The sequence below is a fragment of the Staurois parvus genome, unplaced genomic scaffold, assembly GCF_062004578.1.
Source record: "Staurois parvus isolate SC_StPar_1 unplaced genomic scaffold, SC_StPar_1.0 ptg000262l, whole genome shotgun sequence".
Lineage (NCBI taxonomy): Eukaryota > Metazoa > Chordata > Amphibia > Anura > Ranidae > Staurois > Staurois parvus.
This window is the reverse complement of record NW_028318058.1, coordinates 1,825,068-1,969,246: the sequence shown is the minus strand read 5'-3', so window position 1 is coordinate 1,969,246 and position 144,179 is coordinate 1,825,068. Positions and strand designations below refer to the sequence as shown.

The 144,179-nt window shown below is 41.8% G+C and overlaps 1 protein-coding gene across 2 annotated transcripts; it reads left to right on the top strand.

Moving 5' to 3' along the window:
- Positions 1-27,788: 27,788 nt before the first annotated feature.
- MRPS9 (mitochondrial ribosomal protein S9) lies at positions 27,789-142,972 on the top strand. Of its 2 annotated transcripts, XM_089681241.1 has the most exons (11): positions 27,789-27,947; positions 53,774-53,953; positions 90,285-90,347; positions 90,909-90,939; positions 100,588-100,667; positions 128,908-128,993; positions 129,716-129,791; positions 136,355-136,523; positions 139,068-139,176; positions 140,273-140,442; positions 142,831-142,972. In XM_089681241.1, exons 1-11 carry the CDS (start codon positions 27,867-27,869, stop codon positions 142,920-142,922), a joined length of 1,137 nt encoding a protein of 378 aa, XP_089537367.1. In that variant the 5' UTR covers positions 27,789-27,866; the 3' UTR covers positions 142,923-142,972. The 2 variants fall into 2 exon arrangements, with proteins under 2 accessions (XP_089537367.1, XP_089537368.1); XM_089681242.1 differs by lacking the exons at positions 128,908-128,993; positions 129,716-129,791.
- The last annotated feature ends 1,207 nt before the right edge of the window (positions 142,973-144,179 follow it).

Here is a 144,179-nt window from a genome sequence, read left to right as displayed (position 1 = left end):
GAAAAAAGAAGAAGAAAAAGAAGAAGAAAAAGAAGAAGAAGAAGAAGAAAAAGAAGAAGAATTACAGTCCGCTATTATATTTTATATGAAAAGTATTGCGGTTGCAACAATGTATCTATTTGTATCCGAATAAAACCATCTGTATCTGAAATGGATACAAATGGATACATTGTTGCAACCGCAAGACTTTTTCATGTCAAATATAATAGCGGAGCTCTCTGCAAGGGACAGAAGTAATTAAATGCTGGCCGTAGATGGGACGAAAATTGGCCGATTTTTTTTTACCATTGGTGGTAACGTCGGCCTATTGAACGACCGATTTTTTTCTTTTTTTTTTTAAAAAACTGATGGTTTTTGACTTGTTTATGGCCTGCATTACTACATTATATACAAAACTGCTAAACTATTAGGGTGGAGTTGGACTTTAGTGTTCTTTTTTTGCACTGACAGAGGTTTAATCCATTTGATATACCGTAAATATTGAAAATGTATACTGTATATCCACTTCAATACCATACACTTTTACCCCCTTCCTGCCCAGGCCAATTTTCAGCTTTCAGTGCTATCATATTTTTGAATGAAAATTACTCATTCCATCTAAGTCACACCAATTTGGAAAGTACTACATGAAATAATTAGTAAGCTGCAATTTAATAAATGTTTTCTTTGGGACTTAACCATTTGCCTATTTGGGCACTTTTACGCCCTTCCTGCCCAGGTCACTTTCCAGCTTTTAGCGTTGTTGCACTTTCAATGACAATTGTGCAGTCATGCAACAATGAACCCAAATGAAATTTTTAGCATTGTGTTCACACAAATAGAGCTTTCTTTTAGTGGTATTTGATCACCACTGGGTTTTTTATTTGTTGCATAAAAGACATAAAATTATTTAAAAAAAAAAACTAGTTTTTCTTCATTTATGTTATAAAATATTGCAAATAAATAGTCTTTCTTCATAAATTTAGGCTAAAATATATTCTACTATATTTATTTGGTAAAAATAACCCAAATCAGTGTATATTATTTATCCTGTAGGAAAGATGGGTGGAGCCAAATACAGGGCAATCTTAGAAGAAAACCTGTTAGAGTCTGCAAAAGATTTGAGACTGGGGCGGAGGTTCACCTTCAAGCAGGACAACGACCCTAAACATACAGCCAGAGCTACAATGGAATGGTTTAGATCAAAGCATATTCATGTGTTAGAATGGCTCAGTCAAAGTCCAGACCTAAATCCAATGGAGAATCTGTGGCAAGACTTGAAAATTGCTGTTCACAGACACTCTCCATCCAATCTGACAGAACTTGAGATATTTTGCCAAGAAGAATGGGAAAAAATGTCACTCTCTAAATGTACAAAGTTGATAGAGACACACCCAAAAAGACTTGCAGTGAAAGGGGCTGAATACAAATGCACGTCACACTTTTCAGATATTTATTTGTAAACAATTTTGAAAACCATTTATCATTTTATTTCCTCTTCACAATTATGTTCCACTTTGTGTTGGTCTATCACATCAAATCCCAATAAAATACATTTACTTTTTTGGTTGTAACATGACAAAAGGTATCGGTTTCGGTATCGGGAGCATTTGCACGAGTACTTGGGAAAGTACTCTGTATCGGCACTGAGGCCGGTATCGGTGCAACCCTATATGGTACAAATGGGCTGTGATTGGCCCTCTCTGTACCATGTGATCAATGTGACTAACCACAGCGAGCAACACAATAGTGGACACAGCAGGTGATAGATCGCATGGCAACGCAACCTGTGGGGAGGACAGGAAGCAGATATTCTGTATTTCATTTTAGTCAGGTAAATAGGAAGTATTGCATAACTGGAACTTTGTGCTCACCAGAAAATGTTTTCCTTGAAGTCCACTTAGGAAAGATTTTTTAACCTTCAGGTTATACTGCCCCCTACTAGAGTATCTGAACAGGCAAACCAAAAACTCTGGGCAAGTCCAGGGTATTTGCTCCTACTATCAGTTTTGTAGCAAAGCAATACCAAGAGAATGATCATAAACATAGGGGTTTGGGACCTGTTTTGTTTCAAAGGTCTCATGAAGTCTTTCACCTTTGGGATGCCCAAAAGCAAGAAAAAAAAGGGAACTGGGGACTGCCTGCAGCTTATGAGCCAGTTAAAGGACCTTACACCTAAAGCTGGCATCAAAGAGTCCACAATGTCCACCTGGTAGAACAGAAGGCCAGGAGGCAGTCTTGCAAATCTGGGAAATTGTTCCCTAAAAGTCTCAAGGCTCACAAAAAATCAAGTATGCCTTCCAGGTCTAACAACAGACCTTGTGGGAGGTAGCCTTCCTAGCCTTTTGCATTGCAGGAATCAAAGACTCTGTAATGCCTCTCTCTCTCTCAAAACTGGCTATTAAAGCCAGCAACCTTCAAGCAGAATGGAAAATTGGTCCTTAAAGTGTTTGTTACATTTCATATTCCTTATCTTAAAAAAGTATCCTGTTCTCTTCTTCCTTCATTTGAAATACCTGGTCACCTGCTTTCCTATTTAAAAACTGACCACACTAGGCATAGAAACACTTCCATTCCAGTGTGGTCAGTTCCCTGGCTGTGCAGGGAGAATAGCCTGTCTGACCTTAAATGGCCAAGACTTGTGCTGATATAATTCCAGTCCCCCCTCCGCACAGCTTTTTTTTAGGCTTTCCTTCCTTTTTTCACCTGGTGATCCAGTCAGTATGTCTGTTGTTTTTCAACAGAACAAGTTGTCCTGCAGGTGTAGTAGTTAGAGGGTTGAGACAAACCATTTACCACCAACAGGGGTGCTTACAATCAACAGCTTTTATTAACTGATATAAAACCTTTATCCAAAAAAAAAAGAATTGTTGCTGTAACTGCTTAAAACGTGTGAGCTGGAGTTTGGCTTCAATTTGTTAGTTTATATAATTCTGCTAATGCATCTAACACTATCTTACCCCCAGATTGACAATGCTGCTGTCCAGAGGTGTCTCTGTTGCTCTTTCATCCTAAGTGTAGGCACCGTAGGGCAGGAAGTATTGTGAAGTACAGGCCATATCACCAGATGAAAACAGAGGGAAAAAGACTAAAAAGGAAAACTAATGCAGCCACCACATCTAAGGTGTAGTAAGCTGCAATATGTAGCATTTTTGGTTTTGGGTTAATACTACTTTAAAGTATAATTCCAGGCAAAATCTAATTGCTCCTAAAAATACTCCCTCCCCCTCCTAACGCTTATTCTGACTGTCCTGTGTAAGAAAGGTCTGTATACTTACCTATTTTTGGGCTGCTACGGGCTGGTCATGTGATCTCCCCTGTGTCAGCCAAAAGGAGAGAGTGCCCGACAAACACTGGTAATGACTGGAAGTTTTAATTTGACCCATAGGCTCCTATAGTTCACCTGTTGTCGGTGCTCCCTCCTCTTCCCTGCAGACACCACTAGCTAACAGAGGGGAGCCGCATCACATTACTGGACTGGAGTGGCTTTAAAACAGATAAGTGTACAGATCTTTCTTACACTGGTTAGTCAGAACAGATGTTGGGGGGGGCGCATTGTAAGAGTAATTAGGTTTTGACTGGAATTCTACTTTAAGAAAACAATAATCTGGTAGAGCTCACACAGTATTGTCCAGAAGTCTTACAAAGACAGACCAGTACCATATCTGCCTGGGCAAGTTCAGAAGTTCATAGCAATAAGAATAACTAGAATACCTACCAACCTGATCCTGCGAATCAGATGAGGAAGAAGCTTCAGGGGAGGAAAGACATTACTCAGGATATACTGATTCAAGGGAGCATCCAATGAATCTACTGTTTCTGTTAAAAATCCCTTTACCTGTAAACAAACCTGTCCTGTTGTTGAAGCTGGAGGCCAGAAGGCCTTCTGAATTGTAATGGTTAATGTTACTGTGGTGTTTTCCAGCTGAATCCAGAACAGATGACCTTCCAGCAAAATGGTCTAACTTTGCAGAGACAGCCAAATCAACCAAAGTTTCAGGATGTACAATATCCCCCACAGCTATCTCCTCCTGTGCCACCATCCCCTCCCTCCTAGATTGTAAACTCGAAAGAGCAGGGCCCTCGATCCCCTCATGTTTTGCATTGTATTGTTGTTGTTCTGTCACATGTTCTGTCCCCCTTTGTAATGTACAGCGCTGAGCGAACTATTGGCGCTTTATAAATACTGTATAATAATAATAGATCAGTGGATAAGAGTTCTCTGATGACCAAGTTCTCTACACCGACAGGCTGCTCAAGACTTCTTCCAGCCTGACAAGCTGGCATCCATTGTAAGGATCTTTTAAAAGACAAATAGGAAGGACTTATGCAAGTTCTGAGCCAGATTTTAGAGCCTCCAGGTCAGGGACAACTTAGTCCTCGGTGCCATGTGGCAGGCATGGACTCGATTTACTTGCCCTATGACAACAGCATGTTGCATTGTATAAGTTTTGAGTGACACTGGGCAAAGTGGGCTTCCTCAAGGGAGCTACTGTTGGGTAACCAAAAAGTGTGTAAACAGGATGTTCAAGAAAAAGCGGTTACAAATGAGGACAATGCGGTAAACCAACACAAATAATGTGTAATTCTGACGAAGATGAGTAAGATACGCCCATTGGCGAAAGCGTTGACATCATACGTCAGTGATGTCACGACTGGCCTCGTCCCATCGGGGCAATGCACACACTCCCCGGAAGTGTTACAAGGTGTCACGGCTGCAAGACCATCACTAAGTCGACTACCATATGGTAGCATAGTGTTTTTACAGCAAGGCCTTACCTGTGAGAATTTACAGTCTCTAGCAGCCATTACACGGATTCCCATTGAGGATTTACATCAATTGCAGCAAGGGTGAGCTTGTCTATTATTAACAACGGCTGGCGGTGAGTAACTATACCCTATCCATTCATGTACGACAAGGCACTTTTCACAGAGGGTGAACTTTTCCCCATATAGCCTTATATTGCCAGCAAGGTGTCAAGGTCCTACCTTTTCCCAGAGGTTATTTTACTCCATGTGCTGGCATCCATCTTGGGTTTCTGCTGAGCATGGTGGGAATCTTTTATGCCTTCAGGTCTCTGAGGTCCATCCCCCAGAGGGGTGTGGCTGAGTACGTATAAGCCTGTGATCTGCACATGCTCTTTGCACTTGTGTCTTGTGTCTTTGTCTTGCTACAGCTCTGTGTATATGCTCGTGACTCTTCTGGTATCTGACTCGGCTTGTGACTAGACCATTCTCTGTGTTTTCCTTCGATCTGACCTTCCGTTGCTGAACCCGGCCCGTGACCTGTGATTCTCTGTCTACTGTTCTGTACCGTTTTTGTCCCGTTGTTGTTGACCCGGCCTGTCTGACTACGCTATTGTCATTCTCACCAGCTACACGCCATTGGCGGCGGCCATTACCGCAGCCGGGGTGTCTCGAGGATTGCGACCTGGTTCCTGGCTGCGTCAAGTCCATCCCCACCATCAGGGGCCCTGGTGAAGGGCAGCCTGGGACTTAGACTCCGCGCCCTGAGGGACTTCGGTCTGTTGGTGGTGGTTGTCATCAGCCAGTGCGTTACCCTGCCACTAGGCCTACCTGTCCGTTCCACAGCCCTGCCCTGACACAAGGACTTTTGTCAGCATATTCACTGGATGATCCCAACGGGAGCACTTGGGCTTGACATGTATACAAGCAACCTGAGAGTCCAGGTGATCACTAACCCTATTTGCTGCTCATGTCTATCAGTGCCGCCAACATCATATAGTCAACTACATTTTTGCTGCCTATGCATGCCTTGCCTTAGCCTTTCTGGTTTTCTTTTGAACTGTGAGACACATCTAACTTTATTCTGGGACTGCATTAATCACCCTATTGTGATTGGACTGTATACACACCATATTCCCAGTATATTGGACCTTGTACTATCCACATCCAGCCAGCATCATTGAATAATTACAAAAGCAGGTCTATAGTTAACATCCCGGTGGTGCACCCCGATGCTATTGTTGCAATTTGGCTGAAGACATTAATGTCGTTATTTTAGCACAATTCACTTGATATGGCCATGCTATGACGTGTCTTTTTATCTTTATTTTAGGTCGCAAAGACAATGTTATCTTGGGTGAGGTGATGGTTACTATGTAGTAAATTTTTCACTGAGTATTTGGCATATTCTGTATATTTTGATATTAATAAAGCATTACACATTATTTATGTGTTGGTTTACCGCATTGTCCTCATTTGTAACCACTTTTTCATGAACATCCTGTTCACACATTTTTTGGTTATTTGATCTTACTGGACAGCACAGATGTTGTGTAACGGAACCTAATAACTCTTAAACCTCCTTCCTTAGTTTCTTAACCAGCTACCATTGGGTCCAAGATTCTCTTGCAAAAACAGACAATCAGACAATTTCTGGACTAGAGATCTTGAATCTGAAAATGGACAGTCTGAAGTTTCTCCTGTGGAAAAAACACTCTGGCCAGAGCTGTGCTCAGGACCACATATAGATACTCTAAATAATTAAGTCAGTTCCACTGCAGAGTTCTTAAATTTAGGGATCCATTCAAACCACTATAATGGCTAGGCAGTCATGGAGACATTGTCCAACAGTGCCTGCTCTGTAATCAGGTTGATAAACTTTTTGAGTGCTATTTGAAGATCCACAGTGTGCTGATGATATATGCTTTAACCTTGTGTTGATACCGGTTCCCAGTTGGCTGTTGCCACAGCGCCTGCCTGTTATAAGCCATTTCCAGGGACATATATGATGGGAATATTGTACTAGCTTAATTAAAAATTAGTCTCCAATGAATGAGGCAGGATGGTCCATCTTCCAATGGAGACACCAGTTCTGGTGACCTGGGGATCCCCAAGGAATTCTCTTACTGTAATTTGCAGGGATTTTCTCTCTTCCTGTTTTGCTATGGGACAGGAAGGCTGCATTCACACATGGGTGTTTTGAACCATTTATTTTAATGGCACCTGAAAATTCAGTGCAGTTCTGCTGTGATTGTTGCACTGCAATTGCGGCAAACCACATTGTGCAAAGTGTGTTGCCCAAAAGAAGTTCCTTTACTTCTTTTGGGTGACACACTTCACTCGATGTGGTTTGCCGTGGTTGCAGCACAATTTATTACACGGAAATCACAGCAGAACTGAACCCCGTTTTTAGGTGCCATTAAAATGAATGCCACCTGAACGAGTGGTTATGCAATTTAGTATTTTAGAGAAGCATTTTGAAATGGTGGGCAGAATCGCAGCAATTTTGCCTGCAATTGAAAACGCCCATGTGTGAATGCAGCCGAAGTTAAGGTAAATCTCCCCAAAGGGACACAGATGGCAAAAAATAAACTGACGGGTTTTAAACCTCCCTAATTCTTAGATGTGATGGCGCATTAGTTGTCTTTTTAGGATTTCTTTCTTTCCAGTAAGACAGTTATTTGTAGAAAAATCAAGCTTTTCTCCATGCAATATCCCCCCCCCCAACCCCCACCCCAGGAGCTCTGCCATACAGGACTGCAAGAGTCTGATACCAAGTCAATCAAAGTAATTATCATTAAAAAAGTAAAAATCATTAAAAGTAATTACATTTCTTACATTTAAACAAATAAATTAAAGGATGTGTTAATGATTACAAAGCTGCATTAATTAATGTGTGTCTGTTATGCTTAGAGTTAAGCTATGCTTTTTCTTGGGTCGGAACTTCAAAATCTGGAAGCATCCAAACAACTTTTTAATACTAGACAGTATCTTGTTGGCTCTAAAAGTCACACTTTGGCATTGCATGCTTGCAACACTTCCTAGATTTACAAGTACACATAGATCCTACCCATTTGTGAAAACATGAATAAATGTATGTGTCGTGAAATTTCAAAGGTTTATCATTTGACTGTTAACTGCAGGATCTAGCATCATGCTTCTTCAGTTGGCTTGTATTAAAATCTTTTCATTTGATGTAACAAAAAGGATGCTTACTGATCAAAAGCAATGTTGAAGATTTAATTTTCTGCCAGGATTTACAATGTTCTTTCAAATGAATATCAAAGGATATGTCAAGTTTGCTGAAATATTTCTAAATTATTATATTATGGCTCCATTTTTCCAAAGCAAGTAACGTGCAAAATCGCCACTTTTTTCACCAAGTACAGCTGGTGTACTGCAATCCTCAACATTAGACTTATTTAACTAGGTGTTGGGTTTATTTTTCTTTCTGAATACTTTCTCTTCATGGGGAAAGGAATAATAATTAAGCAGAATTTGACAAAGACCACTGTCACAGAAGGAACATTGTTTACCTTATGGCTGAAATCTATAATGTTTTAATCAAGCTCCAGCTTAGCATGACTTTCGATTTTAATTGGTTTTGGATGATTGCGTTAAATATGGGAAAGATCTGAGAACAGCATTCAAGTATTTTTGACTAATCAAGGTCAGTAGCCCAGAAATCCATGATTAGTATGCTGGAAGACATATGGATATTTTATTGCCTGTGTGTGGCACTCATGTCAGTACAATTGAATAGGAAGCAGAAAAATGATTCCGTCTTCCTTTTCCATGTTCACCTTCTCTTCCTAATGCACCACCATTTATACACAGCATGATTTCACCTGTGTCTGCACAGCTCTTCGGGGGGGTCCTAAGCTAAGGTTACCAGAAAAAAAAAAAGATCTGCTGTATATCTAAGAAACTAGTTGCCAGATACAAGAATTATGTTGCATTTTTGTTAGAATTATAAATTGTTCACTATTCCTCAGAAAGTCATAGCTGCATAGGTGTATATCATAAAAAAGGTTTCAGCTATATTGACTGCATTATAAAGTGGAGAGAGTAAGGACAGGCATATCACATGCATAAACAGGGCAGGACCTAGTCTATGTGATCTGGGGGTGCTGTTAAATAAAGTCAGGGGGCACAATGGCAACATTGTATATGAGTCTCTTACAGTCTGTCAAACACTGTCACGACCAGAGTCAGTGCTAGACTATTTTGCACCCTAGGCAAGACCAGCTACTTGCAACACACCAAAAGCCTACAAAAATAAAACGTCAAAATGTTTGAAAACGATAGAAAACAGAGGAGCACCTAAAATAATTTTCAGGTCTCCGTGAAACCCCGGCAATCTCTAAAGCAGGGGTCCTCAAACTATGGCCCACGGGCCACATGCGGCCCGCCGAGGCCATTTATGCGGCCCGCCGGCAGTGGCGTATTTGCTACGAGGAATTCTGAAGGACCCTCTGCACACTGGTATATACCCTTTCAAGCAAACTATGCAACAAATAGGGATATTTGGTTCACACATATTGCAATACATGTTTAAGCTGGCCAACTGCGTCAAAGTAATCCCTCTATGGCCAGTCCTACTCTGCCCTGCCTACACAAGTGCTACTGTGGACACAATGCTAACATAGGGGAAAAGACACAATGGGGAGAGCTACAAGGTTCAGGTCTGGCTACTGACCCAACAATACAACAAACAAGAGATCCCTGTGCTCAAATCCATACAGCTAGTGCATGCATTTATCCATCAGGTGCTAAAGGGGTGTAACCACATTAACTCTAGAAATTCTGAAGGACCCTCTGCACACTGGTATATACCCTTTCAAGCAAACTATGCAACAAATAGGGATATTTGGTTCACACATATTGCAATACATGTTTAAGCTGGCCAACTGCGTCAAAGTAATCCCTCTATGGCCAGTCCTACTCTGCCCTGCCTACACAAGTGCTACTGTGGACACAATGCTAACATAGGGGAAAAGACACAATGGGGAGAGCTACAAGGTTCAGGTCTGCTACTCGATGTAGCTACAAGGCTACATCGAGTGAGTGAGAGGCCGGAGTAAAGAAGGACAGCTGACAGGTAAGTGTGCCGTGCAGATGGTGCTGCTGCAACCAGGTATGCTGGCTGCAGCAGCACCATGCTGGAGCAGGGGTTAGCAAGTTAAGTGTCATTGGTGTCAGTGGGAGGAATAGTGCCCCATCATTGGTGTCACTGATACTAATGATGGGGCATTATTCCTCCCACTGAAACCAATGATGGGGCACTATTCCTCCCCCCCACTGACACCAACAATGGGGCACTATTCCCCCTCCCACTGACACCAACAATGGGGCACTATTCCACCCCCCACTGACACCAACGATGGAACACTATTCCTTCCCCCACTGACACCAATGATGGGGTACTATTCCTCCCACTGACACCAATGTTGGGACACTATCCCCCCCCACTGACTCCAATGACGTACTATTCCTCCAGTGACACCAAAGATGGGGCACTATTCTTCCCACTTACACCAGTGATAGGACACTATTCCTCCCATTGACACCAATGATGGGACACTATTCCTTCCACTGACACCAATGTTGGGACACTATCCCCTTCCCCCACTGACACCAACGATGGGGCACTATTCCTCCCCCCACTGACACCAACAATGGGGCACTATTCCTCCCCCCACTGACACTAATGATGGGGCACTATTCCTCCCACTGATACCAACGATGGGGCACTATTCCTCCCACTGATACCAATTATGAAGCACTATTCCTCCCACTGACACCAATGATGGGGCACATTTCTTCCCACTAACACCAATGATGGGGCACTATTCCTCCCACTGACACCAATGATGGGGCACTACTCCTCCCACTGACACCAATGATGGGGCACTATTTCGCTCCATAAGACACACTTGGGGGGAAATGTCTGTGAGTCTTATGGAGCGGCCGTCATTGTATGTCCGCAGTCTCTGGTCATCTCCTGTACTGTGTCCGCATTTGTTCATAGTTTTTTTTTTTTAAACTATAGTCCGGCCCTCCAATGGTCTGAGGGACAGTGAACTGGCCCCCTGTTTAAAAAGTTTGAGGACCCCTGCTCTAAAGGAACCTTAGGACTCCACAGAACCCTGGCTAAGAAAGGATGATCTAGAACTTTTCTCAACCTTTGTACCCCTGTAGAAGTTAGTATTGTGAACTGCTGAGACCCCAGTAGGTAATCTTCACTGATTACCTGGACTTGGAATAACCCTTTTGGGGTTTTCAACACCACATTGTGAGAGTATTTAGGGAACTACATTCAGATCTAAGTGGTAGATGGCTTTTCTGAGGACCAGCAGACAATCAAAGGTATTTCCTGGGGTCAGGACCATAAGTAATGGGAAATATGAAACCCAAAGAGGGATACCTACCACCCTGGACTGTGTGCTGGACATGTGCAGCCTCATACTGGCATGCCACCTGCGTGACTTAGGTGTGTTGGTGTCCTGGTACCTCCACCCATGATGGATGGAATTACACCATGAACTAATGGTGGATGCAGAGTGAGGTGAGGAGCAGCAAAGCAGTAAAGAAGGAAGTGTAAGCCGCACTGAACACAGAGGGATCCTGGCCTTGCAGGAGGAGGGGAACAGTCGATGGTACTTGCAGCCAGAAGGCACACCGCCCTGGTGCCTCAACCGTTATTCCTGCGGGAAGCACCCATGGCTAGGCTGTCAGGAGGTCCGGGAGTTGGCTCATGCTCTTTGCTCACATCAGCAGAAGCCCTGTTGTAAGAGATGGGGCCAGAGCCTTGGCAGGTCAGGCTGAATGCGGGGAGGGGCACTGGGCTGTGTCCGAATGGCACTCAGGCTGCTGGTCATCACTAACAGGAAACACGTCACTACCGGCCACCGGCTCTGTCTGCGGTTGGAGGATGAGCTGACAGTGAGCCTGGGGGAGGGGCCAGAGAGGGAGGATCCACAGAGCCAGGACCTGCCCACTCCAATTGTACAATACACGGTGAGAGAACGCCTACTCCGTGATGTCATGCGGCCCGGAGGACCAGAACATGCCAAGGACTGTCCTCTGCGTCATCTCATCATCATCACCAGAGGTGGATCAGTGCCAACCAACAAATCAACCAATTTCCAGTGGCTGCAGAGGCGCCCTCAGGTGGCATTGCGCCCAAGGCGGCTGCCTAGTTCACCTAGCGGTAGCATCGGCCCTGGTCGTGACCTGGGAAACACTATTATGTGTTTGGCTGTTATTAAGTGTAGCACCCTCCTAGTTAAGTGCTAGGATGTGTATAGTTAGGTTAAGCATAGCTGTGTTTACCTGCTTAGCAGAGAGGCTGTCAGGTAAATTCAGTGTGGTACTCTACAGAGTGCTGTGATTGATCAGTTAGGTCTGCTCATATTGCTTTGGTGCTGTTGGAGTTTGTCTGAGTTCTTCCCGCCTTCAGGAAGCTATAAGACCCTTCCAGAACATGGGTAGGGGCTAGGCAAATGTACAGCATTAACATGGATACAGTCCTAATGAATGCTGGGAGTGGTATTTATATTCTGAGAGCACATGGGTTTAGTGTCTTTCCCAGGGGTGAATTGCACCAAGCCAGGCTGGAGGCAGGCTGCCTTGCCTGGCACTTGCTGCCATGTGGCCTCAGGTGGGTCGACGTGAGGGCATGAAACAAGAGAGAGTGACCCTGGTTCTTCAGTAAGCTGACTGGGGGGAGTTGTCTGCCAAAGATCTGTCTGGTATCACTGCAGAGAGTCGCTTGGAAGATTGGAAGGAGGCTGACATTCTCTCCTTGTACTTGTGAGTACAGACTCTGAGAGATCTTGGGGACCCTGTGTGTTTTGCTACCCCTCTGGTGCTTGATAGTTAGTGGGGGTCTGAGAAAGAGAACACTGGCTAATGTTCTGAAGAGCTTGTCTGGGTGTTGCTACTGCAAAGGGATTTTAATTTGCTACATTACGTTTGGGCTGTCACAGTCTGTTGTAACTGACTTGTGCCTGAGGAGCTCAGCTCTGTAATTACTACTACTGCAAAAAGGGACTTTGCTCAGTCCTAAACTACTTGCTTCTACAAAGTAAAGGGAATTCTGCTATCTACTGTCAGCCAAGACTTCATAAGTGCTCAACTAAGAAATCAGTTAGAAGTCCTCAGTGTGAATAGTTCTAATTTTGGAGTATACTCCTACAATTCCCCATCCCTATCCCCAATTCTACAATAAATCTCCAAAATAAAATGTCCCCTAGACTGGTCATTGAAGACAACGAGCTGAAGTGTGTGTGAGTGTATTTGGCTGAGGAAACACACTGAGCCTTGCTGCGAGGCGAAGCAAGGGGAGCCTGTGGAAAACATACAAGTGGCTCCTTTGGGGGTATCGCTACACAATTTAAGGTGATTAAAAAGAACCTGTGCCACCTTGTATCAGATGTCCCTATCAGAGTCCCATTTTATAACATGACTACTCCCCCTTAATCAGTGTCAGAGTGCTCCCTTACATCAGGTGTCCCCATCAGTGTACCTCCTTACATCAACTGTCTGCATTGTGGTTCATGGATCAATGGAATCAATCTGAGACCTGGGGGCCCACCCCAGCACCCCCCTAGATCCATCCTTGTGCATAAAAGCTACTCTCCTTTATGCTTTGTACACACAATGAGAATATCGGACAAATGATCATCTTTTTTTTTTTTTTGCGTGCTAGTCTCCAAATTCTAAATAAAGAGGTTACTCAACTTACAAAAACTCTCGTACAACAGAATAGAATTTCAGAAGTGATGTAATGTATTATATTTGTATTTTTGGATGAAAACTGCACTGATTAAACACAAATTGTATATTAATGATTATATACTAATGATCAGATTAATGTACGATCGCTTCGATACACTGTCTGCATTCAGGGCCGCTCACCTGTAGCCACATGCCTGTCACATTAGGAGGAACAGCTGTGTCCAAGCAGCCAGTGTGTCCTAATAGACTTAAATAGAATGCCTGCATGCAGCACCTTCCAGATAGGGATGCAGAAAAAAGGCCCATTTCAAGGTATATTTACCCCAACGCACATGTATATGAGGCAGATGTATTTCCTGACTTCAAAGCAGAACTTTACCCATAACAATGTTAAGAAAAATAATGTTCTTTAGCAATGAACATACTTTCCACATTAATAATTTTGCTACCAAAATTAGTGTGTGCTGTAAATTTCCTCCAGCTTTGTTCCTGTTTCTTCTTGCTGGAGGCTGCCATTTTGCTGAAGCCCAGAGCCCCTGAGCAGCAGTAAATCTTTAGGCTGTCAGCAGATTGGTCTCTACATTTTTTGTACAGTGCCTAGAAATAGAGAGTAACTGAGCATGCGCAGAGCAGGGTGAGACAGTGTAATACTGGATTTTAAACCGTATAGGCACTTATTTTCAATGTTTTACATAAGGGACCAGCCTAAAGTGATCTAGCAGGTCTGTTTTCCGACTAACGTTCTACTTTAAGGGCTCTTTCACACTGGCGTTAAAGCTTACAGGTGGTGCTGCCTGTCAAACTATGAAGTTAAAATTGCCACAGCATGTGAAAAGCCATGCCAGGCTGTAGTGTTTCAAGTCTGGTTGGACTGCTGAGGGGTGGTAAAACCACGGCTCAGCTGCAGAAGTTATGGTTAGTTTGGACTCCCAGCTCTAATGGAAGAAAATAGCAGAAATAAGTATAAGTGGCACAGAGTAAGCTTTCAAGAACTCTGTCACTTTTCCCTGAATGGGCACAGCAACAAAATTCCTTTTAGGTGTTCAATAAAAGCCAAAGCAGTTATGTTGGAATATTGTAAACAGCGCCCAGCTGTGATATTCACTCAAGGAAACAATGCTGGACCTTGGAATGGTCATTAACAATATGCTAGAGCAGCACTTATTGTCTGGCAACAAGTGCAACAGTAAAAAACTGTACAGTGAGGAACAGAAGTATTTGAACACCCTGCGATTTTGCAAGTTCTCCCACTCAGAAATCACGGCGGGGTCTGAAATTCATATTGTAGGTGCATTCCCACTCTGAGAGACAGAATTTAAAAAAAAATTCAGGAAATCACATTGTATGATTTTTAAAGAATTTATTTGTCTTGCACTGCTGAACATAAGTATTTGAACACCTGAGAAAATTAGTGTTAATATTTGGTACAGAAGTCTTTGTTTGCAATTACGGAGGTCAAACGTTTCCTGTAGTTCTTGACCAGGTTTGCACACACTGCAACAGGGATTTTGGCCTACTCCTCCACACAGATCTCCTCTAGATCTGTCAGGTTTCGGGGCTGTCGCTGAGCAACATGGAGTTTCAGCTCCCTCCAAAGATGTTCTATTGGATTTAGGTCTGGAGACTGGCTAGGCCACTCCAGAACCTTGATATGCTTCTTACGGTGACCCTCCTTGGTTATCCTGGCTGTGTGCTTCGGGTCGTTGTCATGTTGGAAGACCCAGACACGACCGATCTTCAATGCTCTGATTGAGGGAAGGAGGTTGTTGCTCAAAATCTCACAATAAATGGCCCCATTCATCCTCTCCTTAATACAGTGCAGTCGTCCTGTCCCCTTCGCAGAAAAGCACCCCCAAAGCATGATGTTACCACCCCCATGCTTCACAGTAGGGATGGTGTTCTTGGGATGCAACTCATCCTTCTTTTTCCTCCAAACACAACAATTGAAGTTTAGACCAAAAAGTTCTACTTTAGTCTCATCTGACCACATGACTTTCTCCCATGCCTCCTCTTTCTCAGGTGTTCAAATACTTATGTTCAGCAGTGCAAGACAAATAAATTCTTTACAAATCATACAATGTGATTTCCTGAATTTTTTTTTAAATTCTGTCTCTCAGAGTGGGAATGCACCTACAATGTGAATTTCAGACCCCTCCATGATTTCTAAGTGGGAGAACTTGCAAAATTGCTGGGTGTTCAAATACTTCTGTTCCTCACTGTATATAAAAATAAATATGTTCCAAAAAAAAAAAGGTTGCCCATTAGAAACTTTAAGGGCCCCTTCATACCTACGTGCATTTTTGTGCACTGATGCATGTTACAAAAAACAACCTATTTACTGTCTTATTCACAAAATAACGCACCTGCACAATTTTCGGCAACACAGCAGGCCGCAACACACATAGCATCCATGGTGCAGTAAAACCCAGGTATTTTTAGGTCAATTGTATACAGGGTTTTTTTTCTCAGAAAATAGCTGCAGGTACTCTCCCTTCTGAGTTGCCTCTCATCTCTGCTCCCCACCTACCTTCGAACACCGTCCCTAGGTTTCCCAAGCCTCAGCTCACAGTACCGCCCCTTTTAGAGAATACAGAATCAAGTATCATCTTGTAGCGCTAAGCAATTTGCATGTAATCTGTTAATGATAATAAGGAAAGCAATAAAGCATAGAGCAAAATCCTGTGATGACAGACCTCCTCCAAGATCCCCCTGCAACAATAGACCCCCCTCCAGCAACAATAGATCTCCCAGCAGCCAGCAAAAATAGATCCCTGCCATCAACAATTTACCCCCCCCCTGTCAAACAATAGATTCCACACCACCAACTACAGACCCCCCAAGCTACAATAGATCCCCACCAGCAACAATAGATCCCTTACCAGTGACAACAGATCCTCCCCAGCAACAATAGACCCCCCAGTGACAATAGATCTCTCAGTAGCTAACATCAATAGACCCTCCAGCACACCACTGAAAGCCTTGACATTGCATTCAGTGCTAGAGGTGCTGGAACTGCATTCCCCCGTGTTCCCGCTGAAAAAAAGCCCTGACTGTATATGTGCATAGGGATTTTATGCAAAATGAACGGCAATGGCTATACGTATACCATGCGTTATCACACATTCAGATAAAACGGGTTCATGTGGATTTTAACCCTCACTAACACATTTAAAAGGTGTGCTTTCAGCTTAAAGTAAATATTTAAAAAAAGAAATATGTAGGCTGCCATTGCTGACCTGTTTTTCTAAAAATACTAGTTGTCTGGCTGTCTCTGGTACTCTGGAGAACAAGTGTTGATGTAAGCAGGCTGCCAGCATTTTCAGAAGAAAGCAAGCAATGGCAACCTCAATATTTCACTTACAACAGGTATATTTTAACAAAAAAATGCAGCTATATATTTAAATTGCTACTAAACAGCTCTGACACTGGCATCAACAGTATGTTTAATTGAAAGCCTAATCAGAATATTTTATTAATTAAATAATTAAAATACAGCCGCATGCAATAAAGACAACACAAGAACACAACAAGGAATGGAACAAGACACAATGGGGCTTATTACTAAAGCTGGTTCACTCAGAATCTCATGCACTTCTGCATAGAAAACAATCAGCTTCCAGGCTTTATTGCTAAAGCTTAATTGAACTACCTGAGGTTAGAAGCTGATTGGCTACCATGTACAGCTGCTCCAGATCCTGAGTGAACCAGCTTTAGTAAATCCCCCCAAATACAATAAAATTACCAATAACAGCAATAAAACTACATTGAAACTATACTCTAATATACCATCCATACCATTAAAATACAACATGTAATAAATAACAGATTAAAAATAACAGAAAATCAAACTACCAAAATGCAAATAGTCCACCACTTTCTCTAGCATAACCCAAAATCATAATTAACCTAATACCAACATACTATGAAAACTACATAAAATATGGAGCATACGCCAGATTAAATCCTCACATACAGCACTCACAGAGAAGAATAATATAATTTGATGGCCATAGGCAAAAATGATTTCTTGTGTCGCTCTGTGGTGCATCGTGGTTGTAACAATCTGTCACTGATGGTACTCCACAGACTGTCCACTGTATTGTGAAGTGAATGGGAGGGGCAGGGGCGGACTGACAACTCATGGGGCCCCCGGGCAATAGGGGATCATGGGGCCCCTGTGTTGTTGCCCAAACTCAAAAAAGCCTATGAAAAAGGTACCAGGGGCATCCCATGGGGCTCCCTACTTGGACAGTGCCCAAGTTTCCAAATGGTCAGTCCAGCCCTGGGGAGGGGTTGTCCAAGACTGAATGTACCTTGAACAATATTCTCCTAACACTGTTGTTAAAGTCTCCAACTCTAATCCAACAACATTACTGGCCTTGCAAATCAGTTTGCCGAGTCTGTTGGTGTCAGCCACCCTAAGCCTGCTTCCCCATCATGCCACCACATACAGGAGAGCACTGGCCACCACAGACTTATAAACCATCATTAGCATCATCTGGCAGATGTTAAAAGATCTCAACCTCCTCAAAAAATAGGAGGTGGCTCTGGCCCTTCCTATAAAGCACCTCACTGTTCTTGCTCCAGTCCAGCTTATTATCTATGTGCACCCCCAGATACCTGTAATTCTCTACTACATGCACTCCTCGGATGGAGACTGGTGCCTTCCCCCTTCTCAAATACACAATCAGCACCTTTGTCATCGTCATATTTATATACAGATGATTATCCTCACAACATGTAACAAAGTTCTCCGCCATAGTCAAATATAGACAATAAAAAGAAAAGGGAGAGAGAATTGTCCCCTGGGGAACCCCAATATTGCTAATCACCTTATCTGACAAACAGTCTTGTAATCACACATACTTTCTGTTAGGTAGTCTACAATCCACAAGGACACAAGGGAAACATCAACCTGTATTGCTGCTAGCTTCTCACCCAACAGATCTGGCCTGATAGTATCAAAAGCACTGGAGAAGTAAAAAAACCTGACAGTGCTCGCTGGCTTATCCAGGTCTGCATACATGCAATTTAGCATGAAGATGATAGTGTCCTCAACTCCCAGTCTCGACTGGCAGACAAACTGCTAAGGGTCTAAATATTTATTAACCATGGGCTGTAACCGATGTAATACAAGTCTCTCCAAGGTCTTTATAATGTGGGAAGTCAAAGCCACTGGTCTGTAATGCTTGGAGCCACAAGGACGTACTATTTTCAGCACAGGGACAAGGCAGGATGTCTTCCATAACACAGGGACCTTTTGTAGACTCAAGCTTAGGTTAACGACCTGTTGAAGGACACCTCCCAGCTGGTCTGCACATGCCCTGAGTGCTCTGGGGATAATGCCTTCAAGGCGTGCTGATTTTTCCACTTTAAGTCTCCTCAACTGTCTATTCACCTGATCAGCTGTAAAAAAAACAGTGATGCACTTTCCTGTGAAGGAGCAATAGAGTTGTTCTTATAGAAATAACAACTGGTGAAAGTTAGGGGAGAATCAGAACGCACACTAAAGGAGGAAGGACATCTAGTATGAGTGGAGGGTACTTGCTTCAACATTGCTTTCCTACAACTTTGTGTTAAATCTGAGGGAGTCAAAGCCAAGGCCTCCGAATCAAACCTATTAAAAAAAATGGTTCATTTTATTTGCCCTCTCCATATCTTCCCCCATCTCTCCACCAACTGGCTTGAGACCTGTAATGGTTCTCAAGCCACTCAGACCTCTCTCACTTTGTTTTGCAGGAGTTTCTGCTCCAATTTTCTTCTATATTTCTCCTTTGCCTCTATAATTTTCATCCTCAAGTCTCTCTGAATCATTTTTAAGGCCTCCCTATTACCCACTCTAAAAGACATCTTCTTGAAGTAAAGAATATCCTTCATATCCCTGTTTACCCATGGTTTATTATTTGAATAACAATGAACAATTCTTGGTGGAACAATAGAATCTACACAGAAATTCATATAATGTGTTATGCACTCAGTAAGTCCATCAATCTCCCTTCCATGTAGCTCACAGAGTTAAAATCCATCCCCTCAAAACAAAATAATTCAAGGGTCTCCTCCGACCATCTTTTCACTGATTCCGTGGTCACAGATTGTCTCTTAACCAGGGGCACATAACAAGGATTGAGGTAGACCAAATCGTGATCTGATCTGCACAAAGGTGGAAGAGAAGAGTTGTATGCATTCTCCGCATTGGCATAATGCAGATCCAGGGACTTACTCTCACTAGTTGGGCAGGTCACAAACTGTGTGAAGTTAGTCAATGTTTTCTCCATGTGGACATGATTAAAATCCCCTGAGATTATGGTAAGGACATTGAGATGTTTAGTTTGAAGTTTTACAATAACACTATGAATGGCATCATTTGCAATGTTGGGTTGGCAGAAGGTGGAATATACACTACCACAACCATTACCTTTTGGAATCTCTCTGGGTAAGTAACAAGACTAAAGCCCTACAACCAATATTTTTATATGTGGGCAGAAGACACTTTAACAGTTATGTGACCAGGGTTGCACCCTCTTTTGTTTACAAAATTAACAGGCCCCCTTCCTTTCTCTTACCACTTCTTGTACAGTCTCTGTCCTCGCTAACAATCTGGAAACCAATTAAACAAGTCCGGCGATTCTTGCTGCTGAAATTCACAGACTTGTTCTAATCACCATGTAATTGAGGCCTTTTTTTGTACTTTTGTTGCCAGTTTCCATTTTAATCTTTTTTATTTACTTTTTTTTTTGCACACAAAGTTGCTGTAAAAAGAGGCACTCTGTCCACAGCTGTAAATCTCATTCACAATAGACATTAAAGTGTTACTAAACCCACAACATTAAAATCATTCTGTATATGCAGTAAAGCATGCTTGTTATACTCACTGTGGAACCTAAGGGGTAATCCTCTGCATTGTGTAAAAAGGCTGTTTGATCCCGACTTCTCTGTCCCTCCTCTTGTTAAAATGACCACCTGATACAGACTGAACTCGTGGTCACATGCACATGCTCAGTTTGGTGTGTATTGCTAGAGAGGTTTTTTTTTTTTCTTGGGAGAGTGCATGTGATCAGCACTCTGTCCAGACAGAGGGTTAGGGGTTTCACATCCTCCTTGAGCATAAAGAAAAAACTCCTACAAGCTTTAACCAGTGCTCTGCTGAAGTCTGTACTAACTGCTGATGAGAAAAGGTATTTAGCAATTTATATTTACTAAAATAATTGCATTTCCAAGTTGTGTGTACTGTGGGAGACCAGGTATAGTAAATTCAGGGTCCTGGGTTTAGTATCACTTTAAAGCCCATCTTCATTGCTTATATATAATTATAGCAGGTTTGTGTGTGTCAGGTGTAAAAGAAAAGACATTGGGTTGGTTCAGCATCAAAAACACATGGACAATGTTCACCATGGATTCCAATGGCCCTAGTTCACACCAATGCAGTGCATTCCAATGCATTCAACAAAAGTAGAACATGTTGCATTTTTTCTCTATGGAATGCATCTAGAATGTGGCAAAATGCATCAAACACACACATCCTCCACTGAGATGAAGAAAGAAAAGATGGTTCAAAAAACACCTGGAATGCAAGAATTGTGGTATGACTGGCCTTTGGTGGATAGATTGCTTTTTTTTTTAAGTAAGCACCATTACTTTGTACATCCAGGTTTACTGGAGACCATTCAGCAGACCCTACAGGTACAATTTATGCTAGCAGCTTCATTCCTAAACTGGACATGTGAACATCTCATTAAACCTATAAGTTTACAGGTGCAAAACTATTGAGCACTGTGCAGAGGGGCTTTTGGAGCTGAATAGTTTTATTTTCTGAGCAGCAGTTTATTCATACACAAATGCAACACTATTACCACAGAGAAAGCGGTCTATACTGCTAGTAACCATGCCTAGCCATTAAAAAATGACTAAATCACTTCACAGACCCTTGATTGGCTCTGAACTATAATACGATTTAGAGCTACAATTCAGGGTATTTCATAAACACAGAAAAAGTATCTCACATTTCCTGAACTTGAAGAAATGATGCGAAATGTACATTGTGGGTGGTAATTATGTCACATGCTGGTATTAGTTATTTGCTGATCCTTTTCTGTTTTGGAAACGTCTGATGACTGGCTTATCCACCAATATGGAAAAAAAGAACGTTTGTTGTGTTCTTACTATTAGAACTCTCATAGGTGGATGTGATGCTCAATGGTAGATGCAATTTAGTGAAGTCAGGAACTGTGGTTAAGGGCTTACCAGCCCACTTTTATTTAAAAGGAAAAGTAAAGTGTTGACAACAGGTTGCCCATGCATGGGTTTTCCAACAGCAAAACAAATAAAGAAAATGCTAACCCGCCTGCCACTGCTCTTGTAGCACAAACTCCCAGCTCTCTGGCTCACTTAGCTTTAGTAGAAGCACCTTGCTGCACAGGCCCACTCCTGGCCTCTGAATAGCGGTTCTCCTGACACATCAGGCTCTCTCACTCTCCCGATATTTACAGACTCCCTTCAGTCCCCTGGACTTGCTAGTCTCCTCAGCTATCTCAGCATCCCTAGACTCATGCAGCTGTTTTGACTCTCCTAGTTCTGTGGGCAAGGAATCCCTCCAACATAGGGTGCTGTCTCCTGAGTAGATAACATCTCCTGGCTGGAACACATTTCTACCTCTAAATCTCTACCTCCTTCTGTCTCCAAATGGGAACCTTGAGCTATCATCAGGCCTGTCTTATAACTAATTTTCACACCTGTTTGTTCACATAGCCTGCAGGTCTCCAGGAAGAATCTAGCAAAAAATGCAAGGAGTTCTCCGAATGGATGAGTTGGTAAGTTGGGATGGTGACAGGATCTCCACATAGTCCAATCACAGAATGCCTTGCATTAATTGTGAAAAATGCAAGGTGTTCTGTGAATGGCACCCATGCCAAGCGAGTTACCCCCAACCTTCTCTATGCAACAGTGCAGTCACTCTGCATGGGACCCAGAAGACAGTGGTGATCATGTACTAACGCACACTACTATAGCGATTTCCAGTTTTCACAAGGATCCTACAGGTATGGCATATGTATGCATACATTGGTCCAAGGCGGACCAATGTAACTATGCTATAAAATCCATACCTGGAATTCCGCTTTAAAGAGGAATTCCAGCCTAAACTAAACTAGTCCTAAAAATGTCCCCTCCCCTTCCTAACACCTAACCTGACTAGCCTGTGTAAATACTTACCTATTTTTCAGCCTATTCCAGTCCAGTCACGTGATCCAGCTCACCTGTAGCAGCCAGCGGTGACTGCACGGGAAAGGAGGGAGCACCGACAATGGATGAGTTATAGGAGCCTATGGGTGACATCACTGCTCCAGGATTTACCAGCCCTTGTCGTGTGCTCTCTCCGCTGCAGCTGCCGCTGGCTGATACAGGGGATCACGTGACTGGACCGGAGTGGGCTGAAAATAGGTAAGTATGTACATCTTTTTTACATGGGTTAGTAAGCATAGACACTAGAATGAGGGAGGTGGTTACGTTTAAGCTGGAATTCTACTTTAAGAGTTAAAAAGACGTTACTCCCGCATATTAAAACATACATCTTCTTTGAGAACGAACTTCTTTGACGTGACGTAACGTGTAGGGTAGGCCGATAAAGTCAAGCCGCTGAACTGGAAGTTAACGTGACACCATCTTGAAAACTCCTGAACACATTGAAAATACATTATAACAAGGTTTTTTTTACTGTGGTGTCCGAGCAGGACACTTTTAAATGTGAGTGCACTTTGTTTTTTTAATAACTTCTCTCTATATTTATATACTGCACTGTGGCAAGCGTTTATGTTTACATATGTGGAGGATATGTGGGATAAAGAGGAGATGATACCGTTTGCAGCAGAGTGAGGAAGAAAGTGGAGTCATCTATGCAGTATACCTATCCGGGTTAAAAGGGAAAGGCGATATTTGATCTATGCATTTTGGATAATAAAAGGAGGTGAGAGTATACATGTATGTCTCTGGTGTAGGAGAAGTGCTGAAGGAGGTGTGCTGAAGTTTTATTTGTACACATGTTCCAATGGAAACCTTGTTAAATGGATTGTAGTGCATTTCTGCAAAAAGCACTAAAAAACACATTGGTGTGAACGGAGCCTAAGAGCAGGTTGGTAAGATGACACTCTTGCGATAAGGCTTTGCTCTGCACACAATAGTGGCTTTGTGCTATAGCCTCTCTTCATGCTCAGATTTACGGTGTGCGCTTGCAAGCATTCTCCCTTTGCTGGTGCTTTCTGTATGCAGAGCCTGGCACTGGACATGCTGCTGTTTTCTTCCATCCCCAACCAGCAATGTGAAGTGTTACCACCACTGCTGGGAACTAATGGGAGAAGTGACTACCACAGCTGTGCCCTCCTCACATACAGAAGCTGCTCTTGTTAGAATTCAGTGTTTAGCTAGAAGGGGCAGACTGGCAGCTTTGAAAATCGTTTCTCAGATAGAGACAAGTGGCTCAATAAAGCATTTGTCAAGCCAAAATAAAAAATAACAAAACATATTTAGTACATCTCTGCAATACACGCACATATCAACACCCTGCAAGTATAGAAAAATACCTGACAAGCCAGCAGAAATGCACACAGCCCTTAAAGCATAATTTCATCTAAAACGGGAATTTCCGTTCATCCTCCTCCTTCTCCTCTGCCATCTTTGAAAAATTTTTTTTCTGGGAGCTTGTACCTCTTTTCTTCTTCTCTGCTCACAACCCCCTGAGACAGGTCACATGTCCCATGAGGCCTGGGGACCAGTCTGAAAATGCAGCATGAACTCACATGTGCACAGTGTGGAGCTGGCAGGAAATCACAACTGGCTTCCCAAGCCATGATGATGGCGTCAGGGACCCAAAGACAAGCTGTAGCTGCTGGACTCTTTACCAGTCCAGGAGTCCAGAGCTGTCTTCACCCAAGCTGGTAAGAATCTCTTTTTAAAAGTCAGCAGCTACAGTATTTGTAGCAAATGTTTTTTTTTTAAATTACTGAAGTTACTCTTTAATTATAACTCTCAAAAGTCTCAGATTTTCCCTGACTGTCCTAGGATTTTAACAAAATTCCAGCATCCCATGGATCCAGGCTGTCCAGCTGCAGACTGGGTGATGGAACTTTCCTAGCTGCACCCAGCTCGACTCCTTTGCTTGTCTGCAGAGTGATCTCCTGCCCAACATGGACATTATAGTTCCAGCAGGGGGAGTACGTGGCACAGGATGCAGAGTCCTTAGAAACCAATGCACAGCAATGATCCCACAGAAACCATATACCCCACCCTAACCTCACCAAGCAGCAGTGCCTCTATTCTTTCACCAACATTCAGTGCACGCCTTTATCCCCACAGAGTACCAGTGGCCCTCCTCTTCCTCCACAGAGTACCAGTGCACCCCCTCTTCCTCCACAGAGTACCAGTGCCCCCCTCTTCCTCCATAGAGTACCAGTGCCCCCCCTCTTCCTCCTGAATACCAGTGCCGCCCTCTTTCTCCACAGAGTACCAGTGCCCCCCCCCCCTTCCTCCATAGAGTACCAGTGCCCCCCCTCTTCCTCCATAGAGTACCAGTGCCCCCCCTCTTTCTCCACAGAGTACCAGTGCCCCCCCTCTTCCTCCATAGAGTACCAGTGCCCCCCCTCTTCCTCCATAGAGTACCAGTGCCCCCCCTCTTTCTCCACAGAGTACCACTGCCCCCCCCCTCTTTCTCCACAGAGTACCAGTGGCCCCCTCTGTCTTCACAGAGTACCAGTAGCTCCCCTCTTCCTCCACTGAGCAAAAGTACCCCCTTCTTTCTCTGCAGAGCATCAGTGCCCCCCTCTCCTTTCACAGAGTACTAGTGCCTCTCCTCTCCTTCCACAGAGTGCCCGTTCTCCCCCTTTTTTGGCACTGAGCATGCCCCCATTCTCCACACCCATTCCCCCCAAGTACCAGTGCCTGTACTTTTCCCAAGAACATACGTGCAGTGTGTACTGTGAGTAGCCTTAAGGCTGGTACACACAGGCCGAATATTGGCTGGTTCAACAGAAACTGGGCGACATTCAGCCATTGTCTACAGCAGCCTGTCTGAAAGAAGACAGCCTAACAACTGGCTTCTGAAGAACAGGCATACTGAATAGCCATACAAAAAATGGCCACTGCACCAGTCTATAACTGGCCTTCACAGCAAACAGCACATGAATGGGCAACGCATGTAAAACAACAAAAGAGAAAAATTCCTTGCTCAACTTGCCAGCCAGCTTGCAAAGGAACTGAATGAACCTGTCTAACAGCATGAGTTAAAAACAGGGGTTTAGTTAGCACACATTTGCAAACACATGTGTAAGCTACAGAGCCTCGCCATGCACATTGATATTCTGTAGTCCTAACTCTACAAATTTTGAGAGCCCCCATAGTAGAGGCACATGTATTTAATGGATAGACCAAGGGCAGGTGGACCTGAGGGAGCCCACCCCTCCTTAAAGGTATAGGAGTGCACTGGACACCCAGCATGTGGCACAATGGCAGTTAAGGTGTCCAGTGCACCCCCTCGACCAACAATTCAACAGTACAAAAAATGGCCACTGCCCCAGTCTATAACTGGCCTTCACAGTAAAGAGCACATGAATGGATGACACATGTAAAACAACAAAAGAGAAAAATTCCTGGCTCAACTTGCCAGCCAGCTAGCAAACAAGCTGGCTGTTAGTGAGGGGGTGCACTGGACACCTTGGCTGCCATTGTGCTATATGCTGGGTGTCCAGTGTGCTCCTGTACCTTTAAGGAGGGGTGGGCTCCCTCAGGTCCATCTGTCCCTGGTCTGTCCATTAAATACATGTGCCTCTATTAGGGGGGCTCTCATAATTTGTAGTTAGGACTACAGAATACTGGGGTGCCGTGACGAGGCTCTGTAGCTTATGCATGTGATTGCAAATGTGTGCTAACTAAACCCCTGTTTTTAACGCATACTGTTAGACAGGTTAATTCGGTTTGCAAGCTGGCTGGCAAGCTGAGCTGGGAATTTTTCTCTTTTGTTGTTTTACATGCTGGATAACCAACAGCAGATTGGTATCCGATCAGTGCTGTCAGCCAATGGCTTTGAGCACTGACCGATGTGTTCTGGCGGGGGGGGGGGGGGGCAGTACCCCTATCAGAACACAATAGGACAGCATGGAGATTGCTGTACTAACATTGCACAGTTAGTACAGCGAGCTCCTCAGTTTTTCTATTTTGTTCAGACCGCTAAAACAACTACCTGTGTGTACCAGGCTTTTGGCTCACCATACACTATACAGTCTAATTGTACAATCTCTTTTAGATCTACCATCAACTACGTATTCAACTACAGCTCTGAAGAAGGGGGTTTGTCTCCCAAAACGCATCAGCTTATCCCTATGCAGGGTGCAGTATTGCATTGGTCTGTTGTCACGGACTACCTGTTCTATTTTTATTCACTTTTGGGTTTGTGAGTATATATCTATTTGTTATCTTAATAAATACGTGGTGTTCCACGGTAATGCATGATGAGAATGCGCCCTTGTCTGCTTTTGTCCACCAGTACCCAGATTTCCCGATCTTAGAAGGGCTGCACCTCACCATTTGGCATTCAGAATATTGTTTAGTCTGCATGAATATTTGAGCGCTGGTTTCGTTTGTTTTTGGAATGTATTCAACTACCATCAACTATGTATTCAATTTCCAAATAGATAGAAATTGAATGCATTGTTTAGGTGGGGCCACGTATTACAAAGTTTTGGGACAACTGAAGGAGGTTGAACAGTACAATTGTACAATTAGATTGTATAGTGTGTGGTCACCTGTAGACCTTATTTCATGATGTCCCTTAGGCCACACCAAGTGTCAGCCAGTTTAACTACGCTCTTTGCCACAGCGCGCTCCACACGCCATATATTTATTTTTACCAGTTTGTCCCCAGGAGGTATCGACAGAATCTAATCTGACAAAAAACGATATTGTCTGTGAATGTCAAAGGCAGTTTGACATTCAGGTGATGGAGCTTTCTACAATTTCTCCTTAGTGACCAACCAGGTTTTCTCTCTAGAAAGAGGAAAAACAAAAAAGAACTCAGATTAGTCTTTGTATTTATCCTGTTGGCCAAATAGGTAGGTTTTATCAGACAATAAATAACGCTTTTAATGCTGATTATACTGGATAATTCTAAACTAAAAAGAAGTAAACCAAAGCAGCATTGTATACACAGCACACAGTCTTCAGAATGTCACCTTCCCCTGTGCTAGTTACTACAGCTGAACATAGACAATTTTCACATTAGCCCCACTTCCGGCGGGATGCGGCAAGGACACCGGAAGTAGTAGTGGGATCCTGAAAGTCCTCTATCTCTCGCAGTCAGCAGGCAGAGTGTGGTGGAGGTTCTGTATCCGGGTTATGACTCCTGGTCCTGTGCTGTCACTATGGCCGCAGCTTGCCGGAGTCGTGGGTTAGCGGTGGTGCTGCGTTCAGTAGGGTCATGTGCCTGGAGGCCCTATGGAGAGGTAGGCCCTGTAAACCGATACCAATACTGTGATGTAAGCTAGTCTGTGCAGGAAGTATACTGAATGGTGTATTAAGGCTTTTCCCGAAACAGACCTGCAGTTTATTTAGAGGCTCTATTCACAACTGTATGTTCTGAGAATGTGAGAAAAACGTTGTGCTTGCAGTGCCATTAACCACTTGCCCTCCTGAGGATTTACCCCCCTTCCTGACCAGGTTATTTTTTGCTCTGCGGCACTGCGTTACTTTAACTGATAATTGCGCGGTCATGCAACGCTGCACCCAAATTAATTTGACGTCCCCGCCCCACAAATAGAGCTTTCTTTTGGTGGTATTTGATCACCTATACGTTTTTTATTTTTGGATCTATAAACAAAATAAGACCAACAATTTTGAAAAAAAAAACCTCTATTTTTTACTTAACTGTGTGCTATTTTGCTGTGTGTGTGACTTTACACTGTAAGCACAGTGCTTTGCATAGCTCTGCAATGCAGAGCCATACAAAGCAGTGTGCAGGAGCTGACAGGGGAGATCTGTTTTGTTTACATGCAGGTCTCTCCCCCATCGGTAATACTCGGAGATCGCTGGGTGCCGCAGGGAATCGCCGTCCTGCCAATGGCCCCCGACCCGGAACTGCAAAATCACATATATACATGTGATTTTGTGCACCTGTGCCACTCCTGTAGCAATATTTCTGCTATAGGGCGGTGTGGAAGCGGTTAAAGGATAAGTTCACCTATCAAGAAAAAGTAATAAATGCACATATTTTTGTAGAAAAAATGTGCATTTATTATTTTTTTCCCCCTAAGGAGCCTGGAAAGGATTGCATCCGTGATCAGTGAATTAGGGGTGCATCGTCTGGCTTTTGCAGACAAGCCCTGGAGCTTTCAGCCTGCAACTGCATATGGGCTGACTGTGTATGAACTATGAGAGCGATCATCAGCAACCTCGCAGTTCACTCAGAACTACAAGCCGTCAGCCACAATGGCCGTCAGTACTTGTAGTCTATCCATTCATAGGAAACTGTAAATGATGGATGAAGTCATGTGGGTGGAGCTCCACACAGTCGTGCTGTTAATGAATTGTGACAGAGGGTGTGGGGAGAAGGTCCCTCTTCCACGATCACAGTGAGGGGGGGGGTAATTGGGGGAACTGGCTGCCCGGGCTGGAACATGTTACATGTTCTACCCTAAATACAGGGGGAACATGTAGCATGTTCCAAAAGGTGAACTTGTGGCTGGTCATGTGACACTTGGACACCTCTTTTACTTCCAATGTACTCTGTTGGTGGTCAGCCCCCAGAGATGCTAAAAGCAGTTCTGACATGATGACCTCTGCATCTCTGCATAAATACACTATAATGACCTGTTCACACACTCTTTTCTATGTGCTCTTACAATGACTGGCATTGGTCAAGTGCAATAATTCCACATTAATGAATAAAGTGTTCTGTAATGCCTCCTTGTGGGCAGGGCCATGACGCCCATTGCTTTCTAATATGTCCTCTTGTCTTCTGATTTAATTGACACTGGCTGTCATTCAGTCTGGACAACTGAGGGCATCTTGTGGTGGAATAGAAGTACTGCAAGAGATAACTTTAGATTACATTTAGGTACTACAACCTGAGTTGCTTTTTTATTTTTCACTCTGCCCTGGGGGGCCAGTTTAATCAATAAATGTCTGTAGCTGGGCTTTAAGAGTTAAAAAAAATTCTAGCACCCCTTGGCAGTAAATTACTAACTGACATGCATTGACAGCCCCTGGTGCAGAGTTTTTAGTCAAGGTGGGTAACAGGTCCTGCAGATATCTACCAGCTGACCACTGTCAATAATAGTTCATATTTATGGCACAACTGATGAAGAATATGACTGGAAATGCTTGGGTCATGTCAGCCGTCTAATCTCCTGGTTGCATTCAGGTGTACTTTTTATCTGTTGCTGTTTTATTATTGAGTGGCATCTTATTATGGCAGAACAGTTATGTTGTTTCTTAGTATTTCCTGAAAATAAGCGTGTTTTCTTTATTACTGGTCTGCTTAACTGGTCTGAGTAAACCAAACGATTTATTTTTTTTAAAAAAAACTGACAGCCAATCTAATTTCTTGAGGTCCAAGAATGTCAGAATAGTACAGATATCCCCCAAATGACCCCTTTTTGCAAAGTAGACAGTCCGACGTACTTCATAAGAGGCATGATGAGTTTTTTGAAGTTGTATTTTTTTTGTCATAATTTTTCGGAAAATGAATAAATTAAAAAAATTAGTTTCACTATTTTTTTTTTTACATATTGTCACCAGTGCAGTACAGCGTCATCATATAACTGGCATGGCGGTGATCAGGGACACTGACTGGTGACAGTATGAAAAAAAAAATATATATATTTTTTTATTATTTTTTATTAAATTTTTTTTCTTTTTTAAGATTTTTTTTTTTCATATTTCACTATGACCAAAGTAGTACAGTGTTACCATAGTAACACTGTACTACTTTGGGGAAGTGATCAGTATTTTTTTTTTTTATTGACACAATTTGCTTATAGCAAAGAATTACTTTACTATAAGCAAGCATTTACCTGAATGACATCGATTCATTCAGGGGTTTTTTTTTTTTGTGCTTAGCTGTGATTTGGCCACAACTAATCACATGACATGTGCATGTGATTAGCTGTGATCATTCACAGCTAGACACTAGTATACAATGGATGGCATGAATGAAGACATCCATTGTATACAGCTGTCATTGATTGGTCACAGCAGGTCACATGGTACCGGCAACGGGGCCGATACTCAGATCTGTCATCGGCCGTGTCCGAGGTACATGGCCGGTGACAGATCGCGCCGCTCTGCAGGAGCGCAATCTGCGCATGTGCGGGAGGACGCCATATGGCGTCCACCCGGAACGCTGATGACATTTGCCGCCCGCTATTCGGCCATAGGGCTGGCGGCAAATGGTTAAACATCTATTTCAAACCATCATTTCCTCTCCCAAGAGTGCAGGTAGTGCCTATAAAGGTGGCAGACTGCCCATAGACTCAGTTATTAGGTAGGATCAGACAAAGGTCATGTTTATGTATGTTCTTACCAAAAGTCAGATAATGTGTACCAAATGTCTACAAGCTCGTGCATAGGCTTGTAGACATATGGTACACAATATTTGGCACCGTGTCATCTGTAAAGTAAACCGCACGGTTCTAATAGATGTTATTCTTAGTTGTATCAGATGGAAGCCCAGTTTTTTTTGTTTGTTCTTGTTTTTAATACTTGTTATGCAGTCAGGCTAAATAACAAGTCAAGAATATGATGTATTTATTTTTACTCCGTGTGTATGCTTGGTACTGTAAAAGCTGTCCTACAAAGATTGCAGTGGTCCAACACTTCCCTTGCACAGTGCTACAATCATCAACACCTCTCAGGTAACCTGACAGCATTACAAGTGAAAAAAACCCTCGGAGCGTCAATTCTAAGTCTCCGTTCACACCTGTGTGATTTGTTGCGTGACAAGAGGAATCCAATTACTGTCTATGGCGCCTCAATACACCTGTGCAATGCACTTCCCTGCGTTTTGGAAAGAGGTGTGACATGGTGAATTTTTAGGCCTCATGCATGCAGGACATTTTAAAAACGCTCCTCCTTTTGGCAGCAGCATTTTGACAGAAAAAAATGACTGACACTTGTCAAAGTGTCTAACGCCTTTACTAGCTTTTAGGCACGTTTACAAGCATCAAGCACTTGGACGTTAATTCATTGCATTGGCAAGAATAGTAATTTATTCTGGCCATTGAAATGAAATAACACTCAAGTGCTAAACGTGCCTAATGTTAACTTGCGTTTAGACATGTTTGCATGTGCCAAGTGTTTTTTCTGCCAAAACGCTGCTGCTCCTGGATGCGCTGCTCCTGGATGCGCTGCTCCTGGATGCGCTGCTCCTGGATGCGCTGCTCCTGGGGGTTTTTTTTTCCTGCTGCTGCTAAAAGATTCTAAAAGTCTATGTGTGCACGGACACATAGCATTACATGGAGGGCCGTTTGGAAGCAGTAGAAAAAACAAAAAAACACCTGATGCCACTAAAAGTGGTTGCAAAAATGCCCTGTGTGCATGGGGCTTTAGACTCCAAGTCGTCAAAGGGATTGCATAGAAAATGAGGGCAATGAAGATTTGCTTTATATGAATTTGACCTGGCCTAAAACATCTACAAAATTTTCCAGATTATTTAGAAAAGTCTTGATTGCATTTACCCCTTTGCTATGAAATTTGAATAAGTCCTTGTGCAACCTGTTAACTTTTAAAAGTCACATAATTAGTTTGAAGGGGTCTACCACTGTGCAATTAGTGTCATATGATCTCAAATAAATACACCTGTTTCTGGAAGACCTCAGAGTTTGTTACAGGATACAGTTTATCTAAACACATGGCATCATAAAGACCAAGAAGCTATCAAAATAAGTCTGGATGTCTGAAGTCTGAAGAAACACTAATCCGGATTGTGTTAAAAGGTCCAAAAATGTGACTACTCAGAGTACAATTAAAATAAGAATTTAAAAAATTGAGTGAAAATAGCTTAAAGTAATCCTGGAAAAGAATTAAACAAGTAAGGAGGGAATTAAAGCAGAAACCCACAGGTCAATGGTAACTGAATCTTAGAAAGCATGTTGTGTTGAAAAGCCAAAACCGCTTTAGTGGGGAATCTTGGTAGTAGTACCATCATGTTTTGCAGAGGCTTTTTTAGGCAGGGACTGAAAAACATATTCAGGATTGAAGACAGGATGGATGGAACTAAATGTGTGGAGCAAACCTAGAAGAAAAGCTGTTTACAATTTGCAAGAGACCTGGGGATGGGATGGCCTTAAACTTATAGTCAGCAATACACTGGTATGGTTTAAAACAATGAGTTTGAATGCTTAAGAATAACCTAAAATTAACAGAAAATTATATGGGGGGGGGGGGGACTCTTGAGTGGCAGTTCTGTGGAAGGAGAGGCACCTAACTAATAAAAGTGGGCAGAGGAGAATGGTCAGACTTGTTCAAGTTTACTTAAAGTCCACACCTGTGCAGATAGTTACATAGTTAGTCTGGCTGAAAAAAGACAAAAGTCCATCCAGTTCAACCATTGAAAAAAAAAGTTTTAATCCTACACTCACAGTTGATCCAGAGGAAGGCAAAAAAAACCCAGCAAAGCATGATCCAATTTGCTTCTGCTGGGGAAAAAAATTCCTTCCTGATCCCCCGAGAGGCAATCTGATATTCCCTGGATCAACTTTACCTATAAATGTTAGTATCCAGTTATATTCTGTGTATCTAGGAAAGAATCCAGGCCTTTTTTGAAGCAATCCACTGAGCTGGCCAGAACCAACTCTTGAGGGAGTCTATTCCACATTTTCACAGCTCTCACTGTGAAGAAACTACTGTGCAGATAACTACTTCTTGTATAAATGATGTGCTGTGCCCACACAACCCCGTCATGCATTCACAGAGATCTGTCCCAGAAGTCCCATCTATCACTGCGGCAGACAGACTTGTAGTTCTCAATGGACTACAAGTGCGGTAATCAGCGCACTCATCATCCATTGATATTTCCTCCAGGTTTTTCACTGAAAGCCTGTACAGAGGTATGGGCAGAAAGCTGGAGGATCATGGGTGCAATGCTTTGCAGGTTTCTGTGGAAAATAAAAATATACACATTATTTTCCTGAAAAAATATGTGCATTTATTTATTTTTTTCCTCAATATTAAGTTCACCTTCAAAAAAAAAAATAAATAAATGCACATCTTTGTGCAGGTAAGAAAATGCATTTTTTTTTTTTTACACTGCAGCCCGTAAGGCATTGGACCCGCTATCATTAGATTGCAGGTGCAATTCCTGAATCCTGCAGACACTCAGTCACCTCAGTCTGTCCATACCTACCATATGGGCAGGCAGTAACTAAAAAGCAGAAAGAATCAATGGACTACTAGAGTGCTCACCAGTGCCCTCGCAGTACATTGAGAACTACAAGCTGTCAGCCACGGAGGCTGAGGGTAGATGTAGTACATTCATTCACAGAACTCTGTGAATGGATGATGCATCTGTGTTATTAAAGGCATGAGCTGGAATGTGCTAAATATGGGTGGAATACGTAACATGTTCCAAAGGTGAAATTATCCTTTAAAGGCGAACTTAACCTTTAAAGCCTAAGTGTAGTCAAAATAAAAACATAAAAATTGGCAAAAGGGACATGAGTTAGGCTAGGTTCACACTAGCCCGCAAGCTGCAGGCTGGTTGCTGGTGCGGGATGCAATACCCGCAACCACCCACATCCACCCACATCTCATTCCGCAGCGCAGTCGCGGATACGGGAAACTGCACAGAAACCGTATGGCCAAAAAGACCATGCAGTTTCCCTGCGGATGTGTTTTGGAAAACACCTTTTCCTTGCATGAAACGTGGGCCAGCAGCCCATTCAGCTATAGTAGGGCACTTTTAGAGCAAATGACTGCTCTCTCAGTTCTATTAACCTCTGCTGCACCGGAAGATTATGGTGTGGGAGAAGCGGCCCTGAGAAGGAAGATTTCAATGAAACTAGGAGACATCAGAACAGAGGACAAAATGCATAAATTAGTAAGCCATGTCCCTTGTTCTGATTTTTGTGTTTTTTATTTTGACTAAATTTAGGCTTTAGGAATAGGAAAGGCTACCTTGGGCACAAAAACTCTAAAAGTGGACAGTTGAAGATTTAAAAACCAATTATCGGTCAGGGGAGTCTTCATTTGTGCTGGAACATTTAGATGGTAGAGTCAGAATTTGTTGTTCACCTGTTTTGTGTCAACATTGGAGGTTGGGGGTAGTGAAATGGAATGGACAATGATTTTTGGCATACATTCAGGGCAAAAGCATAGGTACACTTAACCCTCAACCTCAACGACATTGCAGTATTTCCTTTGCTCTAGCTGCTCTTTTCAGGTGTTAGAAGCAGAAGAAGCTGCCTTGAGTAAGATACAAGTCACTCAAGTTGAAGCTTACACAGAGCTATTAATTCTGAGTCCCGGTGCTTGGCGATTGGTCACATGCTGTCACATGGAGTGAGTCATGATTCCTCCATACCCTAAAGTACTGGGTATTTTCTTTGCCGCCATCAGCTGAATTGAGTGTTAAGGGAGCAAAGGAAAGAAGATTATATGCTGTAGGGGAGGTAAAAGTGAACCTGTTGCTTTGCCCTGCCCTTGTTTATGGCCAGTTTAAATTTTCTATGTTTATGACAAGGTTTACTTTAAAGTGTTACTAAACCCAGGACCCTGCATTCACTATATCTGGTCTCCCACAGTACACAGAACATGGAAATGCAATTATTTTAGTAAATATAAACTGCTAAATACCTTTTCTCATCAGCAGTTAGAGCAGTCTTTTGACTTCTATCCAGCCAAGCACTGGTTAAAGCTTGAGGGAGGAGTTTTCTTTCTGCTCTAGGAGGATGCAAAACCCCTGACCTCTGTCTGGACAGTGCCGATTGGCCTTGTGCTGATCACATGTACTCTCCTAAGAAGAAAAAAGCCTCTCTAGCAATACACACCAAACTGAGCATGTGCAAAATGCCTACTGTTCAGTATGTCTTATTAGGAGATAAAAGGTGGTAACTTAAACAAGGGGAGGAAGAGAGCAGAGGAACAGCCTTTTTACATAATGTGGAGGATTAACCCCTTAGGTTCCACAGTGAGTATAACAAGCATGCTTTACTGCATATACAGACTGATTTTACTGTTGTGGGGTTAGTAACACTTTATCATGATGGAAGATTCCTGGAAAAGAAAGGCTTTGCAGTTATAAAATAAAGGAAGGTCACTCTGCCATACTCTGTAAATGACTTGAAATTAAAGAGCGTGCATCTCCCCACAGATACTGTTGCTGGGATGAGTGCCAGAATTTCTATTATTGACAAGTCCACATTAAGTGGGATTTTGATATTCTGTTCAGTTCCATGTTATCCTGGTCATGCTGTTTATTACAGCTGAGGAAAGCCGAAAGCTGCAGGCAGCCTGAGAAGGTGTTATAAAGCAATATCAGACTTACCAAGTAAAAATCATTCTGGACCATGCTTGCAAATATTTACTGGCTTTTGTTGTGTTTCTAATTTTTTTTTTTTTTCGTGCGATGTTTGCAGAATTGACTTTCTTAAACAGTTTCATATTATCTCTTAGATCCGTGTATTGAGCAGATGTACTGCACATTCCGTGACAAGCTGTGCTGTCATACCTAGTAGTTTTACTAGTGTCAACACATCTCAGAATGTTTATCTCGCTTAGTACCACTACAACATACTATATGATTTAAAATGTATTCAGCTGGAGTGAAGACACATCAAAACACATTTGAAGAGATTTCCAGCCTGTTTTACAGAATTCTAAATTGGTAAAACGCTCCGTTTTATTATCTGCTAGGTAACTGCTATCATATTTGTTGGGAGTACTGTGAAGTGTTCCTTGATGCTGTATAACATTCTGCGTGCGTGCTTGTTTTTTTTTTTTTGTTACATTATGTATTGGAGATTAATCTAGGTAAAAGTTACTTTGTAATCAGTGAAACTGTAGAGTGTGTACATTGGGGAATGTACAATGTGTTTCATTTTATTTTGGATATGGTGAGCTATATATGTACAGCTCTTAAGACCCCTTTCACACAGGGCGTACTTTGATGAAATCAGCAGAGGATCTGTCTGCTAAGGTGAGCAGAGCGGGCGGATTACAGGTCCATGTCCACTCAGTTTATTCAGAGCAGAGACAGAGCCCATTCTACTCTATGGTCCAGTGGGTGTAAACTGACTCCAGTGTCCGTTTTACACATGACTGCCCTCTGATCCAATTCGACTAGACAGAGGGGGGACTGATCCCCCTTCCATATTTTTTTAAGTGGACCAGATTGGATTTAGAGATAAGTGGGTGTAAACAGACACAAGTCCGTTTACACTTGCCAGCCCATGGGGCGAATGGAAGATCCAATCAGGTTCACATGAAATACTGATAGGTGGACCTGATCAGACTCTTTCTCTGAAAGGGGCTTTAACCTCTTCACGCCGGCAGCACACAAATGTGCGGCCTCCCGGCGTCTGGGCCTAGACGCCGAGCTGCCGCACATTTGCGTGCAATTAACAAAAAACATATGTGCTGAGAGCGCTCACCCTGCGCGCTCCCAGCACACATGTCCGGTACTCATGGAAATGTCCCGGTCTGATCTTTCGATCGGGACCTTTCCCAATCATGTGACCTCCATGATGACGCGTCACTGCGGTCACATGATCCCTAAACCCGCCCGTCCCGCCTCCCAGCTTCTGAAAGTCTAAAAGGGGGTGGGAGGCGCCGGCGGTAAGGGGTTAAAGTGTTTTGCTACATTCACACCTAAGCGTCACATTTTCAAGCATTTTTTCAAGTGTTTTTTTTTTTCTAAGTGTTTTTGAACTTCTTTTGGTCCACAATTACATGTTTTTTCAGGTTTTGTCAGTAATTTTTTTAACTAAATGATGTGAAGAGCTGCTGGTTGAGCAAACAAAACATTTCAAAAACCGCTGGAAAAAAAGCTCATGTCGTAATTTCACTCGTTTTCATTGAAGTCTATGGGGACAAAAATGTTCAATTCTGCCTACAAAGTAGATCACAAGCGCCTACAAGTGACAGGATGCTCAGATGTCAACAAGGGCTATTGAAAACAATAGACCGTTTTTGAGCTTCGCACTACAAGCTACAAACACTCAAGTGTGAACAGCGTCTTTAGAAAAAAAAATTGGAAGAATATTTTTCAAAATATTTGTGCCTATTTTTGTGTTTAACCACATAATATTTATTATTAGAATAACCTTTGTCTGTCAATACTCAACTTAAATTTTCTATAGGAATTTGTCAGCTGCATCACAAGTACATTTACTTTTGCTTCTGGATATGCTTCCCCAGCTATTCAAAGGAGATCACATACATTGACCACGCTTGGGCTCCATGCACACTGGCTTTTTTTTAAGCTCCTAGAAGCTGTTAGCATTTTTTATCTGTTTATACTGTTATCCTGTGTCCATGCACAGTACTTAAGGCTATTAGTGTTTTTTGTGCTTCAAAAAAAATTTTTTTTTTTGGACTGCTTTTTCAGCACAAAAAAACACACTAAACGCTCCTAACAACTTTTTTTTTTCTCTAGCTCTTTGTGTATGTACTGTAAAAACACTTCTTAACGCTACTAAAAAAACTCTATTACCAGCATTTTTTATCAAGTGTTTTTTGAGCTTAAAAAAATGCTAGCATGCATGGAGCCTGAATGATGTCAAAAGACTTGATGCAAAGAAATGTAATTAACCACTAGCTTGTATATACCCCTTCATTAAAGTGTCATTAAAACCCAAACCATTTTCTTAGTGTTTTTTTCTGTAGGCTAGGTTCACACTTGTGCGAGTGGTGGCCACTTCAGGACCACACCTGTTCCCACAGATGCAACAGAAAAATAATGGCACCCTGGGGACCACACTGCTCTATGCAGTTTCCCTGTGGCTGCATTTTCTGAAAAGGTGCAGGGACCTTTTCCTTGCATTTTCAAAGGATACAGAAGCCCATGCAAATGAATGGGCTGCTGTGCACAAGCAACACTGCCACAGGGAAACCACACAATGTGAACTTAGCCTTAATATTGTTTTCTAGAGCTTGTTGCAGAAGCTTTAGAATACAGTATGTAATTTGCCATTGTTTGTAAATACCTGCTTGATCCTGTCATTTCAGTGGGTTTCCCTATTGTCGATGGCAAAGGCAACAGCAGCCAATCCTTTGACGGTTGCGTTGCCACTGTCAGTGCGCATGCTCCTCTGGTTCCCAGGGAGTAAGCCTTTCACGTCATCTTGTTTCCTCTGGAAGCTGCCCAACACGACTGTTCTCATCAGCCTGAGGTGGGTGGCTCCAGGAGGATAAATGTAATTTGCTCACTTTCCCGTTTTCTGCCCTGTGTGTGCTTGTGGGGCAGATGAATGATTGATATAGGCTTAATTCCAGCAGCCACCCAACGTGATGCACACTGAAGCCTGGTACATGAATATGAAAGTTGGTCAGTTCAGTGGCAACCAGCTGATTTTCGATATATGTGTACTGCTGCTGTCTGTTTGGGACAGGCCTGCTGGAAAACCAGCATTTGATCAACGCTTGCAGCCAATGGCTGAATACATGAGAAACTTCCAGGAGTGATGTCTACAGGTTTTTACAGAGCTTTCTGGCTTTCTTAACCCCTGGTCTCTCACTGTGGTGGAGAGGAACACGTTTGTCACATGATTGCTTTATCTGGCATTGAAAAAACGGTTTTGGGGGAATTTTTTCTTTTAATGTTAGATTTCATGAAATTGCATTTGAAGTTGCTGCAGTGAGTTTAATGACACTTGACATGCAACATTTTTTTTTTGGCATAAATCTTTTTACTATTGAAAGGGAAAAATGGTTTTTCTTACTTTCTGTTATAAAACACATGAAATATAAATGCCAGGACAGTATAAAAAAATGACCCCTTTAAAAATTAGACACCCAAAGGTGATCTCCTGTTTAGCCACAATTTTTTTAGAAATGAGGAAATGTGCTGGTTATGAGGTGGTTAAAACATGGAGCTTTGTAACGGTGTACTAGAGACAATGAATAATTAATGTATAGGTCATACACAGAGGGAGGAGGTGGTGAAGGGGTTAATGTATGGATCACATCCAGTGAGAGACAGAAGATGAGAGGGTTAATGCACAGGATAAAGGAGGTGAAAACATTAATATACAGGTCAGAAAAAAGGCAAAGCCAACTGTCGGCTTGACAAATGCTCCTGGCTGCTTTATTTATAGTGTGAGAAAATACTCCACTGCAAACATATTGTTTGCAGTGAAGGGGTAAAAGCAACTCCGATGATAATAAAAACATTGCAGATAAAAGCACATCAAATTAAGTACTTTAGAAGAGTGGGTGATGTGTGGCATAAGCTTCTAATGCTGGGCATAAAATGCCAGGATGACAACCCCCCCCCCCCCCCCCCAATGATCCCCTTTTGGAAAGTAGACACTCCAAACTGTTTGCTGAGAGGCATGTTGAGTCAATAGAAGAATTTCTTTTTTTAACCACAAGGTTTTGGAAAATGTCAATTTTGTTTTTTTCACAAAATTGTCACTTAAGTTGTTTATTGCTCACACATGCCATGGGTATATGTGGAATAACACCCCAAAATACATTCTGCTACTTCTCCCGAGTATGGGGATACCACATGTGAGAGACTTTTTGTCAGTCTAGCCAAGTACATAACCCCAAAATCCAATAAGCACCTTCAGGCTTTTAAAGGGATTTATTTCCTCCCTCCCTCCCCAAATTACCCCTTTTTGGAAAGTAGACGCTCCAAGGTATTTGCTAAGAGGCATGGTGAATATTTTTCAGATCTCGTTTGTTACCACAAGCTTTTGGAAAATGAAGAAATAAAATGAAAATTTTTTTTTTTTTCTTTTTCTTCTGGCAAAAATTAAGATTTGCAAAATACTCACCATGGCTATTACATTCCTTGGGGTGTCTACGTTTCCAAAAGGGGTCATTTGGATGGGGGATTGTGCTATCCTGGCAGTTCAGAGCCTCTGAAACTGTGATAGATAGTGAGGAAGTGAAATGAGGAATTTACGTGCCATGCTGCTTTCAAAGGGGTCATTGGATTTCGGGCTCCTGTATGTGGCTAGGATCCCAAAAAGTCTCACATGCGGTATCCCCATACTTGGGAGAAGTAGCAGAGTATATTCTGGGGTGTAATTCCAAATATACCAATGGCATGTGTGAGCAATATACCATTTCAATGGCAATTCATTTTCCAAAAACTTGTGGAAAAAATTAATCTTCCATGGACTAAACATGCCTCTGAGCAAATAGCTTAGCTTAGAGTGTCTACTTTCCAAAAAGGGGTGTTTGTACTGCCCTGGCATTTTAGCACCTCAAGAATTGTGATAGGCAGTCAGAAAGTAAAAGCTGTGTAAATTCCGGTATCTATACCATAGTTTGTAGACGTTCTAACTTTCACACAGACCAATTTAATATACACTTATTGGGATTTTGTAAGCTCCAAGGAGCAGGGCCCTCCTAACCCTCTTGTATTGAACTGTATTGTTGCTGCATTGTCTCCCGTTATATTGTAAAACGCTGAGCAAACTGTTGGTGCTTTATAAATACTGTATAATAATAATAATTTTTTTTTTTTTTAACCAAAGACGTAGCAAAATACATTTTGGCCTAAATTTATAATGAAATCTGAGTTTATTGGATATTTTTAATAGAAATAAGAAAATTATAGTTTTTTTTTCTTCTGAACTTTCTGTATTTTTTGTTTATATGTCAAAAAATAAAAAACCTCATTGGTGATGAAATACCACCAAAAGAAAGGTCTATTTGTGTGAAGAAAGATATAAATTTTGTTTGGGTACAGTGCATGACAGTGCAATTACCAGTTAAAGTAGCGCAGTGCCATATAGCAAAAGATGGCCTGGTCCAGAAAGTAAATCTTCAGGAGGAAATGGCTGAATACTTACTTGCAGTGTTTTCCTTTCCATAATTTTTTTCATATTCTCTTACAATGTACCTTTGAACTTGCAAGAAAATTTGACTTCTCCTGGAGGTGTCAGTTCCCCGGTACACACCCCTCTCTCTCCCTATGTACCATAGCAGCCTTTTCTTCTGGGAATGTCTAATTACTACTTGTGCTAGCCCAGCTCTTTTGCCCCCCCCCTTCCCCCTCACCTCCCCACATAACTTTTTAGAAAGCTGTTGGGGATGAGTAAAGGGGCGATCTTTTAAAATCTCACTTGAGTGACCGCTCTGAGCCGGCTAGGGGCTGCTGAAATCACATCAAGGATGGCAGCACCCAGGAACAATCTCAGGCTTTTGAATGTCTGCACAAGGCTGCCTTTACGGGTGTAACAGAACCGACCCAGACTGCGCTTGAGTACTTCCGTTAGAATACCGCTTCCCCATCCGAACACCAACAACAGACACCACAGCCGACCATACAAGACTAGACGACACCAGTCTTGAAGTAATCCAAAGGTAAAAACTACTTTATCTGAACACAGATACAAGATATATACACTCAGGGGACAATCCCCCCTCGCTGCATAATAACACAGGGTGGGGCAATCTACACTTAGTAACAAGAGACACACAGGTATTCAAACTTCACACCAGCAGACAGTCCCATCAGGAGGGAGGGCTGCTGGAGACACCCCCCCCCCCCCACTAAGCTACTACACATAAACACATACATCCCATAATAGTTTGCTCCCAATACAAACAATAGAACAATGGGATGCAGCCACATAACATTTAAACAATCAACAACCCCCACCTAAAGATCCTAAACATGTCTACACAGTCTGAGACAAAGCCCACACAATATTAGGACAAATCACCCTGTACCCCTAACAGGCACAGGGTGATTTACACATAAGAGGGATATGGGGAGCTGAGACAGGGGTCTCCTCACCTCTCCAAAGTGAGCTGGGTTCCATGGGCCCCCCACCCAAAGTGACTCCCGTCACAACTGGGAAATAATTTAAAGTCAGACCTTCCTCCGTGCTGTCTGTGAGACAGCTAGAGAGATTCACCCCTATATTTGTCCCATAGCTAAACAATTACTCAACTATTAGGTTGAGTATACAGATCCTCCATGACAAATACTAAACCACCAGTACAAATAGATGCTGCATTTGGAATTGGCATAGTATATGTAAATAGTAGTTAACTCTCTCACATATATTCCAAGCACTTTGGGGGTATGTAATATTTTCACCTGGATACATGTCCATGTAAATAGAGGAAAGTGTAAATAAAAAACATTTTACAAGTAACTTTTTACCTTGTTTCTAAATAGATTTAACTACATGACTACCAGCGCCTTGTAGCTGGTAAAGGGTTTTTAGTCTTTTCGCTGCCAGAGCATTTTTTTTATTTTTTTTTTGTATGCATGTTTAAAAATCACTCTAATGGCACCAATACATGGATTAGGTCTAAAGTCCCATTGAACTGGAGGTTCTTTTTAGAAGTATGTATACTATTTTAGGGATGTAGGCTTGCATCAGGAACACCTCACTTATTTTTTCAGTAATATTTAATGTGTATTGCAGTCAATGTTTTCATGCATAGGTGCCCCTGATGTGTGCTTTTATGTTCGTAGGTGTCTGTATATGTGGGGTGGGGTGAGGGGGGCTAAAAAAACGTTTTGTAGGGGGTTTTGTGTGCTTGGGTGTAACTTTAATTTAGAAAAAATATATTTTTTACTTCACTTTTTTTTAATCACGTTAGGAAGAAAAAGTCCCCTATGTGATGATGTTTTGATGACAGATTCTCTTTATTGAGACATACAGGGTCTAAAAGACACTGCATTTCTCTTCTGTGCTCCACTGATTCTAATGCAGTGCAGATCACACTGCATTAGATTCTTTCCCAACAATACTGGCTGGGGGACACTGACATGGTGTCCCAGAAGTGACGTTTTAGGCATTTGTTTCCAGGTCAGCCACAAAAAGGGGAGGAGAACGGACATGTCTGCTCTGCTCCCTCCATTCTACCTGGCGGCACCTCCTGGTCCTATAGATGGGCATGCAGAGCTCGTAATACATGGTGGGGTGTACGCAGGGGGGAGGTGCCATTATTATTATTATACAGTATTTATAAAGCGCCAACAGTTCGCTCAGCGCTGTACATTATAAAGCAGCGGTTCTCAACCTGGGGGTCGCGACCCCTTTGGGGGTCGAACGACGCTTCCACAGGGGTCGCCTAAGACCATCGGAAAACACATATTTCCGATGGTCTTAGGAACCGAGACACCGCTCCTCGCCGCCACCGCCGTCTCCAGGTGTGGGCGGGATGACATGCCGCCCCTGTCATCTGGACACACCTCGAGATCAATCCTCGCCTGTGATTGGCCGCCGGCACTGTAGCTCAGGAGAGGCACACAGGCGGCCAATCACCGGCAAAGAGATGGAGCTTGGAGAGGAGGAGCCGAGCGGCACCGCGAAGATCGAGCGAGTGAAGAGGAGGAGAGCGGCCGGAGAAGGAAGACATCTGACAGGTAAGTGTTGGTACCATGGGAGAGGGAGGGAGCGAGCGAGCCCAGGCTGGAGCAGGAGTCTGCAAGGTAAGTATCATTGGTGTCAGTGGGAATAGTGCCCCATCATTGGTGTCACTAATACCAATGATGGGGCACTATTCCTCCCACTGACACCAACAATGGGACACTATTCCTCCCACTGACACCAATGATGGGGCACTATTCCTCCCACTGACACCAACGATGGGACACTATTCCCCCCACTGACACCAACGATGAGGCACGATTCCTCCCCCAAATGACACCAACGATGGGGCACGATTCCTCCCCCCACTGACACCAACGATGGGGCACAATTCCTCCCCCCACTGACACCAAGGATGGGGCACAATTCCTCCCCCCACTGACACCAAGGATGGGGCAGTATTCCTCCCCCCACTGACACCAAGGATGGGGCAGTATTCCTCCCCCCACTGACACCAAGGATGGGGCAGTATTCCTCCCCCCACTGACACCAAGGATGGGGCAGTATTCCTCCCCCCACTGACACCAAGGATGGGGCAGTATTCCTCCCCCCACTGACACCAAGGATGGGGCAGTATTCCTCCCCCCACTGACACCAAGGATGGGGCACTATTCCTCCCCCCACTGACACCAAGGATGGGGCACTATTCCTCCCCCCACTGACGCCAAGGATGGGGCACTATTCCTCCCCCCATTGACACCAAGGATGGGGCACTATTCCTCCCCCCACTGACACCAAGGATGGGGCAGTATTCCTCCCCCCACTGACACCAAGGATGGGGCACTATTCCTCCTCCCACTTATACCAATGATGGGGCACTATTCCTCCCACTGACACCAATGATGGGGCACTATTCCTCCCACTGATACCAATGATGGGACACTATTCCCCCCCACTGATACCAATGATGGGGCACTATTCCTCCCACTGACACCAATGATGGGGCACTATTCCTCCCACTGACACCAATGATGGGACACTATTCCCCCCCACTGATACCAATGATGGGGCACTATTCCTCCCACTGACACCAATGATGGGGCACTATTCCTCCCACTGACACCAATGATGGGGCACTATTCCTCCCACTGATACCAATGATGGGACACTATTCCTCCCACTGATACCAATGATGGGACACTATTCCTCCCACTGATACCAATGATGGGACACTATTCCTCCCACTGACACCAATGATGGGACACTATTCCTCACACTGACACCAATGATGGGGCACTATTCCTCCCACTGATACCAATGACGGGGCACTATTCCTCCCACTGACACCAATGACGAGGCACTATTCCTCCCACTGACACCAATGACGGGGCACTATTCCCCCCACTGACACCAAGGATGGGGCACTATTCCTCCCCCCACTGACACCAATGACGGGGCACTATTCCTCCCACTGACACCAATGACGGGGCACTATTCCTCCCACTGACACCAATGACGGGGCACTATTCCTCCCGCTGACACCAATGAAGGGGGCACTATTCCTCCCACTGACACCAATGATGGGACACTATTCCTCCCACTGACACCAATGATGGGGCACTATTCCTCCCACTGATACCAATGACGGGGCACTATTCCTCCCACTGACACCAATGACGGGGCACTATTCCTCCCACTGACACCAATGACGGGGCACTATTCCTCCCACTGACACCAATGACGGGGCACTATTCCTCCCACTGACACCAATGACGGGGCACTATTCCTCCCACTGACACCAATGACGGGGCACTATTCCTCCCACTGACACCAATGACGGGGCACTATTCCTCCCGCTGACACCAATGAAGGGGGCACTATTCCTCCCGCTGACACCAATGAAGGGGGCACTATTCCTCCCGCTGACACCAATGACGGGGCACTATTCCTCCCACTGATACCAATGACGGGGCACTATTCCTCCTACTGCAAAATTACAGTTATGAAGTAGCAACGAAAATAATTTTATGGTTGGGGGTCACCACAACATGAGGAACTGTATTAAGGGGTCGCGGCGTTAGAAAGGTTGAGAACCACTGTTATAAAGGGAGACAGAACATGTGACAGAACAATACCAATACAATGTGATACACGAGGGGTTCGAGGGCCCTGCTCCTTGGAGCTTACAATCTAGGAGGGAGGGGATAGTGGTACAGGAGGAGATAGCTGTGGGGGATGGAGTGGTAGGAAGAGTGAAGGAGGTCAGTAATTAGCAGGGGGTGGGGTAGGCTTCCCTGAAGAGATGGGTTTTCAGGGTGCACCTAAAGGAGAGGAGAGTAGGTGATAGTCTGATGGGTTGGGGTATGGAGTTCCAGAGTATGGGTGATGCCCTGGAGAAGTCCTGGAGGTGGGCATGGGAGAAGGAGACCAGGGAACTAGAGAGAAGGAGGTCTTGTGAGGAGCGGAGAGTGCGTGTTGGGTGGTACTTGGATATTAGGTCAGTGATGTAGTTTGGGGCAGTATGGTGGACAGCTTTGTACGTCAGTGTTAGGATTTTGAATTTGATCCGTTGTGCAATCGGAAGCCAGTGGAGGGATTGGCAGAGGGGGGAAATGGAGCGGTTGGTAAGGTGAATGAGTCTGGCTGCCGTATTCAGGATCGACTGAAGCAGGGATAGCCTGTGGCGAGGCAGGCCAGTGAGGAGGGAGTTGTAGAAGCAATAGGGTGTGTAGAAGCAATCAGCAGCAGCACAGCAACCCCATTGCTTCAGTCTGACAGGCAGGAGTCTGCTTGTCAGATGTACACACAATCTTGGTGGCTGTTAGGTCCATAGGATGGCAGCAAAAGGGTTAAACACTCTTTACTGCTATAGCAGCTGCTACTGTGTTTACATTTGACAAGCTGACTGTCAGCTTTCTGGTGGATGTGATACCACACCCCCTCAAACTACCATGCATCCTGGAATCTGCTCTCCCACTTGCAAGCCCAGGACCAGCATGGCAGGTGGAACAGAGGGGGAAGGGAGGGGTGTCCGCAAACATCTGTTGATCCCCCTCTGAATAATCAGAAAATACCTATATCACCTCACTTCTGGGTTCAGAGCTGTTGTCCCCAGTTGCTGTGGGTGGGAGAGAAGCTGATCAAGCATGGTCACAGCTTGTGTTCCCCAAATGGAACTATATCCTTAAATTGCACCGGGGATAGTGGCAGGAGAGGAGAGCCACGTTGCAGGAGTAACCACCATTACTGCCACGTTGTTAAGGAGTAACCACCATTACTGCTACGGTGCAATTTAAGGATATGGTTCCATTTGGGGAACACAAGCTGTTTTAGCCTATTCATAGGCTTTGTATGAGGTGAGCGCATAATAAGATTATTATTCAAGTCACTGGGAATTGGAGCTAACATCACTTGGGAATTTTCACGTGTATCACCAGAGACTGATTTATTCATCATTTATTTACCATCAATCATGTTTATATTTATTTTTTTATGCACATTGAATATTGATTGTTATTTTCACTTTATTGTCACTTATGGTTGCACTTTATTATTAATATATATTGTGTAATACACTATTAGATGGACCTAATTTAAAATAATTTTTTCTGATATTTAATACGATGTTATTAATAATAATTAGGAGCGCGGCACTATTGTAATATTGAATTTTCATGCACATTGGATGAGTATGTGTTTGGTGCTGACGAACCTATTTTAAAATTAATTGGTGGCTCACAAGAGTTTTATTTTATTTTAACTTCATCTTTTATATTTTACCAAACATTACGTAATATAATAATAAATTGTTTGTGTGCACTAAAATTAACTTTAATGTTTTTATTGAAAATATGTGTTTGGTAAATAAATTCACTATTATCATGTGACGAAAAAATAAATGCAGCCACCACCAATGTAAGTGTTTGCTTTTCCAAACTTCTATAATAGTTGGGGTTTTGACTACTTTTCAGGCCTGTAATGTAATGTGCATTTTAATGTGCGCTAACGGGTAAAAAAAATTTTGTAGGAAAGTGGTTAATAATCTATGTTTGACAAATCAGCCAACATTTCCAGAAGCTGAGCTATAATAGATACCAATTCATAAATAAACTATTAAATTTATTTGTTGAATTCAATCAGTGTATTCGAATATGTCTCAGTATAGGCATTTTGGGATCCCTGCACAGCAGTTTAGACTGAGAGAGGCAGCACTGGGAGCCAATCAAGTGTGTTGCATGCAGATGTTCTAACAAGAAACAGGCTGACAGGAGGAAAGAGCAGAGGACTGACTTTAGCAGTTGGCTACTTCTCCTTTCTGTCACGTTGACAGACTGTGAGGGGAGATGGCACTACTGTATTCCTAACTGTAACAGAAAAAGTTGTTTCAGTCTCCTTGCTGCCTGTGTGTGCTTTGCACAATTTGGAATTGAATGGACAGCAAACAGGTAAAAGAGCAGTGATTTATGTATTTCTTCTATGTATTTAGAAGCTCATCATCTAGATTATTACTCCAGTGTAATCCTATGTTTATATTAAACTTCATGTAAAGTCACAGATCGAAAACCTTAACTTGGAAAAAAAATTGCTTAGAAATGCATGCCACACCGTGAATGTTTTTGAGTGCAGAGCAGTCCTCTGCCATGTGGAACTGAGTATCTTTCTGGAGTCCAGGAAAGATAAATGTGAAGCACATGCTCCCAGTAAAACAGATCCAGTTGTTCTGGAAGCCTAAGCTCACAGTCTGCAGTAGCTGCGCTCCCAGGCAATAGCTGCATAATGAGAAAATGGTGTGTGTTTGTGAATTGGCGCTTTATAAATCCCTGAGCATGTAGCTGCTTTCTTCCACTTACAACCCACGAAATACGCAGATTGGTGTCGCAAGTCCGGACATTTTTCCATTGGAGTGTTGCTAAAGAAAAACTGACTTTACAGTTCATTGAGTGTTTTTTGTATGGCCTTGATAGGTTGGAGAATGCTTCTAGTACAAAAGAAATTTTAAGTAAGAGAAGGACAAGCTTACAGGATAAAAATTAGGAGAAATAACAAAATTAAATAAAATGCATTTGAGGGCAAGCAAACAAGTAAACTGATGTGTATTTGGCAGCATGGGATATTTGCACTGGCAGCGAATGGAGAGATACTTGGCGGGCACCTGGAAGTCCTACCTTCTGGAAACGACTGAATGTCTCCACAGCATGTTTGCTTGTCTTTTAATGTGAGGACTGTGGTTGAGATCCTTTTTAGAAGTTCCAGTGTATAGGATGAAAAAATTCTCTGCAATGGCTTGACTTTAGATGCAACAAAGATATCTGTCTCTTGTGCACTGGTCTACATAGGGTTTGCAAACTTCCCGTTATCTTGCTGCTACATTTTCAATCTTTAGATCATATGTTTCTCTTAGTGTCCATGCACACATAGGTGTTTACAGGCAGGGAGAAAAACCACTGCCAATGCTTCATGTGTGTAAACGTGCCTAGAGATGGCAAAATCTGGGGAAAAAAAGGAAAAAAACGTGCTGCTTTTTGTTTTTTTTTCTGGAAATGAAAAACAAATGTACAATATGTTCTTTTACAATGATAAATATCTATGACATGGTATTCAAACTATATAACATGAAGACCTTAATAAGTATCTGAGACTCTATGTAAAGGTCTCTCAGCTGAAGACAAGCAAATCCAATTATCACTGTACTTCGCAATGCAGTTCTCAAACAAGAGACATATGCATTTCTGCTACTAGGGGGCACTGCAGGGAAAAGGCCCCAGTTTGTTTGCGGGCTCCATCTTCTACCTCCTGCAATTGGTTGATGGGATCAGGGGTGGACTGACAACTCATCGGGCCCCCGTGCAATAGGCGATCATGGGCCCCTGTGTCCTTGGCCAAACTCAAAAAAGCCTATGAAAAAGGTACCAGGGGCATCTCATGGGGCCCCCTACTGAACCCCCGGGCCCTCGGGCGGTGCCCGAGTTTCCAAATGGTCAGTCTGCTCCTGGATGGAATATAGTAGATCAGTAGTCTCCAAACTGTGGGCCAGATACGGCCATTTGCTTGCCTTTATCTGGCCCTTGAGGCTCCTTTCCTCTCACTGACAATAATGATGAGGCACAACAAACTGGGGCAAAATTTCTGCTCTTGACTTCAATGATGGGGCACTATTCATCCCACTGACACCAACAATGGGGTACTATTCCTCCTACTGACCCAAATGATGGGGCACTAATCCTTTCATTGACACCAATAGTGGGCAGTATTCTTTCCACTGACACCAGCAATGGGGCACTATTGCTCTCAATAATACCAATGACTACTGACCACAGGGTCTATGCAATTCCGCTGACTACCAAGCCTCTGAGGCATTGTTTACTCCCAGTGGCATTTTCTACCCCCTCTGGCCAAGGTCCATCCCACCTGAAGTTTATAAGACAGTAAGCTGGCTCTTTGATAGTAAAATTTGGAGACTCTTGCCGTCTATGATAGTTTCTGTCCTCCTCTCGGGCCTTAATTGACAGGTAAGAAGGTAAATTTGTTTTGTCAACATATACAGTCTTTGCTATTCCATTTGTAATAAAATGTTTAAAAGCAAGTTTAGTTTATCTACTTATTAAGCTATACTTTTATTTCAAACATAATACTTTTATATACACTACATTTCACATTCCCAGTGTGACAAAAGTACTTTCAGTTTGAAAAACTACACACAGAATTTTTTTTTTATTTTTCCGTAAATTTCCTTTTTTTGGGGAAAAAAAAAACGGGAACATTTTTTTTCCCATTGCTTCAAAATTTATGGAAAGTATACAACTCTAAACATGGCTAACACGTCTAGATGCATTTGCATGTGTTAAGCGTTTTTTTCTTCCAAAACACTGCTGCCAGGGGAAAAGGCGTCTACTGTAGGAAGGATGGGCAAACATCCTGTGTGCTTGGGGCCTTACTGGGCTTAGTGATGATCTAAAGGATAAGTTCACCTTTTGGAAAGATAACAATACAGTTCCATGTCATATTCCAACAAAGCTATTAACCATAGAGCCCTCCATAGAGCAGTAGAAGCAACACATCACATTGAACGTACCGTATTTTTCGCTCCATAAGACGCACCTGACCTTAAGATGCACCTAGGTTTTAGTGGCGGAAAACAAGAAAAAAAATATTCTGAACCAATGGACTGCAGACATAGTACAGGAGATGACCAGAGACTGCGGACATAGTACAGGAGATGACCAGAGACTGCGGACACAGTACAGGAGATGACCAGAGACTGCGGACATAGTACAGGAGATGACCAGAGACTGCGGACATAGTACAGGAGATGACCAGAGACTGCGGACACAGTACAGGAGATGACCAGAGACTACGGACATAGTACAGGAGATGACCAGAGACTGCGGACACAGTACAGGAGATGACCAGAGACTGCGGACACAGTACAGGAGATGACCAGAGACTGCGGACACAGTACAGGAGATGACCAGAGACTGCGGACACAGTACAGGAGATGACCAGAGACTGCGGACACAGTACAGGAGATGACCAGAGACTGCGGACACAGTACAGGAGATGACCAGAGACTGCGGACACAGTACAGGAGATGACCAGAGACTGCGGACACAGTACAGGAGATGACCAGAGACTGCGGACACAGTACAGGAGATGACCAGAGACTGCGGACATAGTACAGGAGATGACCAGAGACTGCGGACATAGTACAGGAGATGACCAGAGACTGCGGACATAGTACAGGAGATGACCAGAGACTGCGGACATAGTACAGGAGATGACCAGAGACTGCGGACATAGTACAGGAGATGACCAGAGACTGCGGACATAGTACAGGAGATGACCAGAGACTGCGGACCTAGTACAGGAGATGACCAGAGACTGCGGACCTAGTACAGGAGATGACCAGAGACTGCGGACCTAGTACAGGAGATGACCAGAGACTGCGGACCTAGTACAGGAAATGACCAGAGACTGCGGACCTAGTACAGGAAATGACCAGAGACTGCGGACATAGTACAGGAGATGACCAGAGACTGCGGACGTACTACAGGCGATGACCAGAGACTGCGGACGTACTACAGGAGATGACCAGAGACTGCGGACCTAGTACAGGAGATGACCAGAGACTGCGGACGTACTACAGGAGATGACCAGAGACTGCGGACGTACTACAGGAGATGACCAGAGACTGCGGACGTACTACAGGAGATGACCACCAGAGACTGCGGACGTACTACAGGAGATGACCACCAGAGACTGCGGACGTACTACAGGAGATGACCACCAGAGACTACGGACGTACTACAGGAGATGACCACCAGGGACTGCGGACACAGTACAGGAGATGACCACCAGGGACTGCGGACACAGTACAGGAGATGACCACCAGGGACTGCGGACACAGTACAGGAGATGACCACCAGGGACTGCGGACACAGTACAGGAGATGACCACCAGAGACTGCGGACGTACTACAGGAGATGACCACCAGAGACTGCGGACGTACTACAGGCGATGACCAGAGACTGCGGACGTACTACAGGCGATGACCAGAGACTGCGGACGTACTACAGGCGATGACCAGAGACTGCGGACGTACTACAGGCGATGACCAGAGACTGCGGACGTACTACAGGCGATGACCAGAGACTGCGGACGTACTACAGGAGATGACCAGAGACTGCGGACGTACTACAGGCGATGACCAGAGACTGCGGACGTACTACAGGAGATGACCACCAGAGACTGCGGACCTTTGGGGAGGGAGGGGGAGCAGGTACCTGAATTTGACAGTTGTCCTCCCTTTAGTGTGGGCACCCAGCTGATAGCATGTGCATGCACGAGAAGCGCTGCGCTTTATGATTGGTCCAGCGTCTTCTGGGACCTGTTGTGTCCCAGAAGATGCCGTACCATTCACAAAGCACAGCGTTTCTCGCGCATGCGCACTGGGCACCCGGTTGTCACACCCGAGAGCCCACACTAAAGATATCGGCGCGGGAAGACCTCATTGGACCGAGGAACAGGTAAGATTCTACTGCAGAGAAGAGACGTGCGGCCGGCCTGGTATTCTGACACGACGGTGGTGGGAATACCGGACCGGCCGCTCCATAAGACGAACTGACATTTTCCCCGCTTTTTTTGGGGGGAAAAAAGTGCGTCTTATGGAGCGGAAAGTACGGTAAGTACCGTTCTTTGTGTGGTGTTTGTTTTTGTTTTTTTTTTATTTTTTACTAAAATAAGGTTTTAAAGCTGAAGTTTAGCTGAAAAAAAAAACTTTCCAGCTTTAGTCACAACAGTTACCTGTCGGAAGTATGTCCTATGTTGTGTAGGCAGCCAGATCCTGGAGAGATCATCTTCTCTAAAGGACTGTTTATCATTGTCCTGGCTCTGAACTTCAGCACTTATGATTAACAGCTTCGGGTCTTCAGGCAGAATAGTAGTACAGATGATATGACACGAACACTCACCTCCTTCCATCTCCTCCATTGAAAAAAGCTCTTTCACCGAATACACTGCTTGCAAACTGATCTGTGAATGGGGGAAAGTCTGATCAGTCACAGGATTCTGGATGGCTGGATCACAAGCCTAGCTAAACAGAATTTCATATACGTTTGCTGATAAAACCATTTGCATAAAGTACAATTGTTTCAACTATGTAAATAAGTTTGCCTGCAGTTCAAATTTGATGAATGCATCTCATTGCTTTACCTGTATTTCCTTTTGTTAGAAATATTTTAGTTTGTTGTATTTTGCTTATGTTTTTCTATTTTTTCCAAAAATTTGATTAATATTTTCCTATTTCCAACTTGCCTCCCCTGTTTTTGGCATAGGTTTCTCGACTAATACATACCAGTTATGCAGCACAGATGAAAAATGTTCGAGCCTCAGGTCCCGAAAAGTACACAGAGGCTTTTATTAAAAAACAGATTGAAGAGTTCAACATTGGAAAGAGACATTTAGCCAACATGATGGGAGAGGATCTAGAGACTTTTACCCAAGAGGATATTGATGTAAGTATAGTTCTGTTGGAAAAGTAATTTAATGTGTAGCTTTATACTGAAAACCCTTTAACTCTGGTGTAACTGTCCCAAATCAGTGTGAATTTTAATCAAACTGTCGGGATAATGCTGTTTATATTAGAATGTCGTATATTAGAATGGCCAAATCAAATCCCCCTTCATGGCTTTGCCATGTCACTGTGTAAAAAGCACACCTTGGATTGTAAAATATTTTAATGCATTGGCTGTATCGTGCTATATTTCTGCCATTCTAGAAAATCTTTTTTTTTTTTTTTTTTTTTTTTTTTTTTTAAAGACCAACATTTTTTGGTGATAAATGCAGGGTTAGCATATTGTCAGATGGTCACCATGGAAACACCAGTAATTAGGCAGACTGACATGTAGTCCATTCATCAATGTGATGCTTCCTGTCATTGGGAGATATCAGTTCATATAAATAAACTTTTGTATTTTAGTATTAAATATATTTTTTTAAACCTTCTAGGCAGTGTTACAGTAAATGTTTTATTTGAAGCTAAGTTTCAAGATTCCCTTTTTTAAAAGTTGAATGGTATACAAAGCATTATTCTGTGTAATGTACATTTTTAAGTGATCTAAAAGCTTCTCATTCATTTTGTTACCCTGTAATCATGAGAACTGTTTTTCACCATTGTCTTTTATGACCATGTCCTCCCTTCAGTTCTGTGAACAAGGCAATAATTTGGGTTTGTGTGTTTTACTGACTTTGTGTGTTTTTTTAAGTATACCAGTACTGATTTGTATAAAAAATTAGGCACATCTACAGGGCTATTATTATTTTATTGATACTCCAGTCAAAAAGATAATGAAAGTTTTAAGTGGTTACTGCTGATCACTTACTTTATATGAATTAAAGGGGAATAGGAATTTCACTACATGTGTTGGTTAGAACAGGGCTTGAAAACGCCGCTCGCCAAATGCGAGGAGAAATTCCTCTGGCGAGCGGCTGCGAGCACAGATGAAGCATGGAGCGACTGCACCTGCGCTCAAAGCCTCGTTGTGAAGCCAAGTTCTGGTTTATAACTTCCAGTTTCCGATTTCTGCGGCACCGCCGCCAAGGGGACAGGTACAGGAGAGGTCCACTCTCCTACCCTGAGAGGAGACGCCCTCTCCACCGCCACGGGGGACTCTGGGGGGGACACAGTAAGTACTGTATACAACATGTCATATCACTATAATGGAGTACTGGGGAGCTGGGATATACATTACTGTGTACATGTCATATCACTATAATGGAGTACAGGGGAGCTGGGATATACATTACTGTATACATGTCATATCAGTATAATGGAGTACGGGGGAGCTGGGATACACATTACTGTATACATGTCATATCACTATAATGGAGTACGGGGGAGCTGGGATATACATTACTGTATACATGTCATATCACTATAATGGAGTACAGGGGAGCTGGGGTATACATACTGTATACATGTCATATCAGTATAATGGAGTACGGGGGAGCTGGGATACACATTACTGTATACATGTCATATCACTATAATGGAGTACGGGGGAGCTGGGATATACATTACTGTATACATGTCATATCACTATAATGGAGTACGGGGGAGCTGGGATACACATTACTGTATACATGTCATATCACTATAATGGAGTACGGGGAAGCTGGGATATACATTACTGTATACATGTCATATCACTATAATGGAGTACAGGGGAGCTGGGATATACATTACTGTATACATGTCATATCACTATAATGGAGTACAGGGGAGCTGGGATATACATTACTGTATACATGTCATATCACTATAATGGAGTACAGGGGAGGGGGGATATACATACTGTATACATGTCATATCACTATAATGGAGTACAGGGGAGCTGGGATACACATTACTGTATACATGTCATATCACTATAATGGAGTACAGGGGAGCTGGGATAGACATTACTGTGTACATGTCATATCACTATAATGGAGTACTGGGGAGCTGGGATATACATTACTGTATACATGTCATATCACTATAATGGAGTACAGGGGAGCTGGGATATACATACTGTATACATGTCATATCACTATAATGGAGTACAGGGGAGCTGGGATATACATTACTGTATACATGTCATATCACTATAATGGAGTACAGGGGAGCTGGGATATACATTACTGTATACATGTCATATCACTATAATAGAGTACAGGGGAGCTGGGATATACATTACTGTATACATGTCATATCACTATAATGGAGTACAGGGGAGCTGGGAAATACATTACTGTATACATGTCATATCACTATAATGGAGTACAGGGGAGCTGGGATATACATACTGTATACATGTCATATCACTATAATGGAGTACAGGGGAGCTGGGATATACATTACTGTATACATGTCATATCACTATAATGGAGTACAGGGGAGCTGGGATACACATTACTGTATACATGTCATATCACTATAATGGAGTACAGGGGAGCTGGGATATACATACTGTATACATGTCATATCACTATAATGGAGTACAGGGGAGCTGGGATATACATTACTGTATACATGTCATATCACTATAATGGAGTACAGGGGAGGGGGGATATACATTACTGTATACATGTCATATCACTATAATGGAGTACAGGGGAGCTGGGAAATACATTACTGTATACATGTCATATCACTATAATGGAGTACAGGGGAGCTGGGATATACATTACTGTATACATGTCATATCACTATAATGGAGTACAGGGGAGCTGGGAGATACATTACTGTATACATGTCATATCACTATAATGGAGTACAGGGGAGGGGGGATATACATTACTGTATACATGTCATATCACTATAATGGAGTACAGGGGAGCTGGGATATACATTACTGTATACATGTCATATCACTATAATGGAGTACAGGGGAGCTGGGATATACATACTGTATACATGTCATATCACTATAATGGAGTACAGGGGAGCTGGGATATACAGTCAGGTCCATAAATATTGGGGCATCGACACAATTCTAACATTTTTGGCTCTATACACCACCACAATGGATTTGAAGTGAAATGAACAAGATGTGCTTTAACTGCAGACTGTCAGCTTTAATTTGAGGGTATTTACATCCAAATCAGGTGAACGGTGAAGGAATTACAACAGTTTGCATATGTGCCTCCCACTTGTTAAGGGACCAAAAGTAATGGGACAGAATAATAATCATAAATCAAACTTTCACTTTTTAATACTTGGTTGCAAATCTTTTGCAGTCAATTACAGCCTGAAGTCTGGAACGCATAGACATCACCAGACGCTGGGTTTCCTCCCTGGTGATGCTCTGCCAGGCCTCTACTGCAACTGTCTTCAGTTCCTGCTTGTTCTTGGGGAATTTTCCCTTCAGTTTTGTCTTCAGCAAGTGAAATGCATGCTCAATCGGATTCAGGTCAGGTGATTGACTTGGCCATTGCATAACATTCCACTTCTTTCCCTTAAAAAACTCTTTGGTTGCTTTTGCAGTATGCTTTGGGTCATTGTCCATCTGCACTGTGAAGCGGCGTCCAATGAGTTCTGTAGCATTTGGCTGTGTATGAGCAGATAATATTGCCCGAAACACTTCAGAATTCATCCTGCTGCTTTTGTCAGCAGTCACATCATCAATAAATACAAGAGAACCAGTTCTACTGGCAGCCATACATGCCCACGCCATGACACTACCACCACCATGCTTCACTGATGAGGTGGTATGCTTAGGATCATGAGCAGTTCCTTTCCTTCTCCATACTCTTCTCTTCCCATCACTCTGGTACAAGTTGATCTTGGTCTCATCTGTCCATAGGATGTTGTTCCAGAACTGTGAAGGCTTTTTTAGATGTCGTTTAGCAAACTCTAATCTGGCCTTCCTGTTTTTGAGGCTCACCAATGGTTTACATCTTGTGGTGAACCCTCTGTATTCACTCTGGTGAAGTCTTCTCTTGATTGTTGACTTTGACACACATACACCTACCTCCTGGAGAGTGTTCTTGATCTGGCCAACTGTTGAGAAGGGTGTTTTCTTCACCAGGGAAAGAATTCTTCGGTCATCCACCACAGTTCCTTCTTTTTAAGAATGTTCCAAACAGTTGTTTTGGCCACGCCTAATGTTTTTGCTATCTCTCTGATGGGTTTGTTTTGTTTTTTCAGCCTAATGATGGCTCGCTTCACTAATAGTGACAGCTCTTTGGATCTCATCTTGAGAGTTGACAGCAACAGATTCCAAATGCAAATAGCACACTTGAAATGAACTCTGGACCTTTTATCTGCTCATTGTAATTGGGATAATGAGGGAATAACACACACCTGGCCATGGAACAGCTGAGAAGCCAAGTGTCCCATTACTTTTGGTCCTTTAACAAGTGGGAGGCACATATGCAAACTGTTGTAATTCCTACACCGTTCACCTGATTTGGATGTAAATAATCTCAAATTAAAGCTGACAGTCTGCAGTTAAAGCACATCTTGTTCGTTTTATTTCAAATCCATTGTGGTGGTGTATAGAGCCAAAATGTTAGAATTGTGTCGATGTCCCAATATTTATGGACCTGACTGTACATACTGTATACATGTCATATCACTATAATGGCGTACAGGGGAGCTGGTATATAGATTACTGTGTACAGTTTTATATTTTGGACTATTCAAGAAAAATGTAATTTCATACTCTTTAAGGGGGCATGGTTGGCGGCGGACCAGGGGTGGGGTTTGGGACGGGGGTGGGGTTGGGGGGCGGGCCTGGGCAAGGTAGGGTAGGGCAACTGGTGGGAGAGTAAGTTTTGTGACCGGCTGGTAGGTCTGGACTCGAAATTTTAACCACTGGGTTAGAATATAGCATGCAAGTATTGCTGCACACTGTATTCAGCTCTGGTGTGAAGTAAATAAAAGACAGACCTCAGCGCCAAGCCCCACCCATCTGTCACACCCCTCGGACATGTTTTACCGACTTTGGACTTAATCATAGAGTACGATTAAAAGAGAAGTAGGACTCTATTTTCTTTATTTATACTTGCCTAGATGGATGCAGCATCGGTCCGATACTGCCTCTGTCCTCCGCTGGCTCTTAGGGTGAGAACTCAGCGATCACATGATCGCAAATCACTGAGTTCTCTTCTCCGCTCTGAGCAGAGAGCAGGACTGTCAGTCACCTCTGTCTGCTCAGCCCCCCAACACTTACTGGAGCACTGAGCTGTGGAGGGGCAGGGAGTGGCAGGCTCAGGCTCTCAGCGCTTCGCTGAGAGGCTGAGCCAGGTGCCGCTCCAGACTCTGGGGTGGATCCTGACTTCATGATCTTTCCCCAGCATGGACCAGCTGAGTGACGCCAGCCAACGGGTCACAGGAGTGCAGAACAAACTGCATCATTTGATCCACAGAAGTACAGCTAAAAAAGCTTTGGCTGTACTTCTCCTTTGGGCCATTGCGGGTAAAACATGTCAAAGGGCGTGACTGATAGGCAGGGAATTGAGCTGAAGTCTGTCTTTCATTTATCAGAGTTGTGTACAGTGTGTGGGGATACTTGTATGCTACGTTGTATTTTGGAGGGATACATACTCTGTCTCTGCCAGCAACTGAAATACAGAGTGCAAACCTGAGGGACTGATACTGCGGGCTTGGAGAATCACCAATCTTTTATGAGATTTGTGTAGGCTATGTTGGAGAAAACATCACTGCAGGTCCTAACAGTGTGTAAGTCCCATCAGCTATCAGTTCCCTGTAGTCTACAGACTGCATAAACCTGGCCACATACAGTCTTATTGTACAGTCTCCATTACACGCACCATCAAGTATTTATTCCAGGGCCTACTTAAAGAATTCTTTAGAACTGAACGCTAGCAAACCACTGTGTATTTTGCAAAGTAAAAATACATTTTCATTAATGAAGTTGTGCCACTATTTTTTTTGCTGTGTTCGTTTAAGCATAAGTTCACCTTTTGTAAAATAAAAATTAATAAATGCACATCTTTCTGCAGATAAAAAAAAAGTGCATTTTTTTTTTTTTGTTTTTGTTTTTTTTTTACACTGCACTTGTAAAGCATTGCACCCAGCAGATCACGGGTGCAATGCCAGGCTTCTGCCTGTCTCCTTATACTGTGTACAGGCAGGTAGTTACTGAATTACAAGAAGTAACAATGAACTACAAGAGCACTCAACAGGTCAGGGCTTTTGCATCATTTCCTTAAGTTTCTGTAGGCACAGTAATGTGTTGTAAATCTAAGGGGCTGTGGGCAAACCTAGGTCTGGCTATTTTATGTATTGATAGGGCTATTAACAGTGCCAGAATTCTAACTACAGCAGCAGCAAGGCATGCAATGCTTCAGTGATTGTACTGCAGAATTAGAGTGGTATTAGACCCAAAAGCAAACATTTATTATATTGCAGTTTACTATTTCTTAGATGTTATGGCTGCTTTTATTTTTTAAGATTTTTTTCTTTTTTCATATGCTGATCCTGCCAGCAAGTCTGTTGTTTTTCAAAAGAACAAGCTCTCCTGCAGATGTATCCATCACAGAGATGAGACAAACCACTCAACGCTATCAGGGGTGCTTACAATTATCCACTTTTATTTTTGTAACACCATTATCTCAAAAGGAACAAAACTGTTTGCTGTAACTGCATAAAAAGCATTAGCTGGAGTTTGGGTTTAATGTGTTAGTGTATTTAAATCTGCTGACACTCCCCTTCACCTACACTGACAATGCTGCTGTCCAAATTTGCCCCCCCCCTTTCCTCCTGTGCTCCTTCATCCAGAGTGGGGGCACGCTAATACAGGAGGTGTGTTACTAGTCAGATCACCAGTTGAAAAAAGCCTAAGAAAAGAAAACTAATGCAGCCAACACATCTAATGATTGGTAAGCTGCAATATATTGTGTATGGTTTTGGGTTTAATGCCACTTTGAGAACATTTTCACCCAAAGTAAGTGCCTAGGAGGGTCAACAGGTACTGTATTTACCAAATGTGCCAGGAGGTACTTAAAAGCAAGATGCCTATTCTTTCTTACTCGTATTGTCAGCCTACCTAATGAGTCCTCTTAATTCAGAACTCCTTGGGTACTCTGGAACAAGGATGCTTGTGTTTTCTATTGGATATGTGTCAGTCTAGTTACATCTGAGATTTAATCTGCTTATAGTTTGCCTTCCCTAGTTCACCTTTTTCCCCTTCATTAATATGCTAATGACTTTTTAAACAAAACCTTTAGTTTTCATTAAATAGCATATTATAGACTCAGTGATGTCACAGCTGGGTCTCTGTGTTTCTTTATGAAATGTGGGCAGATCAGGACTGCTTTGGGGGGAAAGGGGGTGAGGGACACGCATTGGCGTCCTGAAAACATCACAGCATCCTGGACTCTGTACTCCTCTCAAGAGCCCTCAGCCTTGGGAGGAGTTATACAAATATCAAAATGTCAGTGTAGAGGGAAGGCATTCCTAGGCAGGCTGTATTTACATGCAGACCACCCTAGGTAATGCCCACATGTGATGCTGAGTCCCCCATGATTGAAATTCAGTGAATGAAAGAGGCAAGCCAAAGACAATAAGTCCTCATGCACACTGGATGCTGTTACAGCTGCTGTTTTTGGCTTTTGATGGTTTTTTTCTACAGCCAGTAAACCCCCCAGCATGTTATCCTATGTGTCCATGCACACATAGACTGGAATCAATGTTTTTTGGCAGGGGTGTTTTTGGCTGGAAAAAAAAACCCAGGACTAGTGGGTTTCTAGAGGAGTTTTTTTAGCTATAAAAATGCTCTAACGCTAAAAACGCGAAAAAACACAGCTAAACACTAATGCAAAAACGCTGAAAAACTCACGTTTTTACCGTGACTTTACACAGCTAACATTACCAGCGTTATTAAAACGCCCCGTGTGCATGGAGCCTAAAGCTAGGGAGGAAAGAGTATGATCATGCTTCACTTCTTCCCACTAGGAAACTCGATCAGCTTCTAATGCATGCTGTTAAAGCTCACAGCATGCAGTAAAATCAGAGTAAGCAATTTCAGTTCAGGAGATGAGCCTTTACATCTGTGCAAGACTGAAGGTAAAGGTATATTTCAGCTTTAAACATTATTATAGTTGCACTTCATAACGGCATGAAAACTGATTTTTAACATTTGCCATTAGCTAAAAGATTTTATTACTTTGCTGCTGTCACCTGACTTTGCGTTATTTATGTCGACGTCAGTTTAACCACTTCCAGTCCACACTTTTACCCCCTTCCTGTCCAGGCCAATTTTCAGCTTTCAGCGCTATCACACTTTGAATGACACTTGCGCGGTCATGCAACACTGTACCCATATGAATTTTTTTTAATTTTTTTGAGACAGACAAAGCTTTATTTTGGTAGTATTTATTCACCACTGGGATTTTTTTTTTTTTTTGCTATGTAAATTAAAAAGTCCAAAAATTTAGAAAAAAAATTTTTTCTTATACAATTTTGCAAATAGTATTTCATCATAAATCTTAACCAAAATTTATTCAGTTTATATTTTTAGTAAAAAAAAAAAAAATAACCCAAATTAGTTTATAACCAAAATTTATAATTTTTAAACATTTTTTTTTTCATTTGTTTTATTATTTTTTTTTTTTTTTATTTTTTTTTTTTACATACTGTCACCCTAGCAGTACAGTGTCACCATAGTGACACTGTACTACTTGTGAGGGGTGATGATTTTTGTTTTTTTGTTTTTTACACTGATTGCTTTTACACCCATAAAGGATGTAAAAGTAATCATTTCTCCTTCTCTCTGACTGCATTCTTGCAGCCATTGAGAACTACTGAGTGAGCTGTGATTGGTCACAGCTTGTCACATGGTACAAGGCTGTTGTGAATAGCCTTGTACCATGTGATCTCTGTGATCATTCACAGATTTCACACGTAGTAAGTAATGATGTCACAAGTGACATCTTGCTTACTACTTTGCATGTGATCACTGATTGGCCAATCAGCGATCACATGATCGGGACCTCGTCCGACGATCGGTGTTGCATTGTGTCCAGAGGACACAGCGGGCACCGGATCGTGGTGCTGCGCACTCCCGGGGAGCACGCACAATCAGGGTGCGGGGAGGCCGTTTATATACGGGCACCCGAACCTGCACTCCCACCGTCCGGCCGTTTATATACAACGATCGGACAGGAGGTGGTTAAGTACATCTTCACTGGCATTTTATTGAATTTATTTGGTTTTTAGACTGGATTATGCGGGTCCTTATTTTTAGCAGTTAGGCCCCATTCACACCTAAACGACGCTGCAGCATTGCGCATTTTTGCACATTTTTTGGAGCAGCACCATTAATTTTGAATGGGCTCCTCTCTACTACACAAATGCGCCAAAGAAGCTTCTTTACAAAATTTTGACACTATGTGGGGCTCTTTTGTTGCTGCTTGTTTTGCCATGATTTTCATGTGTTTTGTTGCATGACAATCGCGGCAAAATTGCACTACGCTTGGGGTGCTATTAAGAAATAATGGCACTACAAGCATGTTGAATGTTTTGCTGCGATTCTAGAATCTATGCTCAGGTGTAAATGGGGCCTTAAGCTGCACCAGATTTTTTCATAATAAAAACTGCAAAGGTGGTAAAGTGTTCTTTCGTAATTTTCTATTTTAAAGGAAGTACTTTTCTTTCAAGTTCACCTGCATATCTAGATGTTCTGTACTTCAGTTAAAAAGGAGCTAGAGCATGCAGAAGGGTTGGCTGCTAAAAGCTCAAACACTCACAAATGCGCCAGAAGCTTCCTGGGGTGAGTGAGGGTCCACCTATAGATTCCCCCAAATGTAGACGGTACATTTAAAAAAAACAACAATTACAAAAAAAACCACATAAAAGTTGCATGCTTTACGCCATGGCTTCCAGCTGCTTCCTGTAGACAGGAATGGAGTCACTGTGCCTTCATCTGGGGACCTGGGAAAGCTAAGTATTCCAGATCTTGCTTCAGTGCAGCACAAGAGTGTTTTTGGCGATTTAAGATCTTCGGTTTTCTCTGGGTCCTGGGAGAAGGTCTAGCAACATCAAACTCACCAGAAGCACAGACTGTAAAGTGAGAATGTTTTACTTTTTTTTTCTGATTTTTTTTAAACTGTTTTCTACAAGTGTTACATGTCCAAGTAGGCAGACGACCTTAAGTGTTATTAACCACTTGCTAACCGTCATTCGGCTTTAGCATGGTTTTCCAGTTCTGGGAGGGCGTCATATGAGGTTTTCCCAGAACCGTACACCCGCTGCAGCGTGCACCTTCGGACACAGCTGATCACTATGTAAACACGCTTGCCGGTTATTGGCAGTACTTTCCTCATTCTGTCATACCATGAGGAAAGTACTGCCGATAACTGGCAAGTGTGAAAGGGGACATCTACACTGAAAATCAGTGCAGCCCCAACAGTGCCCATCAGTGCTGCCTATTAGTGCCCTTCAGTTCTACCTATTAGTACCCATCATTGCCACCTATCAGTGCTGCCTCATCTATGCCGACCAGTGCAGCCTTTCCGTGCAGTCTTATCAGTGCAGCCTCATCAGCACGCATCAGTGAGAAAAATTACCTGTTTTCAACATTTTCGGTCTTTTTTAGTTTGTTTAGCAAAAAATAAACACCCAGTTGTGATTAAATACTACCAAAAGAAAGCTCTATTTGTGTGAAAAAAATTATAAAAATTTAATATGGGTACAGTGTTGCATGACCATGCAATTGTCATTGAAAGTACAACGATAAAAAGTGGAAATTGGCCTGGGCAGGAAGGGGGTAAATGTGCCCAGTAGGCAAGTGGTTAAATCCCAAAGCAAACATTTATGAAGTTGCAGCTTACTAATAATTTGATGTAGAACTTTCCAAATCGGTGTGACTCCAATGGAGTCAAATTCACACCGTTATGATCGCTTCCATTGCGGACAATAGGGTGTGACTTGCAATGCGTTTTGACGCACTTGTGTGATCGGGAACTTTTTTTTTGGTTCTTTCCCTGCCTAATTATTACCCACTTGTATTGGGTACTTGATCCACACTGCCAATCAGTGAGGTCGTGGACTTAATTTACAGCCTCACCTTTGGTATGTTCACAGCAACACTTTTTTACTTTCTCTTTATAGCGTGCTTACAATGATCAGCTTTTATTTATTAATTTAAAACATTTACCCAAAAAGGAAATTACTTTGCTGTAACTGCTTGGGTAACTACAGTTTGAGCTGGAGTTTGTCTTCAATTTGTTAGTGTTTCTAAATCTGCTAGCCCCCCCAGATTAACAGTGCTGCTGTTCAAATGTGCCTCTGTGCTCCTTCCTTCAGAATAGAGGCACTCTAATACAGTAAGCGTGTTACTGGTCAGATCACCAGGTAAAAACAGTGGAGAATAAAGACTAAACAAAAAAGGAAACTAATGCAGCCACCACATCAAGGATTGGTAAGCTACATTATACTACATTTTTGGTTTGGGGTTTAGTGCCACTTTTATCTTGAAACATGCTACTCTGCATGCCATTATAGTGTCTTGTCTTTTTGGGCTCCATCTATCAGTAGTTGTCACTTTTTCAAGTATGCATGCTCAGGAGTTTGGATATAAATACTGGATCACAGTTTGAAAATCTCTGGGTAAATTGCAAACTGCAGTAAAGCACATTATATTTTGGATATGCAATATATATAATTTTTTTACACACACTGCAGAGGTCTGCCACTGAAAACACCAGGAAAAGCTTAATCCCAGTTTTAACCTGCCGGTGCAAACATCTACCTCTGCAATGCAAGCAGATTGATAAATAATGCTGCCAAGTTCCCTTCAATTGCTTTTTAATTGTTATCTCCGCTCTTGCTCGGAAACCTGCATGTCCTCTTAGTGCTAGGGGAGAATATTCTTCAGGAAATTTCTCTAATTGATTTGCTGTGTCCATTCTGTTTGCTGTATCATTTTTCACAATACTTCATAATTTGTGCTCATTTCTAATGAACAGAGTCATTAGAACAGGCATGACTAAGTACAACTGACAGCTAACATTAGGTGCCAGATGCAGTTTCTAATGCTACGTAAAAGTGAAGAGAACAGTTTAAATAAATTAGCACCTGTACATTAGTCTCACTTGCTGGTAATTTATAAGCGAATCAGTCGAGATGACATTTAGGTAAGTCATTGATCACGTTAACAGCTGCCTACCCACTGCCCAGCTGGGATAGCTAATTAATAGAGATAGCAGTCCTGACCTAATGCTTTTCCTAGACCATGGTATCCTCTACTTCTCACGTATCAAAGCTTTTTTGCCATCATTTTCTGAAAGCCCTTGTACAAAAGAGTTGATACCATACTACTAGGGAGATGATTGATACGTGAAAATGTCTTAACATATTGATGAATTGGAAGTGAGGGGATCATGGTATCAGTTAAATGATTGAAGTGGAATGCATTTTGTTGGAGATGGCAGTTAACACTCAAGTATGTTTGTGAAGTGTGGTAGGAGTCTGGAATACTTTACTTTGCAAACGTGGGGGGAAGGGGGAAAAAGATTAAAATTAATAAATATAATATTGCCAAAAGTATTGGAACACCCCTCCACATCATTGGATTCAGGTGTTTCAATCACCTCCATGGCCACAGGTGTATAAAATCAAGCACCTAGGCATGCAGACTGCTTCTACAAACATTTGTGAAAGAATGGAGAGTTGAAAATCTGGTGCAGCTGTGCATAGAAACCAGTCGGCTTCCAGGTTTTCTTTGTCAAAGCTTAAGTGAACAAGCTGAAGTTAGAAGCTGACTTCTAAGCTGCACCAGATTTTGCACTCTTCAGTTTTAGTAAATCAACCCCTGGCTGTCTGGACTAAGCAAATGACCCTAGTGAGACCCTAGCTCTGTTTTAACAGATCCACCTGGAGTTTATACCCATGGCCTTATGCTACTGCATAAATTGCTTGGCCAGATCTTTGTAATAAGCCTTCTCAATGTCCATATTTGAGGGGTCCTTGGCTCAAATGCTGGTTAGTGGAACGCCTGTGCAGGAAGCTGCTCCAGAAGATGCTTTTTGTGGGAACATGCCTATTTTGCATTGCTTAGACATCAAAGAGAGTGTGTGCTTGTGTGTATACTCCCATTCTCCAGAAAGAGAGAGATTGCAGTCCAGCAGGTATACTTTCAACTTCTGAAGCTAAGAAAAGTTCCTTCCATCCCTTTCAGGTCTCATCTTCAGCTCTATGCCTGAAGCGCACTTTAGTGTTATGGACCTCCAATCCAGCCAAGTCTGGTTTCAATCCCACTTCCAGATGAAAGTGTGGCCCTACTTGTCAGAGTGTGGGGATGTCTGTTGGCCTTGTTGACCTTCTCGTCTCAAGAAATCTGATGTATGAGTTTAGTGTGTAATTTCCTGGGGCTACAAACTGGGCTTTGTAGCGTCCGCGAATTAATGAACTGCAAGTCCCAACAGCCTTAGTGGCTGTGGGCTTGTAGTTTTCAGTGAACTACCACGGCACTGTGGGGCGCCATGGCGGTTCATTGAAGCTTCCTGTCAGAATATCTGCTTGGCTGTACATCCTGTAGAGCAAGCACATATTCTGACAGGTCTGCAAGAGACCTAAATGGCATCAGCGATCTACTGACCGCTGGTGCAGTGCTTTCCAGGCTCCTTTGGACAAAAATGCACGTTTTTTTACCTGCAAAAAAATGTGCATTTATTATATTTGTCCAAAAGGTTAACGTATCCTTTAAGGCTGCCACCTTGCTTCTGTTCACGTTCACTGTTAAGTTTTATGGGGTGGATATTGAGGCCTCCTCTGATGCCAGTTTGGGGCACAAGGTGTTGCAAGCTGCTCTTTATGTTCTGTCAAGCCCTTTTTTGACCAGTTTACTATATGGGCCTCCTGGTATTTGCTGTGTTTCCCACTCCAAACCGCAACAGTTGTTTTTGGCTGTCCAATGGTTAAAGCTAGGGATGCACCGATATAATGTTATCAGAAATGCAAAGTTGCGTCTCGTAGAAATCCAAGCAAAGTCGCGTCTCGCAGGCATCCATGCAAAGTCGCGTCTCGCAGGCATCCATGCAAAGTCGCGTCTCGCAGGCATCCATGCAAAGTCGTGTCTCGTAGGCATCCATGCAAAGTCGCGTTTCGCAGGCATCCATGCAAAGTCGCGTCTCGTAGGCATACTACGTAGACTTTGCATGAAAGTCACTAGAGGGCGTTTTGTGCATGAATATGCGAAAATGCCCTCTAGTGACTTTCATGCAAAGTCGAGTCCACATTGACTTCAATGCAAAAACATCAGCCACAATAATTTTAAATTAAAAAAAAATATGTAAAAACTATCTGTTTCACTTTTCGGCCAAGTGCATCCTGAATTATCGGTTGCAGCACCCAAATTTTCTTTTCAATGTAACACTAGTTAAAGCTTATGTAAATTCTAATAAGAGTCCAACAAATAAACATATGTTGCTATGTGGGCTGGAAAACCAGTAAGTCCACTGACAACCGTGGCTCATATATTGGTAAAGCTGCTCATAAGTTTTCCAATGGCACTGTTATATCCCTGGAACGCTCCCATATAAAGCTTGTATTTGCAGTTCCATTTAATTAGGTTTGAGAGAACAAAGTTTTAAAAAACCTATGTGTACATACCATATTTGTATCTGAAATGACTATATAAGATCACCTCATTCAGCCTTTTGTATAAAAGTAGTACATCTTGATCTTCTGATCCTGCCTTGTAAGAGACAATGTCATTAGAGAGAGGGTGGAATCAGCTACAGGTAGAGGTTAAGGCACCCAGTGCCTTCACATACCTCAACAGCCTCCCAAACACACCTGTCATGACCAAATCGTTTAGGTGGCGCTGTAGCATTTCCTGATTGTGCCAAAGCTTGCCTGTCAATCATTGTGAAAAGACTTGTCGTCTGTTGTGCTCTCCTGTGGCCACATCTCAGTGTGTCAGGTGTAGGTCTCAACCAAGGGAAAAAAACAATGGAACGCTGTCAATGATTTGTTCCATCTGATGTGTACTGTCATTCACAGTATTTGTAGTGGTGCGATGGCTAATGATTACAAATAGTCACCAGTAATGGTTTTAAATCTGGCAAAGACAGAGTTCATCAAGCAATAAACGTGGCAGCTAAAAGTATGTAGAAAGATTTCCATATTGCTGTTGTGTGGGTGTTAAGCTTCAGTGGAGAATTCTTTTATTTCTTAGTCTTATCTTTTTATTGTGATGCCTGGATTAAGCCTGTGTATATAACCAATGCAAAACAGGTGTTTTCCTAGAAAATCCTTTGTTGTATAGCCTTATTTAATCAACAGGCTGGTTGGGGAGAGTCTTTAAGCTTTGATTAAGAAAAGACATGCTAAGTAATAGATTAATGCGGCACAGATGCCTCTGGTAAGCTTGCTCTGCTTCCCAGAGTCCATTTAGCAAGGACTCCTGAGGAAGATTCTAATAGATAAAAGAATTACTAGGAGCCGGGTAAAATAAACTTTTCTTTTACACAGTAGGTTTCAGTAAAACTGTATTTAAGGATCACAGATACCCAGTTAACAGATTCACTTTATTAATATATTAATAATTATATTTGGTAATTTTTGATCTACTGTATGTTCTTACTTAGTTCATTGCCAGAATCACTTCAAAGCTCCTTCATCTGCTAATTTTAAACATGTGCATCCGGGAAAAGGTGTAGCCAATATTTGGTCAGTGAGTTGTCTTTTTTTTTTTTTCTTCTTCTTTTTTTTTAATACAGATACTAAGAAATATGTTACTTCCAAATGGACACATGAGATATGAGAGATGACAAAGGTCATATCTGAAAATTAACCTTTGTGATGTGATTAGTAATTTAGTTTTCTCCCGTGTTCTTGTAGTGCACCAGCCCACCTAACCTTCCACCACCAGTCCTTTTTTTCTGTAATCTTGTAATCTGGAAACCTTTTTCCTATTAATTACAAACAAAAATCCCTAGAGGCCATAGCTACCAATCGTATTCACGTTTGCCTGGAAATAATGAATGTGATTAGTGATACAGCCAGTACAGAGAAACACAGATAATGCTGCTGGAACTACCTGCTGAATCAGTGTGGAGCTTGTATAATGCCTGACAGCTATGGTTTACAGAGAAATCAGATTAATGTCTAACTCCATGTTTAATATCCCTTTAACCACTGCCTACAGGACACTTATACCCCCTTCCAGCCCAGGCCAGTTTTCAGCTTTCAGTGCTGTCGCACTTTGAATGAAAATTGCGCATTCATGCAACACTGTACATATGAAATTTTTAACCTTTTTTTTAGACAGACAGAGCTTTCTTTTGGTGGTGTTTAATCACCTCTGGGTTTTTAATTTTTTGCTAAACAAACCAAAAACAACTGAAAATTTAAAAAAAAAAATTTTTTTTTTCTTAGTTTTTGTTATAAAATTTTGTAAATAAGTGATTTTTCTCCTTCACTGATGTGCGCTAATGAGGCTGCAGTGATGGGCACAGATAAGCTGCACTAATAGGTGGCACTGATGAGGAGGCACTGGTAGGTGGCACTGATGGGCACTGAAAGGCAGCACTCATATATGGCACTGATAGGTGGCACTGATGGGTACTGATATGTGGCACTGTCTGGCATTGATGGGCGACACTGAAAGGCAGCTCAGATGGGCACTGACATGTGGCATTGATGAGCACTGACAGCTGGAATTGATGGGCACTGACAGGTGGCACTGCTGGGGCTACACTGATCATCGGGGCTACACTGATCATCGGGGCTACACTGATCATCGGGGCTACACTGATCATCAGGGCACACTGATCATCAGTGCCCTGATGATTAGTGTACATGTCCTCTCTGTGGAATGTCGATTACCTCTTCTGCTCTTGAGCTGTCAGCATGACAGCTTGTGAGGAGAGAAATGTCGATAACCGTCATTTCCCTATTTACATGCGATCAGCTATGATTGGACACAGCTGATCACATGACCGAGCCGACATCTTCGGCTCTTTCCGTTTATGGGTGATCTGCTGTGTCCGAGGGACACAGCGCAGCACCGATCACCACGCTGCGTGCTCCCAGAGCTGCGCATGCGCAGTTAGAGTGGGAGGACATCATATGATGTCCTCCCAGAATGAGAGAACCACCTTGCATCCGTCATTACCTTATATGGCGGGCGGGAGGCGGTTAAATAGTTTGTTTGGGCCAAGGTGGCCCAAATGAACTATTTACTGCACTAACAGGTGCTCTGTTACAACTATATGTAGCCTCAACAACATATAGTATACATCACTGTGTTCCAGCAATGGTACAGAAACTTCCTGTCCCATTCCTGGAAGAAATTAGAGTGGGACTGAGTGCTACTTAGCCATGCACTGGAAGCTTTGTATTCTATGAATGAATGCAGAGCTTTCTCTGATTGGCTGAGGTAGAGAAAAAGGCGGACGACATCACAATCTCTGCCTCTGCCAAGTTCCCATTCCACTGCTGGAAGCTTCATACAGTTTGTCCCAAATTACTTATTTAAAGAGACCTTAAACATGGAGTTAGACTTCAAGGTATACTGAGTTGACTTTCTGATTTGAGCTCAGCTACAATATTAACCACTTCCCCACCCCCTTACCCCCTCCTTCCTGACCAGGCCATTTTTTGCTTTACGGCGTGGTGTTACTTTGACTGACAATTGCACGGTCATGCAACGCTGCACCCAAATTAAATTTACGTCCTTTTTTTTCCCCCACGAATTGAGCTTTTCTTTCTGTGGTATTTGATCACCTGTGCGGTTTTTTTAATTTTTGCTCTATAAAAAAATCTAATTTCGGCATAAATTTAGACCAAAATGTATTCTGCTACATGTCTTTGCTAAAAAAAACATTCCCAATACGTGTAAATTAATTGGTTTATGTGAAAATTATAGCGTTTACAAATTGCAGTATAGATACTGGAATTTTTTTTATTATATTATTTTTACTGGTAATGACAGCGATCAGTGACTTATAGCTGGACTGCGGTGGGCATTCTGACACTGTGGGGACCTGACTTGATGTCACACAAAAAAAAGCACTGACACTGTACTAATGGCACTGGGCAGGAAGGGGTAAACGTGAGGGGTGATCAAAGGATTAACTGTGTGCTGGTAGTGTTTTACAAAGGGGGCCATGTCAGTGCGCTTCACTGTAAGCTCACTGCTTTAGATGGCTGTGCTGTGCACAGCCATCCAAAGCAGTGTGCCTGAGCTGACGGAGGAGAACTGTTAGTAAACAAAACAGCTGTTCTCCCTGTCGGTGATCATCAGAAATCTCCGGCAAGGACCCGAATGGCAGAAATGCAAAATCACGTGTATATATACGTGATTTTGCGTACCTGTGCCGCCCTGTAGCAGTATTTCTGCTATAGGGCAGACGGGAAGCAGTTAAAGCTTGCTGATTGTTATTGTTGTCTAGAATAAGCTAAACTTGTCATGGGAAAAATATTTGCTTACTTCTGAAAACACCAGTGGCCTAGCTGAAATGCTCAGTCACTGACTTCTATATTTTGTAGTGTTAATCTGCACACTTGTTCTGGGTTGGTCACTATTAAAACAAGAGGAAGAGAAAACGGCACAACAGATATATGCGTGTGTGTCCAGCAGACTCTTGGTAGTCTCTGGGCCTGGCAGCTAGCAGCCCTCTCCAGCCTTCTTTCTGGTGTATGATCCCAGCTTGACCACTCTGCCATCTTGCTAGCTTGAGTGGCCTCAGGCCACATAACAAAACGAATGCTGTTTTATATATATATATATATATATATATATATATATATATATATATATATATATATATATATATAAAAGAACTGTTGATCAAGGGTGCTCTGGTTCCTTTTGTTGGTTATGGACAAACTGTGACTTCAAAATCAGCAACCGCTCACAATATGGGTTGAGGTTGGAGAGGCTGTTATTCCTAATGACACCCCAATATCTCCTTTATTCAAACATTGACTGTCAAATCCTCCCTTGTTAGTACAGAGTCATCTGTACTCTTTAAAGCGTATCAACCAATGTAAGAAGATAGAATCATCGGTACTGATGGAAGCATACACACGCAGAACAAAAATCAGTTTTCTCTTCAGTAAATCATGGCCACATATAGGCACCCCTCTGTTCTCAGGTACACACCCCAACTACCTGTGGGTTAGTGAGTTTCCTTCTGTCCACCTGTTCTCCAGAGGTTTGGTCCCAGAGCCTATGTTGTTTGTTGAAGCAGTCTCATATATGTAATAGATACTCTTCCATCTCATGCACCTTACCCGTAGGTAAGGCAAAACTTCACATTTCAATAGCCATCATCTGCAGGCCAGACTTGGTTGCTTTGTTTAAATAAACACTCATAATTTTATAATGTAGTGAATGTGACATTTATCAAACCTTCATTGCAATTCAAAACACATGGAGCAGTAAGATGCACATGCATGCAGTGAATGTTTGTGGGATGCCACATTCACTGCTTTATAAATATACCTGTTTAAGTGTACTGTTGGGAATCTGAGGTGTACATTTGTTATGTGTTGTGCACACTTTATTTTGCTTGCACAACGATGAACGTTACAGGATCATTAAAATAGAGCTATACATGCCTATTTACAAAAGGACCATCTCATATTTTAAGAAATCGCTCAGTGACCCTGTGGGGTTTTTTGCTTTGGATTTTATTTCTGATTTTTGTTTCTCACTCTGTTTGTGGCTTAATTTTGACTCTTAAACCATGTGGCTTCTGCCTTTTGAAGTTAAGTCCAAAACCTCAGAATTTCCGCTGCTGGTGGCTAGCAAGGAACACTCAACTGTCCTGGGGACATCCAAAACTTAAAAGAAATCTGTAAATCTGTGTTAATTCCCATAGAAGTGGGATGATTGAGATATACCCTGTTTCCCTGAAAATAAGACCTACTCCAAAAATAAGACCTAGTACTATTTTTGGGAATTGCTAAAATATAAGACCTACCCCAAAAATAAGACTTAGTTGTGATCAGGGCTTTTTTTCATCCGGAACACCATTCTGCCACCTCCGCCACTGGCCCTGTACACACCAATATCTACTGTCTCTTATAAACACAGAAGCGCAGCTTTTGTGTTTGCAAGTGACAGTCTCGTAAGTGAGAGCACCATCCACTCCCACAGAACCTTACTACCTCTGTACTCACCGTGGGACAGGGAAGGAACAGATATTGTGGGTGCAGTGTGTTTAGGGGTGGGGTATCTCGTCCTGCAGCCTAATGCCAGGAAGTCAATGCCCCAGGGGTGATCGCCGGGCAGCGGGGAAGAGGCGGAACGGTGAGCGAGTCAATTCACCTCTGCAACACCTGACTGCAGCTCACAATTGTCATCAGCCAGCCCTCTCTATAATAACCCTCATCCACAACTGCCTGCAACTCACCTCTGCACCTCCTGTCCACACCTGTACACTAAAAAAAGTAAGACCTACCCTGAAAATAAGACCAAGTGTGTCTTTTGGAGCAAAAAAAAAATATAAGACAGTGTCTTATTTTCAAGGAAACACAAACACACACACACACTCACACTCACACACACTCTACACCCTACACCCCTCACATTTTTGTAAAGATTTTATTCTATCTTTTCATGTGACAACACTGAAGAAATGACACTTTGCTACAATGTAAAGTAGTGAGTGTACAGCTTGTATAACAATGTAAATTAGCTTTCCCCTCAAAATAACCCAACACACAGCCATTAATGTCTAAACCGCTGGCAGCAAATTGGGCCCAATTAGCCATTTTCCCTTCCCGGTGTCATGTGACTGGTTAGTGTTACAAGGTCTGAGGTGTGAATGGGGAGCAGGTGTGTTAAATTTGGTGTTATCGCTCTCACTCTCTCATACTGGTCACTGGAAGTTCAACATGGCACCTCATGGCAAAGAACTCTCTGAGGATCTGAAAAAAAGAATTGTTGCTCTACATAAAGATGGCCTAGGCTATAAGAAGATTTCCATGACCCTGAAACTGAACTGCAGCATGGTGGGCAAGACCATACAGCGGTTTAACAGAACAGGTTCCACTCAGAACAGGCCTCACCATGGTCAACCAAAGAAGTTGAGTGCACGTGCTCCGCGTCATATCCAGAGGTTGTCTTTGGGAAATAGATGTATGAGTGCTGCCAACATTGCTGCAGAGGTTGAAGGGGTGGGGGGTCAGCCTGTCAGTGCTCAGACCATACACCGCACACTTCATCAAATTGGTATGCATGGCTGTCGTCCCAGAAGGAAGCCTCTTCTAAAGATGATGCACAAGAAAGCCCGCAAACAGTTTTTGCTGAAGACAAGCAGACTAAAGACATGGATTACTGGAACCATGTCCTGTGGTCTGATGAGACCAAGATCAACTTATTTAGTTCAAATGGTGTCAAGCGTGTGTGGCGGCAACCAGGTGAGGAGTACAAAGACAAGTGTGTCTTGCCTACAGTCAAGCATGGTGGTGGGAATGTCATGGTCTGGGGCTGCATGAATGCCAACATGTACTGTGACATACTGAAGCAGAGCATGATCCCCACCCTTCGGAGACTGGGCTGCAGGGCAGTATTCCAAAATAACGACCCCTAACACACCTCCAAGACGACCACTGCCTTTCTAAAGAAGCTGAGGGTAAAGATGATGGACTGGCCAAGCATGTCTCCAGAACTACACTCTATTGAGCATCTGTGGGGCATCCTCAAACGGAAGGTGGAGAAGCACAAGGCCTCTTAATATCCACCAGCTCCGTGATGTCGTCATGGAGAAGTGGAAGAGGACTCCAGTGGCAACCTGTGAAGCTCTGGTGAAATCCATGCCCAAGATGGTTCAGGCAGTGCTGGAAAATAATGGCAGCCACACAGAATATTGACACTTTGGGCCCAATTTGGACATTTTCACTTAGGGGTGTACTCACTTTTGTTGCCAACAGTTTAGACATTAATGGCTGTGTGTTGAGTTATTTTGAGGGGACAGCAAATTTACACTGTTATACAAGCTGTAGCAAAGTGTCATTTCTTCAGTGTTGTCACTTGAAAAGATAGAATAAAATCATTCCAAAAATGTGAGGGGTGTACTCAGTTCTGTGAGATTGTGTGTGTACGCAGTGGTGTGGAAATTTTTTAAAAAACTACTTGTCCACAGACTAAATCGGGGCCCCAATCTACTTGTTCCTCATGGCAATCTACTTGTCCAGATTAATAAAAAAAATTTAACCAAAACTGTATTTAAATCGGAGGTGATTTTAGGAATATCTGGGGCTTTTAAAAACAAAAGAGGCTTTATGGTGACTTAAACGTGTAATATTTTTAACATCGTGCCTGCCTGTCTCCAGCACCACACCTGGGGACTAGCAGTGAGGAGAGAGACCTTGCAGTGTAATCAGCACCGGTTGGCTGCTCGTCAGGAAAGGGTGGGTCAGGGCTTATACTTTATCCCATTTGCTGCCAGAGCTGTTTTTGTGTTTTTTGCACACATTTAAAAAATCATTTTAGGCCTAAAGATTACATAAAACCCCCTAACATGATATATTTTCTGACAGCAGAGACCCTAGAGAATAAAATAGTGGTAGTTCCAATTTTTTATGACACATGATATTACTGCAAAATTTCAGTAAAAAATACAAGTAAGTTAATCTTAGGGCACAAAAAAGCAATAAATTACCCTATTTTTTTTTGGGGGGGGGGTGGAATGTGCTTGGGTGTAACTTTCATTTTTTACAACTAAAAAAAAAAACTTTTTTTTTTACTTTTTTTTTTTTTACTTTTTTTTTTTTACTTTTTTTTTTTTCCCATCACATACCTATGTGATGATTTTTGGTGACATGTTCTCTTTGAGACATCCAAGGTCTAAAAGAACCTGCATGTCTCCCCTTTGCTCCACTGAATGTAATGTGGTTCACATCGCACCATATTACATTCTTTCCCGGGGATTGCATTAGAATCTCTCGGCGGGGACCTGGAAGTGACAAGAAGGGGAGGGGAGCAGACTTGTCCGCTCTTCTCCCTTCCCTCTAGCCAACGGCGAACCGGGCTGGCAGATGGGCAAGCGGAGCCCTGGAGACCTCACGCCGGCAGCATGGAGAGGCTGGCACTGTGTGAAGCAGTCGGCGGCAGCGCTGCCGCCGATTGCTTCACATGACAGGTGAGCACTGCTGATCCCCCCCGCAGCAGGGCTAAAGGTAGAAAGAAACTACCTGCCCGACACCCAGAGCTACATGTCCCGGATGTTGAGCGATAGGAATCCAACATCCCTGGTGTGTGTGTAATAAATAAATATATATATATATATACATACATACACACACACACACACTATATTAGCAAAAGTATTGGGGCACCTGCCTTTACACGCACATGAACTTTAATGGCATCCCAGTCTTAGTCCGTTGGATTAAATATTGAGTTGGCCCACTTTTTGCAGCTATAATAGCTTCACCTCTTCTAGGAAGGCTGTCCACAAGGTTTAGGAGTGTCTGGGAATGTTTGACCATTCTTCCAGAAGTGCTTTTGTGAGATCAGGCACTGATGTCTGGCGAGAAGGCCTGGCTTGCTCTAATTCATTCCAAAGGTCTTCTGTGGTTTGGGGGTCAGGACTTTGTGCAGGCCAGTCAAGTTCCTCCACCCCAAACTTGCTCATTCATGTCTTTATGGACCTTGCTTTGTGCACTGATGCACATTTATGTTGGAACAGGAAGGGGCCATCTCCAAACTGTTCCCAGACACGTCCATTGGATTGCAAGACAGAGAAGCGTGATTCGTCGCTCCAGAGAACACGTCTCCACTGCTCTAGATTCCAGTGATAGCATGCTTTACACCACTGCATCCAACACTTTGCATTGCACTTGGTAATGTAAGGCTTTGATGCAGCTACTCGTCATGGAAACCCATTCCATGAAGCTCTCTACGCACTGTTGTTGTGCTAATCTGAAGGCCACACAAAGTTTGGAGGTCTTTAGCTATTGACTCTGCAGACAGTTGACGACTTCTGCTCACTGTGCGCTTCAGCATGCGCTGACCCCGTTCTGTCATTTTACGTGGCCTACCACTTCGTGGCTGAGTTGCTGTTGTTCCCAGTTGCTTCCACTTTGTTATGATACCACCACCTGTGCCATGGAGGTGATTGGAACACCTGAATCCAATGATTTGGAGAGGTTACCCAATACTTTTGGCAATATAGTGTATGTATTATAAGACCACTAACAGTTGACTGTGGAATTTTTAGTAGCAAGGAAATTCTACGGATGGACTTATTGCACAGGTGGCACCCTATCACAGTACAATGCTTGAATTCACTGAGAGCGACCCATTCTTTTCACAAATGCTTGTAGATGCAGTCTACAGTCCTAGGTGCTTGATTTTATACACCTGTGGCCATGGAGGTGATTGGAACAGAAGAATTCAATGATTTGGAGGGGTGCTCTAATACTTTTGGCAATATAGTGCGTGTGTGTGTATGTATATATTTGTGTGTGTGTGTGTGTATATATATATATATATATAATATATATATGTGTGTGTGTGTATGTATGTACAGTTAGGTCCATATATGTTTGGACACAGGCACAATTTTTAGGTTTTGTTTTTTTTCAGGTATTTGCCAAAACATATTCAAGCTATAGTTATATAATGGATATGGACTGAAAGTGCACGCTCTCAGGTTTAATTTGAGGATATGTACATTCAAATTGGAGGAAGGGTTCAGGAATTACAGCTCTTAAGAGTAGCCATCCCCCCTTTTTTTTTTCAAGGGACCAAAAGTAATTGGATAATTGAATCAAAAACTGTTTCATGGCCAAGTGTGGGCTACTCCATTATTTCTTTATCAAGCAGGTAAAAGGTCTGGAGTTGATTCTAAGTGTGGTATTTGCATTTTGAATCTATTGCTGTGAACCTACATCATGCGTTCAAAGGAGCTGTCCTTGCTATAAGGCTTCAAAAACTAAACAAATCCATCAGAGAAATAAAAGCAACATTAGGAGTGGCCAAATCAGCAGTTTGGTACATTCTAAGAAAAGAAGAACGCACCGGTGAGCTCAGCAACATATAAAGGCATGGACGTCCACAAAAGACAACAGTGGTGGATGATCACAGGATCCTCTCTATGGTAAAGAAGAACCGATTCACAACATCCAGACAAGTGAAGGACACTCTCCAGGAGGTGGGCGTATCATTGTCAAAGTCTACAATCAAGAGAAGACTTCACAAGAGCAAATACAGAGGGTTCACCACAAGGTGCAATCCATTCATAAGCCTGAAGAATAGAAAAGCCAGATTAGACTTTTCCAAAAAACATCTAAAAAAGCCAGTGACAGAAGCAGCCAGATGAATTCTGCAGTGTTTAGAGATATACTGTCAGCCCAGATTCAGCCAAATGCAGCAAGGTTGATTGGACGGCGCTTCACACTACAAATGGACAATGATCCGAAACACACTGCAAAAGCAACCCAGAAGCTTTTGAAGGAAAAGAAGTGGAATATTCTGCAATGGCTCAGTCAATCACCTGATCTCAACCCAATTGAGCATGCATTTCACTCTCTGAAGGCAAAACTTAACGCAGAAAGACCCACAAACCAAGAACAACCGAAGACAGCTGCAGTTAGAACCTGGCAAAGCATCAGGAGGAAATCCAGTCTTTGGTCATGTCCATGGGTTCCTGACTTTAGGCAGTCATTGCCAGTAAAGGATTCTCAACAAAATATTAAAAATGAACATTTTATTTATGATTGCATTCATTTGTCCAATTAAATTTGAGCCCCTGAAAATGCAGAGACTGTATATAAAAAGGGTTGCAGTTCCTAAAATTTGTACTTGATATTTATGTTCAACCCTTTGATTTAAAGCTGCAAGTCTACACTTCAGATTCGTTTGGATTGTTTCTATTTAATTTTATTCTGGTGGCATACAGAGCCAAAAGTATGAAAATTGTATACACACACACATACACTGCTCAAAAATTTAAAGGAACACTTTGAAAACACATCAGATCTCAATTGGGAAAGATGAGGACTGAGTTCAAAGACACCCTGAAAATCAAAGTGAAAAAATGATGCAGCAGGCTAGTTCATTTTGCAGAAATTTCATTGCAGCAACTCAAAATGGTACTCAGTAGTTTGTATGGCCCCCATGTGCTTGTATGCATGCCTGCCAATGTTGAGGCATGCTCCTAATGAGATGACTGATCTTGACCAGGACATCGCTAAGCTCCTGGACAGTCTGAGTCACAACCTGGCAGATGGACCGAAACATGATATTCCAGAGGTGTTCTACTGGATTTAGGTCAGGCGAGCGTGGGGGCCATTCAATGGTATCAATTCCTTCATCCTCCAGGAACTGCCTGCATACTCTCGCCATGAGGCTGGGCATTGTCATACACCAGCGTAGGATCCGACAATGGGTCCAAGGATTTCATCCCGATACATAATGGCATTCAGGGTGCCATTGTCTATCCTGAAGAAGTCTGTGCGTCCCTCCATGGATATGCCTCCCCAGACCATCACTGACCCACCACCAAAACTGGTCATGCTGAACAATGTTACAGGCAGCATAACATTCACCACGGCTTCACGTCTGTCACATGTGTTCAGGGTGAACCTGCTCTCATCTGTGAAAAGCACAGGGCACCAGTGGCGGACCTGACAATTCTGGTGTTCAATGGCAAATGCCAATCGAGCTCTGTAGTGCCGGGCAGTGAGCACAGGGCCCACTAGAGGATGTTGGGCCCTCAGGCCACCCTCATGAAGTTTTTTACTGATTGTTTGGTCAGAGACATTCACATTTGGGACTTGCTAGAGGTAATTTTGTAGGGCTCTGTGCAAGGAGGAACAGGATGAACACTGCCAAAGGAGTAAATACCGGTCTTGCTGATGGGTTAAGGACCTTCTGCGGCCCTGTCCAGCTCTCCTAGAGTAACGGCCTGTCTCCTGGAATCTCCCCCATGCTCTTGAGACTGTGCTCGGAGACACAGCAAACCTTCTGGCAATGGCACGTATTGATGTGCCATCCTGGAGGAGTTGGATTGCCTGTGCAATCTCTGTAGGGTCCAGGTATAGCCTCCTGCTACCAGTAGTGACACTGAGCCTAGCAAACCTCGTGAAAAACAGTCAGAAAAATTAGTATGGAAAATATGTCAGTGGCCTCCACCGGACACTTTTACCCCCTTTCTGTCCAGGCCAACTTTCAGCTTTCAGTGCTATCACACTTTGACAATTGCTCGGTTATGCAACACTGTACCCATATGAATTTTTTTAGCATTTTTTTGAGACAGATAAAATGTTATTTTGGTGGTATTTATTTACCACTGGGATTTTTATTTTTTTTGCTATATAAATGAAAAAGTCCAAAAATTTAGAAAAAAAGTGTTTTTCTTATAAAATTTAGCAAATAAATAATCTTTCTCTATAAATCTTGGCCAAAATGTATTCAGTTATCTTTTTAGTAAAAAAAAAAAAAACCCAAATTAGTTTATAACCAAAAATTATAATTGTTACAGGGTTTTTTTTTTTACTTTTTCTTATTATTTTAAAACATACTGTCACCCTAGCAGTACAGTGTCACCATAGTGACACTGTAATTACTTGTGGGGGGTGATGAGTATTTTTTTTTTTTTATACACGGATTGCTTTTACACCCATAAAGGCTGTAAAATCAATCATTTCTCCTCTCTGGCTGCATTCTTGCAGCCATTGAGAACTACTGTGTGAGCTGTGATTGGTCACAGCTTGTCACATGGTACAAGGCTGTTGTGAATAGCCTTGTACCATGTGACCTCTGTGATCATTCACAGATTTCACATGTAGTAAGCAATGATGTCAGAAGTGACATCTTGCTTACTGCTCTGTATGTGATCACTGATTGGCCAATCAGTGATCACATGATCGGGACCTCGCACAGAGGTCCCGTCCGACGATCGGTGTACCACTGTGTCCGGAGGACACAGCGGGCACCAGATCGCAGTGCTGTACGCTCCCAGGGAGCGCGCACAAGCAGCAGGCGGGGTGGCCGTTTATAACGACCCTGCACTGCCACCGTCCGGCCGTTTATGTACAACGGCTGGACGGGAGGTGGTTAATGTGACCTATAAACTATACAACTCAATTGAAAAACAAACTGAAATCTTTTAAGGGGGGAAGTAAACATAAAAAACTAAAATAATGTAGTTGCATAAGTGTGCACACCCTCTTATAACTGGGGATGTAGCTGTGTTCAGAATTAAGCAATCACATTTAAAATCATGTTAAATAGGAGTCAGTACACACCTGCCATCATTTAAAATGCCTCTGATTAACCCCAAGTAAAGTTCAGCTGTTCTAGTAGGTCTTTCTTGACATGTTCTTACCCCTGGTTCACATATATGCGGCCGTGCGGGTTGCGTTTTGCACGGGCACGAGAGCCCATTAATTTGAATGAACTCCCGTGCCCCGTGACACACAGGGAAGAAGTCCCTGCACTTCTGAAAACGCAGCCCGCACAGTAACCTCTGTTCCCAGTACGGTTGTGTTTTCCAGTGTGGGCGGCGTGCCATTAGATGTAATGGCACCAGCCCGCGGGTCCGCATTCCTCTGTGCGGGTGGTTCTGCTGAACGTATTTTCGTGTGGAACCGCAGTGGCACCACCCGCACATATGTGAACCAAGCCTCAGTCGCTTCCTACAGCAAAAGCCATGGTCCGCAGAGAGCTTCCAAAGCATCAGAGGGATCTCATTGCTAAAAGGTATCAGTCATGAGAAGGGTACAAAAGAATTTCCAAGGCATTAGATATACCATGGAACACAGTGAAGACAGTCATCAAGTGGAGAAAATATGGTGCAACAGTGACATTACCAAGAAGTGGACTGGACTGATCAAAAAAAGGAGCTGCAGGAATATCTGGCAAGTACTGGCTGTGTGGTACATGTGACAGCAGTCTCCCATATTCTTCATACAGTTGTGTTCAAAATAATAGCAGTCAGACATCACTAACCTGATCAATCACTGTTTTTGGTAGAAATTATATTTCTACATGGCAAATAATTTACTAGCAGGTGTAGTAGAGTAATAGAAATCCAACAGGCCCAATAGTCAAGACATCCATGCTGCTGATCGAAAGGGGCATGTTCAAAATAATAGCAGTGTGGAGTTCTTCTAGTGAGGTCATTCATTCTTTGAAAAACAGGTGGCAATTATTGCCCTTGTTTAAGGAAGGAAGGCAGCAAATGTTGTACATGCTAGTTACAGTGCATTTCTCTCTGAAATTCTAAGGAAAATGGGTAGTTCCAGACATTGTTCAGAAGAACAGCGTACCTTGATTAAAAAGTTGATTGGAGAGGGGAAAACATATAAAGAAGTGCAGAAAATAATAGGCTGCTCGGCTAAAATGATCACAAATGCTTTAAAATGGCAACCAAAACCTGCAAGACGTGGAAGAAAGTGCAAAACTACTATTCGAATAGATAGAAGAATAGCCAAAATGCAAGGACTCAGCCAACAATCAGCTCCAGGAAGATCAAAGAAGGTCTAAAGTTACATGTGAGTACTGTTCCAATTAGACGCCTATGTGAAGCCAAGCTAATTGCAAGAAGCCCCCGCAAAGTCCCACTGTTGAAAAAAAAAGACGTGCCGAAGAGGTTACAATTTGCCAAAGAGCACATTGACTGGCCTAAAGAGAAATGGCGCAACATTTTGTGGACTGATGAAAGTAAGATTGTTCTTTTTGGGTCTAGTGGCCGGAGACAGTTTGTCAGACGACCCCCAAACACTGAATTCAAGCCACAGTACACTGTGAAGACAGTGAAGCATGGTTGCGCAAGCATCATGATATGGGGATGTTTCTCATACTACGGTGTTGGGCCTATTTATCACATACCAGGGATCATGGATCAGTTTGAATACATCAGAATACTTGGAGAGGTCATGCTGCCTTATGCTGAAGAGGAAATGCCCTTGAAATGGGTGTTCCAACAAGACACCGACCCCAAACACACCAGTAAACGTGCAACATCTTGGTTCCAGACCAACAAGATTGATGTTATATAGTGGCCAGCCCAATCTCCGGATCTTAATCCAATAGAAAACTTGTGGAGTGACATCAAAAATGCAGTTTCTGAGGCAAAACCAAGAAATAGAGAAGAACTGTGGAATGTAGTCCAATCATCCTGGGCTGGAATACCTGTTCACAGGTGCCAGAAGTTGGTTGACTCCATGCAACACAGATGTACAGCAGTTCTCAGAAACAGTGCTTATACAACTAAATATTAATTAAGTGATTCAAAGGAAAGCAAAATCTTCAAACATTTTTCAGTTTATATAGTGAATGTTTGAGTTTGTAAAGAAGAATACAAACACTGCTATTTTTTTGAACAGTCTAATATTCACTTTTCTTCAATTTTTTTAGAGGAACAACACAAATTTGATATATTTTTCTTCATGTTTTGATTTGGAATAGAATGTGTAGTGTTCCCAATGCATTTGTGTGTATGGAAATAAAAGCTATTAGAAGGATTTTGAGCTTTATTCACTTTTTTCAACACACTGCTCATATTTTGAACACAAGTGTATGTCTGGGCTATGGGGTAAAGTGTCAAGACGGAAGCCTTATCTTACGAAGAAAAACATTCAAGCCTGGCTAAATTTTGCAAAAACACCTCTGAAGTCTCCCAAAAGCATGTGGGAAAATGTGTTCATGGTCTGACATCACTGCCCATCACCAAAAGAACACCATACCCACAGTGAAGCATGGTGGTTGCAGCATCATGCTTTGGGGCTGTTTTTCTTCAGCTGGAACTGGGGCCTTAGTCAAGGTAGAGGGAATTATGAACAGTTCCAAATAACAGTCAATATTGGCACAAAACCTTCAGGATTCTGCTGGGAAGCTGAACACGAAGAGGAACTTAATCTTTCATGACAACAACCCAAAGCATACATCCAAATCAACAAAGGAATGGCTTCACCAGAAGAAGATTAACATTTTGGAATGGCCCAGCCAGAGCCCAGACCTGAATCCAATGGAACATCTGTGGGGTGATCTGAAGAGGGCTGTTCACAGGAGATGCCTTTGCAATCTGATAGATTTAGTGTTTTTACAAGGAAGAGTGGGCAAATATTGCCAAGTCAGGATGTGCCATGCTGATAGACTCATATTAAAAAAGACTGAGTGCTGTAATAAGATCAAAAGGTGCTTCAACAAAGTATTAGTTTAAGGGTGTGCAGATTTATGCAACCATATTATTTTAGTTTTTTAATTTTACTTCCATCCACCTAAAAGATTTCAGTTTGTTCAATTGAGTTGTACAGTTTTTATAGGTTACATTAAAGGTGGGAAAAGTTCTGAAATGATTTCTTTGTCTCATTATTTTACATCACAGAAACCTGACATTTTTAACAGGGGTGTGTAGACTTTTTGTATCCACTGTGTGTATATGTGTGTGTGTGTGTGTGTGTGTGTGTGTATATATATATATATATATATATATATATATATAAAAATGTGCAGGTTCTTTAATGTGTTATACATGCTATCTATATATTTTCTAATGAAGCTATAAATTAAAATTGGTAGGATTGTACCGAAACAATCCTATGTAGATGTACTTCCTATTCAATATCTGTGCACATCATTGATGCAGTGTAGTGCAGAACTGTTGCTAGCTCTTTTTCTCCCTGCCTCTCTTTGACATGATACAGCATAAGTTATTTATTGCACGTTCCTCTAATGATGAGGGCATGGGAAAACAAATGCGCTGCAGACATTGATGTATCTCTTCACCCAGACTTGGTAAGTTGATAATCACAAATTTGTAATTGTCAACTTTTTACTGCTGTGTAATTAATCCATAATTTCCTTTTGGGTATGATTGAATTATGTTTGCCACATATCCATCAATGCCATATTCTTTATTCTAGGAGTCATTATCATAAATCAGTATATTATATATCAAAGAATCAGGACCTCAGCCAATTATGAAAAGTTCTTCGAGCTATCGGGAGCTATCATGATTACAATCTAAGGCACAAATAAACCAGACATAATTCAAAGGTTGAACTTGATATGATTCTTAATAGATTATTGCTCTATTTTTCACAACTTCTAGTTTTATGTGCTTGACAGTCATTTTAAAATATGTTTTAGGTTAACGTAAATAATATCTTTAATATGGACCTACAAAGCAGTGGATGTGACGTGATATGGCACAGGTCTATCACATATATCGGTAACTTTGCTTGTTTAGTGATGAGCAGCTTTTACTTTCATGATCTTCTGTTTGTACAAGCAAGGCCCCCTTGTTTCACTAGTCAGTGTGATCTGCAAGGACATAGTCTTTGAGGGTTTGAAAGTGACAACAAACTCTGGTTTAAAAAAAAATTCTATTCAAGAATGTATTCTTACACCTAAATTCCAGGAGTTCAGCTATTTTCTAAAATGTGCTATGGATAAAGTCCAGCAAGGTGCATTCCACCTTGTGAACTTATCTCTTTTATTCACAATTTACAGTTTTACTGAGTGCCCTGGTGCAAGGCTAAATCATTATATTTCTGGCACCTTCGGGTCTCAGCTCCAGCAGCTGTAGAGTCACATGCAGCTGCTCTGCCTACCCCTTCTCTCCTTTTGCCCAATCACAGAGCACTTTGTATTATGTGAACCCTTTAACAAAATACAAACCCTTCTGTGAATGGACAGTGGAGAGAAGGGACAGGCAGAGCTGTTGCTGTATGAGAAAACTGTTCCTCCTGTCAGAGCATTGAGAGTTTAGTGATAGCTGTACTCCCAGCAGTCGTGAAAACTGTCAATTGTAAATTAGAGAGAAGTCCAGCAGGCAGTATGCACCATGCACCTTCTTGGACTTAACCCATATTAAACCAGCACATTTTAAAAGTGGTTGAGTTTTTGGAGTTCAGCTTTAATTCAGTAATAAAGTAACTTCTATTAGTCTTTGCCTCCTGTAAATCTCCAAAAATTTATTTATTTTTACTGTTATGATCTGACTTGGTTGGTTGCTATGTTTGTTTTCCGTGGTCCCACTGTATGTTACAATATAATTACCCTCTCTTGCTACCTCTATGAGATTTTTAAAGTGCATACAGCAGTGCACATGACAGCAACTAATGTGCACTACTTGTTCAAAACAAATGGAAGTGAGGGCATTTGGGAGCTCATGGAGGACATTACAAGGAAGCAGAAAGACACAGTAAGAAACAATCTCACGAAAAATAGATTACATGGCCTTTAACTCCTTCACGCTGAGTGTATGCAAAGCCTTTACGCCGAGGAGCTGCATATTTGCATACCGTTTGTAAATAAAACATGCTGAGAGCATGCGCCCTGCACACTTCCAGCATATGTATCGGTGTCCCACGGAAAGGTCCCGATCTCTTCTTGCAATCAGGACCTTTTCTGATCATGTGACTGCCATGATAGCCAATCACGTGGTCACATGACCCTAAACTCTGCCTGGCGTCAGAAACCCCTTAAAGAGACGGGAGGCGCCGACGTGAAGGGGTTAAGGATGTGTATGGATTATTTTTGTAGAATAAGGATATAGTTTAGTGTTACTTTAACAGTTCCCAACCGCGCTATAGCTGAAGGACGGCTACAGCGTGGTTGTGGAATCCTGGGACGACGTCCATGGACGTCATTCCAGAACCCACCCCCCTGCGTGCCCCCAGCGCCACCGGTGATCACTGTGTCCTATAGACACAGCTGATCACAGGGTACGGTAAATGTCCAATCACGGCTGCCTTTTACCACGTGATCAGCTGTGTCCAATAACACAGCGATCACCGGGTAAATACAGTTGCCGGTTCTTGGCTGCACTTTCCTCACACTGTCACAGTGTGAGGAAAGTACTGCTGAGAACTGGCAGTTGTCAGCAAACGGATCGATCAGTGCCGCCCATCAGTACCACCTATCAATGCCCCCTATCAGTGCCCATCAAGCCTCATCAACGCACATCAGTGAAGGAGAAAAATTACCTGTTTGCAAAATTTTATAATAGATACAAAGAAAAACTTTTTTTTTTCAAATTAAATACCACCAAAAGAAAGCTCTATTTGTGTGAAAAAAATTATAAAAATGTCATATGAGTACAATGTTGCATGACCGCGCAATTGTCATTCAAAGTGCAACAGCACTGAAAGCTGAAAAGTGGCCTGGGCAGGAAGGGGGTATAAGTGCCCAGTAGGGAAGTGTTTAAGTAAATGATGGGAAACTATATAGAATAATGGAAAACATACATCAAAACGCTTGGTTATGTTTAGACCTGGGCTCAGAAGGAGGGTGGTGAATTGTGCTGGAAGTCAGGTTGAGGACAGGACAGCTAGTGGCTGAAAAGAACTGAAGGGGACAAATGTTGGTTGAATGTAATTTATTGCATCAAAAGCTGCTTTGTTGAATTTGACTGGAGTTCTCCTTTTGAGTTCTTACATTTTGCAAAAATAACTGTCGGCGAATAGAAAAGTGATTTTTATTGCTGTTTTCATGTGCTTTTCATGGTTTATATGGCTGTTGCACTCTATTGACCTTAATTTTCTAAGTGTATGCTAAAGGAGAAGTTAACCTTCCATTACAGGTTACACACATATTCAGGGTGTAACATGTTGCAGCCCCTGCATCTAACCCTGAGCTGCTGATGTGACATCAAGTCTGGGGATCTTCTCCCTGTACCTGCTGTCACAGTTTGAATAAGAAGGCAGTTGTGCAGCCATTGCAGCTGATGGCTTGTACTTCTCAATGAATTACCAGAGCGCTGGTGAGAACTCTAGTAGTTCATTGATGCTCACTGCCATCCAATAACTGCCTGCCAGTATGAGGTACTAGCAGACAGCTAACACTGATAGTTTGCAGGAGCTTGACTTTGCTTCCACGATCTGCTGATCACGGGTACAATGCTTTACAACCTGCAAATAAAAAAGAAATATAATAATAAATGAACATTTTTTTTTTTAAATATAAAAATATGTGCATTTATTTATTTATTTATTAAAGGTGAACTTGTCCTTTAAGGATGGAGCTAGGTTACCCACAAACTGGGGGACAGTTTGGAATGGGAAAACTTCCTTATTGACCAATTTTCCCATGCACCTGAATTTTGAACACACTGTGGAAAAAGGAATAAAAATTGTTGTACATACAACCAGTGAGGCATCTGTTTTAACTAGCAGTGCCATTCAACGTATTTTTCCATTTCAAGTAAAGTTGGGGAGGAACTGGTCCCCTGTCAGATGTTTACTGCTGTTCGGAAGGTAAAGGTAGTAATAAACCTGTCAGCCAACTAAAGGATATCCAGGAATAGTCTGAGCCTCGGATCACCAACTCAAAAGACATTAAAGTGATTCGAAAGCCTTAAGTTTTTTTTTACCTTAATGCATTCCCTGCATTAAGGTAAAAAATATTGTGTGACCAAGCTGGCCACCCATCCCCAGACCCTTCTTATACTTACCTGAGCCTAATCTCAATCCAGTGATGTGCACGAGAGCAGCGGCTCTCTCCTCTTTCTCCGTCCTCACAGGGCAGATTGGTAGCAGCGGGAGCCATTGGCTGCTATCAATGTAATCATCTGACTAGGGAGCAGCGGGCGGGGCCAAGACATGCTGTCTTTGTCTATGGGGAGTGCAGCTCTAGATCAAGCCTGCATGAGTGCTCCAATAGTAAGCGGCTTGCTCGCTGAAGAGGAAGGGCCAGGAGCGCCTATGGGGACCTCAGAAGATGAGGACCGATGCTGCTTTGTGTAAAACCATTGTACAGAGCAGATGAATAGGACATGTTTGTTTAAAAAAAGGTTTAAAATTACTTTAAAGTGGTAGTAAACCACGAAAAAAAAAAATTAGTTTCTCTGAAAGTTAAGTGCATAATGTGCTAGTATGCATCGCATACTAGCACATTATGAAAGACTTGCCTGAAAACAAAGCCCACCAGCACAGCACTGTTACTGCTCCCCAAGGCTTACATCTTCACCTGGTCTACCTTCTGGGTTCGCAAGCTGGGGGCCATCTGATTGGCCGAGCCGGGATGTCATCGCTCCTGCAGTTTCGCGTTCTCAATGGACGGCACACCATCCATTGAGAGCGCAGTGCACATGCGGTGACATAACCGGCGCATCAACAGTAAATATCTCCTAAACGGGGCACATTTGGGAGATATTTACAGTTCCTACAGGTAAGCCTTATTAAAGGCTTGCCTGTAGGTAAAAGATACAAAATTGAGTTTACTCCCACTTTAGTACATTTGAATGGAGCCAATATGCTCATACTTGGGAGTGCAAAGCAGAGAATGCTATTGTTGGCTGTGGACAGTAACTTCAGTTTTTACAGAATTCCCAAAGTGTTTTTGTATTCTTCAGTGGAGAGCAGTATGCGTGATCAAGGTTAATATCACTGTATAATTCTTTCTTTTTTTTTTTTCTTTTCAGAAAGCCATAGTTTACCTTTTTCCATCTGGATTATATGAGAAGAGAGCCCGGCCAATTATGAAGGTATCCTTTTTTGTTTTTTTTGGTTTTTGTTTTTTTTCCTCCTCTTTTTGTATACTTTCTATTAAGATTGTTGCTCATGCAAGAGGAGAGAAATCATTGACTGTGTGGAGATACATTGACAAAATTGAGACTAAGTAAATTATGATCCAGGGACATTTTACAACTCATTGTAATTGTACATTTCAATATCTTTCATGAAGAACCATGGTGTTAGGCTTAACCATGGTGCCTGGTGTTAGGCTTAGTAGTAGGAACCTATCTCAGTTTAGACTAGCATAAGGCATGCAGTGTCAGTAAGATTCTTGATGAGCTAGCATGAATGTGAGATATCCTATTGTTGGAGGAGCCCACAAAATATAGTATAAAAAAATAGACTTGCTTTTTCACTGTAAAGTCCAGGTTATCTTTATGTCTGGTATTTGATCATTCCACATATTTTTTTAATCAGGTAATGAGCATTCCACATTGTTACAGCTCAGAATCCCCTATACATTAGATTACTGTCATTTTTCAGATCCATAAATATATCTTTATGTACGCCATTTTCTCTGTTTTCTACAGCATCCTGATTACATTTTTCCAAAGCAACTGGGTAAGTAATATCACTGTGGCTTGTAATAGTCATATTCAAAATAGTAATTGGCAAGCGCTATATGTATTAGCAGCTAGCACAAGAGATATTGACAATAAATCTCAAAGTGACCTATATGCATAAAGTGCAGCGCTAAATTATATTGCATCAAAATACATTATAAAGCAATAAATAAGTGTATACACATTAGTGCAAAACAAATGCAAACATATAAGCCGGTGAAATTACGAATAAATGTAGTCCATCCAGTGTGAAAACTGTGTATCAGTGTTACTACAAGACACAACAACAAAGTGTCCAATTCCACACAGTGCTTGAGGATTCAGTGAACACTCCGCCACCACTATGCACTCACCAGAATGCTACTGGTATAGTAGCAGTAATCGACGGTCAATCAAATTCACTGTTCAGAGTCCTTACCCAAAAGTCTTCCTAGGGAAGAAGCTCACCACATGGAGCGGAGAAAGAGATTCATAGTGTAGTATTTAATAAAAGGCAAATAAAAACATTCCACTTGGAAGAAATGTAAGCATGTATACAATCACATACTAAAATGGCTGCCGTTCCAGATCACGGGCACGGTGGCGCGACGTCAGCACGTAAGATCCACCAACGTGTTTCATGCGCATGCACATCCTCAGGGGTACGCCCATTGCTGACATCAGAAGCAGACACCATTTAAATAGCCTGCAAGGCACACATACATTTATCGAGCGCCATTTTCTCCTAGTCTGACATTGGACATTCACAGTTTACATATAAACTAAACTGCAATGAAGGTTTCATTTTCCAAAGGTCCAAATCATTAGACATATACTTCTTACATTGAAACTGAACAGCAGTGAAAGGAAAGGTGCAAAATGAAATAAAAGTCAATTTTAAAGGCCGTAAATGCATCGGCACAAAAAAATCTAATAATTGTAAACTACTCAATCAATGACTCCTCATCCCCTTGCCATAAGAATATGACATCACCGATGTATCGACGTTAAAACATTAGTTCAGGTCAATCTCTCCAATAAATTAAGTCCTCCTCCCATCGGGTCATGAAAAGGTTGGCCAGACTGGGAGCAAATTTAGCTCCCATGGCAAGCCCTCTGATCTGTAGATAACTCCCCCTAAGGAGATTTCATTTTTCTCAGATCTTAAAGGGTTCTTCCCTTGGAATCGTTGCATGATTTGCCACCTAGGGGGAATAGATGTACTAGAGTCATTTCTTTTACCTCAAGTGTCACCAAGAAAAGTTATACCATCAATTCTTTCATCTCCTGTAATAGTCGCCATGTGGTATATTTATTAGAATGTTCCTGCAGCAAACAGTACATAGGGAGGACGACCAGACGTATGAGAGACAGGATGAGGGAACATCTGTACAATATCAGGAAAGGATATAAGGAACACTCCTTATCCAAACACTTCAGAGATTGTCATTGAAGAAAATCCACAGGGTATTAGGTTTACAGGCATTGACATCTTACATCTCCATTGGCGGGGATGTAATAAGCGCAGAGCCGTGTCTCAGTTTGAAACCAAGTGGATATATGAAATGTGTACATTAACACCTAAGTGCTCGAATGTGGATATTGACATCAATTGCTTCATAGATAATAGTTGATATGTGATTCACATTTTTTACTCCTTATTGATGGTAATATTGCATATACATTTCATAAATTTATATGGCCTGCTTTTTAATTTGACTTTTACTTCCATGTAACTACATGGATATTTTAATTATTAGATATTCATTGACGTTTGTATACATTATCATTAATGTTTACATCATCATTATTGTTGTTTTATTTTCTGGACCTCAAGAAAATGGCGTCCATTATCACTCAAGTGTTCCATAATTATGTCCTCATTGATTCCCACATATTAATGCTTGAGTAGTTTACAATTATTTGATTTTTTTGTGCCAATTTATTTACGGCCTTTAACCACTTGCCAACTGCGCTATAGCTGAATGACGGCTACAGCATGGTTGTCCAGTTCTGGGAAGGCGTCATATGCAGGCTATTTAAATGGTGTCTGCTTCTGATGTCGGCAATGGTTGTACCCCTGAGGACATGCATGCACACGAAATGCGTGGGATGGAGCCTACATGCTGACGTCAATCCGCCGTATCCGTGATCTGGAACGGTGGCCATTTTGGTATGTGATTGTATACATGCTTACATTTCTTCCACGTGGAATGTTTTTGTTTGCCTTTTAATAAATACTACACTATGAATCGCTTTCTGGGCTCTGTGTGGTGAGCTTCTTCCCTAGGAAGTCTTTTGGGCTAAGGACTAAGGATTACTGCTATTATACCAGTAGCATTCTAGTAGGTGCATAGTGGTGATGGAGTGTTCACTGGATCCTCAAGCACTGTGTGGAATTGGACACTTTACTGTTGTGTCTTGTAGTATCACTGATACACAGTTTTCACACTGGATGGATTACATTTATTCGTCATTTCACTGGCTTATATGTTTGCATTTGTTTTGCACTAATGTGTATACACGTATTTATTGCTTTAGAACGTATTTTGATACAATATTATTTTTTAACGCTACACTTTATGCACAATAGTGATATTCAGCTGGATTTGCTTAGTAATGTTGAGTGCTGGTTCACATATATGTGGATTGGATGCGGTTTAAACTGCATCCAATCCACCTGACATGTGAAATAACATTGCTTCCTATGCTGCCTATGATGCCTGTTCACATATGTCCGGTGCACTGGCAGTGTGGACTGCAAAAGACTCCTGTTTGATTTCTAAGCAGTACAGGTGGGCAGCACAGTGGCTAAATGGTTAGCACTTCCGCCTGGCAGTACTAGGGTCGTTGGTTCGAATCCCAGCCAAGGCACCTCCTGCCTGGAGTTTGCATGTTCTTCCTGTGCCTGCGTGGGTTTCCTCCGGGTACTCCGGTTTCCTTCCACACTCCAAAGACATGCTGGTAGGATAATTGGCTCCTGTCTAAATTGGCCCTTGTATATGAATGTGAATTAGGTATGTTAGATTGCACACCCTGTGAGGGTTATGGACTGATGTGAATGTACAATATATATGTAAAGCGCTGCATAAATTGATGGCGCTATATAAGTACCTGAAATAAAAAAAATTAATAAATTACAGGCTATTGACTTTTGTGGGAACCGCTTCTTAACCGCACATGTCAGTTGTGAACAGGATTTCACTTCAGGATCAGGATTGCAGTTCAGGATCAGGTTTCAGCACCATTTGCTCTTCTCACCCCTCCTCTCCACCTCAGAAAAACAAATAAACCTTGCAAAACTGCATCCAAACCGGCCCTGGGAACAGTACAGTCTGCAGCTGTGTCACAAAAACTGGTCCTGAACCGTTGAACACGTAGATTGCAATCCGCACTGAAACTGGACCTTGAAATCCGAAACGCAAATGTGTGAATGGGCACTGAAGGTATTTCACTATTAATTCAAATGATCACCCCAGTACTGGAGGAAGCTACTCTGAGGAGTGATGAAATGTTTCAGTGTCATTGCACAGATCCTGTTAAATGTGGCACAAAACCTTCATAAACAAAAAATAAGGGAAATATGTATTTTTTAGCATACTGTTTAAGTGGTGCCCCAGCAAAATAGACTTTACATCTTCTATGGCACAGGGCGGGATCTGACACCCTACTGGATTTTTATAGCTCTTTAAAAGGTAATTTACTGTAGCACATTTATCAGTATATCACGGCCAGGTGACTGGTAGATCACGGTCTGGGCTTGCTGACCCGCCATCATAGAACATCAAACAGAGTGCAATGCAGAGGGACTACTTGTAAGGTTGGAGCTGTAATAGGAAGCAAGAGCCGCATAAGTCAATGCCTCCTCTGTAGTATCGGCTCCCGCCCCATGCGGAGTGCCGGCTCCCGCCCCAATGCGGAGTGCCGGCTCCCGCCCCATGCAGAGTGATACCACCTGCACTCACCTCTTATCCTGGCTAGCGGTCTCCAGAGTGGTGCCAGAAGCAGGAAAGAAGAGATCTTCAGGTCAGTGTCAAGCAATACACGGGGCATAATAGTATACAGCTCCTTTCACACTGATGTGCTGATTTAGACCTCGGTCACACCAATCGGACTTTGAAGTCGCACAATTTCAAAGTAGAATGTGAGTTTGATTTGCAAGACATCTGTGCACAGATGTCTATGCAAGTCGCACCTGAACTTGCAAAAAGTAGTGCAAGCACTACTTTCAAAATCTGTGCGACTCCAGCCGAGTCAGAATCGCACTGATATGACCGATTCAATTGCGCACAATTTGAAACTATCAAATCGCATGACAAGTCGCGCCGGTATGACCAGCACTTAACCACTCTGCGGGTGCAGTACATTGACTTCGGAAACTTTCCTGATGGTTTGCTGAGCTTAGCCGTAGACTTCTATTATATTCTGCGGGTTTGAATGCAGGAGTTTGGGTGAACTTTCAGAAAGTGCACCACACCTGCGGGATATAATAAGTCTATGGCAGCTAACCCGGGAAAGTGCAGTGCACTCGCGGTGCAGGTAAACCACAGCACATCAGTATGAAAGCAGCCTTATAGGAGGCTCAGAACAGTAAGCGTTCATTTACATTTGCAGTTTGGGGGGGGTTATAACCCCATAGTTAAGATGTGTTTTTACCACCCCCTCCCCAACCACTCCCCTTTAGCTACAGTGGCCAGGGGTGTTCACGTGTCGCAGCTGCAGCAGGAGTTATACGCCCTGTCATGATTGGTGGATGTAGCAGTTGCGGGGCGCTTGCAGATTGGCCCCATTCACTTGAATGGGTTGCGATTGGCAGGCGTTAGCACCCACCACAAGTAGCGAGGGGTTCATTTCTTGCTGTGGCATGTGTACACCTTTGACTGCTGCCTCAGCAGTTAAAGGGGGTACGGATTGGGGGCTGTAAAACCAAGACTCAAACCCCCCCCCCAAACTGTGTGAATGAACCCTAAGGGTGCTGCTGCTGCTGAACGCAAATAAGGACTTCTTCACAAGTGCAGCAGGCACTGCTACTCCTCTGAAAAGCGATCTGAGTGTGGCCGCTAAAACGCGCGATTTACAGCCATTTTATTCCTGATTTTGCCACTGTTTTACCCATGATTTTGCTGTTATTTTACCATGTTTCGGGTTTGTTTTTCATAGGTCATGTGACACAAAAAAAAGCATCAAAACACAGCACGTGTGCATTTTTGATGGGTTTTCAATGCAATTCAGGCCTGGTTCACACCAGTGCAGCTTGCGTTTTGTCCATCTTGCAGTGCTTTTTGCTTTGCATTTTGTGTTTTTGCATGCAGGTTTATGACACATTTGGTAATGCATTTTTTTTTTTTTGGCCAACTTGTTTCTGAGCAGATTATAAACGCAAAATGCATCAAAAATGTACCGCATGTTTTTGCTGCATTTTTCCAAAGCATTTCAGGCTTGGTTCACACCAATGCAGTTTGCGTTTTGTCCATTTTGCTGTGCTTTTTGCAGTGTTTTGCGCTTTTGCATGTGTGTTTTTGATGCATTTTTATTTATGCATTTTGCGGGGGTTTTTTTTTTATTTTTTTTGGGGGGGGGCCATTTTTGTTGCTGGGCAGATTAAAATGCATCAAAAAAAATGTGGCAAATGCGTGAAAACACACTACATGCATTTTCTGCAGCATCTCCATTGAAGTCTGTTGAGCCAAAAATGCAACGTTTTGTGTTTTTAAAAAAACGCAGCAGCTCAAAAAAGCATAGATGTGAACATGTCCCATAGGAAACCATGTTAAATTGACTGTAGTGCATTTCTGCAAAAAAGTCCTAAAAAAGCATTGGCGTGACCCAGCCCTCAATGGGGAGGCAAGCAGGATTTTTAACTCCGCAAGCGAAGCGCAATGGGCCAGTGTGAAAACATACATTGAATTTAGAGGGATGCATATTTCTTGAGCTTTTCTTTTTTTTTTTTTTAAACGCAAAAGTGCTGCAAAAACTGCTCAGTGTGAAAGCCTGTTGGCCGAAAGGTGCTGAAAACCAATGTATATTAATTTAAATTCATGATATGAATTAAAAAGTTGAATATAATACAATTATGGATAAAAACATTTTTTCTTTAATTTAAATTGTCCATTTTGGTTTCGGTTTTCAGCCAAATGGACCCTGAATTTTCAGTTTTGGTCCAAGAATTTTCATTTTGGTGCACCACTACAGAAAACACGCCCACACATTCCCCAGCTGCCACTGATATCCTCACATGTAATAACTAACCCTCCAGTCACAACAGTAGAGGAACTAATTACCCTGATATTCTGTTTTGAATCCCAGAATAAATATGGCCACATGCCCATAATTAGATTGTTTATCCACTATTGTCTGCCGTAATTCAATATTAGAATTCTTCTTCCTATTTTTCTAACAGCCACCGCTGCTTCTATGCTTCCATGTGATCACATCCCTGGCCACAACACAACAGAAACAAAGCAGCAAAGTAGTTACTCCCATTAGTGACAAACAGGTCCTTTTATTAGCAGCAACTATAGACAACATCTCACTCCTAGTAAGCACAACAGTAATTTTTAATTACCTGTCAGCAAAAAATTGCGTCAAAAACATGCATGCAAAAAATGAAAATTGCATTGGTTTTTGTGTTTTTCTGAACCAGGCCTAAAATGCATAAAAAAAGACACGTGTTACATTTTCAATGCGTTGCATCTACCCAAAAAAAACCCCGTAAAAAACAAAGCAAAACGAGCCAAAATCTCATGTTTAGAAATGCAACACGGATAAAACGCCAACTGCACTGCTGTGCACCAGGCCTGAAATGCATTAAAAATGCATCAAATACTCGTGTGTTATGTTTTTGATACATTTTGCATTTTTAATGTGCCCAACAAGAAGTTGGCCCACCAAAAAAAAACGCAAAACATATCAAAAACACATGTGCAGAAAGCACTGCAAAATGGACAAAACACAAATGGCATTGGTGTGAACCAAGGATGAAATGTATTGAAAAAGCAGCAAAAACGCATCAAATACACACACGTTGTGTTGTTGATGCGTTTTGCTTTTTTAATCTGCCCAGCTGCCCAAGTTGGCCGGAAAAAAAAATATAAAAAAAACTCATCAAAAACATGCATGCAAAATTGACAAAATGCAAATTGAATTGATGTAAAGCAGGCCTGAAATGCATTGAAATACAGCATTAAAAGTATCAAATATGCACACATGCTGCGATTGTTATGAGGTTTTTTTTAGTCACATGACCTATGAAAAATACATCTTAAACATAATGAAATCCTGGGGTAAACTTGCGGTAAAATTATGGCAAAATCGCAGGTAAAATCTCGTTTTTGGTGGCCATTATCGGCCTACCTTTTTTCCTATCAGCAAAATGTCGATAACACTATTTTTGGCTGCTGATATATCGATTCATCCCTAGTATGTACAATATATACACTGTTTCTAGTGAAGGAAGTGCAGAGACCCCTAGCCCAAGCTATGGGAGGCAGGACAGACCAGAGTGTCCTGGAGCTGTCATTCTTAGAACACTGCCTGGGTGGGATGTACAGACCAGGAGTCTGACTCCTGTCCACTACAGTGAGCAGGGAGGAAATACATCACTGCTTTCTGGAGGAAGAACTACTGAAGGGCTGTGCCAAGACCAATGGCTGGGGGAATAGGAGGCAGAGCAGCCACTGGTCTTACAAACAGGAAACCACAGAGGATTAACGATTTGATTTGAAAATCAGCCTATTTCAGAGCAACTACTGAGTGAAGGTAGGAGAACAGCAGCAAAGAAATAGAAAACATTTTTTGCCCGGAGTTTTTCTTCAAGAGCTGTTTTTTTTATTACAATTTTGTAACGGCAATTTTCAGTAACAATAATATATATAATTTTTATTATCCAACTAAATTAAATCTCATTGAGTTTGAGAAGGTGCAGGACATAAAATGCTGACCTGTCCTCTGGTGGATTCTTCATAGGAATTCCCTCAAATGAAACTCCATGCTGGGGATGGAGCCAATCTCCCTGTTGGCATCTCAGAGACCTGTGAAGTCCTGGCACAGAGTTGTAGCCTGTAACACTATCCCAAACAGAGACATTTATTTAAATTGAGTTATTAATTCTGCTTTATCTGGTATATCTTTTTAAATTGAGTCATTAATTCTGCTTTATCTGTTTAATATGCAGACTACTTCATTTACTAGGGTTTACAGTATGAGAGCAATTTAGTAGTTTTACTTTTTTCATTTCTTTATATTACATAGAAGAAATATGGCAATAAGAAACTCCTTTTATTAAGGAGTCTTAAATAAGAAGTACCTATGGTGCCCGTAGCTAGCAGTTATTTTAAGACCTGCACTGGAAAGTGACAAACCCTGGAAGTTTGAACCTAATTGGTTGCCATGTAGCGTATACTCTTTTCTCATTTCACTTTGGCATTTTGACAGATGAGTCCAGAGTTATTCCTAAGGTGAGTTTTATCGAAGAAGAAATGAATGTGACTTTTTGGGGGGAAATAGAGAAAGTGACTCGGGGAAATCTGGCAAAAAAACAAAACAAGAAGACCTGATAATTGTATACGTATAACATTTTTTAGTTGAATAATTAGTAAAATGTGTATTTTTATTGCAAAATCAAAAATTGTCTGCTTTTCACTTTGTACCATTTTTAGGAATTAGTTTTCTTTAGTGTTTTGCCTAGTTTGCTACCTTTCTTTTGTACAGAGTTCTTGTACACTTGTATACTTTCTTTTGTCAGAAATCTTTTTTTGCTAGCATGCATAGCATAGACATGAAACTATTGGTCTGCCAATGCTAACCTGATGCCAAAATTAGTAGTTGTCTGCCTGTCCCCGACTTCAGTACTTTTAAAACCCACTTTTGTCGTCAAATGTGGAAAACCCCCACTTTATGTCTGTTATGTGTTTCCATTCACACAGCATATTTAAATATGCTGTTTGGAGTGTTTCTTATCTTTCTAGTTGTTTCTTCGGGGCAGATTTATACACAGGATTTCAAGCTATTTTGCACAAAGTTCAATTAAAGGGACAAAACAAAGAAAAGTGCAATAAAACCTGAGCACTTAACAACCCCCCCCCCCCCCCCCCCCCATCCTCTATACACACACTTGTAAATGCACACAAACACACCAAAGGGGGGACCTATGCACAAAAACATTGATTGCGCCGCATGTTTGTACATGTATGCTCACTGTATGTACTTTTTACAAACAATTTGCGGTGATAAACCATTGTGCTAATGTCGTACCACTTGAAAAATTTGAAATACCGCTATTTTATTTTCCAGTGTCTCTGCTTTCAGTATATAATTTTTGGGGGGGTTTTCAAGCAATCATCGGGCTTAAAATATTTTTTAGAAAGTGTGCAAAAAATTCACAAAGACTCTGGAAGCAAAAAAGTGCTGTATAGGGTGAAAAGTTATTAAGTTAAGAAAAAACAGCAGACTTTTTTTTTTTTTTAAATCTCCCTTGGAAAGACGGTAATCTATAAATATCATAAACAATATATGTAAATTCAGATTTAAATAATGCACAATATTGACATTTGACTCCTGTTAACATACCATCAGGTACAGGCATAGCAATGCATTTCTGTAAATAAGTAGTGTAATTAACACCTCTGTTTAGTGGATGTCTAAGAGTGCTTTGTTTTTATCCCATCAGCAATTCAGTGGGGAGAAGACAAACGCCCGTTCCACTTTCTATTTTACACTGGCAAGCAGGGGTTTTACTCATTAATGCACGTGAGTATCTTATGCTGCATGATGAATTGTGCGAGCTGTACGCCAAGCATTAAATTACACTAGGGACTTTCTCAAATAGGCTCTGGGTCTCTGCATTTTATTTCCAAGACAATGAGTAAATGCCTAGAAAACCTTTTAGTGCAAGATTTCACGGTGACGCCGGGCAGGGAATGATTGGGTTTGCAGTCTTCTCTTTGCCTGATATTGTTTAATATAATGATTTTTCCTTTAACGGAGTGAAGCTGCTCATTTCTTGCATCATGTACAGTTTGTTTTGCCATGTTTGGGGGACTATAAAGATCAGCTGTCACAGATGGATTCCTCTAGTCTGGCCCAAAAATAAAGCAGATTTGTAAATTGGTAGAAAACTTATAGGGGTAAGGAGGGCAGACTCGGCACTTAGGATTTACTTTACTTTGGAAGTGGTCTGTTTTAGTCATGTATACCTCAGTCTTGTTTATATGTTACATTGAAAGTCTTGCCGCTAGGTACTGTATAAACTATTATTGTGGGAAAAGGGCTGACCTAACTAGAGAAACCTGAATAGAGCCTGCTGTAATTGGTCTTATGATTGTACACTGATCTCTCGCCAACAAAATCCAGCCATTTTTCTTAGTTTTGGATAAAGTGGATAAAAGGTAGAACCTTTGCCAGACTTCTAAAACTGTCAGTGGCCACAATGAGCATTTCCCTCACTTCCTGTCCCAGTGGCACACTCTGCAACCATAACACATGGGGTGTCACAGAGAAGCACACACACAATATTAACCTTACAGAGATTGTAGCTCTTACACTCTTTGCTAAATAAAGGTGTCTTTCTGTCTCCATTAAAGAGACTTACCTGTACTTTCTATTCTGCTGACAGAGGGATGGGAAATCCGGAAAAGCCAATCTCAACAAGGATATAAATGGTAGTGAAACTTTAAGAGGGGCTCTAACCCTTTCTTGCTCTATCACAAAAATGAAAACAGCTGGAGTTGACATTTAGATAAAGACATTGGTCTTGCTTCCATAAAATGCAGAATAATAAATTAGTTTTTAAGTGTAAGTGAAGTGTTTGTAACTCCTGAAATGAAAAACCCATATATGCTCTCAATTACACATTAGCTAGTGTTGTTTGTAACTTTTTTTTTTATTTAGAAGATTGCTGCAAAATACCTGGTCATTCTGACAGCTCCCTGTGTTCCTGTTTCAGACTGATCACACTAGGCATGGAGGCAGATTCGTCCTAGCGTGGTTAGTTTGCATCCCTAGCGTTTGCGGAGCGGCATCATAGACTAGAATAGGAGGCTTCAACGCCTCCTGGCTCGACCAGAGGCATCCGTTTTGCCACGATGCTCCCGCTCCCGTTAGAACAGCCCCATGTGCTGCAATGGGCAGAATTGTCCGAGGCGTTTGGGAATTGGTAAAAACGCTTCCCAAACGCCTTTCTGCCGCTTGAAAACAAGGCTAGTGTGAACATAAAAAATAGCAGTATGACAAGTGCAATACTGCTCACACAAAGTGGTTATTAGAAAATCCAAGCAGAGTAATATAATTAGTAATTACAAAAAAGTTTTATTCGATCACATGGATCATAAGGAGGTTAGACAGAGACATGGTAAACAAGTCATTATAAAATCACTAAGTTAAAAACATTGGGCGTGTCCAGATCCAATAGTTATTCGGCAATCAGGAATCCACATAAGGCAATGAAGTTAAGTATATCGGGTTTATAAATCCACACTAATTATTAGTGAGACGGAGATATTAATATGACACATATTTACGTGTCATGTTAGGTGGCTATTTCCTCCCCTTTTTTGTTCACTTTAAAAAAAAAAAAAAGTTTTGCTCTCGCACTTCAGCGATGGCGAAAGCGAAAATCTACAGCAAACTACTTTGCAAAACACCAAACAGACTGCAGGTGACCTTGGTACCCTATTCAGCTCCCCTTCCTCTCTGTGACATGTGCTCTCTCTACCTCTTATTTTCAAAGCGGTGTCCTCTCTCCTTTTAACTCTGCTTCCTTCACCTTTCTTCTCTACCCCACAACCTGTTTATATCACCCTCACATCTGTCCTCTTCTTATTACTTTCCTCATCAGCTCCTGCTAATTCTAATCCCACATTCTAATATAACCCCCAAGATGCTGAGGCATGTTCCTTCATATAAAGCACAATCCCATATTACCTTCCTCATGCTTCTGCTTCTTCTAACCTCTGGAGATATATCCTCAAACCCTGGGCCTCCATCAAGTAACTGTACCCAATGCACCCATCGCCCTGCACCCTGTGGCAGCAGCCACAAAGCACATAATTTTGTTGCCATTACTCCTCTTTCCACAACCATCCCCCCCCTTCTGTGCCCTTTGGAACACCTGCTCTGCCTGCAACAAACTTACCCTTGTCAATGACCTCTTTGTCACGAAGTCCTTTAATCTACTTACTGTTACTGAAACCTGGATTCATGAATCTGACACTGGTTCGTCTGCCTCCCTCTCACATGATGGCCTTCTCTGGACTCACTCCCCCAGACCCAGTGGAAAGAAGGGAGAATCTTCCTATCCCCACAGAGCACCTTTCAGGTTTATCATAGTCCTTCCTCTCTGTCCCTCTCACCATTTGAAGCTCACTGTATACATCTATTTTCTCATATTTCTTTAAGAATTGCTGTGATCTACCGCCCCCCTGGACTATTTTCAGCTTTCCTTGATGACTTCTTTGCCTGACTAGCCTACTTTCTCTATTTTGAAATTCCCATAATCATTCTTAGTGACTTCAACACTCCTGTTAATACTAATACTCCTGCTACTTCAAAACTTCTCAGTCTAATCTCCTCTTTTTTGACCTGAAGCAATGGATACATGCTTCTATTTACTCTGATGGCAACACCTTTGACCTTGTTTTCCTACACCTACCTATGCACTCCTTGCAACCTCTCCAACAGTATCTCTTTCTGATCACCATTTATTAGTTTAATTTTCTCCCTATCTTCCACCACCTCTCCCTCCAACCAGTTAACAATTACATGTAGAAACCTTCACCACTTTAACCCTGCTCATCTCTATCCTGCTACTGACCACCTCTATGAAATAAAATCTCATTCCTGTCCTACCCCAATCTAGCCAAGTCTATCTACAATAGATGCCTGTCCTCTGCCCTGGGATGTGCTCAACCCTATCACTACACAGAGAATCAGGCCCCAACCCTGGCAAACAGATGACACCAGAAGTCTAAAAAAATCCCCAAAGCCGCACTCTTGAGCGTCTGTGATGTAAATCAAATCTCAGAAAGACTTGAACCAATAATAAATCTGCCCTCCAAAAATACAATTCTTGCCTCCATACTGTCAAGTGGACCTATTTTATCACTCTCATTAGCAACTTCTCCTCCAGTCACTGTCACCTTTTCTCAACCTGTAACTCTCTTCGGCCTCCACCCACTGACTCACTCACTGCCAAGAGATTGACAATCACTTCAAAAATAAGTGATCTAATTCATGCTGAAATCCCCACTTAACATCCAATGTCCACAGGTACACTCCACACTTCCCTTATTCAACCCAACTACAATAGATGAGGTTGCTAAACTTTTTTCTAATGCCCACCTAACCACCTGCCCCCTGGACCCTGTTCCCTCTCAAATACTATGGTCACGCTTTGGCTCTATCCTACACTCAACTCAAATCCTCAATCTCTCCCTCTCTTCTGGTATCTTCCCCAACTCTCGAAAATATGTACTAGTCAACCCCCATACTTAAAAAGTCTTCCTTGGACCTCACAATCTTAAACTAAGCCCAATTTCCTTGCTCCCCTTTTCCTCTGCACTCCTACACTGCACAAACAATTTACTAACAGCTAAAGCCAAAGGACACTGTTTTTTACTCTACTTCTGGACCTTTTGGTTGCTGTTGATAAGGCTGACCACCACCCCCTCTTCCTCAAAACAAACCTGTACTCTTTACATTTTCATGACTGTACTCTTTGTTGGTTCCCATCCTACCTATCCTACCACACCTTCAGTGCCACTTATAATTCTACTTTCTCTTCTCCTCTTCCATTCTCTGCCGGGTTCCCCCAAGGTTCTCCTATTCTCAATCTACACCTTCTTCCTGAGTCAGCTGATTAGCCCCCCATGGCTTTCATTATCATTTCTATGATGATGACACTCAAATCTATCTCTCTGCCCCTCAGCTCACAATATTAGTCTCCTCACACATCACTAATTTACCGACCAACATTTCAGTCTGGATGTCACACCACTTCCTCAATCTCAATCTATCCAAAACTGAGCTTATATTAATTTTCCTCCCCTACATGCCACTCTCCTTCCAGCCCCACATCCAATTACTGTCCAAAGCTTTCCTCCGCAACACCTCTAAAGCATGTACCTTCCTAACCAATGAGACCACAAATCTTCTAATTCACTCCATTGTCATCTCTCGCCTCAACTACTGCAACTCTTTCCTCATTGGGTTACTTTTTCATAAGCTATCCTCCCCTCAATCCATCATGAATGCTGCTGCCAGACTCATCCACCTTATTAACCGATCAGTGTCTGCTACCCCTCTCTGCCAATTACTCCATTGGCTGCCAGTCATCCAACTAATTAAATTCAAAATACTAGTGATTACTTACAAAGCCATGCAAAACTTGGCCCCTAGCTACACCACCAACCTAGTCTCAAAATACCAACCAAATCGTTCTCTTCGTTGCTCCCAAGACCTTCTGCTCTCTCTAGCTCTCTTTTCACCTTCTCCCATGCTCACCTCCAGGACTTCTTCCAATCCTCCCCCATCTTATGGAACTCCCTACCGCAGTTTGTCCGACTGTCTCTTACCCTGTCCACTTTTAGGCAATCCCTGAAAGACCTTATCTTCAGAGAAGCCTCCACCTAACAATTTTCTCCATCAGCTTACTTCCCACAGTTTTACCTTTTTTATCACTTGACCCTCCCTTTTGGATCATGAGTTCTAATGAGCAGGCCCCTCTGATTCCTTCTGTACTGAATTGTATTGTAAGTGTACTGTCTTCCCTCATGTTGTTCAAACTGTTGGTGCTATATAAATCCTGTATTATAATAATAATAAGAAGAAGCATTTACAGTTTAGTAGAGGCAGCTAACTGGACCTTATACATTGATGGATCAGTGGGTTGTATAATATACTTTCCACATTTGGAGCAGTACAATATCTCTACTCGCAGTTTAATTTGTAATTCATAGACCAGTGTTTCTCAACCTTTTTACCTTGGAGGAACCCTTGGCAAAAAGTTTGAGATCTCAGGGAACCCTGAGAAATAAATTTTCAGATCTACAGGTCACGAAACATTGGATCTGATCAGCGAAGCTGTAGATATAACAAAAATTAACAAACAAATGCAGGGCAGTGCAGGGATGCTGTTGTAACATGCTATTTTTCCTTGATCCCCACTAGCCCTCATCTCATCCATCCCAGGCGATATTACATTTAACAGCATGGGACAGAGAGAAGAGGACCTGTGGGGAAGAGTGGAGTAAATAACAGTATGATTCCCTGCACAGCTCTGCAAATCCATATTACAGGGTTTCTCACATGGGGTTTCAGCGCAGATCAATATTGTGGCGGATGTATATCCACCCAATGTTGTTTTTAATACGCACTGACTGTGCGCATTGATACTGGATACCTCATGTGTATTTGTGGTTCCTGTGAACTCAGAGGGTGGCATCTAGTGGAGTGCAGAGAGTGAGAACTTGTCTGTTGATCAGGAGGTGATATCCTGTGTATGGCAGCAATGACTGTGGAGGGGGGAAGCAGAGAGTTGGAGCACATGGATTAATGTTGTAGGGGGTGACATCCAGTGTATGGCAGTGATGAATGCGGATTGCAGAGAAGGGGAGCAGAAGGCAGGGGCACATGGCTGGATGAGACTGAATGTAGCAGGAGGTGAGATCATAATAGCTTTATGTACAGTTATGGCGTAGCATAGAGCTAATGTGATCTCACCTCCTGCTACATTCATTCTCTTCCAACTGTGTGCTCCCCCTCTCTGCAGTCTACATCACTGCAGCCAAACACTGGATGTCACCTCCCGTTTTAGCCATGTACCCCTCTCTGCTTAAACTCCAGTCTGTATTGACTTCTGCCCTACACACACAGCGCTCTGTCCCTCTGCACCCCCTTTCCTACACTCTGCACTGCACCGCTACACTGAGTCATCAAGGGATCTCACCTCGTGTTCCAGTCATGGGCTCACACCTTGTGTTCCCCCACACTGTCTTGCAATCAGCGCTGCAATAGAAAGGAAGACCTCCCCCTTCAGCTCTCGCTCTGCAGTACTCCCGGCGCCTCCCTTTGAGTTCACAGGAGCCGGAACTACAGAGGAGGCATTGGGTATCAATTCGCACTGATACTGTCAGCGTGCATTAAGAACACTACTGGAAACAACATTGGGCGGTATACATCCATCACAACGTTGATTTGCGGCAGAACCCCTGGGGACTTCTCACGGAACCCCAGTTGAGAAACACTGTCATAGACAACTGTCCCTATGGTACAAAAACTGGTTCAAGATGACCAGAATGTTATGGATTATTCTATTTTCCCACACCTAGCTAAAAAATTGGGTGATTAAATTATGTGCATTAGAACATAAATGTGTTTTCTTTCTTGTCCATTGAGGAACATGGGAAACATAGCTGTAGGCCAGCCCAGAATAAACCCTTCCAATACCAGCTTGCCTCAATTTTTGCTGGTCTTTTAAGAATGCGAATGTTTTATCTTCCTTTCTCAGTCAAGATTGTTAACTACATCTCTGCTTAACTGGATGTAGCGGGAATAGCCTGGAAGAGACCTTCAGGCATTGGATTCCACATAGGGTGCTTTCCAGACTTTGTTTTGGAAAAGTTAGCTGCAGAGTGCTTTCCAGGTCCACAGCCATTGGCATTGTGTCAGTGCATGGCCTGTCTGTGTAGAAGCACATTGAAAATAGACTGGTCGGACCCAGCTCCGGGAGCTTACCTCTTTTCCTTGGGCCACTGGGTGCCTTTAAAATCCCGTTTCCCCCTGGTTTCCACTGCAGAAAAGGGATAAAGCTGTGGGACTAAACACGGTCATCTGTGCTCTTTACAGCATCTGGTAAGCATCTCCATTCTGCTTCTTACTGCTTGCAAAGAGCTATGTGGAACATGGATCTCTGATTGTTCCTTTTGCTTTAGTACTAGATTTTGAACACTGCTCCAGCCAGGGTAGCCCAACTCCCGCAGTCACCAGTGAGAAAAGTTCAGTCTGCCAAAGGTGCTCATCCAAAGCAATGCATGTATTAAACCAAAGAAGGACCGCACTCCCGTCCAGCCAGCCTAATGTAGACCTGAAAATGGCCTCAGCGCATTAGTCTCCTCCAAAGGTAAATACATCCCCCCTCCCCGACATGTTTAGCTCTGCCCAATCGGAGCTTAATCATAGGGTCGGTGGGGATAGCGAAACATGTCAGGGGGTGTAGCTTTTGGCGGTGACTCATGGGCTGAAGCCTTTTTTAAGTCTACACCAAGTTGACTTGGGTGTGAGTCCAGCACTTCTTTGATCTTATACATGTTCCTGCTGCTTGCCTGGTTACATCTGGCCATCTGACCTTCATTTATTACAATCTGTCTGGTTTTGTCTGTACCCAAGGCCTTGCCTCGTACCCTGAGCCTTACATTACCTTTCCCCATGCGTGCGCAACATTTCTCATTTTAGAGAGGGTGTTACAAGGGGACGGTCCTACTGTACTGGGCACTTTCAGATTTTACTCTACTAATGACTCCAGGCTGCTTGCAGCTGTCCTACCAATGTTGCCAACGTCTTCAAACAGGAACCCAGTTTCCTTGGCTACAAGCAACTCCCACTCTTTCCTTCCTCTACAGATTCTTTGATTTACCCATTAACTTGGCAGCCTTAAGCCATAGGCTGCCTAAAATGTCGGAACAGGAGCCAGGCGCTGTGTAGTTTTGTGATAAAAGTAATACACCTTATATGGAGGTGGGATGTCGGATACACGTGGTCCCTGCACTGACAGGTATTTTACTCTCCACTGCTTCCCTCTGAGCGGACGGGCCGTCCATCTTGGAACCTGGCTTCTTAAAACCACAGGCTGGTTATCTATTTTTTACCATATGAATTATTAACGGCACACCTCCATATAAGGTGTATTACTTTTATCACAAAACTACACAGCGCCTGGCTCCTGTTCATACTTTCCACAAACCGATGTGTTTTTACCGAGGCAGCAGTGAGTTTTTTCCCCACTAATCACTGTTGACATATACCATTCACTTACAGTTGTGTTCAAAATAATAGCAGTCAGACATCACTAACCTGATCAATCACTGTTTTTGGTAGAAATGATATTTCTACATGGCAAATAATTTACTAGCAGGTGTAGTAGAGTAATAGAAATCCAACAGACCCAACAGTCATGACATGCTTGCTGCTGATTCTGTGTAATTGAATCACTAATTAAAAGGGGCATATTCAAAATAATAGCAGTGTGGAGTTCTATTAGTGAGGTCATTCATTCTTTGAAAAACAGGCGGCAATTATTGCCCTTATTTAAGGAAGGAAGGCAGCAAATGTTGTACATGCTGGTTACAGTGCATTTCTCTCTGAAATTCTGAGGAAAATGGGTCGTTCGAGACATTGTTCAGAAGAACAGTGTACCTTGATTAAAAAGTTGATTGGAGAGGGAAAAACATATAAAGAAGTGCAGAAAATAATAGGCTGCTCAGCTAAAATGATCCCAAATGCTTTAAAATGGCAACCAAAACCTGAAACGTGGAAGAAAGCAAAAAACCACCATTCGAATGGATAGAAGAATAGCTAAAATGGCAAGGACTCAGCCAACAATCCGCTCCAGGAAGATCAAAGAAGGTCTAAAGTTACCTGTGAGTACTGTTACAATTAGCTTGGCTTCACATAGGCGTCTTCTATCTGCAAGAAGCCTCCGCAAAGTCCCACTGTTGAAAAAAAGACATGCTGAAGAGGTTACAATTTGCCAAAGAGCACATTGACTGGCCTAAAGAGAAATGGCGCAACATTTTGTGGACTGATGAAAGTAAGATTGTTCTTTTTAGGTCCAGTGGCCGGAGACAGTTTGTCAGACGACCCCCAAACACTGAATTCAAGCCACAGTACACTGTGAAGACAGTGAAGCATGGTGGCGCAAGCATCATGATCTGGGGATGTTTCTCATACTACGGTGTTGCGCCTATTTATCACATACCAGGAATCATGGATCAGTTTGAATACATCAGAATACTTGGAGAGGTCATGCTGCCTTATGCTGAAGAGGAAATGCCCTTGAAATGGGTGTTCCAACAAGGCAATGACCCCAAACACACCAGTAAACGTGCAACATCTTGGTTCCAGACCAACAAGATTGACGTTATGGAGCGGCCAGCCCAATCCCCGGATCTTAATCCAATAGAAAACTTGTGGAGTGACATCAAAAATGCAGTTTCTGAGGCAAAATCAAGAAATAAAGAAGAACTGTGGAATGTAGTCCAATCATCCTGGGCTGGAATACCTGTTCACAGGTGGCAGAAGTTGGTTGACTCCATGCAACACAGATGTACAGCAGTTCTCAGAAACAGTGCTTATACAACTAAATATTAATTGATTCAAAGGAAAGCAAAATCTTCAAACATTTTTCAGTTTATATAGTGAATGTTTGAGTTTGTAAAGAAGAATACAAACACTGCTATTTTTTTGAACAGTCTAATATTCACTTTTCTTCAATTTTTTTAGAGGAACAACACAAATTTGATATTATTTTTCTTCACGTTTTGATTTAGAATAGAATGTGTAGTGTTCCCAATGCATTTGTGTGAATAGAAATAAAAGCTGTTAGAAGGATTTTGAGCTTTATTCACTTTTTTCAACACACTGCTATTATTTTGAGCACAACTGTATTTCCTTTGGGACACATCTGTGCGCTTTTATCCAGACTGTTCTGCCTAAAATGTCTGTTTCTGAATTGCTCCAGTCTTTGAACAATTACGCTTGCCCCTGAAGACTCGGTCTACTGCTGTCACACCCAAATTAAAGGAGACCGTTTCTGCTCACTGCACTATGCGTGGATTAGCCCTAAATCAGCATGGCCTTCAAGAGACCTCTCTTTGGAACAAACCTTGATATTATTATCAAGGACACAAGAGCACCCATCTTTCTCAGCACAAGGAACCTATGGAACAGACTAAGTTTTCTCCCTTTTTATCTGTCTGGAATCATCCTTTGGCTCCCAGCTCACCCGCAACACCTGCAACTGTCTTTCAAATCGGTCTATGCAGTGGGCTTCCCAGAAGGCTGTGGGAAGGGATGGATCCCATGACCCGTGCCTGAACTGAATGGCTGGAAAACGTGGAGTTGATAAAAGTTGGTGCTTTTTTTAACCACTTCAATGCATTTTTTTTTATTTTTCTTGTGAAAATTTGCATTTTTTGCTAGAAAATTACGTAAAACTCCCAAACAATATCTTTTCAGGACAAAATGCACTACATTTTAGTGCACATGAACACAATCTAACACCCAGTTGTTTGGTAAATGGAATTATGTCAAGTAAATAGATGTCATACATGTCAAGCTTTAAAATTGTGCACATCTGTGAAATGGTGAAAAAGTACAGTACCCAAAATTGTCCATAAGTGACATTTTAAAAGTTTTTACAGGTTGCTACTTTAGAGTTAAATGTGGATTATGACCCTAGAATGATTGATTTCACACTGATGTTCACAGTCATGCCTCACTTGTTCGATGCAGTTGATGTTTATGTAACATGTGCATCTTTTGATTTTAAGATTTTATTTAAATTTTTTTTACATTTTCTGTTTACTTTTGTTGCTATCACAAGGGGCTTAACAAGCCCCCTATGTGATAGCATGGACAGGTGACCTGTTCTCTTTATGAATCATAGATCTATTGGATCCCTGCTTTCACTTTTTTTTGCCCTTCACTGCAGCTCATAAAGCACATATTGTTGTTGATTAGCTGCTTTCACAGTAGTCAGAGAATGACAGTTCTGAAGTTGGAAGTGATAAAATGCTCATCGCTTCCATGTTCATGAATCACAGGGGATACTCGGGAAACAGATGTTCTCTGAGCTCCTCTTGCATAGCATCTTGACTTAGTTTACCTTGGTCAGGAACCAATGTTTGGGGTGGCCCGGCACTTCACAGTACAGTAAAAGTGATCGTGCTGCTCTACAGCTGCTTAGATTATTTTAAGTAAAGAAACATACCATACTTTACTGCTGCAGCCATGAGATTGTTTTAACTACTTGAAGTCCAGGCTGTTTATATAGATTCTTTAGATGTTAAGTGAATAAATAATTGCTGCCGTTTTGATTACTTTTAAAAGATTTGCCCAGTTTTGGGGTAAAAGGTCTGCTTTAAAGAATCTCAAGGCCCAGCCTACCTTCTGGTGTGGCCCCAGATCCACAGAGCAGACACCTCCAAGTGACTGACTGCATCCTGGGTAATCTTCATAGTGTACTGATGTTCCCAGATTTAAATGTCAACTACAGCTTTTGTGGCTGAGTTCAGGCCTATCTTCTCACTCTCCCCTCTTTCCTGTTGGCCTTTAAATGCAAAGAGTGTCCTAGATTGCCAGTGGGGTGTAGGATGAACTCAAGCCAAAGTATGAAAATGGAAGCTGTAGTAGATATTTGCATAATAGGACAGTCCATATTTCTGGGTATCCTGGGGAGCTCTGAAAATAATCCAGACACTAACAGGTTCCTGCAGGTGCTTACTTTCTGGAGTTCAGACCACTCACAAAGAGAGCCTTCAGGTTTATTTAAACAGCACAAAATATTCACTGATCCCCTGGTGTTTTAGGCTAAATTACTTCAGTGCTGTCAGTTGGAAAATATTGATTTCAGACTCTATCTATGTCTATATATTGTCATGTCACTTACAGCTTTATTGTGTGTTTGTATAGAAAACACACACAAGCACAATTGTGGTATGTTTCAAGTGTGTATATGGTTTGTAGGCCCTCCCTCTGCCAGACACACAAATGTGTGTATAATGTGTTTTTTAATGCAAGTTCTGTTGTTATCGTTGACCTTGAGCAAATGAGTTTCTATGCCCTGGCAGAAATGAAAGGGGTGATAAATGCAGAGAGTGCCTTTGCTGAGTAATGGAGCTGCAGCACACTTTCCACAGAGGTTTTTCTCTCCTGCTCAGCCTCCGGCAGCCGCAGGACCCCTGCTGTTCATTTAAATAGGTATGTCAAATCTGCCTGGAGATGCCGCCGGTTTGATCTGTGGTAATATTTGTGAAGGTTCCATATGGACTTCAGCCCCCCGCAGTGCTAAGAAATAATGTACAACGCTTCATGGTGCAGACGCAAATTTCCTCTGAAAAAGGATGCAGTGCTGCGTTTTAGCTGTCGGAGTGGATGATGGAGAGGACGCGCTAGGCCTGTCAACTCGTTACACGGATGGGTTGCACGCAGCGAGGCTGTGGAAAATCTGTGCCTTTTAACTTTTCTACTTAATCACGGTTGTAGCATTGCCTTTAGACTGTATGCTACATTAATTCTCTTCCTGCCTTCCGCCTCTCATCCCAAGTTTCACAAGGAAAAAATAGAAAAAGTCTAGCGTGCAGGTCTTGTCGAGGCCTTATCAAACAGCTGTCATCCTATGAGCCATTTGCATTTGTTTTGGCTGAAACAGAGCAACCCAAGGGCAAGATGTGTTTGTTGCTTTCCATCATAATAAAGAAATTACACATTTCCAAAGGAATAAAGCTTTTATTTGTAGTGCTTGTGCTTCAGATCCATTTAACCCCAACACCTCTGGAAGTCTCATGTGTCATATACAATGCCGAAAGCCTTAAAGTATCTCAAGAGTGTAACCTGCTGAGAAAACCTATATTGACGTCTAATTGCAATAGTAAGCAAGGTTGTTTAGTGAATTATGTATTATAGTATTTTATCTGTTGGCAGAAAAAAATTCTGTATGTATCTAATACTGTGTTTCTATTTAATATTGCTTACTGGCTTTGGTGTGAAACAGTTGGACCCTATGTCAAGTTTTTATTGTTACTTGTGTCCCTATTGAGGAGGTGTACCCCTCTGTTTATCCTGGTGACCACTGTCACCGAAACAGTGGCACAAAATGCTACATTTCAGGCTTGTTACCAAAAGCAGAGGTGAGTGTAGTTCTTCAAGTGGGGACACCTGTTCAGTGATATCTGTATTGCACTCAGTTTGGGTAGATGTCCTTGCACTTCCTATTGCATATCCAGAACAGGTGAATTTCTGCAAAGTAGCACACATGACAAAAAATAAGCTGGAATTTTGTTTTAACCCTTCCCACCCTGAAAATACATACACCTCAAGTCTAGGGTAACAGAATTTGGGGGGGAGGATCTGGGGGTGAGATATTTATATATATATTTGATTGGCTTTTAAAATGATTTTATACTTTCCCAGTAACAAGTATACATGAGGATCCCTGACTTGTTGCTTGTTGCTGTGTCATTGACTCAGAGAATATTAAAGCCATTGGTTCAGCAAGACAACCAGGCAATTAGCATTTTTATTGTGTCCTAATAGATGCTGAGGATCTACTGTAGAGTAAGTCCTCATTCACACCATATATGCATACAAACTGATGGAAAAAAAGCACACAGGTTTGACTTGCATAGAATATTTGGGCTTGTTTACACCCTGTGCAGAAATGTGGGTATTTCTAACGTAGGTCTCTGCAAGACTATGGAAAAAGCCTTGTGGTGCCGCTCCAAGCTGGGAGGCAAAAGAGAGTAACCTCGCTAGTATATGGAGAGAGGGAGCAGCAGTCCAGAATGCTTCCAGTGACTCCGATGCAGTGTGCTCCAACCAGCATTTGCGAGTCCAGTGTGTGTGGGATAGGATGGCCTCAGCTACCACTTTGGCCACACCCTCTGATGCATTTTGCCCTGCCCACCTGGGCTTGGTACCAGGTCAGTAGGTAACAGGCCTAAGGCCCATTCACTTCTGTCAATTTGGGATCACGGGCAGAATCGTTTGGCAATTGCAGCCCATCATGCTTTGTGCATTTGGGTGCCATTATCCTTTAATGGAAGCCCAAACGCGATGCGATTCTGCAGCAAACGTCTCACGACAATCCGCTCCTCAACAAATCAAGTGGAGCTTGTCACCCGAAAAGGAACAGGAGCTTCTTCTCAGGTGACAAATGCACATAGGGCAGGATATTGAAATGCATGGGCTGCCCTATGCGACACACAGAATTGCATTGTGGGAACGCTCGTTCCTACTATGCGATGATGTGAATGGAGCCTTAGGCCTCCTTCACACCATATATACATAAAAGTTGATGAAAAAACATGCAATTTGAATTTGATCACACCAAGATGTTTGCGTTTTTTATGTAGACCTCTGCAAGGACACAAGGAAAACATTTTTTTTTATTTGTGCAATTCACATCCTAACACTGTTGTCCTTTTTTTTTTGCGGAAAAATGTGGAACATAAATTCTTTGCAAGGGTACAAAGAAAAAAAGTTGTGTTCTATGTGCCCTGTTCACAACAGTGTTTGTTGTGAGATTTTTCTGTGCAGAAACCTGCATATATGTTGTAGATTTCAGCACAGAAAAATACGCACATGATATCAATGTTGTGATGTGACTAGGTCACATAGAGAACAGTTGTTTTCTTTGTGCCCTTGCAGAGACAGGTGCTGAAAAATTTACATCTCTGCACATGGTGTGAACAAGACCTAAGAGTTACATGTTTACTAATGAGAAACGTTGCCTAATTCATATTTTTCCTGCTGATGGCTTGTTTATGAATGGTACCCGATAATAAGTAAACAAAACAAAAATACTTCACGTTTATCCAGTGTAATAAAATAAAATCCTATTATTATGGCTTTGAAATTATTGTTGTTTTGAATATCAATTTCCATGCAACTCATAGGATTGATTCAAGGGGTTTTATTTTAGTTTATTTTGCATGTTTTGGTCCGTAGCCATAAAATGGCCTTACAAGTACTTTTTTTTTATTGTAATCTGATAGGTACAGATATCTGCTGAAGCGATGTTTAAAGCTGAACTTCATCCTTACCTTTTTCCCCCCACACTTGTAGCATGTCCTCTCCTGTGTTGAAACTAATTGCTCTCAATTTCCTGTAACCTCACATCTCCACGATGTAATCCTTTGAATCTGCAACAGCTGTCTTGAGGCTTCCTTCATTTCCTCTCTGAACAACTTTAATCAACCGCAATCCCACTCCTTCTGATCCCTCTTCATTGAGCCACCTCCCATAGCCATTAGCTTTCTCTGCCATCAATCATTTTTTTTTTCTCTTTGTCATGTGTGGACATGATTGTCGGGATCCTCCCATAGCTTGCATGGCTCTGCCCTGTCAGCTGATAGCAGGCAATAGCTGACTCTGGGTCACAGTGGAACAAATGTTAATGTACTCCTGTGAGCCTCAAGAGAAGTACAACCAAAAAAGTTTTGGCCATACTTCTTATTTAAAAGCCAAGTGCCTTGACATGATCACCTGATTTCACCCACAGGACTTAGTTGAAGGGCTGCTACATAGTGTCAGGAAAAAACAAGCCTCATTCATTTAAAGTGCACATTTGCCCAGACATTAAACACATACAGTTGTGTTCGAAATAATAGCAGTCAAACATCACTAACCTGATCAATCACTGTTTTTGGTAGAAATGATATTTCTACATGGCAAATAATTTACTAGCAGGTGTAGTAGAGTAATAGAAATCCAACAAACCCAACAGTCATGACATGCATGCTGCTGATTCTGTGTAATTGAATCACTAATTAAAAGGGGCATGTTCAAAATAATAGCAGTGTGGAGTTCTATTAGTGAGGTCATTCATTCTTTGAAAAACAGGTGGCAATTATTGCCCTTATTTAAGGAAGGAAGGCAGCAAATGTTGTACATGCTGGTTACAGTACATTTCTCTCTGAAATTCGGAGGAAAATGGGTCATTCCAGACATTCTTCAGAAGAACAGCGTACCTTGATTAAAAAGTTGATTGGAGAGGGGAAAAAGCGAAAAACTACCATTCGAATGGATAGAAGAATAGCCAAAATGGCAAGGACTCAGCCAACAATCAGCTCCAGGAAGATCAAAGAAGGTCTAAAGTTACCTGTGAGTACTGTTACAATTAGAAGATGCCTATGTGAAGCCAAGCTATCTGCAAGAAGCCCCCGCAAAGTCCCACTGTTGAAATAAAGATGTGCTGAAGAGGTTACAATTTGCCAAAGAGCACATTGACTGGCCTAAAGAGAAATGGCGCAACATTTTGTGGACTGATGAAAGTAAGATTGTTCTTTTTGGGTCTAGTGGCCGGATACAGTTTGTCAGACGACCCCCAAACACTGAATTCAAGCCACAGTACACTGTGAAGACAGTGAAGCATGGTTGCGCAAGCATCATGATATGGGGATGTTTCTCATACTACGGTGTTGGTCCTATTTATCGCATACCAGGGATCATGGATCAGTTTGAATACATCAGAATACTTGAAGAGGTCATGCTGCCTTATGCTGAAGAGGAAATGCCCTTGAAATGGGTGTTCCAACAAGACAACGACCCCAAACACACCAGTAAATGTGCAACATCTTGGTTCCAGACCAACAAGATTGACGTTATGGAGTGGCCAGCCCAATCCCCGGATCTTAACCCAAAAGAAAATGTGTGGGGTGACATCAAAAATGCAGTTTCTGAGGCAAAACCAAGAAATAGAGAAGAACTGTGGAATGTAGTCCAATCATCCTGGGCTGAAATACCTGTTCACAGGTGCCAGAAGTTGGTTGACTCCATGCAACACAGATGTACAGCAGTTCTCAGAAACAGTGCTTATACAACTAAATATTAATGAAGTGATTCAAAGGAAAGCAAAATCTTCAAACATTTTTCAGTTTATATAGTGAATGTTTGAATTTGTAAAGAAGAATACAAACACTGCTATTTTTTTGAACAGTCTAATATTCACTTTTCTTCAATTTGTTTAGAGGAACAACACAAATTTGATATATTTTTCTTCATGTTTTGATTTGGAATATAATGTGTAGTGTTCCCAATGCATTTGTGTGTATGGAAATAAAAGCTATTAGAAGGATTTTGAGCTTTATTCACTTTTTTCAACACACTGCTATTATTCTGAATTCAACTGTACATACAAATAAACACACAACTCATTAACAGACTATGGGCCAGTGTGAATGAAGCCTACCTTAAGCCATGTCAGTAGAAGATAAATATGATTAGTTGCTATGAGTACAACTCTTTGGGGTGGATTAACAAAGACTAAATCATGCTATAAAATGCACCAAATTCTATATGCCTGCCTAATTGGTACGTCCTCCATCAAATAAATGGGAAATGGCAGTGTATTAATTTATCTCAGATTCAGATTACTTTATTAATCCCAAAGGGATGATGGCTGTGCATCAGATTCAAGCACACTGACTCTGCATGCTCCAGAATGTTATTGCAAACCTGAAGGTGTGCATGTTAGAACTGTTTTTCATTAGAGCTATTTTGCTTCTTTCAGACCAGAAAGGTCCGATTGGCTGAACTCCAAACAATCCATTTTATTGAGCTTGAATCAAACCAATACAGACAGTGGAAATATAGTGGGGGACTGGCAGCTAGACGTGGTTCACGCTAAAGACCTCTAGTGTGAAAAGTGTCTACCTGCCAATCCCCGACTGTATTTCCACTCCCTGTATTGGTTTGATTCAAGCTCAATAAAATGGATTGTTTGGAGTGAAGCCAATCGGACCTTTTCTGGTCTCATCAGTGTAGTACACGAGCTGGGCTAGCACCCATAGGAGGAGTTGTGCTTGGATACTGGGAGCCTTTCTACCTTGAGCAGTGGTAAGTATATGTATTTTGCTTTATTATTTTGTCTTAAGTAATCACCAGCACACCATCAATATCAATTGATCCTTTAATTTGCCACCACAGAAGCAACCTTTGGAACCACAGGGAACCTCTTTTTTTCAGGTACTGCTTGCCTGAAGAAGGGGGTTGCCTGTAGCCTCAAAACATCGCTTATGTGGTATGAAATTTAAGATTCACTTTATATTGGAGTGCCAGTGATTACTTTATTTGATGGCTCCATTCGTCTATTTGCTGCAGCACCCACCTGTTGTTTTTTTGGCTGTAAGGAAGGAGCTGAAGTATATTAGTTCATTATTTTGGCACATGCAGTTGGACATTTATAGGTCACATAGCTCTTTTAATGTGATTTGGTGTGGCTGATCCAACACCACATAGAACATTTCTTACACCTTTGTCAATTAATACCAAAACTGACGTGTGTCCCTTTGTTAATTCCCTGTTTTGTACTGTTACATATATTTTTACGTTACTGTAACTTTTTTTAGGTAATTGATTTAGAGATCTGTGAATGAATAAACTACAAGTACATCTGCCACTGCTCTCAGTGGAACATGTATAGTGATTACCGAACTTGTAATCCATTGACATTTCTTTCAGATCTCTAACTGAAAGCTTGTACCTCTATAAAGACTTGGAGCATGAGGAAGAGTGCAGGATCCTTTCCATTGAACCTGTAATCCACTGATCGCAGGTTAATGCTTTCGCTTGGTGGCTGAGGTGGAAATCATGACTTAACCTGCCCACCTCTTCAGCTTGGCCAGTCAGAGGAATCCTTGTAATAGATAGATAGATGAGCATTCAGGCCAACTCTGGCAGCAGACGGGAAGCCGTCTGTACTGCTGCAGAACACAGCTAAGGCTATAATAGTATGATAAAGTGCACACAGCAGCCGCATAGTCATGTAATAGAAATAGTGCAATTGGGCCAGCTTGGCCTAAACCTACTAAAGTCAAATGAAAGCTGGATTTCTACTTTAGGGGCATGTTACAGATGTCACAAACACCTGCAGTATTAAACCCAAAAGCAAACATTTTATTATATTGCAGCTTACCAATTCTTAGATGTGATGGCTGCATTAGTTTTCCTTTTTTTTTTTTTTTTTTTTTAAGTGTTCTTTCCTTTATTTCCACCAGGTGATCTAGCCAGTAACTCTGCTGTTTATCAACAGAACAAGCTTTTCTGCAGATGAAGCAGTTACAGGGTTGGGGCAAACCATTTACTACTAACAGGGGTTCTTACAATGATCAGCTTTTATTTATTTAAAACCTTTATCCCAAAAGGAAAACTTGTTTGCTATACCTGCGAATACCATATTGGCAGGAGTTCAGATTTAATTTGTCAGTGTACCTGGCCAAATTTCCATCCATGTATGGCCAGCTTAATACAGGAGGTGATCACCAGGTAAAAACAGAGGGGAGAGAGCCTAAAAAAAAGAAAACCAATGCAGCCACCTCATCTAATGATTGGTAAGCTGCAACATATTACATTTTTGATTATATGTGTATTACTGCTTTAAGCTTTACAATACAAAAAAAAATATAGAATAAATTCTCACCAGACCTTAGAGATGAGAGCACAAAGTATGTTACATGACACTAAGAAGCTACTTTGGCAATTATGGGTAGAGCTTTGCCATCCTCACAGTATTTATTATGTAGTTTTATACAGTTGCAGGACCTTTCTTTTCACCCTTGACTCTATAAATAAATGTTGTCATTTATATAGTTGTGTTTTACAATATGTCTTCTATGCTCCAGTGACTTGTGGAAGTTTAGTCTGAAGCCAGCTTTAACACAGCTGTGCTTTCCTGGTGCTTATAAATGGCATACAATGTTATGGGTAATATGGTCATACAGACATATTTTGCTGGCCTAGCTCAGCTGGAGTTCTATCTAATGACAGCCTCATTGCTCTTGTCTGTCCTGTGCTCACGGGAGGGTTGGAGTGTAGATAGAAAACTGCTTCCGAGTACTAAATCTGAAAAATATTACAACTCTTACAAGCCATTTACATACAGTTTAGGTCCTTTTTCTAGTCAAGCGTACTAAGGATTATTATCTGCAAACCATCACACTTATTTTATGCACTTTATAAATGTCATAACAGATTTGTATGTGTGTGTGTGGTTTTTTTTTTTGTTTTTTTTGGGCAGATGAACTATTCTTTTTATTTGTTGCTTAGGCTTACGTGTTGTGTGCAATCCCATCACTTACAAGGATCACTAGAGAGGGCCTATTTTGAAGGCGGTGTTGCCTCACTGACTGGATCAGTAAATCATTGCTCCTTTGTTGACAGGGTAGATTTGCAGTATTGCTGTCAGTGAGTGTTACCAATGAGGGAGCCACAAAGTGCAAATAAGTAGTTTCTCTGCCGTCTCTAGCAATACTGTTGCTGGCGAGTTGACACGAGCGACAGGATTGCGAGTGAGACAGAGGCCTTAAATTAAAGGTTAGTAAAATGTTTTTATTGTGTTTTTAGACAGTGTGCAAGTGTGATCAATGAGGGAGGAAGAACAAACTGGGGTAAGGGGATCTGAGCCCAAATTGGGGCTTTAAACACATGTAGCTCAGCCCCCTTAACAAAATCTCTAGCAATTAATTGTCCGGCATGCGATTGCTACATAACAAATGGCTCCTTGTGATTTTTTTTAAATACTGTTTGTTTTTCCAGCCACAATGCCCCTGGTACACCAAGAGTATGTCATAGTTGCCTAGGTAGACTGCAAATGATGTGAAAGTGTTTAGAGCAGTTGTGTTATTTCTGTCAAGACATAGTTATTTAGTTAAAAATGATATACTATATCAAAGTGCTAAAGTAGTATTAAACCCAAAAGCAAACCTTTATTATATTGTAGCTTACTAATTTTTTAGATGTGATGACTGCATTTGTTTTCTTTTTTTGTTTTCTTTTATTTTCACCTGGTGATCTGGCCAGTAAGTCTGCTGTTTTCAACAGAACTATCTGTCCTGCAAATGTATCAGTGTGGAGACAAACCATATACCACTGACAGAGGTACTTTCATTGATCAGCCTGTTGAGCGATCAGCCGATTTATTCATGTAAAACCTTTATCCCAAAAGAAACAAAACTTTTTTTTAACTGCAGCGTGCTGGAGTTTGGCATGTAAAACTTGAAGGTTTGACATTAAATTTTCACCACATATTGGTAACAACCCATGCAATCCATACATACAAAGAAACCAATACAAATAAGTTCAGAAATCAAGTTACGTGTAGTAAAACGGAATGACACTGGGAAAAGTATTGAAAACATGAAGAAAGGGAGGTGCAAAAAAGGCACGGAAAGCCAAAATATCAGCTGAAATCTATCAGTAATTCGAAGGCAATCCTGCTCCTTGTCAGTGCAAATTAATATCAGCTGGTTCAACCTCAAATGATGGCCTATAAAAAGGTCTCATTACCAAGGTGTCAAACGAGAAACATTTCATGATGGGTAAAAGCAGAGAGCTCTCTCAAGACCTTTGCAACCTTATTGTTGCAAAACATACTGATGCATTGGTTACAGAAGGATTTCTAAACTTCTGCATGTTCCACTGAGCACTGTTGGGGCCATAATCCAAAAGTGGAAAGAACATCATTTCACCATAAACCAGCCATGACCAGGTGTTCCTCGCATGATTTCTGACAGGAGTGAAAAGAATTATCAGAAGAGTTGCCCAAGAACCAAGGACTACTTGAACTACTTTCATGTCATTGAAGGAAGGATGAATGGAAAAATGTGATGAAAAGATGAAATGAGACATTTCAACAAGTCAGTGATCCCAAACACAAAGCCAAGGAAACTCACTTGGTTTCAAAGAGAGAAAATAAAGCTGCTCGAATGGTCCAGCCATTTCCCATAGAAAATATATGGAAAGAACTAAAGATCAGAGTTCATAGAAGAGGCCCACAGAACCTTCAAGATTTGAAGACTATGTGGAAGAATGGGCCAAAATCACACCTGTTTAATAAATGTGACTACTTTCTCCATACAGGAAGTGTCTTGAAGCTGTCATTACCAACAAAGCATTTTGTACAAAGCGTTAAATAAATTTCAGTTAGCGTGTTCAATACTTTTCCCTGTCTCATTACATTTTATTACACATAACTTAATATCTGAACTTATTTGTTTTGGTTTCCTTGTATGTATGGATTGCATGGGTTGTTACCGAAATGTGGTAAAAATTTCATGTCAATAGCACCTTTAGAAATTATATTTACCGAGGAAAATAGTGACGTGTTCAATACTTATTTTACCTACTGTAAATGCCTAAACATCCCATATATCCTAAATTTTCTGGGACTAGCAATCCCTTTTTATTTTTCTACTTTCTTTAGCTTCTTTTCAAGAAATAAAAGAAAATCTCAACAGACAAGCAGTTTGAAATAATTAGGAAACTGTTAAACTGCTATTGTACTGACTGCAGAGATCCAATATACACATCTAATAAAATATAGTTTGTAGCTCCAGCACTCTGGACACATGGTATTTCTTGGAAAATTGCTCATTATAGCCAGCTTACTGGGCACAGCTGAAGAATTGCAATCCAGTGGTGGTTTTACTAATCATTTTATCGGGACAGGCTTTTGAGGTCTACCCCTTTCTTCTTTATCGAAGAAGTAATGGTACCAGTATCATTCTAGGACCAACCCCTCAAAAGTCTTAAAAAAAAAAAAACTGCTGTAGAACTGTACCTGGACATTTCCAGTGAGCATCTTGTCAGCACAAAGGCAGGGGGCAGTGTTTGCAAGTGAACTGCCATGATTTGATCCTTAGACAAGATCCCAGTGTTTGTTCATTGCCCTAGTATAATTAGCTGTGGTCTGGCAAACAGAAATAGCAGCAACGGCTAGTTGCAGAGCTGAGCCTGTAAGTTTAAAGAAATCATCTCATATTTTCTGTCAGCAGAAACTTTAATTGAAGGAACATTCTATATATATGCACAGTAAGATGTTGAAGACAGCAGGGTCTACTAGGTCTTAACAAATTCCTTCAGATTCTCAATGAGAGTTCTGGTCCTCATGATAGCCTCATTGGAGGTAGTACCCTTTCATCTATTTCATTCAAGGCCTCTCTATCGCAACATCTTGTTGGTCTGGGACAAGCACACTCTTTATCACTCTACCTCCCTATGCCCCTCTCTAACAAAGCAAAGAATTCTATAGTTTTACTCCAGCCTTGACAAAGGGGAGAAATTGCTACCACACCCATGGAGGGTTGATAACAATAGATGCTATTCTCACAGGCTGGAGAAGAGTGTGTCAAATCTTCATAGTTAGGGAACATGGTCAACCAAGGAAGCCAAACATCCTATCAACATCCTGAAGCTCAGAGCAAAAAAAAAAAAAAAAAAAACGCTCACTATCACTAGTTTAATTATCTGACCCCCCCCCCCCCCCTTCTTCAGGGCCACCTGATCAAGTTACATTGAAGTACTGTCATGGCTGTTTCCTATATCAACCACTAAGGGGATACTGAGAGTCAGGCAGCCTTGATGGAAGTAAGTTTGATCATCTCATGTGTAGAAAAACACTGTCCAGCCCTTTCTGCTATTCACATTCCAGAAGTGGACAGTTGGAAGGTGGATTACCACACAATCAAGGGGAATGGGCCCTTCATCCTGATATTATCAATCCCTTATGTTAGAAATTGGGGGACTCCAGATGTGAACATCCTGGGCTTCAGGGACGACAAGAAGTTACCCTGTTTGTAGCCAGGGCTGAGGACCCTCTAGCACTGCTATTGGACTCCTCTGATAATTCCCTGGACTCTGTTTCAGCTAATATATGCCTTTCCTTCAATACAAATTTTGCACTGACTGCTCTGCAAAGAGAAGAATACAGTGATTTGCCATTGCACCAAACTGACCCAGGAGAACCTGGTACACAGACACACTTTATTGCCAAAAGTATTGGGACACCCCTCCAAACCATTGGATTAAGGTGTTCTAATCACCTCCATGGCCACAGGTGCATAAAATCAAGCACCTAGGCTTGTAGACTGCTTCTACAAACATTTATGAAAGAATGGATTGCTCTCAGGAGCTCATTGAATTCAAGCGTGGTACCTTGATAGGTTGCCACCTGTGCAATAAGTCTATCTGTGAAATTTTCCTTGCTACTAAGTATTCCACAGTCAACTGATAGTGGTATTATAACAAAGTAGAAGCAACTGGGAACAACAGCAACACAGACACAAAGTGGTAGGCCACGTAAAATGACAGAGCGGGGTCAGCGCATGCTGAAGCGCACGGTGCACACAAGTCACCAACTGTCTGCAGAGTCAATAGCTAAAGACCTCCAAACGTTGTGTGGCCTTCAGATTAGCACAACAACAGTGTGTAGAGAGCTTCATGGAATGGTTTTCCATGGCTGAGCAGCTGCATCCAAGACTTACATCACCAAGTGCAATGCAAAGCGTCGGATTCATTGGTGTAAAGCACTCCACCACTGGACTCTAGAGCAGTGGAGACGTGTTCCCTGGAATAACAAATCAAGCTTCTCTGTCTGGCAATCCGATGGACGTGTCTGGGTTTGGCGGTTGCCGGGAGAACAGTACTTGCCTGACTGCATTATGCCAAGTGTAAAGTTTGGTGTAGGGGGAATTATGGTGTGGGGTTGTTTTTCAGGGATTGGGCTTGGCCCCTTAGTTGCAGTGAAGGGAACTAAAGATGTCAGCATACCAAGACATTTTGGACAATTTCATGCTCGCAACTTTGTGGGAACAGTTTGGGAATGGCCCCTTCCTATTCCAACATGACTGCACACAAAGCAAGGTCTGTAGAGACATGGATGAGCGAGTTGAGGATGGAAGAACTTGACTGGTCTGCACAGAGTGCAACCCGATAGAACACCTTTTGGGATGAATTAGAGCGGAGACTGCAAGCCAGGCCTTCATGTCTGACATCAGTGCCTGACCTCACAAATGCACTTCTGGAAGAATGGTCAAGCATTCCCATAGACATACCCCTAAGCCATGTGGACAGCCTTCCCAGAAGAGTTGAAGCTGTTATAGCTGCAAAGGGTGGGCCAACTCAATAATGAACCCTATGGACGAAGACTAGGATGCCATTACATTTCATGTGCGTTTAAAGTAGCTGTGCACTGAAATGGAAATTCTTGGACCGAAAATGCAGGATGCATTTGGCCATAAACCAATACCGAAATGGACTGTTTTCTTTGACTTTTTAATTAATATGATGAATTTAAATGAATATGCATTTATTTTCAACACCTTTCGGCCAATAGGCTGCTATCACACTGAGCAGTTTTTGCAGCACTCTTGCATTTAAAAAAAAAAGGCACAAGAAAAGCTGAAGAAAAATGCATCCCTTTAAATTCAATGTATGTCTCCACACTGGTCTGCTGCGCTTCGTTTGCGATATTAAAAATCTAATTTGCAGCATATTTGGTGCATATTTGGCAAGTTTAAAAAAAAAAAAAAAAAAAAACACACCTCCCCTTTGACTGGTTCACACCAATCCGTATTTTTTTTAGTTTAGGGCTTTTTGCAAAAAGCACTACAGTCCATTTAACATGGTGTCCTATTGGACATGTTCATGTTTATGCTTTTTTGAACTGCTGCACTTTTGAAGAGGGTCAGGGACTTTTTTAAACGCAAAATGTTGCACTTTTGGTTCAATGGAGACTGCAGAAAATGCATGTGGTGCATTTTTGGCGCATTTGCACAAGTTTGCTATGTTTTTGATGCATTTTGTGGTTTTAATCTGCCCAGCAACAAGTTGGCCCAAAAAAAGAAAAAAAAATTTAAAAAGTGAAGCGCATCAAAAAACGAGTCAAAAACACGTGCGAAATTACAAAACGCACTGCAAAATGGACAACCGCAAACTGCATTGGTGTGAACCAAGTCTGAAATGCATTGAAAAGGCATCAAAAACACACGTGTTGCGTTTTTAATGCGCTTTTGTGTTTTTATTCTGCCTCGCAACAAGTTGGCCAAAAAATAAAAAAAGCATCAAAAATGCATCAAAAACACAAAAAGCACTGCAAACAGACAAAACGCAAACTGCATTGGTGTTAATCAGACCTGAAATAGTTTTAAATTGCAGCAAAAATACAATCGTGTTGCGTTTTGATGTGTTTTTTTTGCGTCACATGAAAAATGCACCCTAAACACGGCAAAATCACGTGTTTTCGGCAGCCGTTAGCACTTTTTTTTTTCTTATCTGCAAAATGCCAATAACACTATTTTCGGCCGATACACTTCAGCCTCTGGTATTTCGGTGCATCGCTAGTGTAAAGGTATATATAGTATACTTAACCTGCTGTGAAACAATCCCTGGCCTCTTCCAAACAGGACAGATCTTTTGTTTTAGGGCCCCCTGTTCCATTCTTCTTTTCAGTCACTGGCTTTAATGGCCCTGCTGTTGAAAAACCCAATTGTTGGGGGAACAAAACTGTCAATCGCAGCCTGTAAGAAGAGAGCAGGGATGGGGCCGAGCTACCTGTCGAACACAGAGCATGACTTGAGATTGAGCCTGCATGAGTGCCCCCACAAACAAGCAGCTTGCTATGGGGGCACTCAGCAAGGGGTAGGAGCCAGGAGAGGAGGAGGAACCCCAGAAGAGGAGGATCAGGGTTGCTCTGTGCAAAACCATTGGAAACAGGGTTGTGTGTTTGTTATAAAAAAAAAAAAAAGGGACAGATTTCTTCCTTTTTGTTCCAAAAACACTGGCTTCATTTTCCCTGTACAAACCATTTTTCGAGGTGTTTCTCAGATCAGAGCACCCTTACAGAATCCTGTGCTTCATAGGGATCTTAATTTGGTTCTCTGCTCTGCAGACAAACCCTTTCAACCCATCAGGAAACTCTCTATGGATAATCTTTCCTACAAAGTGACCCCCTTTGTGGCTATCATGTCTGTCTTTGAACTAGCGTCTCTCTTTTAAGGAGCCATTCCTGATCCAAAGTAGTCCTGATTTACCTAGGGTGGTATCTAACTTCCACCTTAATGATGACGTAGTATTACTCTCTAGAGCACCCCAAAGAGATTCCTCTCCAGTTTATCTAAAAGCCACAGCTTCTGTAAGACAGACATATTATCTCTTTGTATTGTCATCAGGGCCTCACAATGTTCATGCTGTATCGAAATCCACTATTGCAAGGTGGATAAGGCAACTCATCTTGAGAGTGTACACTCTGACCACTTTCAGACAGGGTGAACTCCATCCTGATCAGCAGGGAATTAGCTCATAGATCCCCTGCTTATCTGAGCAGAGCGGCAGATGACACTTCCATGTCTGCTCAGTTTATGCAGAGTGGACACAGACTGAGCCCACTCTGCTCTATGGGCAGCCTGGTGTAAACAGACTCTGCTGTCTGTTTATACCCGCCTACTCTTCAGTATGATCTGGTCCACCTAAATGGAACAGGATGGATCCCATTCCGTTTGGACCCAGAGGTAGGCCAGTGTAAATGGGTAAAGTCAATTTACACCCGCCTGTCCATAGGGGTGAATGGACTATCTAATTAGGTCAGCATGAAAAAAACTGACAGATGGACTTGACTGGACCACAGTGTGAAAGGGGCCTAAAAGGATAACACACCTTCAGCACTCCTACAGATTTCTGGGTGTTTCCAGAGCATTCCAACATCAAGCATCTATTGCCAAGTCTTTCAAGGCTGCCATCTGGTTTTCAATTGATACCTTCTCAAAGTTCTACCATGTGGATGTGTATGCTCATGTGAATCTAGCTTTTGGCAAGTCGCAGCACTCTGACTCATTCGCAAGAGTCCTACAGTAGCACTCTGAGTTGAGTCTGTTGACCCTTTTTTTATTGTTGCGCCTGTTTTCACAGTTTACCTTGTTGATGTCCACTCTTCTTATTTATTGTATTCAGGACATCCCAGGTTCTATGAATTTCCAGCCTATGACCTGTGCTTTATGTTTATGATCAGAGGAATTTTGATTTGCCAGTAAATTCCATATCTTGGAGTTCAGTACAGCTCACCCTTCCCTCTGCTTCTGTTACTCTGCATTGCTTGCTAAAAAAACGGAGGGCTCACAGAGTGGGGTAGGGTTATGAGGGTGTGGCCAGGGGGGGTGTCAAGCAAAGCTTTGCCAGTGTCCAGTCACCTAAAGGTGCAAACCTATAACCCAGGGACTATAACTATCCAGCCTGTGTCCTGTACTGTACTCCAAGATACGGCATTTACACACAGTCTATTGTGAAGCAGCACTTATATCTGTAAGTAAATCAACAGTGTGATAAGTTGTTGCTGTAAATCGATACTTTGAGCTAATAAACCACAAAGTGTGTGGTAACTATTTGCTAGTCTGTCTTTTTTTATTTATTCCGAACAATATTCTTTTTATGTTTTCTTTCTTGTACATAGGATACTCATGAAGTGTTCCTAAAAGTGCAGGCTCATGGAGACAAAGTTAGAAGTAAAGGCTTGAATGCTGAAAGCACTGGACAAATGTAAGTGTGCATCAGTTTTTTGGTGTTTTATTAGAGGATACGGGACAAGGATTTTATATAGATGGCAGCCAGGCATTTGAAATTTAGCCAAATGATTGACCTATATATATCAGTCTCATTCTTTCATACATATGTACACTCACATATGAATGTTCCAGCTCCTCGACAGATGTTTACTCTGGTGGAACATTCCTAAATTTTTCTGTATGCATACCCCATGGATGCTTTTTGTCTCGTAGTGTTGAAATTGCTTTGTGCTTGCTTTGGACCCATTCTACCTTTAAAGCAGACTGTTAGTTGGGGACATTGGCTTCTGGAGCTGATGCTACACAATCCATCTGTCTTGATGTGTGCCATCTTCAGACTGAATGTAACTTGTTTGTTTGCCTTTCATGATGCAGTGTGATTCCACAGCTGAGAACTTCTCTTTGTTAATATTGAGACTGGTTATCGAAAATGGCAAAGAAATACACCCATTGCCTTAATTCTGTTTCTGTCTACTAGTGTGCTGTTGTGTATTTATACTGCTGTTCTGATTGAAGTTGAACTGCTCCTCTTATAAAAGAGATGCTATTAATAGACAGCAGTTGAAATTGTGATTTTCTGCACTGTTTTGGTCTATCATCAAGCTACGGATGCCAGTATTAGTGATATCAGGTGATGCGTCTCTAATTGCTTGAATAATTAGAGAATGCATAATGCTGTGTGTTTGTTTTCAACAGAGATTTGGCTGGTCAGAATTGGATACATAAAGAGGAATTAGAACAAGCTATATTAGAAAAAGTGTCTGACGAAGACGTAAGTGTTTAATATTTTTACATCTTGATAATCAAAAATGTTTTGTTTACTGGTTGAGTGCCGTTAATTTAAAATGATTATAAAAAAAAAAAAAATTACTTTACCTGTTCTGTGCAATGGTTTTGCACAGATCGGCCCTAATCATCCTCTTCTAGGGTCCACCACTGGCGCTTCTGACTCCTCCCCCTTCTGAATGCCCCCATAGCAAGCTGCTTGCTATGGGTGCACTTGTGCGCACTTGATCCAGGCTCTGTGTGTCTATTGACACACACCATGAGGCTCAACCCCTCCTTTGCTTTTTGTTCACAGGCTGTGATTGACAACAGCAGGAACCAATGCTCCCACTGCTGCCTCCATGTCCAGTGAGGCGAGATAGAGGAGAGAGCTCTTGGGCACTTCACTGGATTGAGATCGGGCTCCCCTGCGGGCATTGTACAGGGCTGTGCAGGACTTCCTGTGTCAAGGGTTGATTGTCACGGTTTCGGATGCGTAAAGTTTGTTGGGGTTTTATTCCAACTTATAAAATATAGTGCAGCGCTGAATATAAATAAAATTATATGGTAGTTCAATAAATGTTCATAGAAATCTTGTTCTGAACCATGAAAAGCTTCCTCTCCTGAGATACACTGATGGCAGAAAATATGTAGCAAAAATGCGCACTCACCGACCGCGCATTAGGAATGCTCATATAAGTGACCATCAACCTGAGTGGCTGGCAACAGGTGGTACATCCCTCAGGAGTAGATCATCAGCCTTGGGTGAAGTAATGCACAGCAGGGCTCAGAGATCTCCTTAAACAGCGAATTGACAGCCTAGATGAATGGGCTCCCTCCTCTGGATAATATATGAACTGGGAAACTGCTGCTGTGAATCTGAAACCCTCAGTAGAGGGTCATAAAGAAAGAGGGAGTGCCAATAGTGCAGTAGGTTGATGCTTTTATTTGGTCACATAAAATAGAAATCATGGGCGCAAGTACAAGTAAACCTGTCAAATGATGACAAAAAAAGGAGTAGCTGGAGTGGATTAAGAGTGTGTTGGCACTTGCACGAAGTTACCACTTTGAACACATTGCATGGTTTTACTAACACTTATTATTTGTGATCTATGGACCTATAAGTGTTTGGTATATAAGGATTTTTTGAGAAAGAATAAGGACACTTAACACAAGTTTACTTATTGTATATTTTGTGTGTTTATCACTTTTATATTTTCATTACTACTTGGGCGCTTAGTGCTTCCTGGGCCATTCATCACCAGGCATCTGTGCCTCAAATCTGCAAGGCAGCTACTTGGTTGTCTGTTCACACCTTTACTAAGCTTTAAAAGGTGGATGTCCTGGTGTCTTCAGACTTGTGTTTTGGCCACAACATTTTGCAGGCAGCTTTTTGAGATTCTGTTCCCTCCTGGGGGGTGTGTGTTCTGATTGGGCTTTTGTGTTCCTGTTGAGCTCCTGCTGGCCTTGTTTTTTCTCCCACCCCTCACTTGGGCACTGCTTTGGGATGTCCCTGTGGTCGAGACTAGAAGATGCTGTGTCTGCCTATGAACGAAAGAGAAAAGGGGATGTTTTTGTTACTCCCCGTAAAATCCTTTTCTCTGAGTTCATTGACGGACATAGCACCTACCCCTCTGTAATTTTTTTTTTTTTTTTACACTGCTTGTGACTTACTGGATTGCTTATGCAGAGAGGGGGGTTATATCAGCCAGGACTGCCCATAGGCGGTGCCGAGTTTGTTTTCTGCTTAATGTCATGGCGATATAACCATATGTTTAAGAATAGAAGATGCTGTATTCGTCAATGAACTCAGAGAAAGGGATTTTATGGTGAGTAACAAAAAAAATCACGTTTTTTTTTTGTATTGAATAAAGTAGGGGTGAGTTGAGTTAGAACCCATCAGGGTTTTTTTCCCCTCACTTCCTGGCCTAGAGACAAAACATGAAGTTAGAGAAAATCTTTCCAAGTAAATGGAAGTAACATTTTTGACATTTATCTCTCTAATAGGTGTCTCTATTGGAAGATTTATTTTTTTTATTTATTTTTTTTTCACTGTTTTGGTTAGAACTGTACAATTTTGGATTTCTGGGATTTTCTGTCCCAGTGACAATGGTCGCTGGGACAAATAGACTAAATATTCATAGAAAGAGCAGACATTTCTCACTCTATCCACGTCCTCTTCCCATTGTGTAGTGGTCCTGCCTAGCGGCCATTTGCTACATTTGATCACTGTCACATGATAGAGGGGTTGCCATCCCCACTATTTCTGAGCTCCAACACTGGGTATTTTGGAGGTGGTTGCAATGAAAGAAAGGAGCACCAAGGGAATGTTGGAGAGGTGAATGTAGAGTTGTTGGGGTGGGGGGGGGGCTGGGGGAGGTGAGATATGTACAGTCACTGTTACTTTTCTGAATTGGCCAACATTATCGTGCCTCCTTAACCATGTGAGTAATTGACTTTGAGTCAGCAGGCAGGAAATCTGACCTGCATACTTCATATGAGTTAGCAACTCATTAAGTAGTAAAGTGAAGTTGAAAATTAAATATTCTAAACCTTAACCTTTAAATTTGTCAGTATTGGTGCATCCCGTATTTCTGTCCTCACATGTTCCCTGTAAACTATAGTCATTTGTTACACCTAGTAATGGCAACCATTTTGATTTTATTATAATATAAAAATATAGTGAAGCGCTCATTAATTAAAAGAAACTAAAAACCCAATGTGAAATTACTAAATGACAAAGCAAATATGCATACATTACATGAACATTACATGCATAAACCACATATAAAACCACGTGCATGTGCTTAAGCCATATGCATGTATTATAAAACACATGTGCATAGATCTTGAAACCATGTATTTATAAGTTCAAAAATAGTATGCACGAAAATGTTCCAATGCCTAAAATACAAAAATAAAATCTGTTAGAAGTTCAAAAAACAGTCCCAACCGTTAGATATTCATATTCCATGTGTTATATGATCTTCACCCTGACTTTAAATCCTTACAAACACCACCACAGTTCTCAAAAGTGTGTACCCTCACCTTCAGGTTGGACCGCATTATACTATATGGGGGTCAAATATTGCTTAACCCCTTCACGCTGGCCATATGCAAATATGCAACCCCACTGGACTGGGCTTTTTTCCGATATTTGCGCATCTGTCTTTGTGTTGGCGCGCTCCCAGCACAAAGATCGAGGTCTCACCGAGAGCCCAGGGTCCTATGGCAATGATCGGGACCTATAAACATAATAATGATACAGTGCATTATTATGTTTTTGTGATTTTAGACCTATATGGTAAAGGATAGGATGCTAGCTGCTATTTAATATCTATATATCTTTTCTCACTAACATAAGAGCGCAGGAGGATCTTGCCTTTTTTAATGATTGGGACCTGGAATTCCCGATTTATGGGTCACCTCAACGCAGTGTTAGCCTCTGCTTGGCTATCACAGTGATTATTCACTGTGAAGACCATACCCGGATTGTATCTCTCTCTGTCCTTTCAGAGAGAAAATAAAAATGTGTAAAAAAAATGAATACAAATTTAAAAAAACCTAGATCAAAGTTTGATCTAGGTCAGTGCCAGGGTTAGTATTTGGGTCAAGAGTCAGGGTCAGTTTGTTTTTTTTTTGGGGTCAGGATTTTTTTTTTTTTTTTTAATTTTTAAATTCGTGTCAGTGTCAGCGTATTTTAGGCAGGATAAAAAAAAGCAAAATGCACACTATTGTTTCTGAGCCGTACTATGGGTACAAACCACAACGAACATACAAATATGTGGTACCGCTGCAATTGTCAGGAGCAGGAGAATTTATTTTGAGTTGTTTGGTGGTAGGTTATGGTAGTAGCAATACATGTGCAACTAAATTTAAAAAATAATTTGTTTACAATTTTTAGGCCATTTTTACTTTTGATAATAAAAAAAACAGGTGATATCCATTACCATTCACCACCAAATGAAAGTCCAATTTGTCCTGAAAAAAACAAGGTGAATCCACCTGGATTCATAAAGTAGTTATGATGATATTTACGGTTTTACTAACACATGTCAAAGTTGCAAAATTGTGCTTAGGCATTTAGATTTGTTTTACCCTTAGGCGCGAAGGGGGTTAAAGTGGAACTTCAACTTTCTCAATCAACATTGTCTATTTTTAATCCTTATGCTGCTAGCATTAATAAATAGGAAAGTATATATTTTACTGAAACTTTTTTTTTTCTTTACATTCCTTCAGCTATTTCCTGGTTTCGGTGCCTAGACAAATTATGTCATACATCCCAGGAGTCTTCAGGAGGGGCTTTTTCTGCTAAGCACACCCTCCTGCCTGCATGCCTTAGCTAAGGGCAGATGAATTCCAGGAAGTAAAAGCTACATGAATCATCTGCCCTTACTCAAGATAGCCACTGCTAGACATACCAGGGTGTGTTTTTCAAAGTGATTTCTCAACAGAATAAAGCATGAGACATGGATGGATGGGGGAGTTTGCTTTGAATATTTAAAATTAAATAGCATTTTTTATTTGAGATGCTCAGATACAGTGTAGTTCGGCTTTCAGATATATGCCATTCACACATTCAAAGTCCTCCTTCCAAGAATTTAGATTACCTCCTTTCACACCAGAATATCTTCCTTAATAGGGCACTCAAAGAAGACAAGAGTAGAAGAAAATGCAATGTAAAATTGTAATCTTTTATTGAAATAAAAAATAAAATTGCACTCAAAGGATTTCACTTTATAGTAGCATGCATACAACAGCAAGCCACATTTCAGACAGGCAGAACTTTGTGGTCATCTTGGATTCCTATTGCTGGCTTTACACTTGTGGCTTGCTGATTTATGGATGCTATTATAAAGTAAAATCCTGTGAGTAGAATTTAATTTTTTTATATCAATAAAAGATTGGATTTACACTATCGAGTTTCCTTCTGCTCATGTCCTTTGAGTGCCCTATTAAGGAAGATTTTCTGGTGGGAAAGTGGCTGATCTAAATTCCTGGAAGGAGGAATGAGAAAATGGAAAACACCGAAGTGCTATTTGACCCCCATATGGAGTCCAACCTGGAAGGTATGGGTACACCATTTTGAGCACTGTGGTGGTGCTTGGTCACATATTGTAAGTATTTAAAGTCATGGTGAAGATCATACAACATATCATGGGATACCGATATCCACTTGTTGGGACTGTGTTTTTTTAAATTTTCATGAAATTTATTTGCGTATTTTAGGCATTGGAGCATTTGTATCTGTACTAATTCTGGATCACTTATATATACTTGGTTTCGAGATATATGCACGTGTTTTAAAATGCATGCATTTGGGTTATGCATGTGCATAACCCGTTATACACTATATGTTCTCCAATATTCATGTATGCATTTATCTCTTAGATTGTAAGCTCCCATGATCAGGGCCTTCCTATCCCTCTTGTATTGAACTGTATTGTTGCTGTATTGTCTCCCTTTATATTGTAAAGCGCTGAGCAAACTGTTGGAGCTATATAAATCCTGTATAATAAGAATAATTCTTATTTTTGTTTAATGACATTGGTTGATAGTTTTTAATGTATTCCTTTTAAGGAGCACCTCACTATATTTTATACCGTTCCCTAGATTGTGTTGAGATTGCACATATTAGTGGCAACATCTCCCTGTAAGCCCCCTTTTTTTTTTTTTTTTTTTTTTTTAAGTATTTGGTAGTGTGTTTTCTTTTCTTAGCATCAGTTGGTTATTTGTAGGTTTACTGAGTAGTGTGGGGATTTTTTTAATATATATTTTGGTTTATCATTTTGATTTTATAAGACTCTTAAGGAGGAAGCACATACTTTGTGCCTCTGAAATTGTTGGTTCTTAGTGCATTCATACTCTACTTTCTAATGGATTAGGTGCTTCATGGTTAAGGGATCCAGGAAAATAAGAAAATGCATGCTACTTTCTCATGAATATTAATCCATGCTGTATCAGCTTTCATTGTCTGTAGGAAACATACCCTTTAACTGGAGATTTATGAGCCAGTCTTTAATAAGTGATCATATGCTGTCACAAATATGGTCAGGGCCTTAAACTTGGCGACAAGCATAGATGACCATTGTGGTTATATAATTTAAAGGTGACCACCAAATAGTTTGTGCTACTTGCAACAAACTACCCTGTAAACAAAAGTAATATAGCTCCTCTATAAAGAGATTTTTTTTTTTTTAAGTCTAAGGTGGGAAACCTTACTAAACACCATCTGTAGGAAGTGCCAAAAGAAAATGCAAATGTAATCAGCTGGCAAGTAGAGAGAAATTCTTGAAGGCTCATATAATTTGCAGCGGTTTGTGACAAGATCCCTTCAATTACAAAAGAGTAGCTTAAAACTGCTTTGATTCATTGTTGTCTGCAAAATAGGTCTGAGGGATTTTGTGGAGCATAGAAATGTATTGTCTCACACTGTTTGAAAATGAACATCCATATGCCAAAGTGTCAGTCTGACAGGGAATGTCAATGAGAGGCCTGCTCTGCCAAGCTCCAGCCTAGGACTATAGCAATTACACTGACACCTCCTAATGAGTTTTTGTTTGCTTGCAGTACCAGTATTTTATACAAACGATGGAACGCTTGGTGAGGCTGCCACACAGCAGCATTGAAGAGGAGTATGTGCACAAATTCTGCAAGGAGCTTGAAATTCAGAGCAAAAAACAGATGGTTAACCCACCTCAGTATGATGAGCATGGCAGAGCATTTAGCACCGCCGAAGGTAATCACCCCAAGAACTTGTCAGTTCCTTAGCTAGGCAGGGTTCTGCAACTCTAGGTGATGTTTTATTTTAACATCAGTTTGGAGAATTTCTGCTGTTTACCTAAAAGCTAAACATTAATAGAATATACTAGAGTATTACTTTCACTGTGATTTGTTACATTCTAAAAGTTTAACTGTCCTTTTCTTCACTGAACAAGGGGAAAGTTCACATAATTGCAGAATGAAAACAAGTCTTGACCATGTTGCATAGAATGTTTGTATGTTTTCTGCTACTGGAAAAATAGAATGATGCTAGGTTTAATCCTTGTTAATGCTGATTTCTAGGCAAAAAACTAAATCAACAGTTGAAATGTATATATTGCTTTACCAAAGGACTTAAAACTGTGTAGCCCACTTTTGTTTTCCATGCACCTCTGCCAGAGAGCACAGCCAGATACTCTACCTTCACTGCTGCACAGCTTTGTAAAACACACCACAAGGCTCTTCTGTTAGCATGTCCTTGTTTGCATACGTTCTGTCCCTGTGCCAGACTTGAGTTCTACTGTACACAGGATTACATCAGTATAACAACACAAATTCAGGTAGTTTAACAAACTATGTACAATGCATATATTCATATACAGTGTGTATGTATATGTGTGTATATATATAATATATATATATTTTTATGTATGTATTTATTTTAATGCACATATTATATTAGATATAAGACATGAGATTTTTTTTCTGTGTTCAAAACTTTTACCTTACCTGATAAAGACCTGACTGCCAGGTACACTGCAGCACCTGATAATCTGTTTGCCTGATTTTCTGCACTCTGTACTCATAAGTAATGATTCTGTTCAGTGTGTACTCTGTTGTACTCAAGTAGAGTTAACTCCTATTTATTTTCCCAGAGAAGTTCTAGAATTCAGATAGTAAACCTGTAAATTAATTTTGCCTAAACAAAGTTTTCACTTTTGCAAAGAAGTCAGCAATGTCAGGTTCCTAAGATTTCTGTATAAATGTTCCCGGAGGGGGAGGGAAATATATGTTAAATTGCATGTATAGTAAAATTTAATATGTATCTTGCAGGTGGTACCATTCATTTCTCTAGACCAGTGATCTCCAAATTGTGGCCACCAACTGTGACACAAATGACCGGGGCACTGTTCCTCCCACTGACACCAATGACAAGGCACTGTTCCTCCCAATGACAAGGCACTGTTCCTCCCAATGACAAGGCACTGTTCCTCCCAATGACAAGGCACTGTTCCTCTCACTGACACCAATAACTGGGCACTGTTCTTCCCACTGACACCAGTGGTGAGCCACTATTTCTCCCACTGATGCCAACAAATGGGAACTATTACTCCCACTGATACCAAAGATGAGGCATTATTCCTCCACTAACACCAATAATGGAGCAGATTGTGATGGGGCACTATTCCCCCCATTAATACCAATGATGGGGCACAATTCATCCCACTAATACCAATAACAAGGCACTATTCCTGCCATTAATACCAATGACAAGGCACTATTCCTGCCATTAATACCAATGACAAGGCACTATTCCTGCCATTAATACCAATGACAAGGCACTATTCCTGCCATTAATACCAATGACAAGGCACTATTCCTGCCATTAATACCAATGACAAGGCACTATTCCTGCCATTAATACCAATGATGGAGCACTATTCCTATTACTAATGCCAATCATGGGGCACTATTCCTACTACTAATGCCAATGATGGGGCACTATTCCTCCCACTGATGCCAATGATGGGGCACTATTCCTCCCACTGATGCCAATGATGGGGCACTATTCCTCCTACTGATGCCAATGATGGGGCACTATTCCTCCCACTGATGCAATGATGGGGCACTATTCCTCCCACTGACACCAATGATGGGGCACTATTCCTCTCACTGGTACAATGATGGGGCACTATTCCTCCCACTGATGCCAATGATGGGGCACTATTCCTCCCACTGATGCCAATGATGGGGCACTATTCCTCCCACTGATACCAGTGATGGGGTGCGACTCCTACTGATACCAGTGATGGGGCATTGCTTCTACTGATACCAGTGATGGGGTACTATTCCTCCCACTAATAGGGCACTATTCCTCCTAATGATACCAGTGATGGGGCACTATTCATCCTCCTACTGACCAAAAGCACCATGTAATTGTTTTGCTCTCACTGACCACCAATCTTGAGGCATTGTTTACCACCACTGGCACCAGGACATGTTCTACTCCAACTGGACATCATCTGAACCCCCCCCCCCAGGCCTGAAAAAATGTCCCTTTTTTTCAGAAAGGTTGGGGACCCCTGCTCTAAACAATGTATTTTCCATAAACCACAGGTAAACTGCCACATACAGGTCGGTAAAGACAATGGAAAACAATGTTGCAGAACTGTCCGTGCACTTTAGGTGCCTTTTCAGTTTCTGGGGAATGGTACCAGAATACAGAGGCATAAAATATGCCCTAAAGTATTACTGTCAATTAATTTTTCATTTACCTTTGTCACTAAATTCTTATCTTTAGGCATGAGAAAAACATCACATGCAACGGTTATACTTAAAGATAATGGAAAGGGTAACATAACCATAAATGGAGAAGAATATTTGCATTATTTCCCAGTGCTGCAGGACAGGTAAAAATGAATTTGCTATAAATGTAAGGCTAACAATCTAATATACCTAATTTCCCTTATTGCTGTTGTTTTATTTATTGCATATCCTTTTGCTGGACCCAAAGTTTAGTGTATGGATTACCAAAGCAACATTATTCTTTCAATTATACTGCATCATTTTTAGAATTAAAAAATGATTCCTAATACACTTTTACTAGCATTATTTGTAATTGTCCTTTTCTCCTGTTTCTGAAACGCAATACAGTTGTTTCACTAGTTCCAAAAATAAAACTGTGATCACTGTAGATAACATTTTTTTATCCTGCTTAGAACAATTCCTATTGAGAATCAGTAGGCAATTTGAAAGATGAATTTATGGTGACCGCTAAGTCTACTATGGAAAGCAGGATGTTTTTTTTTTTCTTTTCAAATTATAAACACATCCAGCTGCTGTGATAGCAACACTTCTGTTGTTTGTGTGTCTCCGTAGCACCCCCTGTTGGAGAAAACGTGCTAATGCTGCATCTTTGTCCATGCAGACAGTAGCATCTTCGTTTCATAAACTAACATGTCTCATACAGTTTATGATAAATAATTATGTTATTTAACATCTGTAAAGAACAGTACAGAAATAGTAATTCTATAAATGATGGAATATAAAAGAGCATTTCAGAGTCTGAGATGGTATTTTACAAATGGCCATCAGACGTGTAAACATGAATATAATGGAAGTATTTTTACAATGTTTTGCCAGTAACATGTTCTGAAATTGGTAATCCAGCATTGTATTCTTGACTTGAGTGACATGCAGTCTGGCCACACAAACGTATGGCAGGTATAACTGTCTTTTTGTTTGGTAGCACTTGGCAAGGATAAGCACATAATTTATGAGCTCCTTTATTTCTTAAGGATAGTTAATGTTGAAGTCACATGATTTGACATGAAACGGGTCACATATTTGGCTGTTTTTTGACAACTTGCTCTTTCCATTTAAAAAGATGCTGGGCAATAGAGGTTGGAAATGTGCTTGTTTTGAACGAAAATTACTTTTTTTTTCTTCTATTGTTTATTCAGTCACTGATCTGTTGCCATTTCTTTTCTTTTCTTTTTTTTTCAGAGAGCAGCTTATGTTCCCATTTCAGTTTGTTGATGGGCTTCGAAAATATGACACAGAGTGCACGGTTTCTAATGGGGGAAGATCATCACAAGCTGGAGCCATCCGCCTGGCCATATCAAGGGCCCTGCTTAGCTTTGTGTCAGAGATTCATGTGGAAACTATGAGGCAAGGTAGGGGAGCCCCTGTTTTTATTAGAACACCATAGTTTTAGAGAATGCTTATTTATCATAGGGATTGCAATTTAAACAAACACTTCCATATTTCAAAAGCTGCATTCAGCAGACTATGTTTGCTGCATTCACCCCACTTGTCAATAGTCTTAAAAATGTAACTAAAGTGATACAGGTACTGTACGTGTATGTAAAATGTGTGTGTGTGTGTGTGTGTATATATATATGTATGTGTGTGTATATATATATATATACACACAGTGAGGAACAGAAGTATTTGAACACCCTGCGATTTTGCACGTTCTCCCACTTAGAAATCATGGAGGGGTCTGAAATTCACATTGTAGGTGCATTCCCACTCTGAGAGACAGAATTAAAGAAAAATAAATTCAGGAAATCACATTGTATGATTTTTAAAGAATGTATTTGTCTTGCACTGCTGAACATAAGTGTTTGAACACCTGAGAAAATCAGTGTTAATATTTGGTACAGAAGCCTTTGTTTGCAATTACAGAGGTCAAACGTTTCCTGTAGTTCTTGACCAGGTTTGCACACACTGCAACAGGGATTTTGGCCCACTCCTCCACACAGATCTTCTCTAGATCTGTCAGGTTTCTGGGCTGTCGCTGAGCAACACGGAGTTTCAGCTCCCTCCAAAGATGTTCTGTTGGATTTAGGTCTGAAGCTAGGCCACTCCAGAACCTTGATATGCTTCTTACGGAGCCACTCCTTGGTTATCCTGGCTGTGTGCTTCAGGTCGTTGTCATGTTGGAAGACCCAGCCACGACCCATCTTCAATGCTCTGACTGAGGGAAGGAGGTTGTTGCTCAAAATCTCACAATAAATGGCCCCATTCATCCTCTCCTTAATACAGTGCAGTCGTCCTGTCCCCTTCGCAGAAATGCACCCCCAAAGCATGATGTGATGTACCACCCCCATGCTTCACAGTGGGGGTGGTGTTCTTGGGATGCAACTCATCCTTCTTTTTCCTCCAAACACGACGAGTGAAGTTTAGACCAAAAAGTTCTACTTTGGTCTCATCTGACCACATGACTTTCTCCCATGCCTCCTCTGGATCATCCAGATGGTCATTGGCAAACTTCAGACGGGCCTAGATATGTGATGACTTGAGCAGGGGAACCTTCCGTGCAATGCATGATTTGAAACCATGACGGCGTAGTGTTCTAACGACAGTGACCTTTGAAACTGTGGTCCCAGCTCTCTTCATGTCATTGACCAGCTCCTCCCTTGTAGTTCTAGGCTGATTCCTCACCTTTCTTATCAGTGATACCCCACGAGGTGAGATCTTGCATGGAGCCCCAGTCCGAGGGAGACTGACAGTCGTCTTTTAGCCTCTTCCATTTTCTAACATTTGCTCCAACAGTTTATTTTCACCAAGCTGCTTGGCAATTGCCCCGTAACCCTTTCCAGCCTTGTGGAGGTCCACAATTTTGTCTGTGGTGTCTTTTGACAGCTCTTTGGTCTTGCCCATGGTAGTAGTTGGCATCTGACTGACTGTGGGGTGGACAGGTGTCTTTAAAGAGCTCAGACAGGTGCTACTAAGTTAGATTAATGAGTGGAGTAGAGGTGGACTTTTTAAAGGCACAGTAACAGGTCTTTGAGAGCCAGAATCCTTGCTGTTTCTTAGGTGTTCAAATACTTAATGTTCGGCAGCGCAAGACAAATAAATTCTTTAAAAATCATACAATGTGATTTCCTGAAATTTTTTTTTTTAAATTCTGTCTCAGTGGGAATGCACCTACAATGTGAATTTCAGACCCCTCCATGATTTCTAAGTGGGAGAACTTGCAAAATTGCAGGGTGTTCAAATACTTCTGTTCCTCACTGTATATAGATATACTGTGTATGTGTGTATATATATATATATATATGCACACTTATTGAGTATGCAGTTTCTTCATTTTTATAATCCTTGCCTCAAAAAGGTGCACAAGCTACTTTGCCGCCTTAAAATAAATGTGCTGCCCTATGTGTGTAGCGCAACAATATGCATATGCGCACCATATTGTGAATGGGGCCTTAACCCCTTGCTAAAAAAATTAAATTATTGTATCCAAGGAAATTTGGAGCCAGCCATTGCTGACCTCTTCTGAACATACTGGTTTGCTGTCGGTCACATGCAGATATTGTGATGTCAGTATTTTTTCCATGTCTGTGTTTTAAGACAGAATCCAGTGACAACCAGTAAAGGTTCCCTTTAAAAGTGTTATTGCAACTAATACTCCTCATGAATTTAAATTATGGTATTTGCTTAGTGCAAGGGTAAACCTTTTAAACAATAAGTTATTTGTATCACATTAAAGAGTATAATGGAAAAATAACTTGCTTGGCTGCTATAGCTCATTTGAGTTTTGATTTATGTTTCAGCTGGACTACTCACTGTAGATCCACGTAGGCGGGAACGAAAGAAGCCTGGCCAGGAGGGTGCTCGAAGAAAGTTTACATGGAATAAGCGTTGATCTGTTGGGGGTGGGATTGACTGCTGTATAATAAATGATTTTTTTTCTAATAGATGCTTTTTTTTCTAATAAAAGTTTACTATACAAATATATACAAACATATAACATATAACATATGACGTCAAAATCCATTCATTTCATATACTGTGAAAGTAAGACTCTCCTTAATATACAGACCATATTATCACCTCTATTAAAAATTCAAGAAACAAGAATTTTAATCTTCATTTAACGTTCATGGGTGAGACCTGCAAACATGTTGCTGACTTTGCAGCTAGAACTGTTTGTATCACATATAAAGCCATTAAAACCCATTTACCCATCTATATCTTAATTGTCTAGTACAGGATACAGGCTGAGTATTCATAGACTCTTTGTTATAGGCTCATACCTTCAGGTAATTGGACACTGGCAAAGCTTTTAGGAACATGCCTCTGCCCGTGTCCCCTATAACCCTTCCACACTTTGCGAGTCCTTTGTTTTTGCTAGTGTCCAAAGGTGATTAACCTCTATTCCATTACGGAGAAATCTAACAGGTAACTAGTTTATTTTGTTATCTTTGTATTCTTCAACTCTTTCACTATCTTCTAATACAACAATAGAAGCAGTGCATGTGGATCAGTGCAACACCAACCTCAGTAAAACCTGAGAAACCATACCTGGACTCCACACCTGGGGGGTGGCCTGTAATGTTGCTTTGGGCGCTGGATCCTGCATGGGCGCTCCGATCAGCACGTTGTGAAATGCATATAGTCAGCTGCAAGGTGCCATACAGGTCCAGGGTTTTGATCCATCCCTATGGCCCTCTGACCCTTAAGACGCCCTTTGGGGTATGCCCATGATGATGGGCAAAGCCTGGATCCATTATAGGGCCCAGTGTTGTGGACAGGTAAGACAAGGGTCACCCTGTGTCTCTGTCCATAATTATAAATAATGGCATTGTGTTTGGAATGTATTCACTTTTTTACATAATGTAAACTTTTCAAGCTAAAAATGCAACCACTCAGAGCTCAGTCTCCGGTGGATGACTAGGTGTTGCATAACATCACAGGTCACACACACGTCTCTTCTGCCTAGAGCCCCTAGGAAAGTTGTTCAGACCCTCTCAACACAAGGACCTCACTACAGCATGGTCTGTACTCTGGTTACTGCATTCTCCTTCTGGACATACTTGCCCTATTTCTGCAACCTATACTGTGAGTACCCTACAGGAGATTACCTTCATCCATAGCAATGGACAACTGGAAAGCGGCTCAA

Excerpts from the sequence above, each read along its gene's own strand:
- MRPS9 (XM_089681241.1), top strand. The coding sequence starts at position 27,867 with ATGGCCGCAGCTTGCCGGAGTCGTGGGTTAGCGGTGGTGCTGCGTTCA. Across the intron at positions 100,668-128,907 it reads GGTTTTACTCATTAATGCAC|GATACTCATGAAGTGTTCCT; the intron begins GTGAGTATCTTA and ends TCTTGTACATAG. Across the intron at positions 129,792-136,354 it reads AAAAAGTGTCTGACGAAGAC|TACCAGTATTTTATACAAAC; the intron begins GTAAGTGTTTAA and ends GTTTGCTTGCAG.